Here is a 120,970-nt window from a genome sequence, read left to right on the forward strand (position 1 = left end):
CTTACATCTCTCAGTGCACCACGCGGTACCTGGACTCTCGCTGCTGCACAGCGCGTCTGCAGAGTTTCCTCATGTTGCTTCACTGGAGCAACCCCCCCCCCCCCGGGGATCAGCTGCCCCCGTCTCCCCTCCCCCAGCCCCGCAGCCGCCACTCCACCCTTTGACTCTATGAATCCGACTATTACACTTCAGAGAAGTGGAATCATAGTACTTGTCTTTTGTGGCTGGCTTCTTCCACTTAGCAAAATGGTCTCAAAATTCATCTATGTTGTTGCATACTGCAGGATTTCCTTTTTAAAAAATTTTTATTATTTTTTAATTTTACTTTTTTTATTGAGGTATAGTCAGTTTACAATGTTGTGTCAATTTCTGGCGTACAGCACGGTGCTTCAGTCGTACGTGAATGTACATATATTTGTTTTCATTTTCTTTTTCACCATGAGCTACTTACAGGATATTGAATATGGTTCTCTGTGCTATACAAGAATTTCCTTTTTTTTAAGACTGAAGAATATGCCATTGTATGTATACACCAAATTTTCTTTATCCATTCATCTGTAGATGGACTATGTAGATTGTTTCCACATCTTGGCTATTGTAAATAGTGCTGTAACAAACAGGGCAGTGCTAATATCTCCTGATTTCAATACTTTGGATAAATAAAGGCCCAGAAGTGGGGTTGCTTAATCATGTGGTACTGAATTTTGGGGGGGACACTCATGCTGTTTCCCACAGCTGCTGCACTCTTGTATTCCCACCAACAGTGCACAAGGGGTCCCTTCTCCACAGCCTTGCCAACATTTCTTTGACTTCTGCTCCACAGTTATCATCACTCCTCCCCTTAAACTTCTCCGAGGTCTAGGATATCGCATTCCCTGCTCCAGCACCCTGTCCTGGTATCACCACGCTGCAAGTCTTTTATTTACTCTACTTAAAAAAATTTTTTTTATTGAGGTATAGTCAGTTTACAATGTTGTGTCAGTTTCTGGTGTGCAGCACAGTGCTTCAGTCACACATGAACCTACATACATTCTTTTTCATACTCTTTTTTACAGTGAGCTACTACAAGATATCGAATATAGTTCCCTGTGCTGTACAGTATGAACTTGTTTATCTATTTTATATATACCAGTCAGTATCTGCAAATCTCGCACTCCCAATTTATCCCTTCCCACCCTCTTCCCCCCTGGTAACCATAAGTTTGGTTTCTATGTCTGTGGGTCTGTTTCTGTTTTGTAAATAAGTTCTTCTTTTTTTTTTAGATTCCACAGATGAGTGATATCATGGCGTTTTTCTTTCTCTTTCTGGCGCAAGTCTTTTAACTTCAGTGTGCCAGCGGCTCTCCCTACCCTGTGGTCAGCAGTGATGGGCTCTTGTTGTCGGGCAGCTGGCAAGCTCCAAGCTTCCAGTGCTGAGCCGGCTCTGAAAGCACTACCCACTTCAACTGCCTCAGGCTGGCTTCCCCAGAAGCAGATTTTGGTGGGGGTCAGCCCCTGGGAACACCACCCATGAGTGTGCAAGCGCAGCTGGACTGGCCAGAGGGATGCTGAACCGAGATGCAGTTGCAACAGAGGCCTCAGATGATCCCACAGGAACTGTGGAGCTGGGGTGGCCCTTTGGAGAGGCCCCAAATTGAGGAAAGGGACTAGGTCTTTGAACCCCCCAATTGGCCAAGCTCCAGATGTGGGCTGCCCCTGGGAAGGGGGCACAGCCACAGGCAAGGCAGTACCCTTCCACTGGAGACAGTTCCCAGAAACACTCAGCTGTGCGCTGGCAGCAGCCAACATTCTCAGCATTTGGGAGGAAGAGCCCCTGGGTCCTGAAGGGACGACTTGTCTCACATCCCATCTGTAGGGGCAGGATTGGGCTCAGACAAGCCCTGCTCTCTTGTTCTGGTCTTCCTGTGAGCCATTGTGGGGCTGAAAAGCAGGGTGGATGGTGAGGGGAGCCAACAGAGTAGGTCAGATACAGAAGGAATGAGAGGCAGCTGCAGAGTTTAAGAAAAGCCTCTTCTATTGCACAGCAAGTGTCAACAAGAAGAAATGGCGTTGTGAGGTGTGTGACTAACAATGCACATTTGGATGTTTTCATTGCCTGGAGGCAAGAACGACCCTTGGGCCTGCAGCGCCGAGGGTAACATGGCACAGCAGGAGGGAAGGTCGGCTGCGTCTGTAGCTCTCGGCTCCGAAGATGACTGTGTGGTTGGGCTTTTCCCTGCATTACAGAAACGGGTACTTAAGAAGGTGTACAGCCAACCAGCCAACCGAGAGCCTTGGATGAGAGACGGCACTCGAGCCAGCAGTGACAAACCTAAGGGGGCAGGAGGCCACCCGCCTCAGCTGCGTCTAGTGGAGCAGGGTCCTTCAAGACTGATAAAGGACACGTGATTCCACAGATGAAGGACGCGCATCCACGGATGAAGGACGCGCCTCCACAGATGAAGGACGCGCATCCACAGATGAAGGACATGCGTTCACAGAAAACAGACCGATGGGGACCCACGGGGAAAGGAGGCAGGGGAGGGGCAAACGAGGAGTTTGGGATTAGCAGATACAAACTGCTGCACATAAAATAAACAACAAGGTCCTGCTGTAGCACCCAGGGAACTATGTTCAATATCCTGTAATAAACCATAATGGGAAAGAATGTGAAAAAGAATATGTTTATGAATGTAACTGAACCACTATGCTATACACCAGAAACTAACACAATATTGTAAATCAACTAGAGTTCAATCATAATCATAATCATAATAAAAGAATATGTAATTCCAGCTTTTCTTTCCATAACCTTGCAAAGTTCTGCTTTCTAGATACAAAGACAAATGGAGCCCCATGCGCAGCGCACTTGTCTGACCAGGACCAGCCATGTGGCCTGCAGTGGGGAATCTTCCAAACCAGCAACTCTGGACAGAACAGGGAATTTTGAACCCCCTCAACCACCCCGGGGCAGCTGCTGTATTTGTTGTCCTGTTTTTTGTAGCAGACAGCACCTCCTCTTCCTTGTACGGGCCCCCTCTCTGAGCATTTTCACTCCAGGACACTGATATCAAGGTGCCTCCATGTGTTCTGTTCTTGCCACGCTGATCTCCACTTTGGGTGAGGGCCTGAAGTTATTTCTTCCAACTTCCCTGAAATAGTCTGCATGCACTGAAGTCTGCAGCCCAGCTTACAGCAACCGTTCAGAGCCAATTATTCTTGACACGTGAGCACAGCCATCTGAAAAGTGGCAGGTGCACCACCACCACCAGCTTGAAGACCAAAGGGGAAAGGTCCAGTAAGGCAAACTGGTCCCACGTGCAGAAGAGTGGATTGCTTTCCAAGACATCGCCCACCATTCCTCGTGCTTATCTGGGAGGGCCTGGAACTTTTTGCTGACTTCAGCCACCAGCCTTGGACCAAACTCATAGGTAACCACCATTTTGGATCTTTCAACAGCTTTACAGCCACACTGGCATTTCCATGCCCCGATCGGCTGACTGGCCTTAAGGCTGACTAACCGGTAATGCCGCTGCTGATGGTGGGGCAGTCCCACCCCAGAGATGAATGGGGGGCCCTATCTTACCTTGAGCATCTCCTTGGGCTGGGCTGGCAGAGGCCCCTGAGGAGCTCATGCCGTGGCATGGAGGGCACCTGGTGGAGGGCAAGACCCACCCCGCACCATATGCAACATATATCCTTTGTGCTTTTCATTGAACACATGTTGGGCGTGTGCTGACTGTGCTTTCTCAGCATGCCTTCCCTCCTTTTAACAGCACCTCCTTCCTTTGGGGAGCCCCCGCTCCCGTCCCACGTGGCCATGAACTGGTCTCCCCCAGAGCTCCAGCTGGCTCCCTGCCAGCACGTGGCCTCCATGAAGCATCTCCTTCGAGGGGCCTGTCCTGCCCATCACAGGTGAAGTCTCTCAGGCCTTACCTCCCCTCGGCAGCCCCAGTGCCCTCTATCTCATCCTGACACTTGTCAGCTTCTTCCTGACACTTAGCATTCCGGAATCACCTGTCGTTTATGACGTCCCCTTCACACGAGACTGAAGCTCCACGGAGCAGGGCCGGGCTCTCCTACACCGCTGCTACACTCCCTGCTTCTAACACGACACCTGTCCACAGCACGTGCCGTAAACACGAGCCGAGTCAGCTGTCCCCCCCCCCCCCCGCCTGCCTCCCCACTGCACGGGCCTGGCTGGTGACTGACAGACATAGGAGCTGCAGAGATAGGAACCATCTGGCCACTCCTGAGGCCTGGCTTGTTCAAGACCTTCTTTGATTCTGGAAGTTACCTGGTAGCCTTAAAAACAGGCCGGGCGGCAGGGAATTCTCGGGGTTTTATTAGCCAGATTTTTTTCTATTGGCTCCCAACAGAAGCAGCCCAACTAAACCAGCACTCCAAGTTACTACGTTCAAAACCTTTGTAAATATTTAAAATAACTGCATTGCATCTGGTTAAACAAGCAGCGCCGCACTTCCTTAGCCAAGCCCCTCTGGCAGCCTCTGCCCTCCTGGCTTTCCGCAGTCGCACATGCCGCTGCTCTGCGCCCAGGATTATTTTCAAGGGTGGCTTCTCAGAACTGGAATGGTTGGGTTGGACAGATGGCATGGACATTTTAAGGAGCTTGCTACCTTTTCCAAAATTTCTTCCCACAAGAGGTTGCAGTGCGGCCGGCCCCAGCACGCCGCAGCCGGCGAGTGCTGCTGCTCAGCTCCCGGACCTGTGAGCAGAGCCACCTCCCCCGTCCTCGCCTGCACCCCCACCCCACACACGCACGTCCTGTGCGCTCTCAGCCAAGGCTTCCTGGGTCCTGAGTTTTTCCTTTACCCGCCTTACAGACAGGCTCTACTTGGGTTTCAGTAATCAAATCGTTTTATTCTATCACATGACAGGCTTCCTTACCCGGACTCCCTGGGAGCTCCCGCTTGTCCAGGTCTGACCCACTTCTAGCCTATGGCTGAGATGAGAGGCCACCCAGAAGACTTGCTTTCCAGGCTCCCGGTGTGACACTGACAGGAGCGGGTGAAGCCCCTTCACAGTGTGACACTGACAGGAGCGGGTGGATGAATCTGCCAGAGCACATGTTCTCACAATAGAAAACGAAAACTAAGCAAGACCTAGAGAACGGTGCCGAGGGTGAGCCTAAGCGTTTAAGTCAAGTATCTGAATGGCTGAGGAGCTGGAGTAACCTTGAGTTATTGGGTCCAACTCCCTCACGTTAGACACAAGGACATGGACGAGCCCCAGAGAGGCAAGAGGCCGGCGGTCCTGGGTGATGTCCTTGCTAATCTCATAGTGACCATCAAAACACAGAAGTTACTTCAAGGGAAACCAAACCAAACGTGCCCACCACCAATACGTGTTAAGAAAGTAGCTACATCACAAGAGGAAAGCAGCTACCGAACACAGCAGCTGTGCGCCGGCCCGCCTCCTACCCTGCTGGCACGGCCGTGCGAAGTGACATACACGGGCAGTTTCCATACTAGCAAAATACTTTTATTATTTTAAAATGATAAAACAAGGAAAGTAAAGATTTCTTTTTGGTGTATACCAGTTAAGAGAAGTAGAAGAATAAGGGTATTAATAGGATTTTCATGTACTTTGATGACAGTAAAAAGTTAACAATACCAATTGTTCGCCATAAAACATCATAGCTCCCCCAAAACACATATATAAAGGATCATTGTTTTAGAATCTATAAAAGTAAAAAATATACAGTCAGAAGCTCTAACGCTTATTCCACCTTTAATATAAAATTGTAAACATTTATTTACACAAAGCAAATGTGTATAACAAAAGTCCGAGCACCCTTTTCTTTTGAGTCATGGCTCCTGGAAGATGGGGATTTGCACTGAAGTGGAGTTGTCTCCTTCCCTGACTACCCAAAAACCAGATTCATAAATAAAGCCACGGGCAGCTCCCTGGGGGGACCCCAAGCATCACATTTTATTGCTCTGACACTGTGGCAAGTGAGAAGCCTGCTGTCCGTTTGGCGGCCCCAGGACTAAGGCAGGGGCAGCCCTCCCCAGAAGGCGGAGGCGGAGGTGCGAGCGCCTGGGGACAGAGGTGAGCAGCAGCCAGAGGGGCACCGGGAGAGGAACAAGGACCCGCCACCAGCCTTCAGCCCACTATTTTTGGTAGAAAATCCGCTGAAGTCGCCCTCTTCTCCTTCAGATTGGGGAACTCACGCGGAGGGCGGGGTCTTCACTGGCTTAATGATTCATTCCCTTCTTTGAGAGCTAAATTCAGCGTCTGGGGAGAGTGGGGAGGGCATTTAAAGGGGAATGGCCCGAACACCACGCTCACGGTGGCAAATGGCTATTAGAGAAGAGGCTCTGAGGGTCCAAGTACCCCCATGAAAGGCACTGCTGGCGCAAAACAATGACCAACGTGTGTACGATCCTCCACCCCCTCAAAGCCACTCAAGCTGGTCGTGTGAATATTTTCCTTGGCTCAATTCTTTACTTATGATACTCCTTGAATTACCCATTTTGAGACTCCCAGGAAATACAAATGGGGTTGTGGTTTCTCCTGAGACCACCCTGTATGTCAAGCCACCCTTTTCAGTGTACTACCTTCTCTCCAACACTCTGTGTAAAAGGGTCCGCCCTGCGCTCGCCATTCAGCTTTCGTTATACCGAAGTGCTCTGTCTTCCTTCTCCACACACAGCCCACAGGTAATAATCTGTTTTGTGGACTCTTAGCTTAGTCAAGTCCATTCGTTCACAGACCTTGAAGAGAAATCCACTTGAATCTTTAGAAAGGATGTATTAGTGTTATAAAGCAATTCTCTTTAAAAAGTGCAAGTCGTTTGACGAGGGAGTGGCAGAAGCAGTAAAATAAAGTGGAATTCTTTCCTCTGGCCTCGCCTGCGCCCCCTCGGCCAAACAGGGCCCACCTTTTTCTCCTTTTCCCAAACCTTTGCCTTCTGGGGAGGGGAAACCCTCCTCCTTGCAATGCCATGGTTCCCTCTAAGGAGTTTTAATGACTCTTTCCCCTCCAATCTAGTAAATCTGTGCTTACGAGGTTTTCCATCTGGGCTGGAGAGAGGAAGGGGAGGCAGAGAGAAAGGTCAGGTGAACTGAAGACGGGGTGAAGACAAGACATCTGCGCACAACTCAACAATGATCCCCTTCCCAACACGTTATACAGTTTTCAGAGACACGGCAACAGGTGGAAAGTTACAACAAAAGAGGACAGAGTAACCCAGTGACTCCATCTTAGCAGTCAGCCGGGGGGCGGCCACCAACACACATGGGAGCTTCTTCCGCCCAGGTCCTCCTGACTGCCAACCCGCGTTCTGGAAGGAGGAGGAGCTGCTGGGAAGACCCACCTGTGTCACTAGCTCTGCATCTTGTTCCTTTTTGGCACTTGCAGTCACAGCCTGCACTTACGGAAATGATTTTCCACTGAGCCTCCCTTTCCCCTGAAAGCTGACAAAGAGCAGGAATAAAAAAGGCTCTTAATCAAAAGGAAACACTAGGTTTCCAATGCCACTTAATCACTTTAAAACGTCACCTATCCTAATCTGTTTTAAAACCTTAAAAAATTTAAAAAATCTTTTCTACGCTACAAATTGCGAATAGTTCTGCTATAAAGTTTCAACAAAAATTTGTCCCCAACATTGGGGCAAGTGGAGAAATCTTGGATTAAGTCAACACAATGGCACAGATTTTTAGAAGCCTGACATCATGGGGTTTCATTGTTGGTTTTTTGGTCATTTGGATAGAAAACCACCTGCAGAACCCTGTCCTGCTGTCCCAACACCAGGTAGCGATGCCAGCAGATGGGGTGGGGCCAGCCCGATAGCCCACAGCTGCTGGCAGGGAGCCGTGGGCCCCCCTGGCTCTGGGAGGGCCGGCCTCAGCCCTGGGGCTCTAGCTCCACCCGCCCGCCCAGCTCCCCGGGCCCTGGGCTTTTGGTCCAAAGCAGTTGCTCCTTCTTGCATCTGAGAGCAAAAATATAGGGTGTATGAACACTGACACCACCACAAATTCTCCCGTTACTGAGGCCCTAAGAGGTCGTCCAAATCATTCATCCACTCCTCCGAAGTCCTGTTCTTCAGCAGGGAGTCGATCAAGTCAGTGTCTCCAGCCATGCCGGCCAGCCCACTGCCACCCGGCTGCCCGCTGTAGGCAAAGGGCAGCTCCTGGCCTGCGGTCCGCACAGGGTAGGCCTGGGCGCAGTGCAGCCCTGCCCGCCCGCCCATCGCTGGGGCGGGGCTCTGGCTGAAGGCCCCCAGCTCAGGCCCGGCCGGGCTCAGGCCCGGCAAGCCTTGCGGTGGGGCTCCCTGGGGAGGTGCTGGGGCAGGGGCACTGGTCCTCTGCTGTGCGCTCACAGGGGGCAGCATGGGCCCTGCTGCAGCTGCCGAGCTCAGGGGGGCCATGGGCCTGCTGGGCATCGCCTGGGAGAACTGTGCGCTGGACATTTTCAGGTGGGCCTGCTGCATGTGGAAACTGGAAGCTGCACTGAAGGGGCTTACGGTGTTGTTCCCTGGGGTTTGGCCACTCAGGTTTGGCATTCCCTGATGCTGCCATGAGGGATTCTGGCCTCCCATGGTCGCCGACACCCTTGGGACCTGCGGCTTAGTTAAACCAGAGTTCAGGGGCCCCTTACTGTGCTGTTGGGAGAGACCAGAGTTCCCCAGAGAGTTCTGCCCATAGGCAGCTGAAACCGAGGTGTTCTGGCCCATGCTGGTCTGCCGGGGAATGTGGGCATGTCCGTTGGTGGCCTGTGGCGGAGGCTGGGCCACTATCTGGGTTATACCAGAAGCCATGCCATAGAGGCTGCTCTGCGGCATGCTCTGGGAGCCAGTGAACTGAGCCATGCCGCGGTCCTGCTGGCCTGAGTTTGACGGGAGGGAAGAAACCGAAGTGTGTGCAGGGCCCATTGGCATCAGACTCCCGGCCTGAGAGAACACTCGAGGGCAGCTGGCGTTAGACGGACCCAAGCTGCTCATGCCAGGCATGGCAGTGGAGGACCCTGGAAGACAGAAAACTCTGTCAGCAAGTGGGCACTTCTCGGCCACCACTGCAGAGACACACCGGAGCCCAGGCTGCAGCCGTTATCCTAGAGACATGAAGGCACAATCAGAACATCATACATCTCATGTCGGGGAGAGCTCGGGGGCTGGACCAATGAGGAGACTGAGACAGGAGAGGCGAGCGGTGTGGCTAGGGTGTGGGGACAGCATCCAGAGATAAGCTGCAGGTACAGTTCTGGGCAGACTCAGAAGAGCTGCAGCCACCACGTGAGGGACAGGGTCGCAAAGCCAAAGGGGAACTGGATTGCGACTCTGTTTTAGACCTTGCCGGGCAGGGACTGTTAAAATCACTTAGATGAGGGGCCCGTGCAATGTGGCACTACATGGTGGTGGCTGGGGAAGAGTCTAGAAGACATTTACTGAGCACCTGCTCTGTGGGGGGTGCTGTGCTGGGGAGACAGCACGGAATGGGACAGAGCGGTCCCGTCCTCAGAGAACTTGCTGCCTGGGACTCTGTCTTCAGCAGTGGATGCACAGTGACAGCACTCACCTGAGAAGCTTTCTTGTGGGTAGGAGAGCGGCTGTGCAGGGACTGGCCGTAACTGAGCACCTTTTTCTCCTCTCCCTCTCTCCACTAGAACCTAACTAAAAGCTTTGTTGAGGAAAACAGAAGAGCTGAAGGAGTCCACTTCTCTCCCACTGACAGCCCACAACAACACGAGATGGGACGGAGGCAGGAAGGCTGGCGAGACCCAGGCTCCCGAGAGGCCTGCAGGCTTCAGCTCCCTGGTCCCGGTCAGCACACACACAAAACTCCAGCTGTCTCCTCCGGAAGGCACGGCTGCAGTCAGTTTCTCTGGGACACTCTATAGTGAGAATCACTGGGGAGGGTGTGGCTCAGCGGTAGAGTGCGTGCTTAGCATGCCTGAGGTCCTGGGTTCAATCCCCAGTACTTACATTAAAATAAATAAATAAAAATAAACCTAATTGCCCCCCCCAAAGAAATAAAATAAATCTAATGGTATAGTGAGAATCACTGACCAAGAAAAGCACAGATTTCAAAGATATTCTCAGAACTAGGAAGACAGGTGTGGCCTACATTTTACTGCACATGTCAAATGAAATCTGTTTCTGGAGCGACAGCCTGAACAGAGGCAGTCGGGCTCCCTGGCATGTCTGAGATGTGGCAGCTGACATCTCAGGACACCTCCTGCCCCTTTCTGGCCAGCTGTCTGCTGCTGATACCGCTATCCACCACGCTGATATGAGCAAACAGGAAGAAAGGAAAAAAAGCAAAAAGACACACAAGTGCATTAAGTCTCTCTTTATCTGTAAAATTGGAGAGGGTCATTTTTCAAAGAAACATATAACAGCAGAAGCAGAGGACTTTCTTAAGAATTGCAGAAGCCATTTCCTGTTGATAAGATATCCTCCATCGTGGGGGAGGGTCTGGCCCAAGCGGCAGAGCGCGTGCTTAGCGTGCACGAGGTCCTGGGTGCAATATCCAGCACCTCAGTCGAAAACAAACAAATAAACCTAATTACCTCTCCCTGCAAAAAAAGAAAAAAAAAAAGAAAAAGGAAAAGATATCCTCCATCTGGAAATGATTTTGCTTCAAAACATTGTATAGCCAGGGACACAGCCATGGCACTCAGCTGAAGTGGTCTGCCTCTATGAACCTGCCCTGACCTGTAGGGTAGCCAGAAAGCTAGGCTCCTCGTGCAGACTGAGGTTACACGAGCAAGTAAATCCATTCAGTATCTACAGCATAAAGCTGGGCGGACAGCAGGAACTCGGCAGGAGGAGAACCACTCTGTCCGGTGCCTGCCTCCCTCTGCCCTCCTCCATCACCTCAGATTCTCCTCACCTGTGAACTGGCCAACCTGTGGTGGGAAGGTGCTCTGGGTTGGGTCTTGGTACTGGGGTGGCGGGCGAGTCAGATGGCGCTGAAACTGCTGCTTCTCCTAGAAAATGCCAAGAACAACAGAACAAAACAGTAAGAACCACACAAAACAGAAAGAGTTAAAACTGTCCAAGTTTGTTACTCAGAAGGACTCCTGTGGAATAATGCTTGTATAATCTCATCTCGGGGATTCTTTTTTTTTTAAACTTTTTTTATTGAGTTATAGTCATTTTACAATGTTGTGTCAAATTCCAGTGTAGAGCACAATTTTTCAGTTATACATGAACATATGTACATACATTGTCACATTTTTTTTCGCTGTGAGCTACCACAAGATCTTGTATATTTCCTGTGCTATACAGTATAATCTTTATCTATTCTGCATGTGCCTCTCAGTATCGACAAATTTTGAACTCCCAGTCTATCCCTCCCCTCTCCGCCTTGGCAACCACAAATTTGTATTCTACGTTTATGAGTCTGTTTCTGTTTTGTATTTATGTTCTTTTTTTTTTTTTTTAAAGATTCCACATATGAGAGATCTCATATGGTATTTTTCTTTCTCTTTCTGGCTTACTTCACTTAGAATGACATTCTCCAGGAACATCCATGTTGCTGCAAATGGTGTTATGTTATCGTTTTTATGGCTGAATAGTATTCCATTGTATAAATATACCACTGCTTCTTTATTCAGTCATCTGTTGATGGACATTTAGGCTGTTTCCATGTCTTGGCTATTGTAAACAGTGCTGCTATGAACACTGGGGTGTAGGTGTCTTTCTGAAGGAGGGTTCCGTCTGAATATATGCCCAGAAGCAGGATTACTGGGTCATACGGTAAGTCTATTCCTAGTCTTTTGAGGAATCTCCATACTGTTTTCTGGGGGATTCTTAATAAACAGTATGGAACAGAAGGATGGGGTGGATCTAAGGAGCAATGATTTAAAAAAAAAAAAAAAAGGTGGTGTATCAGTTTTAAAAAGTAGAGGGCAGACCAGGGAAATGCAGATCAGAGCCACAGTGAGGTGCCATTTCACACCTACTAGGATGGCTAGAATCAAAAAGACAGATAAGTGTGGTGAGGATGTGGAGAAAATGGCCCCTCACACACTACTGTGGGAATGAAAAATGGTGCAACTGCTTTGGAAAACAGCCTGGCCGTTCCTCAAAAGATAAAACTGAAGAGTTACCATTCGACCCAGCAATTCCATCCCTAGGTATACACTCAGGAGAACTGAAAACCTGTGTCCAGGAAAAGGGGAAACAACCCAAATGTCTATGAATAGATGAACAGATAAATAATATTCATACAACAGAATATTACTTAGCCATAAAAAGGAATGCAGTACTGGTACATGCTACAGCATGCTTGAACCTTAAATGCATTTATATGAAATGTCCAGAACAGGCAAATCGATAGAGACAAAAAGTAGATTAGTGGTTGCCTAGGCTTAGGGAGACAGAGGAGTAACTTTTAATGGGTATAGGGTTCTTTTTAGGTGATGAAATGTTCTAAAATTGACTATGGTGATGGCTGTCAACTGTGAATAAACTAAAAGCCATGTGAACTGTACACTTTAAATGGGTGAATTGTGTGTCATGTGAACTATACCCCAATAAAGCTGTTATTTAAAAAATGGCAGAACTGTGGCAGTAATGTGGGCTGTAAAGTCATTTCAATCAACTTTACCCTCTGGGTAGCTAGATCTGCTCTTATGTCTTAAGGATATAGTTCTAAATCCTGAGAACTGCTGTAAAGTTGGTACCTGCATGCTTACTTGGTGACCAAGCAGGGGAACTATAGGCCTGGGAGGGGGCTTGTCAGTCCTGATTCTAGAACCCCCGGACCTCAAAAATGTCTCCATTTCCCTGCTTCATGTCCTGGCTTAGCAAGCTCTACATTTACAACCAGGCTGGGTCCTGTGCAAACTGGCAGACTGTGAGTTCAGTGCTTCAGTAGCTGCCGACAAGGAACATGGAAAAATGTTCCAAACACATACAGTTTTAGCCACAGATTTGGTCTCCATTAATCCCCACTAAGTGACATAAAGCTGCTCTCACACAGGCTACCCTGTGTGAGGAATGAATGCCACACTCCTGGCAAGTGGCTTAAAAGGGCAAAGTAGTCTAACACCGGACATGCACACGCTCACAAACCCACATACGCACAAGCGGAGCCTGCAGCCACCGCAGCGGCTTGGGAGGCAGGCAAGCGTGGGAGGGGGCTGCGGGGTTTTCATCCACCTTTTTTTTTTTTACCTGTTCTGCCAGAAGGTGCTGCTGCCTTTGCAAGAACTGCTGCTGCTGCAAATGCTTCTGCTGCTGCTCCCTCTGCTTCTGCTGGTCCAACAGCAACTGATGCTGCTTCATGACAGCTGCCTGCTGCTGGTTGCTGAGATACGGGGTGCTGCTGTGAGTGCTGGCCACAGACACGGCAGGTGGCTGGGTCCCCACGCTTGTGGCCTGAGTTGGAACAGGGACGCTGGGAGGGTTCTGCTCCTGTCAACGCAGAGAAGGGGGTCTCAAGTCAGGTGGGACACGCTTAAGTCCGTGAGCCCTGACCACGGCGGATGAGCTCTGGCCGGCAGAAGCCCGGCTCAAGGCCTTCTCCTGAAGCCTCTGCTTCCCTGCAGGTGACTCCACGGCAACCACCCTCCACTGTGAGGCCGGGGACTGAAGGCACTAGCACCCGAGTATCCAGGCACAGCAGTGGACAGTTTACCAGCTGCGTCTTCACTTTGTTTCTTACAGTTCACCAGGGGCAAAGGTGTGCTTTTACATTTAAGCTCGTGCATCTACATCCCATGCTTCCACTGGCAGCTGCAGCTCAGAAATGCCCCCTTGCTGGAATGCATGGTGCAAACGAGCCCTTAAGGGAGGAATGTCCTGAGGGGCCCTGGTTGACGGAGACGCTGCATTCTGAGTGTGCAAACCTTAGGTCCCTGATGGAAAGGCTGTCCCTGAACCACCTGAAATTGTATGGTTTGTCCACCTGTGGACAGCATTCTCCTGGGAAGAGGTTCCTGGCCTTTGTCAAACATTTATGCTCAAAAAATACTGAGTATCAGTGAGAACTTTATAGGATATTCGCTATCATTACCTGGGCCTAAAGTAAGAGTCATGTTAAAGGTTAGCACAGTATTATCCCAATATCACTACCTACATTTAAAAGAAAAGGGGAAATTTTAACTCAAGACAGGAAAAAGGCAAAGAGTAGCTACCATTTATGCAAATTCAAATTTTTGAGCTCCTTTCCAATCCTTATGCGTCTGTATATTTAGTCCTTACAAGGTTCTAATCTTAGAGCAGACTGATCTTGAGGTGAAGACTCACGAGTGCCCTGTGAGGTGCCAGTGCCGCTGAAACGGCAGTCACCACCATGCGCTCTTTCCTGGGTTGCTTTTTTCTTTTTTTTTTTTTTTAATGTTTCTTCCTTCTGGTCGGGAGGTAATTAGGTTTTATTTATCTTTTAATGGAAGTACTGGGGACTGAACCCAGGACCTTGTGCACGCTAGGCATGCGCTCTACCCCTGGGCCGTACGCTCCCCACGCTGGCTTGCTCTTGGTGGCTGTGCAGCAGCTCGGTGGCTGAAGCAGGTGCAAGTGTGAACATTCACACGTGCATTCTCTGGCTGGGAGGTGACCACACTGCTTCCAGCTTTCAGCTATTAGAAATAATCATGCAATGACTATCGTGCACATAGCTTTCTTTCTTCAAATTACTTCTTGCAGGGATATAATGTGTTTATGCTTATAAACATTTTTATGGCTTATGAAAAATTGTCAGTTTACTCTCCAAACGCATTCTGCCCATTTACACACCCTCACTACTGTCTGAGCATGTCAATTTCCTCACAGTATTATTAGCACTGAGTTTTTTAATGTTTAATTTTTAAACTTGCAGAGTGCTACAAATACACAAGGGCACACATAAAGGTACTCAAAGGGGACAGTAATGCAGGACACCCACCCAGCTGCACGTGGCACAGCTGTTAGGCATCGGGGGTCTGCAGTGCGGGCGTGAAGGCAGTCCAGGACACACTGCGCAGTGAGAAAAGCAAGCGCACTCCCCTCTAACTGTGAGGAAGTTGGAGAACACTCTGCGTCTGTCTGCTCTACAAGCCTTGGCCTTACGTAAGAACGCTTCCAGCCAGGGAGCAGACATTTCAGGACACATTGGAACATGAGCAGAAATGCACATAATGATCATGATAAAAAATGACAATCATTCTCCACCCTACAGAGCCACGTAACTCTGCTGAGCTGGAGCATCTGGACTAAATACCATGGAGTTCAAATGTGTTAGGGAGCAGCACTCACCCGAATGTTGTAAGTTTACTGAAGCTTACGGTATTTTGAACATACAGATTTGACAGGTGGTTTAAATTAAAACAAAAAACAAAAAACAAACAGAGCCTCTGAGAAGCACATTCCATGTGATCTTTACCTGGTTTGCTTGACTATTTTTCACTCCCAAGGGAGTCAAAGGACAAGAGTAGCCGCCCCCTCCCTCCCTTTGCTCTCCAGCTACCGGGGACCTGGTACCCACGTGATGGACGTGGAAGCATAGTACACAGAGCAAAGCCCCGCTCACCTGGGTAGGTGGAACCAGCGATCGGAAGGGCATATTTCCCGGCTTTGGTTTCATCAGAAATAAGGAGTTTTGCTCGTTGTTCAGATGAGGCAGCTGCTGGGGAAGATAAGCCATCAGGGCTGGCTTGCTCTGGCCGGTCCCCGGGCCACCTTGCCCACAGTCCGCTTTGTAGTGAGAGAGGGGTTTGGTGTTGCCGTAGTCCAGCACTGAGCCTGGGCTAGCCACGGCACTCTGACTCAAGCTGCTTGGTGGCTGGTGACTCAGCAGGCTCGCACGGCTGGGCTGGAGGTAGGGGCCTCCGGGCCGAGGGGAGCTCTTGTTCACACTTGGCATCATGAGCAGTTTGGAGCTGGTGAAGTCCTGCTTGTAGCCCTGAGGGCTGGCAGGCTTCTCCATGGGATAAGGGACATGTAAGGGACTGTGGGAGGAGCTTGTCTGCTGCCACGTGGACATCTGGCCTGGGGCTGGTGCTGGGGCAGCCTGCTGTGGGTTCTGGAGCATCTGCTCGCGTTTCTGCTTGGCAGCGATCTGCTGGAGCTGATGGGCAGAGGACAGCTCTGAGCCCCCTCCTGGGCCCTGGCTCGGCAATACCACACCAGAGAGGGCTCTCTGTGCGCTCTGGGCCTGGGCTGACGCCGGCATCAGGCTGGGACTGGGACTGTCCACCCCAGGCTGACCAGAGGTGTGGAACAGGGGCTGGGAGCCCCCTAGGCTGGGTGAATCTGTGCTCACAGGGCCAGATGACGGCCCCAGGAAGGTCTGTCCTGCAGACCCAGCCCTCACTTGAGGAGAGCCTAACTGTTCTTGTTCAAAGGCTGCTGGAGAGAATTCCGTCTTAATGTTAATGTCCTGTGCCAAGGGGGTCTGTGTAGCAGAGCCAGAAGACTCTGGGTCCTTCTTCTCCTCAAAGTCCTCAGTAAACAGATCCTTCATGTCTTCGTCGGGCACTGACCTGTTCAGCTCCTCGATGAGCTCCTTCCACTCCTGCTCGTTGAGGTTGAGGTCAGGCATGAGGTTGCTCTGAGATATGGAGCCTCCGGCCCCCGAGATCATGCAGGGCAGGTCATCCACAGGCTCCTGCTTCAGCTCTCTGCTCAGGCTCAGGGGAAGGGACTCACCGGGGTTACCGCCTCCATTCAGGTGGAGGCTCGAGTCTGCCACACACTTCTTGCTGATGGAGTCCAGCCCTAGTGAGTGCTTCCCACCGGCCTGCAGGGCCTCTGCGCCAGGCTTGTCCGGCTGACCAAGAGGGGAAGCTGGAGGCAGGCCATTGGAAGAGACAGCTACTCCAAGAGGGGCCTCGCGGCGCGTCTTCTTGTGTCCAGGAAAGAGGTCCCCATAGCCATTCTGCTGCTCACCATTCTGAGGGGAGGTGGCGCTATCGAGATTCCTCTTCACCGTGTCATGGAGATGCTGAGAAACAGGAAAAAGAGTGACTGACGTGCACAACACTATGTATCAGGTCCCCCTGCTTCCAACGGTGACATGAGCCAGGGGCCTGTATTCCTGAAGTGCCCTCCTGTCAGTTTTGCTTGCCCAGTTTACACACCCCATTTCCGGGAACACACCCCCATCTTCTCTCCAGGGCTCTCCCTCCCCTGGGGCCCGTGGCCCTGCCTGAGTCAGGATTACCTCAGCTGTGGGAAAGCAGCCTCCCTGCAGTCAGCGCATCAGTCCCTGGACTTCTGCAGCTGCCCAGCGTCATCTAATCTGAGGGTGCCAGAGGAAGGAGGCGACGAGGAAGAGCAGAGGATGCACATACATTCTTGAGGACATCATTAGAACCCCGGATCTAGGTTATACCCGAGACCAGCCTGTTCCTCTGGACTTTCCACTTTTGGGAACCCTTCCTTGTGTTTAAACCTGTTTAACGTGGATTTCTGCTGCCCTCAGCTGAAGGAGACCTGGCCAGTACAGGCTCTTTCTCAGGCCTTGTTGGGGGCTGACCGCAAGCCCCAGGCCTCCATCTTGGTGCACAGGCATTTCCCAGCCTTTCCAGGCGCCCTTACCCGGCTCCACCCCTTCTCTCCAGGCTGGGCTGCTTCCTCACATGCCTTACCGGCCTCTGTCTTTTGTCTCATTCTCCTCCTCACCAACCCTGAGCATCTCCTCATCCCCTGCACCCAAGCACCAGCCCTGACAAACCCTACCACTTCTTAGAAGACCATTTATTTGAACACAGTCAGGTCTGTCTGGCACCGATACTCACCTCCCCATGTTCATTCAACTAACCTTATTAACAGTCTACTGTGTGTCAGGGGCAAGTGCTATGGGAACATCAAGACAAATGAGGGGGTCCCTGCTCATCATGGGTTTCCAGTCTTCTAGGACACGAGACATACACGGACATGTTTACAGAATAAGACAAGTGCCCTATGCAAGCAGTAGAGCAATGAGCACCTGGAGAGTTCAGGGCGGGGGTTTCATGGGGAGAACATGACACTGGGAGTGGGAAGGGAGAAGGTGGTATCTTTCCACTGTTTCCCTAGCCTTGTTTTCGGCTGTCAGGACACAACTCCTCCACTAACAGAGGCACCTACACTCAGCCTCTAAACATGGGTGCTCCTTTCCTATGTTTAGTTCTGTTACATTTCCGTCCTTCACTCCTCACTCCCAGTTCCACCCTCTCCTCCCCTCTCCCACTAGCCCTAAGCATCTATACTGTGCTATTTACACAGCTCCAAACAACAGCTTTACTTACCAGATTTAAATAAGTTTCAGAGGAGTCGGGGAGCAGCACGCAGCACTCTGCTGCAGAGAAGGGCCACAACGACCCATCACACCCACCCTGGGAGCCTGACTACAGGAGTACCTGATGGGGAGGCAGGGGGCGCAGGAGGCACCAACTGTCAGCAGCAAACTGCTTGCTGGGAACAAAGTGCAAGAAAACCAGGAGGGCAGTTTCATCAACCTCTGAGTTTCAGCTTTAATGCATTCATCTCCCTCTTCCTTCAAGACTTTCTTAATTCTTATCCGTTAAAGCTGACTGCACAGCAGTCTGTAAATCCTGGCTGAGGAAGTCTTTCTTTAAATCCATATCTGGGTACCCAAGTTAGCTCAGAAAAACTTAGGAATGCTGGATATATGGAACTGTAGGGCAGAGGAATAAGCGAACCACGATCCCAAATCCAGACCCTCAAGAACACAGCCCCTTCAAGAGGACCGGAGCTTACGCTCCTGTAGGTTCTTCTGCTTCCTGACGCCACCTAGGGGTGAGAGGGGGAAGGACAAATAATCCTAAAACGGACCTTTTACAAGATCTATTGTTTGAGTTTCCTTTGGGGAAGGTAAATTCATATCCATTTAACTGGTCAGAAGAAAATCAAAGTAAGTTGCTAATTTTTCTTGGATTTGTATTCTTTTATATTTTCTTTTTGGAAAAATCATGTGTTCCCCAGTGTTAGGTTTGGGCTCTCTGCAAACCTGAGAGCTCACTTTCCTACTGTCCTCAGGGAAGATGGAAAGCTAAGAGGTCAAGGCACTCAGTGAGTCAGCTGGTTGTCCCACATTAGAAGCCGAGTCCTTCTCTGCCCTGACGATTATAAAAGCTACCACTCCCTCTTTCAATGTTCACACGCAAACAGCTGCAGACAAGTTCCAAAGTAACAACTTAATTTTGCAATACCAATTGCTTTTAGCCAAAGGAAACACCAGGTCATTTTCTCAACAAAATTTAACTGGAATGAAGTAGGCGGGGTTGGGGAGTGTGGAATGCGGTGGCCCTGGCATTTTTAAGCCTTGAGTTATTTGCAAGAATGCCTGATGTAGGGCACTGTAGAGGAGGGCAAAGATGAGTAAACCATGGACCTTTCCCTCCAGAAATGTGTAACAGAGATGGGAAAATGGTCTGAACAGATTATAAGTTATTTAAGAACGAATGCAGTGAGAGCTATAAAGCATACAAGCCTGGCTGCCATGTATAGTTACACGTGCTTGCCCTCAGAGGGCTGGTACTCCTGGCTACCCAGTTCAGAGGTTCCTGTTGTAACTACAGGAGCAGTCTGCTGGTGCACGAGGAGGATCCAGTTCTGGGATAACGTGATCTGGTGCTCATTCCTTCACAAGAGGGTTTTGCTGAAGAACACTGCATGCCTGATGGTGAACTGGAGGCCCTGCATGCTCACGCAGGCAGTCTTCCACCAATGCACCCCACAGGCCTGACTCCTCCTCCAGCCTGGGCCGCACACCATCTTCAGTTCTGGGAGAGGGGCCCGAGTCAAGCTGGAGTTGCCACACCCTATGGGTACCAAAGCAGCATCCTGTCCCTACCCACCCACTAGCCTTACGGGACAGTCCCTCACCACGTCTCTACTTCCTCCCTCTCCCACCAACCACCAATGAAATTCCAATGTGCTTTGTGGTCAGAATCCCCCAAATCAGAGTCCTTCCACTCTGAGTTAGCACACAGGTGTGGCTGTTGAACACAGGGAGCTCTCTCGTCAATGCTCCTTATGCACCGGCGCTTCCTGCCCTCCTCACTGGGCACGTGCGGCTCCCCCTGCTCTCCAAACACCCACCCCTAGCCCTGACAGTCAGCATTCTGGTCCACCTTCCAGGAACCGACTGGATGTTGGACCTGAGGAAGGTAAGGGACAGGGACGACTTAGGGGGACTGCTTTCTCCGAAGCCGGCTACGTTCTCAGTCTTCCCCTTCCCCTCTCTCCCTCCTCTATCACCTGCCACTTAACAACTCCCTCCACCTTTAAAGTTCTTTTTCCTCATAGTTCTTTACCATATCATCTTGCTTTCTCTTCTTTTCTAATTGTTTCTTCTCAGTCTCCTTGAGATAGGTTTCCCCTTCAAATAAACATGAGTCTTCTCCCTTTTTCATTCTACATACGTTCCCATGTCTTCAAATTCTTATTATAGAACATCACATTCAGAATAAATCCCACTGCCCAGGGGCAAGTGCCTGCCTCCTTTCACAGGCCATCCCTACTGCGCACCATGTCCAAGTCACATGGCCTTTTGATAGTTTCTCAAATGTGCCCGCTCCCTCCTGCCTCAGAGCCTTTGCCCAGAACACTTCTCCCTCTTGACGTCAGGGGTAGCTCGTCTCCTAATTCAGGCCCCTGATCTCCTCAAAGTCATCATCAGCTCACCTGCTCCTTCCGCACAGTCACTCTTGATCCTATCTCCTTAATTCCCACATTCAGGCACTAATTTGAGTGGGCCCAGCTCTCCCCATTAGAATGAGAAGCAGAGACCCCACACCTAGAACAATGCCTAGCACGTTCGTTCACAGATATTTATGGAGTGCTACCTCTAACCCACCCATGTCCACAGAGCATCAGACTCCTGTCTGTCCAACTACCTAGCTGGTGTGCTCTACTGGGGCACACTACACATCACTCAGACGAAGTCTGTCCAAACCTGAAGCAGCCTCCCCCCAGTCTTGCTCTCCTTGCCTCCGTGCCTGTCTAAGAGACCGTCACTGCTATCCGTCCTATCAGAAACCAGCAGGCCGCTCTTGCCCCTCCTCCTCTACTCCCTGCATCCCCGTCAGTACCCCGGGCCTGCTGAGTCCCCCTCCCTACCATTCCCTGAATCCACAATGCTCTGCATTCACTAACACCCATTCCTCTTGCCTGAATTACTTTCATCATGTCTAAAGCTAGTCTTGTTGCAGCCCCACCCTCACTGATACTCTGTACTTTGATCAGAATGACTGTGCTGAAGGGCAAGTCTGATTCTGTACCTCACTGCCCTCAGTCTCCATAATCCTGAGCTGTCCTTCAGGCTCTAGCACCAGCTTAACTCCCCACCAGCTCCAGCCACATCCACGTTGCACTCCAGTGGTGTGGCTCATTGGAACATCTCAGAAGTGCAGGTTGAAACAAATAAAGTCACCTAGCTTTTTAAGGTGACAGGAGTTAAATACTGGTAATTTCAACCTCATACCATGCTCACTTCTTTCCATGAGCTCTTCCAACAACCTATATGTACAGAGAGGCCCCTCAGGAATGCTGGCTGCTATTAGAAAAGACCTTCTCCAGGTAAAGTGGATCTATTTTCATGCAATATTCAAGATTTCAATGATTTGAGGAAAAAATCTGTGAAGTCCAAAGTTGCAACTTTGATAAGACACAAATTCGAGCCAAATGCTACAAGGACAAGTCATTACTTCCTTAGGGCGCCTCTTGGACCACTCAGCACCTATACTTACTAAATCCCCACTGCTTTAAAATCTCACTTGACCATCAGAGGTACCCGGAAGATGAGTATCGTCATTCCTGTTTCCACAGCAGATGAAAGTCCAGACCCCCACAGCCCTGCCCTTCTCCAGGGCAGATGAGACAGAGCCCAAGTTAGTCCCACCTGCACCTGTGAAGCTGAAGAGCAGTCTGATGTGAAATACAAGCAGCAGGGAGTGAGTCAGAGTTTCACACTCTAAGGCGAACCTCCCTGAGACCAAGCACCAAGAGCCCCGTCCATGAAGATGCTACCAGAAAAACGGGCTGTGCTATGAGGGGTCTCACACATCAAAGCCACGAGCAATTCTTTGTAAAATATTTAAAGAGAAAGTGTCACAGAGCCTTCCGTAATCTGCCATTAAAATTCCCACTCTTAAGACAATACCTGTCTGAACAGTCTGGCATTGTCACGGACTTAGAAGCACCGGGAGCACTAGCAGCTCTGTGAGCACCACCCCTGCCACTGAAGCCACCGACAAGGACGTGCTGAAAGCGGCAAGTTCTGACAAGTTTACTTTACAGAAAACTTTATGGTTTCGTGCCTAGACATTTTTACCATTACCTTAAAAAAAAAAAAACCACCTTCTTATTCTGAAAGAATTACATCATAGGAAGTTGCAAAGTGAGTAAGAAGGACCTGTGTACCCTTCACCCAGTTTCCCCCAGCAGCTCTACTTTATATATTATAGCAAAGTATTAGCCAGGTAGAAGATATGGGCAGAATGTGTGTGTACAGTTCTATGTCATTTTAGCATATTACTATCATCCTTTTGAGAGAAAACTTTTTAAAAAGTAATGTAATCTCTTCCTGCATGATTATAAAGCAGAAAGTTAAAATTCACACTGTATATATTGAGAATCAAAACTGCAAAACAGATTGGTTCTTGTGCTTGGCAGGCAGTCCATACACTCTCTTTGCTACAGAAAAACCTATTTCAGAAGCCACGTTAGGCTCAGAATGTTGAATGGCCCACATGAAAACAAAGCAAATCCTGCTAACTGGCTGTGTGATCTCAGTTAAGATGCAATCCTTCTAGGATCTGCTTTCATGTCCTATAAAATGAAGATCCTGGGTAAGATGACCTACAGTTCCACTCAGCTTTAAAGGTCCAGACTGCTCTCCTGTTACTACTGATCATTGCCCTGTACAGGGAGGTGCCCTCATGGGTTCATGTCATGCTCATTCACCGAGATCCTATGTGTCAGACACTGCCCTACACAGGCTGTGCGCAAAATAATGGTAAGTTCAGATATTCACTAGGTTTTTAACTATATTATAGGCAGAGCACTAAGCACTGGGGATAAAAAGATAAACAAGACACAGTTTCTGCCTCACACCTGGATGTAACAGAGAAGCAATGAAGGCAGGCCAGATATTGCGGAAGGTATTAAAAGAAGAGATGGCAGAAAAGTGTGGGGATGGCATGCCAGACTTCCTAGAAGGGGACACCTGAGTTAGGTATTAAATGGGCAGAGAAGTCATCCAGGAAAAGGTGCGGGGGTGAGGGGGGAAGCACTCTGGCTGAGAGGCAAAGGCAAGGATATACAAAAGAGCACTGAAGCGGTCATGGAGGGAGGCAGCGGACAAAGGGAGGCAAGCAGAAAACAATGAGTAGTTTAATGCTGCATAAGTGCAAAGGGCACAACGGAGTGCTGAAAAGGGAGAGGCTGGAATGGACTCTGATGGTCCCAAAATGTGATTTAGTGGAAAATTTCAAAAAGTACACAAACTAGAGAGAAAGGTATAATGAAGACCAATATGCCCAACATCCAACTTATACAAATATTAGTGTTTGGCCATTCGGTTTGATTATATCCTTATCTTCCCCCACCCCCCACATCCTCCCAAACCTGGATAATTTTTTTTTAATTTGACTTTTTATTGAAGTGTATTTGATTTACAATGTTAGTTTCAGATGTACAGCAAAGTAATTCAGTTATACATATACATACATATAATATCTTTTCTTTTCAGATTCTTTTCCATTATGTTATTATAAGAAATTGAGTATTTCCCTGTGCTGTACAGTAGGTCCTTGTTGTTTATTTTACATATAGTAATGTGTATTTATTAATCCCAAACTCCTAATTTATCCCTCCTCCACCCCAAACCTGGATAATTTAAAAAATAAACTTGAGGCATAATATCATTTAATCCACAAATTCAGTATGTATCTCTAAAAGTAAGAAATCCTTTTCTTTAAAGAACTCTTAAAAATACATGCATGTGTACAACATCACAATGCCATTATCACACCTAAAACATTATTCTTTATGGTCACCACCTCAAACTCATTGGATGGCTACTATAAAAGAAAACTAGAAAAGAACAAGTGTTGACAAGGACAGAGAGAAACTGGAACCCTTGTGCACTACTGGCAGGAATGCAAAGTGGTGCAGCCACCATGGAAACACTATGGTGGTTCCTCAAAAAAAATTTTTTTTAAAAGATTTACCACATTAGCCAGCAACTTTGTTTCTAAAAGAATTCCATTTCCAAAAGAACTGAAAGCAAGGACTTGAATAGATATTTGTACACCTATGCTCACAGTAGCATTCTACACAACAGCCAAAAGGCAGAAGCAATCCAGGGGTCCATCAACAGATAAATGGATGAACAAAATGTGGTATGCACACACAGTGGAATATTGCTCAGCATTAAAAAGGAAAGAAATTTGGACACATGCTACAACATGGGTGAATCTTGAGGACATTGTTAAGTGAAATAAACCAGTCATAAAAGGACGAACACTGCATGATTCTACTCATAAGGTACCTGAAGCAGTCGAACTCACTAAAGAGAAAGCAGAAATTTTTGTCTTGCAGAAACATTTTTATTCACATTTTCCGTAATCTGGTGGGTACAACAGCAAATTATTTGGAATTCTGTTCAGAATCAAAGCTGCACCTGCAGACGTTACTTAAAATACAGTACACCAGAGGACGGGGAGAGGAGGAAACGGGGAATGACTGTTTAGTGGGTATAGTGCTTCAGTTTTGCAAGATGAAAGAATTCTGGAGATGGATGGTGATGTGGTGGCACACAATGTGACTGTACCTTATACTACTGAACTGTACACTTAATAGTGGGTAAGACTGTAAATTTTTATGTGATATTTATTTTACCACAATTAAAAATTTTTTTGATTATTTATTATTGCCCTATATCCCATCAGTGTTATTAATATCTTTCTCAAACAAAACTAAACATAATAAATTATAGGAAATTTCAAACATACATTACAGTGGAGAGAAAGTGTAAGGACCCCCATGTACCCACTGCCCAACTGAAACAACACACAGCCCATCTTCTTATTCACACACAACCCACGCTCCCTGGGCTAACCTAGGAATCATCATGCATCGCTAAAACAGAAAAAGCCCTTTAAAAGAATCACAAAAGAACCCTCCAAGAACTTTAAAAATGTGACCTAAAAATGTTATTAAGGATAATTAAGCCACTTTATAGATGGGGAAACTGAGGGTTGGAGACAGAATGTGTGTCACTGAAGGTTGCACAGCAAACTGATGGCAGATATGAACTATGTGATAACATTACAAAAAAAGATGGTCCACAAAAGGATGAGTCTAGTTAACTGAACCTTCATCGCTTTTAAGCAGCATCATGGTGTTAATTTTTTTTTTTTTAATACAGGCTTTCAAATAATACAAAGCTTATTTAAAATCCACCTTAGTCAATCCCAAGATCTTGGGCAATATGCTTTGCTTTCTAAAACTTACTTCTTTCATTTATATGATGGGACTAATAATACCTATTCCACAGACTTGTGAAAATTAAATAAAGCATGTTAGACAAAATTAAGGTTAAGGGCTTATCTTAAAATTTATGGCTAACTATCAAAATAACAGAATGTGGTTTTTAGCTTTAGAACCAGCGTCAGAACAAAAGGATCATAGAAAACATCAATCTACCCAAAAGCTGGAGAGAAAGGAAGAAGCAAGGGGATAATAAACCAACAAATACTAAACACAAAAGAACAGAAATAGCTTCAAATATATCAGTCATTATGTAAATGTAAATGAATTAAACTCCCCAATGGAAGGTTAGAGACAAAAAAAACCCTGTAACACCATTACTGAATGTTAAAAAAAAAATCAGGGGGGAAGGTATAGCTCAAGAGCTATATGTAGAGCACATGCTTAGCATGCATGAGGTCCTGGGTTCAACCGCAGGACCACTCTAAAACTGACTAAATATACCTAATTGTCCACCCCCCCAAAAAAACTAATAAAAAAAATCAAACGGTGGTTACAGCTGACTATTCAAATCAGGATTAAACATACATGGGTGACATGTTCTTAAGGCTCCTTCAATATGTAACAGTCCTCTCTCCCTTTTTCCCTTTGCCATTTATTTGTCCAGGATGCTTAGTCACTGTCCTGTAGAATTTCCCACCTCCTTAGCTGGCTGACTGTAGGCCCCCATGGGGTCCTTTATAAGTTCTTCTATCCTTGGTATTTCCCATAAACTGGCAGTTAGAGGCTTGATCAGATTCAAATTTGGCAGAAGGAGGTGTGAAAATAGGTGATGTTGTGTTGAGTGTCATTTTAATAGGACCTTAGCAGATGAGGTCAGATTCGTGTTTTTATAAGCTCTCTATAATGACTGTGTGGCAGATGGATTTCAGGGTGGGAAGCTACAGGCAGAGTGCACAAGCAGGAAACTGCAGAGATAGTCCATGAAAGAGACGAGGACCTGACCATGGGTGTGGGGAAGAAGAGATGATTTCAGATTCAGGGTGGAAGAAAGGTCAGCAGATATTGGAGACCGATTTTATATTGGGGGTGAGGGAGAAAGGAGTTTCTACCTGATTTGCACACATGGGTACAACAGAGAACAAAGGAAAAGCAGGGTCTGAGGCGGGGGAAGGGGTCGTTCAGTTCTAGATATGAAGAGATGACTGGACCAGCCAGGCAATGTCCAAGAGGCAGTGAACAGCACTGACTATGAGTTCCATGGAAAGGCAGTCAACAGCAGCTGAAACCGTGAGCGGGTCCACCCACCCGGATAAGTGAGAAGTCAGCTAAGGGCAGGGGAAGAGCCCATACTGAAGACGGAGCACAACGGCGAGTGACCAGGTAAATGCGTCAGAAAAGCCCAGAAAGATAAAAGGTGAACATGCCCATTGTGTCTGGGCACTAAAGGATCACCCATATTGTTGCCCAGAGCAGTTCCAGAAGTGACTGGAGTAAAAACCCTTGACTTCTGAGAAGTAACCGGGAGGCGAGTAAGTAGAGAGAAGACGGATTGTTCTTTTCCAAGTTTAGTTTAAAAAGGGAGATACAGAGACAAAGTAGATTAGTGGTTGCCTAGGGTCAGAAGGGAGGGAGTAGGGGGGTCAGTGGGGTAAGGGAAGGAGGTATCTTTTTTGGGTAATAAAATGTTCTAAAACTGATTGTGCTGATGGTTACACAACTCCGTAAGCATACTAAAACCCATCAAACCGTACACTTTAAATGAGTGAACTGTACGATATGTAAATTTCAATAAATTTGTTTTTAAAAAGTGGGGGGGAGAGACTGGTTGGTAGCCAGAAAGGGTCAAAGATGGGTTATTTTGGAATAATACTTGAGCTCACTTGAAGAACAGCAGATAATTAATTGTTGATTAGACTAGATCTCTCTGAAATCCTCTGGAAATCTGCTATTCTATGAATGCAATCAACCACAGGAATATATGAACATGAAAAAGATGTATCATGACAACTACTGAAAGCATGACCACCATGACCTTCCCATTCATGGGGAAATTCTGACTTAATTAGGGGTTGTGTATATAAAAGGGATGCCATGCCCTTCCAAAACCACGCCCTTCCCCGGGTTCCCTACTCCATCCAGCCTCTTCAAGGTCCTTGCTCATTCAGTTACCACATTTTTCTCTATTTGCCACTCATCTCCCTCTTCAGCAGCTCCTCCCACCCCTGACAAACGCTCAGTACCTCCCGTCTTCTGACCTTCGTCCTGCTCTACATACTATTTTTAGCACAGTGTTAAGAGCATGGCTAGGCTGGGTTTGAATCCTGCTTTAGTTGCTTAACTACTTGTATGTTCACAGGCAAATTACTAAACATCCAGAGAAGCTCTGGTTCCTCATCTAAAAAAGAAGGGGCGGGGCTGGGGAGGAGAGCCACTTCCTGGGGGGCTGAGAGGCACATCACTGCTGCTTATTAAGTAGCTGATAATGTCCTTACTGTTCAGCTAATCCTCTTCCCTTCAGAGCTTCAAAGACCAGCCTCTACTCTGTAATACTCACCAAGGTGACCTCCTAGTTCTTAAATCCAAGGAACGCTTTTTCAACTGTATCTACTTGACCTTTTTAAGGCACTGACCTCTGATGACCACTCCCCCTTCTCTCAACGTCTTCCTCCCTTAGGGTCCATGCAAGCACTCTGGACCTGCTCCTGCTTCCAAGGCCATTCTTTGCAGGTCCCTCCTTCAGTGATGACACCTGCAGGGCCTTCGTCCCTTTCACTGCTGTCACCTCCTCAGGCAACCCCATCCACACGCAAGGCCTCAGCCACAGCCTGACACCCTGGCACAGAGTAGGCACTCAAATATTTTCTGAGTGAACATTTCCTGGATCATCCTCTTTGTGCCCAGCCTTCTGCCCTGTGCTCTAGACAACTGGAAACTGGTAATCTCCACAAGGATGTCAGACAGGAGATCCTCCAAACTCAGCTATTTGCCTTCCTCCCCAAATCTGTCCCTTCCCCTCTTGCTCCCCGACTTGGTACACAGCTTAGTCCTTGACCTCTCAGATGACCAGGCATTGATTTCTGCTGACTGTACCTTTTTGTAAATCTCTCTCCAGGGAGATCCCTCCATGCCACATCCATCTTAGTTCAACTCCTCATTATTATTGTTTTTACCGAAATTACTGAAGTAACTTTATGCTGACGGGCTTCTACTCTCTCTTCGTTCTAACCCACCCTGTGTGATGTTTTCTATGTGATCTCTCTAAAACACATATCTGAACCATTTAAAATTCCTTATTTCCCCTTCACTCACACATCAAGTTCCAATTCCTTAACCTGGCCATGTACAGACCAGTTTGGTCTGATCTCAATAAATTTTTCCATTTAACCCCCTGCTGTTGTTCCCTTGAGGCCTTAACCCTGAACTCCTTTCAGGACTGAGAATATACCTCTAGCCTGGCGTCCTCCTACTAACCTTTAAGATTTTAGCTCAAACATCAACTCCTCTATAGTATTTTTTCCCTGACCACTTAGCCCACACCCGGTCAAGTTCCTTACTCCATCCCTAGTGGGGGAATAATCTTTAACAGAACTTTGTACGTAGTACTTGTATTCCAGGGCCAGTCACATTGTAAATACTCACTGATCTGTTTCCCTGCATCTCCCTCCATCCGTGGAGGGCAAGAGCCCTGTCCTTTTCGTCCTCAGTGCCAGGCCCAATGCTCAGCAAGTTACAAGCCCCCAGTGAACATTTCCAGATTTCACCCTCCCACCTTCCCCCTCGCTCCCTTTCACAGTCATTCTACTGCTCGTTAGCCTCAGGAGTATTTGTCCTTCAGTTTCAGGGGCTCTCTGCCCAGTGATGAAGGCAGTGCTAGTTCACGTAATCTTCATGACCACCTACGAGGTCGGCGCTGAACTATTATTCCCAGTTTTAAGATCAAGACACTGAGGCTCAGAGAGAGTAGAAAGTGAGCGCTGAACCAGGCTGTGGACACAAGTCTGTCTGACTCAAGTCATTTCCCAGAGTCCAACCTGGGTGACTGCTTCAAACGTGCCTCTTTTCACCTCACAACGTCTCAGCGGCTTTATTTACCAACTCTTTTTCCTTCTCCCTCTTCTCTGAGAGGGAGACATCTCTCCTTGCAAAGATTAACTCCCTTCAGCTGCACCTTCTTATTCCCTCTGGACCTGCCTCATCTGAGACTTTTCCCCTTCAAATTCTTCCCTTCCCCACCTCAAAAATAACTTCAGTCTGTTTTGCCTTAGAACAGAGGTTCTCAAAGCATAGTCCCAGACCAGTAGCATCAGCACCACCTGGGAACCTATTAGAAATGCAAATTCTCAGGCATTAATTTGGGGTTAATGAGACCCACTGAGTCAGAAACTCAGGGTTAGCCCCAGGAAAGTTTTAACAAATCCCCCAGAGGTACTTCCATTAAAAATAAGCAGGTGGAAAAAAAAACAACAGGTAGGAAAAAAAGCAGGTGAAGCTGATTTTAATAATTTAACACAAAATACTGCTTTTTCAAATGTAATCACTATTTTAAAAAAGAGATTTTGCATTCTTTTTTGGTACTCAGTTTTCAAAGTCCAGTATGTATTTCACACGTTTGGCACAATTCAATTTGGACTAGACACACCTCAAGCACCTAACAGCCTTCTGCAGCTGGTGGCTACAGTGCTGGACAGCACAGCCCTAGAAATGAGCCTTTAACCTAAGTTTTCAGGACAGCACGAAGACAAAAGGGAGTGCCCACACCTGCTGCCTGCTTCTGGCAGGAGGCTCCTCACAGCCTGCTCTGCGGCGGCAGGAAAGCTGAACTTCAACACAACAAGCCCCTTAAGTCTCAACCTTGCCCCTTCTCTTTCTCCAAACTCCTTCTCATTATCTCATTCAGTATATTCAACCAGAATCTGCTGAGAGCTCACCAAGCCAGCCACCGTCTGGGCCCCGGGGACACAGCACGGAACAGACAAACAAGACAAACCTCTTGCTCTCCTGCTGCCTACATGCTTACTGACTTGTGCTCCCAAGAAAATGAAGCACAGAAAGGGAGTTTGTGGGGCTTATGATTTGTAGAAAGGTGCTCAGAAAAGGCCACATTGAGTGTGACAAGTTTAAGCCAAAGTCTGCAGAAGATGAGAGAGTGAGCCATGCCAGCATCTCTGGCGGGTCCAGGTCTAGGGCAGAGCGGTATGCAGAGGCTGAGTGGGAGGGTGCCCAAGTGGTGCTGGTTCCGGGGTGGGGTGGGGGGTGTGGTCCTTGAAGAGATGGTGCCAGAGGATCCAGGTGGAAGGAAGAGGGCAAGAGAGGGCGGGAGGGACAGAAATGCCAGACTGCCTAGGGTCTGTGGGCCCTGACTAAGGGCTGGTTTTACCTCACACGAGACAGACACCTGTGGCGGGGCCTGAGCAGGGGAACAAGATCGTCCTGGCTGCTGGGCGGAGAGCCGATCAGAGCAGGGCAGAGTAGGGCGAGGGCAAACACGGAGACCAATCAGGAGGCAATAATCCAGGTAAAAACAATGGCTTACATGGGGGTGGCAGCAGCAGAGGTGGCCAGTTCTGGATGCATGCTGAAGGTGGCGCTGCTGAGGTCTGCTTCTGGGGTTTGGCCTCTGAGAGAAGAATGTCCCTGGCAGGCTCACGTGTGGCTAAAGCACAGTGAGTGGTGACAAGTGGCAGCAGAGGGGCTGGGTTCACTGACGCTGTTCTGATGGACTCTGAGGCTGCTGGCGGGGAGAGGCTGTGGGCATGTGGGGTTCAGGATGGAGGTGGGCAGGAGAAAAGCAGTTCTGGCAAGAGCACAGGGAGCTCCGTGGCCACCCTCCTGCACCTGACAGCAGAGGGCACACAGTGCCCACCTTCAAGTCTTCCTCAATTCCCATAGACAGCCCGTGGACTTGGCTTTTCGTGTCATCCCCTGGTGCAGCACAAACACCATAGCACAGTGACAGCCAGTCTTCCTGTCTGTCTCTATCAGCTCCAAAGGCAGGGTCACTCCCTCATTCACCTCTGTCTTTCCAGTACCAGAATGGGACTTGACATCACTGCTCAGGAAACAGATCCCTAAATTCCGCCTGTTGGTTGGGACTGGCTAGTTTGTCAAACCAACTCATACCTGATTAACAGAGGTTAATAAGGAGATCAAAAACAACAAACAAAAACAAACATTTAAAAAGAAATCTCCAATATGAAAATGAATATATGTATGAACTAAAACATGCTGTACACCAGAATCTGACACAACTCCGTAAACTGAACGTACTTCAATAAAAAAAGAAATCTAAACAGGTAAAAGCTCCCATTTATTAAGCACCTACTCTGTGCTAGGAGAGCAAGTCTGCAAAGCAGGTGTTGTTATCACCATTTCAGGGGGAAGGAAACCAAAGCTTGAAGCGAGTAAGGAGAGCAAAGAGGAAGGGGATCAGCAGTAACCGTGGCTCAGAAGCAGTGCCAGACTATGCACGTGTGCGGAGTGAACGTGGGAGGGACAGCTGCTCACATCTTAATCCTCGAAGGCACAGTAGAGGACACTGCGGAGTGTGAGCTGCAAACATCCAGCTGCAGCTTCATGGCTCCCAGGGCTGGCTCAATGCTGCCATACCAGAGGCTGGTAGTGTACACAGAACACACGTAAATTAACTCTCCACATGATGACTTATACAGGCTGCACACACGTGCTCAAACTGTGCCACAGAATCCAACTTATGACATAGACTCTAAACTTTCTAATAAAAATGTTTAAAAAGTGTAAGAAGGTTATCCTCCCTTAAGGTGAAACGGACCACCGGAGGTAGAGACTATACACGTATCAGCGCAGCGCGAAGAGTGCATCTTAGGCTCCAAAGCTCAAGACCTCTGCAGATTTGGAGCTGCGGCTTAGCTCCACACCTGACACCCTCGGCCATTCCTCTGTAGCTGCCCTGGCAAAGGTCACCAATGAGGCCATGTGGCTAAATGCGACTTTTTAGCAACCCCTGGCCTGGCAGGGGCTCTCCTGATCTGGGCTCAGGAAATGGAATCTCGAATATCAGAAACTCTTGATTCATCCCTAACTCCTACTCCACCTTGAAGTCCAGCTCAATCACCATATATCCTGTTCATTTTACCACCTCAGCATCTCTGGAATCTGGCCTCTGTCCCCACACTGCCACTTTCTAGCTCCTCCTTGTCATTTCTTGCCTAGCTAGTCTCCCTGCTGCCAGTCGTTTCTCTGACGTCCAAGCCCACCCTCAATCTGCTCTCCATACCACTGCAAGGATTTTCTAAGGCATACATTTACTCATGGTCTACCATTATGTAAATCCTTTAGTTGGTCCCCCATGGTACACAGAGAGAATCAAGTACAGGCCTCTTGCCATGATATGGACAATGGCTGATTCTGTGCATCAACTTGACAGGGCCATCAGGGGCCCATATATTTCGTCAAACATTATTCTGGGTGTGTCTGTGAAGGTGCTTCTGGATGAGGTTAATACTTGCATCAGCAGACTGAGTAAAGAAGACAGCCCTTTGGATCTGGATGGATCCCATCAGCTGGGGCCCTGAAGAGAACAAAAAGTCTAAGTAACAGGGGACTGATTGCTTGAGCTGAGACGTCATTTTTTTCCTGCCTTTGGACTCACACCGCAACATCGGCTCTTCGTGGGGTTTCCAGAGTGCCGACATTTGGACTGTGGCACTGCAGCACTGGGGCTCCTGGGCCTCCAGTTTGCCAACTACAGATCTTGGGACTTGTCAGCCTCCATCACCGCGTGAGCCAATTCATTACAATAAATAAATCAGTCTCTCCCTTCCCCCTCCCATGTATACATGTTTCCTAATGGTTCTATTTCTCTAGAGAACCCTGACTAACCCAGTACGTAAGGCTTTTATGATTTGACATGTTTACATCTCCAGAATTATTGCTCAATACTTCCTTCTTATATTTTCCTTTGCAATTAATTTCCTTCCATTGTGAAGGTATCACACATACATGCACAGATAACAGTGCAGAGAGTAACACTAAAATGAACACTGTGTACCAACTGCTCAAAGGAAGAAACAACAGCACCAGCACTTTAGAACCTTGACACTCAAAACAGGGTCCCAGGACAGAACCAGCATCACCAAGGCTGAGGGTTAAAAATGCTGCATCTCCATCTCCCCCTCTGCATTAGAATCTGCACTTGGGTCACACGCACATGACGTCTGAGAAGCTCTCCTCAGAGGCCCCTGCATCCCCTCTTCTCGTCAACACCCCCAGAGATAACTAATATCCTAACTTTGTGTTAATTGCTCTTAATTATTCTACCACCCTCACGTCATCTATCCCCAAACAACAAACCAGTGAAAATGGAGGGCGAGCCAACACCAGCCGGGCACAGAGAGTAGCTCTGACCTCGCTGGACAGAGGCTCCAGGAGGAGGTGAGTGGAGCAGGCTCGGGTCACAGTCTGACTTCCGCTTCTCTGGAAACTGACAAGGCCCCTTCTGAGGAAGTTGCAAGCAAGGTCACGAGTGAGTCTTAGGAAACACTGGACTTTCCACAGTTGGGCACCTAGTAAGGCGTGCCACACATAGACCAGGCACCAGAAGTCCAGTCAGCGGGAGTGCACTGCTCTGTACTTCTCGCTTTTGGGCCCAGCGTGGCCTACCTCCAGCCCTCAGGGTAAAGCTGAAAACTTCCATGAGCGTCCTCGGCAAAGCATGAAGGGAGAGACATGATTAACACAAGCCAAGTATTGATGAGAACCTGGACCAAGTCCTCCTGGGTGTTCTGTCCTCAGCTAAAAAGATGACCTGATGGAACTGGGGGTCTCAGTGATGACAGTGTATGTGCTGGTGCAGAGCTGTCGTCCTGGGAGCACTTTTCATTCTCCTTCAAGTGACCCCTTGCCTTTTTTCTTTTTTGTCTGTTGGAGCTCCTGTTTTCTGTATCTTATGGCTTAGTTTTTCTTGACTTATTCTTTCAATTTTGGTGGAGTATTTCTTGCAGTAGCTTCTTGAGAAAGGATATCTGACAGTTAATTTTTTTTTAAATCTCTGATCTCTGAAAATGACTTTATTCTACACTCATTCTTGCTGCATACCTTGGCTAGGTACAGAATTCTAGGTTGGCAATCATTTTCCTTCAGAATTCTGAAGGCACTGTACCACTGTCTTCTTGATTCCTATTTGCTGCTATGAAGTTCAAAGATACTCTGACTGTGTACCTGTGATCTAGTACCCTTTCCACGCCGGAAGCTTGCAGAATCTTTTCTTTAAACCCAATGTTCAGAAAGTTTAAGGCTGGCCTGGGTCTATTTTCTTCCCCAGCGCTGGGCAAACAGTGCATTTTTAATCTGGCAACTCATGCCCTTAAGTCCTCAAATTATTTTTTAAATCATTTCTCTCTTCCAATGAACTTTTTTTTCCTTTTTTTTTTTTTTTAATGTAAGGACTGGGGATTGAACCCAGCTAAGCATGCACTCTACAACTGAGCTATTACCCTCCCCACCTCTACCAGTAACTTCTATTATTCAGATGTTCATTCTCCCACACTGGTCCTCCAATTTTCTTTTCTATTTTCCATCTGCTCTTTTTTCCCCCTTTACTTTTTGGGAAAATTACTCATATATATGTGTAGTTCACATATATTTCATATTTTTATCTAAGATTTTGTTTTCTGAATTAAAACTACTGTCTCATAAATACATACATACATACTTCCTCTTATCTATCTCGTTAACATCTCTTTGGCCAAAGCAAGCCGTATGTCCAAGCTCCAAATCAAGTAATGGGCAAGTATACTCTGCCTGCTTTGAAGCTATGGCAAGGGTGTGTAGGTTTGTGATATGATCCAGAGAGTGAAGAATTGAGACCAAATATTTCACTTACCCCCACATAACTAAGGGATATGACATATCCCCATCAATAACAGCAGCTGGGGGGAAGGTAGAGTAGAGGGTAGAGCTCAGTGGTAGAGGGCATCCTTAGCATTCATGAGGTCCTGGGTTCAATTCCTAGCACCTCCATTAAAAACAAATAAATAAAACCTAATTACCCTACCCACCTTCAAAAAAAAAAAAAAAAGACAAAGCAAACAAACAACAGCAACTCATTTTAGCAGGGATAAGGGATAAAAGTCAGGCAATAGGTGGAAGAGAAAGGGCATCAGCAGACAAGAGGATGTGCACTTGCAAAGTGCCCCAAGTACAGCAGTCCGCCCTTCCCCACGAGGCTCCACCCACAGGGAAAGCCTGAAACCACAGGCGTCCTGAGCTCTGTACACCCTTTTCACTTAAAGCACTTCACAGCTTCTCTTAGGCATCTCCAAATTTCTAGCATCACTAGTCTTGCGCTTTGGGATTGTTATTAAGTAAAATAAGGGTTAGATGAAAACATGCACTTAAACTCTGAGACAGCCGACCTGATAACCTAAAGGGCTACTAAGTGACTAAAGGATGTGCAGAGTATACAGCACAGATATGCTGGACAAAGGGGTGAATCATGTCCCCTGGGGAACAGAGCAGGAGAGCACAAAATTTCATCACGCTACTCAGAATGGCCCACAGTCTAAAATTTAATGAATTATTTCTAGAATTTTCCATTTAATCTTTTCAGACGAGGGTTTGATAGTAGGTAACTGAAACATTAGAAAGCAAAACCAGAGATAAGGGGGGACCATGTTAATTCTGATATACATGCCCCTCTGCCAGAGAGCGTCTTTGACTGAAAATCTCTGTTCTACACTAAATAATATATTAACTAGTAATCTGTTTCTAAAAAACTTCTAGTTTTTATAAAATTCTTTATTATGTATGATCTCCTCTGCAGAAGCTAAATGGCATTGGAAAGACAAAGAGCTCTGAATTGGACTTTGGTTTGAATTCTGGTCGTATCACTGAGCTGGCAATCTTCGCAAGTTAACCTATGAGTCTCAGTTTCCTTACATGTAAAATTGGACATAATATCCACCATATGAAACTGCTACAAGGACTAAATGACTATATTTAGAGAGTCTGATCCTTGTAAAATTTTCTTTTGACCTGACCAGCTAGGCTACTTACACCAAAGCAGACCAGGCCGGATGCCATGATCCCCAAACAGGTACATTACATTCAAGTCGCAGAGGCAGCTGAAGGTCCAATCCCAAGACAGCCGCCCCAATACACAGTAGACCCCCTCCAGCCAGCCCACGGCCTCCTTAATGGAAAGGTCCTGATATCACTAGCCAATCAGCAACACTCAGAGACTTTGCTTTCTCAGCAAGGGAAGAGACAGCTGGTGGTTTTTCTAGTTTTCTCCCCCTGAACCACACCCATCCCCCAGAACCTAGGCTGTGCTGGACTGGGTCCCTGAGTGGAGGTAAAATTTTTCTACACAGTTTACAATCTTTGGTCTCTTAAATATTTTTCCCTCTTAACACCTTTTAACAATGAGGAAGTTGGAGCAGAGAGTGTCATGCCTTAAACCATACAACTACTTTAGGCCAAAATCGTCACTGCGTTCAGATTTTTGACCTGGCCCATAACTAGCTTTATCTCACCTGCATGCAAATATTGAACTATCTTCCTTCTGCTTATCAGCAGCATCCTCCTTCCCTGAGACACAAGGCCTACTGTCTCTTCTCCTTTCTGCTTACATTAGCATACTTTATTCATACCTGTACAGTAATAAAGATACTATACAAGAAGGGAGATACATAAATATAAAATTTTTCCTTGTTTTATATTTAGGCAGAAAATCATAGCATCTATCACATCTTTTTTTGACTGACTTTAAAATTAGTCTTTCTAATATCATTGATATGTCTCTATTAAGAAGCCTTTATAATTGCTAGAAAATTTGGGGGGCATGTGGTTTGGAAAAATCATAGTTTTGATCTCCTAATTTTTAAAAATTTGCGGTAAAAAACCCATACCATAAAATGTACTGCCTTAACTATGTTTATGTGTACAGTATAGTAGCGTTAACTATATGCACACTGTTGTGCAACAAATCTCTAGGACTTTTCATCCTGCAAAAGTGAAAAAGTGATCCATTGAATGAGTCCCCCTCTCCCTTTCCCTCCAGCCCCTGGCAATTACCATTCTACCTTGTGTTTCTAAGAAGTTTGATGATTTTAGATACCTCAGGTAAGTGGCATCACACAGTATTTGTCTTTTTGCAATTGGCTTATTTCACTTAGCATAATGTCCTCAAGGTTCATCCATGTTTTAACATGTGACACAATTTCTTTCCTGTTTAAGGCTGAGCAATAGTCCTATGTATGTATACAGCATATTTTCTTCATTCATCTGCTGATGGAAACTTAGAGTGCTTCCACCTCTTGGCTATTGTGAGCAAAGTTGCAATGAACATGGCAGTATAGAACAGGGCCTACTCTCTTATCTCTGCCAACTCCACCTCTGAAACGATCCCAGCTGAAAAACACACAACTTCTGACTCCCAATTCAGAACTCCTTGCACAATATCATTAATACTCATTCCACAGATGCTTGCTGAGTGCCAAATATGTGGCATGTATGGCGCTAGACTATTGGTCTTGCTCTTAGGTTGCTCTCAGTCTAATGGAGAGCAGCAAACACACCAATTAAAGCTCAGTCCGGTTGTTCTGACAGAGGTTAAGCACCTCGTCTGGCTAGGAGGGACTTAGGGAAGAGGTCTTAAAGGAGATGACACATGAGCAGAGTTCTGAATGGTGAGCAAGCATCAGACACTATGAGACCAGGGAAAGGCGTACACATTAAGACACCAAGACACATTAGGCCATTTTCAAAGAACCACATTCACAGTATTTGTGGGGTCTTGGAGTGCTGCACATGGGCTTCATTCCCATGGTGCTGGACGCCATCCCAATGACATGCTGCTCCACGTGTTCACCGTGTACCACGGTCTCGTCTGCTGCTCTGCTGGGCAGTAGTTCTTTATTGACTTAGGGGACTCGGGCACCTCAATTGCCAAAGTTTGGCCTGCAAGTTGGGATGCTCTGAATTCAGATATAGCACAGAGTGGGTAGCAGGAGTGGTAATATTCTTCATTTAAAGACGTCATTCTAGCAATTCTCCAAGGAAGAAATACAAATGATCAATAGGCACATGAAAAAATGCTCAGTATCACTAATTATCAGAGAAATGCAAATCAAAACTACAATGAGGTATCACCTCACACCAGTCAGAATGGCCATCGTTCAAAAGTCCACAAATGACAAATGCTGGAGAGGCTGTGGAGAAAAGGGAGCCCTCCTATACTGCTGGTGGGAATGCAGTTTGGTGCAGCCGCTGTGGAAAACAGTATGGAGATTCCTCAAGAGACTAGGAATAGACTTACCATATGACCCAGGAGTCCCGCTCCTGGGCATATATCCAGAAGGAACCCTACTTCAAAAAGACACCTACACCCCAATGTTCATAGCAGCACTATTTACAATAGCCAAGACATGGAAACAGCCTAAATGTCCATCAGCAGATGACTGGATAAAGAAGATGTGGTACATTTATACAATGGAATACTACTCAGCTATAAAAAACCGACAACATAACACCGTCTGCAGCAACATGGATGTTCCTGGAGAATGTCATTCTAAGTGAAGTAAGCCAGAAAGAGAAAGAAAAATACCATATGAGATCGCTCATATGTGGAATCTTAAAACAAAAACAAAAACAAAAACAAAAACAAAAACAAAAACAAAAACAAAAACAAAAACAAAAAAACCCATAAGTACAAAACAGAAACAGACTCATAGACATAGAATACAAACTTGTGGTTGCCAAGGGGGTGGGGGGGGGAGGGGCAGACTGGGATTTCAAAATGTAGACTAGATAAACAAGACTATACTGTGTATCACAGGGAAATATATACAAGATCTTGTGGTAACAGCGAAAAAAAATGTGACAATGAATATATGTATGTTCATGTATAACTGAAAAATTGTGCTCTACACTGGAATTTGACAACATTGTAAAGTGACTATAACTCAATAAAAAAATGTAAAGAAAAATAAATAAAGACATCATTCTACCATCCTCAACGAAATAAACAACGTATAGCTCTTTGAAAAGAGTGCTCCCTGAGAGAGCAGAGAATATGGGTCAGATACATGAAGGCAATGCAGTGTCCTTGATGCAGGCAACAGAACTCATGAGAAGGCTCCATACTCTTGAACACTCTCCGTTAGAATTCAAAAGTGAGATGTTAGTCATGGGGATGTACATTACTGCGGGTATTTGAAAACTGAAGTCAAATTTTTTCTGACAGAAAGCTGATTAATTTGACAATGAAAACTGATTTTGCCAATTGCTAAAATGCTTTTACCTGGCAGACATTTGCTATACATTAAACAAGCTACAGTCACAGCTCTAAGATTTTGATGAAAATATATCTAAAGAAGATAGAAGTATTTTATCAAAAAATACTGTATTGGCATAGGTATATTGAAATGAATAGTGTTTTGATTTTCCCAACCAATTTTGAGTATATTAGGTTAAACAAAGTCCTTCTAAGTGAAGGAATAACAGGTATAATCAATAATCAACTGATAAGATTTGGTAAAGATTTTGTGTTACATTTCTTGGTAATTGAGAAAATGAATGACTAATGACTAGACTAGGTTATCCTTTTGTAAGTCAGGTTTCTAATTCTCTTTTAATAAAATTGAAAATGTACCTAACCAAGTTGTCAGCTAATTAGTAATTTTTTTTGATCATGCAGTTTACTGACGTATAGTCAGTTTACAGTGTTGTGTCAATTTCTGGTGTACAGCAAAATGTTTCGGTCATATATATACATACATATATTCCTTTTCATATTCTTTTTCATTATAGGTTACTACAAGATATTGAATATAGTTTCCTAATTTTTGATGATACATATCACTGTGATTTTAGGCATACAACTCAAATTTCAAAAAATTGAGTAACATTGTTATAATTAAACTTATTCCTTTCCTTTATACTTATTTATGTGAACAAGGATTTGAAATTTAAATTTATAAAAACAAAACAACAGGAACAGAATGAAGAGCTGCCCTTTTGTCAACAATATTCATCCACGGTTACACGAACAAACTGAGGAGGAAAAAGCCTCAGCCACCTCAATAAGGGAGGCATTTCTAATAAACTTATACTTTTTGCTCAATATTTATAAAAATGTATAATGCATTTGTTGATTTGCTGCATACTAATTTACTATAACTCAACTTATTGAAATAAAAAATATATGTAACATACATAAACTTATAAATGCTACACATATTCTTCTGTATAAATCAACTTTAAAAAGAGCTAAAATATGCAGAGAGCTTTATGACCACAGTAAATTGAAAAGCTTTTAATTTCAATTTTTATACCTGTTTTTGTTGCAGAGAAACATGCCAGAGTGATCAAATAAAGATTTTCAAGCACTCATTATGTTGGAATAAAATTACATAAGGCAAATGTAAAAGAAATGCAAGTTCCAGGAGAAAAAGGAAACACTTAAAATTTCTGTTAAAGAAAAGCATTCTTTAAATGGTTGATGCAAGCTTGTCACTAAGGTATTCAGATTGCACTGGGTACATTTTAAAAATTGATCCAACCATTTTATTTTTAAATGTTAATATTTATAATTTTCTGGAAGTTACAACCTCCACAACTATAAATAGCATTTTTTGCCCTTTTTCTTGTCTCTGTTTAAAATAGCTGATTCATATTAAACATTTGTAGCACTTGTAAAGCTCTGTATTAATAAGTTTCGTATCTCACATATTTCACTTAATAAATTGACTTATGGTAACAGTATACAATTGATCAACAGAATGAATGCATTATAATTTTTGATAAGCTTAAAAATTTAGCATGAAAAGTTTTAGATGCAGACATAAAAATGTGTAAGAGGGTTCACAATGTCTCAAAATTATTTAGTCCAAGTATCAGACATAAAGCTTTTCATGATATGACTCCTACCTTTCCAGCTTTATCTTCCAGCCTCTAGCACTTTAAGTCCCAAATTAAAAGAATTACTGTCATAATTTTATGCTTTTGCTTTATTTCCCAAAGGAATCAAAGTCCTATTAGATGCTCCCTGATAAGAGCGCAAATCCACATGCGTATTAGCACATTAAATGCTTGAAAATGTCCTAAATAAAGGAAACTTAAAAAATTTATTTATCCCAGTGTCACTCAAATTTCTTCAACTCCAGAACTGTTTTAGTAGCCCATGAAATTAGTTTCATGGAACACCCTTTGGGGAAACACCTGGCAAAATATTAAGACCCATTTTAAAAGCCAAGTCTTTAAAGTCTTCCAAACTTCACCCAAGGGGCACCCCTTTCCCAATGTTCCCACAGGCTTTGCAGCCCTCAGCAGGGCTTTGCAATGACCTGTTTACCATCCACACTCCATTAGGCTGTGTGACATAGGTCTGGCACCACAGTTCCCAGTTCCCAGCAGAAGCTCAATGTTGGCTGGACAAATGACCAACTTAAAGCTGGAAGTGAAGGAAAGGAGTGGGTAAGTCTCAAGTTTCTACTCTGGATGACTGGACTAGGGAAAATACTCCAAATACAAGATTAGCAGGAAAAAGGGAGAGTCCCTTTTGGCCATGTGGGAAATCAAAGTGGAAATGTCCAGTAGACAGTTGGATTTGAACCTTGGAAGACTGATCTGGAGATACAGCACCTTATTACTATGGGTGACAGACAAAGCCATGAAAGAATCAATGACATCAACCCAGGAAAAGAAAATTGAGTAAAAATAAAGCAGAGGATATAGTTGGCTGGGGAATATTAATATTTAAAAAGTGTGTAAAGAAAGTTTCTCAAGCCAAAAAACTCAGAATTCCCCTCAACTCCTCCCATACTTCCCCCAACCATCCCATCTAACTCATCACCAAGCTGTCACTTCTGCCTTCAGAAACTGTCCAGGACCATCTCTTCCTCTCCATCTGTACTACGATCACCAGCCCCAGCCTAGACCTCAGCAAAAGACCTAACTGCATCCACTCTTACCCAGACCAATCCCAGGCATCCTTCATCTACCACCAGAATGGCCTTTAAAAAATAAGTTAGGTCATGTCGTGTTGCTGCTTAAAGCCCTGCTACTGCTTCCTGCTGCACCTGATCTGATCTTTGCTTACCCACCTCTCATACCAGCTGTCTACCTGCCAGGCTGCTCTGGCCACACTGACCTCCTTTCCGTCCTTCATGCAAGCTCGGAAGGCTCTCACCTCAGACCCTGGGGTGCTGTCTAACTGGAACGTTCTTTTCTGAAATTTTCAGCTAAATGATAACCTTCTGTCATTCAGGTCAAATTAAGACAGAGTGTCCTACCTAAAGTTGCTACTGTAAATCACTCAGTATCACATAACTCTTTAAATTATTTCTTAGCATTATGAAACATTAATTTTAAAAATTATTGCTCTCTCTCCATGAGAGCAGAGTTTTAATTTGTCTTGTTCACTTCTGCATCCCTAGTGACCAAATATGCTCTGGCCCACAGTAGGCACTCAAATATTTAAAGCTGGAAAGAAAATCAGGAGAGAGTAGAACCTAAGAGAACAGTCTTAAGGAGGAAGTCAAGAAGAATGATGACTAAGAAGCCAATGAATTTGGCAATTCCATCTTTGGTGTTCTTTAAGGGGGCAGCTTCAGAAAAGTAGAAGAGGTAGAAGGCAGATTACAATGGGCTAATGAGCAAATGGGAAGTGCAGTGGAAAGGGCAAAGGGAAGGAAGAAGATGGAATACTATTCTGAGGGTGAGAAAAGACAAAAGGAAGGAGAATATTTGCTTATGTTTTCAAGCTGAAGGGAAGGACCCAGTGGGAAAGGAGATAACTGAAGACAAAAAAAGAAAGAGGGTGCTAGGAACAGGTCCCAAATGTTATACGGAATAAAGGGATCCTAAAACCACATCAGTGACCTTTTCTCTAAAATGACCCCACATGATTATACTACATCATCTGTTCTATGTCCAGCAATATTTATTCCCAGAAAATAATGTTATTTGCATGATTCTTATGTAAGTTTGGTCATTAATCATTATTAAAATTTTGCACAACTTTCTTAACTCTTAGGAGGTACACACTAGGGTGTCGGGGGTACCTACTGCAAATAGGTACCCAGAGCCATGTGTGCAGTGCCCCCACAGGTGGTTTAGAGAACAAAGGTTTCAGGGAGAGAGAGCTAGTGAGGAGAGAAAGAGAGCATGTGTGCAAATGATAAAGTAAATGGGTCATGATGATGACAATGGGTGGAATCTAAGTGGAGGGTATGCAGATGATCTTTGTACTGTTTGTGTGGCTTTTCTCTAAATTTTAAATTATGTACAGATAAAAGTTAGAAAGAGAGCAAGAGAACTTCTGCTTGCCTGAACTAAGCAGGGAAGGTAACGTCCATGAATGGGTGGCAAGCAACTGTCAAATTTCTTCAGAGACTATCACAACTACTTAAGGAGTAAGCAGCCAAAGTGTGATAAGGGGACGTGGCATAAACCTTTATAGCATTTTACTGAAAGAAAATGTTCAAGCTATTGTAGAAGACTATTTCAATGACAGAATGAATGTTTGTATAATTCTCTACAATCTGGCATCCCTAATAAAAAGAAGTCAATTACAACTATCATTAGAAAACTACTATTTGGTTTATGAGTACACATAGTATGAAGAAACCCTAATAGGGTCATTCTCTGACAACTAGGGTAGAAAAAAAGTCTGATGCCCTGTTTTTGATTCAACTCTAGCAAAGTAGACTTAGCTGCGGTGGAATATCCTAAGGGAAAAAAATAACCAGAAGGTGAACTCTGTTAGTAAATTTGATTTGATCCCTTTTCAGTTGTACCAATGGTTTGCTCATGGTAACTTTGTCTATAAAACAGCTGTCTATGAGTTTTATAGAACATTTGGGAAAAAATAATAGTATTCCTTATGTAAGGAATATTAATTAACTCAAATACATACATAGAACTGTCCAAAATAACAATGACCAAGAAGCAGTTTCTCCCCTTCATCTCTCTGGGCAAAGCTGTGCCCTCTCTCCAAGTCAAAATCCTATCTAGGAAGGCAAGGACTCTCTCCCCCTTGGAACTGAAGGAACCACCAAAACAGAAAATGCCGCTGTGTTCTTAGTGACACTGATCTCCCGTTCTTAAGACCCCACTCCAAAGGCCAAAGGGCTCACCTAGAATCACTTGGAGACTGAAGTGAAAAGGGTCCCTCTTCCTAGTAGGGAGGGGGAAGAGCACTTCCATTCTAAAGTTTAAACTCATGAAATCCAAGGGTCAAGGTCTAACGTGATAAGACATCAACATAACATGGCACACCTGATCAGGCTCCGACACCCAAAGGAATGACTGACAGGCCAGACTCGAGTTCTGACACACACACAATTAATTTTTCTTCAAACAGCATGCCCAATTTCTCTTGAATAGTTTAGGATAAAAATATTACAGAGAGTCTAAATTCTTGCTCTCTATAAACAATTTGAATCACTACTAATATACTTTCTAGGGAGTGTTCAAGGCAACTATTTGTGTGTAAAACTAAGATTTTTCATGGGCTTTCATTAGTTAATTGGAATGACACCCACAACTCAGTCTTTCCTTTGACTGAGTCAAACCCCTCCCTGTCTCCCAGGGGTTACAATCTAGTTGGCAAGACATGACCTTAAGTAGTATGTGACTATGTTCTTAAAATAAATATCACAGACAATACATTTCCTAAAGGTTTTGACAAAGGAGATTCTAACTGCTGGGGGGTAGGGTGGTCAGAAACTAGCGTCAAAGAGAAAGATGAGCTGGACCTGAAGGGTAGCAGGGTTCTGAAAGGTGAATGGGGAGAGGGTCCTGCAGGCAGCCTTTTCATTTATGAAATATTTTCACATCCACATTCATTTCTTTTGAGTCTTATAAGAATCCTAGAGGATAAGAAGCCAAACACACCCTCAGTTTACAGATGAAAACTGTGAGGACAAGAAGACTTGACTATATGAGACTTGATAACAATAAACAATGAAATGTCCAGCAGCCCAGGCTAGTGTCAGAGTGAATAAGGAAAATAATTCAACCGGTGCATAGGACCTGTGAGGGACATAGCATTTAGAGGGAGAAAAAGACTAAATGCCTAGACTAGTTAGGGAAGATACTCCAATAGCCCAGGTGAGAGGTAATGAAAGCATGAATTAAACAACACACAAAACCAATTAAGTCGATAACATGTGTTCTAAACTTTAAACTACCAAGAAAACAACAACAAAAAAACCCCCATCAGTTTCAGGGAGGAAAATCTCTAACCAACAAGTTTCCCGGATATCTACCCAAAACACACTCGGACATCATCAGAGACTTTAAACAAGCTTATAATTAAAACTGGAATTGTCAAAAATACTGCTGGAATCACAAGTTCACAAATTTCAGGGTTGCCTTAACAAAGAATACCTTCGTACCACTCAATGAGCAGTACCATGCCTTCACTAAGATTTCCAAAAATTCTAGGATTTTCCATTCAGAACAGTTGGATTTGGTCAACTGGAGCCCGTCTTACTTCCATATTTACAGCTCTGACTCTGCAAAGTGCAAGGACCCAATGGACGTTTGCGGAATAAATGAGGCCACCATCACAGGCAATTTTAACGCCTGCCTGTTCTAAAAATAAAGCTCTCAAAATTTCGGAATCGAGTCTGGAAGGAAAACCTTTCACGATGGTCCGCCAGCCTTCCCAGCCCTTCATGTAAGGTCCTTAGGTCATGTTTTCCCAAAGTAACGCCGCCGAGCCATCCCCCGCAGATGACAAGCGCTCCGTCCCTGACAAGTTAGCCAGACCCGAGGAGGACGGCTCAGGGGACCCCGGGCGGCGTCGGGGCAGCGTCTCCGGGGACGGGGCTTCTCCCCGAGCCCTACTCACCGCGACGGGGCGGCCGTGCTCGGGGCCGTCGGCGGCGTCGAGGCGCGGGGCCGGGGCGGGCGCCGGGGCCGGGGCCGGGGCCGGCGCGGGCGGCTGCCGGTGCTTGCCGGCGCGCTTGGCCTTGGCCTGGATGCAGCGCTGGTGCAGGGCGAAGGTGTGCTGGCGCTCGAGCTCCAGGCGCTCGGGCGAGACGGCCTCGTAGCGGGCCTCGCAGGTGCTGTGGTGGCGCCGGCACAGCTCGATGCGCCGGCGGAGGCGCTCCATGACGGCGCTGTGCCGCGGCAGCGCGAACTCCGCCATCGGACAGGTGGGCAGCACCATGGGCCGCGGGCTGCACGGGCCGGGCCCGAGGCGGGCCTCTCGGGGCCGGCCGGCACTGCGGACTCCGCTCCCCGCCGGCGGCCCGGCCGCCTCACGGCCACGCCATGGCCCCGCGAGCTGCGGAGCGGGCTCGCGCGCGGCGGCGGGTCTTCCTCTGGCCCTGCTCGGCCCAGCCTGGGCAGGCGCTCGCTGCCCACCTCAGGCCTCGGCCTGGCCCCGCCGCCCCGGCCCCATTGTTTTCCGCGCCGCCGCCGCCGCCATCTTAAAATTGTTTTCAGGGCTCTCGGAAGAGGGCGGGGCCCCGGCAGGCGACCCCGGCGTCAAGGCTGACGAACAGGGACTGCAGCCAATCGGAGGAGTAGGAGCGGGCCGCCCGAGGGGCGGGGGCGAACACGCAGAGGGCGCGCTGGGGCTCCCGTGCGGAGTTTAAAAGGAACTCAAGTGAGAGGCGGGGGGAGCGGCTGGGCGGGCTTCAGGCCTGGGCCCCGATCCCAGCGTGACCGACCGGAGCCGGCTCTCGGCGCCGCCGCCTCACGCGGGCCGGCTCTTCCGGGTCCGCGGAGGGAAGCGGGCGGTGGCAGTGCGCAGCCCCGGGCGGCCGCCGGGCCCGGCGGCGCCTCCCCGTCGTCTTCTACAGCGCCTTTAACTCGGCCCTGACGAGCTCCGGAGGCGCCCCGCTGTTCCGGCGTCAGCTGTTCTCCGACCTCATTGCTCACGTTTGGTGGCACAGCCGGCCGGAGTCGTGCAGGGCCGAGCTGGAGTGCTTTCCTCTGGCGCTACTGAGTTACGGAGCCTGTGCTGGGCCAAGAGGTTTTAGGAACGGGTGCTGGCACCCTGACTGCTGGGAAGTTAAACAGGTGCCAAGAGCTGCACAGTGACAGCCATCGCCAACAAGAGCGCTGGTATTTGTGACAGTAACTGTTTACTAGGTCAATGAAGATGTTTTATTTTAAAATCAGAAGAAAACAAACTGAGTCCTCATTCAAATAGTATTTGTTTTTATACAAAGGTAGTCAAAACAAAAAATTCAAGTGGCCCGCTAAGGCAAGGAAGTGCTTATCCCATGAGTGCGGTAAACACGGTCCTGGCTGTTACCATTCTTCGAAGTCAAATTTTACACCAGAATTAAATTATTTCTTTTCTAATAGAAAAGGTAACAGTAACTAGGGGCGGTACGCTTTGTGTACTTCTCTTCAGTAAGCAATTCAAAAGCCTAATCCTGCGTAAAAAAAGTTCTGGTCCAACTTTCAAAAATATCCCTGAAATATGTAAGAATATGCAAAAGATGGAGTCTGATTTTGAACAAAGATTTTCTAATAAAAATTTAAAAGTTCAATGGTTCCCCCAAACCTCAAAGAATATTATCTACAAATTACCCCGCCCTTTTCTGAGCCGCTATCCCTGTTATACAACTGAAACTACTGAACCCCATTCCAGCAGGAAAAGGAGGCAAAGCCTACACTGAATTAGACTGGATCAAATCCACGTGGTGAGATGATGTAATTATTTCACCGTCCTTAATAGTTTCTGCGTTAGGAAACTCATGTAGTAGCAAAGATTATTAATGCACAACTGAAACAGTACAACGCGCGAACGGAAGGTTACTATGAAGAAGTTCAGTCAAAAGCAGACGCTTAACACAGGGCTTTAATGTAATACCATTTTGTAACACGACAATTTGAGAAAAAGTGTAGAGTATTTTATGGATAAGAGAAATTGAGGAACACATCTGATGGAGTGGGCATTTTACAACAATGGGACAGATAACCAGCATGTAAAATCATAATGCAAGTGCCTTTTAAAGAGCTGAACACTGCTGCTGATCATTCATTGTGTCAGACTTCTAATCAGGAGGCTGCACCTTCAACAGAGTGAAAAAAAGAACCAAAAAAGACTTTCCTTTTTTCTGGACAAACGTTGCTGAATTACCCTGGAAAGGCAAATGAACAGTCTGTTGATATACACCTGTCATTCCACAGCTCAGCTGGAAGAAACTGTAAGGGAGGCATGAAATCTAACGTCAAAGGAGAGTGAAAAAGGCAGATTTCTGGAAATGCAATGATCCCACACACTTGCTTCAAGGAGAAACCTGCAGACGTATTTTCAGGTCTTGCTAAGTAACTGTTTATTTGCACTCAATACATTTGGGAAAGTCAGCTACATAGCTAAGGTGACTGTGACCACAGAACGACAGATGAAAAGGATTAAAGCACTGAACAGCAAGAAAAATGCATCCCACCCTCATATGAATTTAAGTGAACCAGTAAAAAGTTGAAGATAAACAAAATAAACAGACACAGCCTTCATCTTTTACAAATATACTTCCTCCCCAATATCTCCCCAATATAAACACTCTGGAGTGTTTATATATTCAGTGCAAGGAACAGTATCATCGGTACATTTGAAACACCTCTGAAGAATAAAGCTAAAACAACATCTAATTCTGAATACATTTCAGTGTGGTGTAATAATGATATTATTACATTAGAATGATGGGGAGAGGCTCTGATAGCACCCATCTGCATTCCACATGGAAAAAAAAAACAAACCTAAGATCTTTTGTTAAAAATTTTACAAGCCACATAGTTAAAAAAAAAAAAAAGGACTGCTTTATCATGTAATTTAAGACACAACTGTTACATGAACTGCAAATGATGACTTAAAAGGATTAGCAGCTACAAAAATTAGAAAACTCATGCTCCTCCCATAAATACTTTTAGCCTGCGCTCAATCATAGTCAATTCTGAATTGGCTTACCTCTGGGTTAGACTTCTGCAGTCTTTACACAGAGTAAAAGAAATGCATAAAAATGCAAGATAGTATTGTGTCTTGTACTTTGACCCTGGAAAGGTGTGGGTCTGCTTAACGAAGGAAGAAGAAACATACACGTAATCACAATAAAGCTTAACGTTATGCAAGGCTTATTAATAATTTTCAGCAACGGACTTGCAGGCTGCGCTGTGAAGACAATGCATAGCAGAGGGGAAAGCTGGGGGTCTGGGGACACAGGGAGGGGAAACAGTGTCAACACAGTGGCTGATGTGATGAAAACACCTCCATCTACTCTGGAGCTCACGTGCCCTGGTAGCGTTCCTTAAAAAGCCACCTGCTTGAGAAGGCTGGAGCCCAGACACTCCTGGTGTGTGAAGCCTGAATGCCCGAGTGCCGCATTATGCCACCTCCTCCACGAACTGCATAGCTGTCTGGGAACTGAGCTGTTCCAAGGGCAACAGAACACACTTTATGGTCTAACCAACATCAAGTGAAAAGTTTTTTTTCTTTTTGTATGTCTATTTTTAATACAACTTAAACAGAACCTTTATATAAATTTGGGCTTCCACCCAATTCCTCGCTTCAATTTCCTTAGGAGGAATTGAGTAACGGAAGGAAAACAAGATTATAACCACAAATGACTGTACTTTAAACATGATTATCAATTTTAAGGGACAGAGACACTTGAATGTTTTGTAATACCAAACTTAAAGAACAAAATCAGTTATAAAAACTGCAAATTCATCCCTCTCGCATTTTTAAAGGTTGGTGTTACTTCTGCATGGACAAATTAACACATTAAATTAAGCCAAGATTTTTAAAGACTGGTAAAGTTCTATCACTCTATTTTAAAAAACAAAGATATTTAAAAACAAAAAAATACAAGTTAGTTGCTTCATGTTACATTTCACAACCATTATGTTAAATGCTTTCTTTCTACAGAAACAGGGTCCTTTATGTCACAACTGCAATTATTTACTGCTAGATGTTTAAAATTACACGGGCTAGTGTTCAACCGGAACCTGCTGATGGTGACGCCTGGAGGTTTTCTGAGTTTCAATCTAAATTGTGTCAGGTCCTCTCCTAGGACCCACACTTGCAGGGGAAGGGGAGGGAGAGGAAGTCACAGATCAAGTTCTTAAGATTGTTTCACTCTCTTCGAGGCTTTCTGTTTCTTGGTGATCTGTTCAAAATTTCATCCTCCTGTTGGTTGAAAAAACAAAAAATTCAATATAATTAGTATTAAAAAAAAGTTAAAATTCACCAAGTTTTCATCAGCCAAGCTGAGTATAACCCATCTGAGGAAAAAACAAGAAAAATGATTAGAAGAAAATGAATGCACCAAAGACAGTGACTATCTCAGAGGTGGTGGGACTGTGTGTGTTCTTATTTTGTCTGTTTCCCATAAACATGCACTTTTCTCAATCTAACCCATAAACATTTTTTTTTAAAAAGGACCAGACACCAGGCTTTCACGTGTTATCTTGATTAATCCTGAATACTGCCCTGTGAACACATTAGCCCCATTTTAAGGCTGAGAAAGATTCATGAGGGCAAAAGGCTATCCAAGCCAAGTCCCATAAAACATTCAAGACCACAAGCCAACAGTGTAGAGATTTCTTATTGTGCAAAGAAGATTGGAGAATATAAAAACATATGTGAGACTGGTCCCTACCTGAAAGAACTCTGCATTCTCATTGAGACAGAATATATCCATTGAAATAGAAACAGCACTGAGCTTTACCAATAGAAGGGCAGAGCTGTCATAGCTGGAAGTGGAAACTCAGTAGACTTTTCCAGGAAGGATCAGAATGAAACAGAGTAGTGCTTGGAAAAGGAACCCTGGGAAGAAAGGTGTGGAGTCTTCTTTTCCTCATGCCTCATACCCAACCCACCAGAGCAGAAGCTCACATCGCTCTCTCCTATCACCCTGCTCAGAGCCACCAGCCCTCGCCTGGGTTATTACAGCAGCCTCCTAACCAGGCTCCTTGATTCTCTCTAGTCTGTAGGAAACACAGCAGCCAGAGTAACCAAATCTGGCTGGCCACTCCTTTGCCCCAAAGCCTGCAATGACCGTCCATTTCACTAGGAGGAAAAGCCAAGTGCATGTAACAGCCTAGGAGGCCCCACATAATCTGGCACCTTCCCCACGTGCCTCTTCCCCCTCCTTTCAACCTGCTGGCCACAATGGCCTTCCAGATGAGCACCACAGGCCCTGGGCCGGCGTTCTCTCTGCCAGGGATGCTCTTTCCGGGGACGTCTCCCTGGCAAGGTTCTTTATCTCTTTCAAGCCTCTGTTGAAATGTCACCTCTCCACTGAGCTCTACCCACCATCTTTAACACTGCAACCCAGCCCACCTCCAGCATGCCAATACCTTTTCCTGTCCTGCTTTTATTTTTCAAAGCCCACTGCTTTTTAACATTACCGTTCATTTACTTCCTTATAATGTCTACTGCTCACTGTCTTCCTTCCACTAGAATTTAACTTCCCCAAAGGTAGGGTCTCTTTGTCTTGTTCACTAACAATGCCTGGCACATAATGGGTACTTCACAAATATTTACTGAGTGAATGAATGAATGAATCCATCGGCAAGAGGGACAAAAATTTTAGAATGCAGTGACTGGTGCAAGAAATATTTTTTAAGGGCACAGTGAGGAGAGGCAGATGAGGAGACAGAACTGTAAAACAATAACCTGAAGCTGCCATCTCAGAAAGCATTTTACTAGTTTCCCCTACAACCTCTGCTCATTACAGAAAGCCATTTTCAGCACAGAAAATACTTTTGAGATTCAGATGTAATCTGGGGCTATAAAATGTCGGCCTGCATCGCTAAGAAGTCCACTTTTACAAAATTGTAACAGAATTTTGACTGCCACTGCCATCGAAAATTACGCTATGAAAAATACTCTCGACTTAAATGTACCTTCACCTGAGTTGCTTGAAATACAAAATATACTCTCCCCCTTTCTGTTACCTCTGCTTTAGGTGTCCTGTCTTCCTCCTCTTGACTGACAGTGCCACCATCTCCTTCAGCATCACTCTTCTGCTTCTCTTCTAAGACAGAAGTCAAAGTAAGATGACTGAGCAAAACCTTACACTTGTTTTTGGTAGTTAGCAAGTATTAGCAGACACCTCAAGTCTAAAACAATCTCGACAGTAACTTGCTTCTAAGGGTTTGAAATATCTTAGGGTGCTGGACTGAAGCAGGTATCCTGGGGTCTCCTTCTTACCAAGTTTCTCTTCACCTTCCTCCTCTTCATCTCCCTTTTCCTTTTCCTCTTCCTTTTCTTCTTCTTCCTCCTTCACATCTGGTTGAGGAGCATCAGTCTTCTTGTACTCCATAGGACTGGCCTGTTTCTGAAACATTCCCCCAAAGCACAACAGTTTTGTTCACATTTTTATGTATGACGTTACCATATAATTATCAAATGCCTATGAGCAAAGTTCTGTACCAGGCAAACGCTGAGGGAGGTAAATAGAAATGAGTAAGACGGAATTCCTGCCTGAGAGCTTCCTCCCCCGTGAGCACGTGTGTGGCTCAAGGGAGAAGGAACAGTACGAGCAAGGGGTCGGGCAGGAATGTGCAGGTCTAACCAGTCAGGTGACCGAGGCACAGACACACAGAACAGGGATGGGGATAAGGCTGGGAAAGGAAGACTGGATCAGGTTACAAAACATCTCGAACGCAAGGCGAAGCATGATCCTCACTTAATAGAAGCAGAGAGCCCAAGCAAAATTTTCTTTTTCTTTTTTTTTTTTAAACTGCATATAACAAAGGCTAAACAAGAAAAACTGAAGTAAGTGTATATTACCACTACATGTGTTTTCTGACAGTGGGGATAGGGATGCTGAGAAAGGAACACACCATGAGAAATCAAAGGCTGTATTCCAATGTATATAAAATAGAAACAGCCATGCCAGGAAGAAAAGCTGGTTTGTGCCCAGATGGCTAGGTAGATACCTAAGTCGTCTTTTTTTCCTTCCAGAAAGCTGCTGCCAAATGTAAAGGGAAGTAAGACAGTGGCTAATACTGCGAGAAACTGAGGGGCTAACAAACCCCACTCCCATCTGGGCACAGTAACTGGCCACGGAGAGTAGCGAACAAGGTGTCAGAAGTCAGCACCACGTGTGGCCCAGTCACCACTGAGTCGCTACAAAGAAAACCTCAGGCAATATATCTTTAGTTATTTTTAATAACATAAGAATTAGTGAATCAAAAACAAAAACAAAGCGAAACCAACAACTCATACCTTTCCAGAGCAGCAGAAGAGGATGACAAGGAACACAGGTAGAGCCACTGTCAGAATGTAGACCACCCAGAGCCACGGCCGCTCCTCGGCTGCCTCGAGCATCTGCCCCACTACACCTGGCTGAGAAACAAGACGGCTGATATCAAGTTCCGGCTTCTAACCCCAAACAAAGCCCAAGCTGCTCTACTGCGGAGTTACCGCATGGCACTGCTCAGGTGCCTTTTTCAAAGGATTCAAGATGAGATGTTCACATAGCGTAAAAAGGATGTGAAAGAAAAGCCTCAATTCTCCTCCTCTCCTTATCTTCAAGGTGATTTCCCTGTCTTAGGTGTGAAAGCTGGCTCCTTAATCACCTGCAATGGCTCCCAGGACCTCAGGGACCAGGGAATGAAGAATTTCTTCATATCGATGTCCCTGTCTCTCCAATTCCCAGCCTGGCCCATACACCCAATTATTTGAAAACTCCAGTTATTGCATAAACCAAGATTCAATATTTAAGACTGCACTAAAATATACCCTAAATGGCAAATTTTGTTAAATACATCTTAACACAATTAAAAAAAAATCCTATACACATAACACAAATACAGACTCTCAAGCCATTACATATGCCTAATGAGATCAGGTCCCACACCCTAGTATCTTGCCCTTAGCAGACACAGGTCACACTCTTTATGCCAACATTCCCAAATTAGGGAAAAGACAAATATTAGAGGATAGTTTTTCACAAAAGCAGCAATTAGTTACCTGTAATAAAAGATACAAATGCGTAAGAAGCCAGCACAAACCTCAGCAGCCCCGTCAGCAGCTTTCTTCAGACCCCATCCATCACTGGCCCAGTCATCAACTACTCTTCGATCGCTACTTATGATAAAGTTGTCAAAAAAAATGTCCGAGGTCATAGACCACAGCTCTAAACCAATAGCAGTGAAAGGAGTCATTTTGAAAGGTTCCAGATCTTCAAAGAAATCTGGATTTGGTATTTTCCGGGGTTTCCAGATTCCCTAGAGAAAATATTTTAAAAAATCATTTCAGATAATGATCAACACACATTTATGGTAAACCTAAATAAGGATTAAGATGGATTCTGCATGATCTGCAAGGGAAGTGCTGACTTTGTGAAACTTAACTGAGTAACAGGAGGACAACAACAGACACTGTTGATGCCTTTAAGGTGTCTGGACTCCCCACTGCTTTCAGCTTCTAGTATCATCCATGACCTTGATCCAAACCAACACTTTGCTCCGCCTGGCACATTCCAACAGCCTCTACTCTTATCAACTGCTAGTGGGAGTGGGGCTGTAAGTCAGCGGTGACTGAAAACGTACGTCATCTTCACCCAGACATTCCACTTCAGATGACTACCTAGAGAAATAGCTACCAGCGTACTCAGACACGTACAGGGATCATCACTGCGGCAAGGATTCTACAACGGCAATTCACCCAAATGCTCATCAACAAAACAGCTATGCTGCAATTTTTAATTTATCCTATTGACTGCAAAATTAAAAATACATTTAAAAACAGAAAAATATACACGTAATGTATACAAAGAGATACAGCCCTACACCTTACATTTTAAAGTGTGACAAAGTGGAAATTAATGATTTTAAATCATTTGACCAGGATAGAAACAGAAGTGAGACCAGAATCTAAGTTGTCACATGTCCGCAGTAAACGTGAAGCTTTACAACATCCCCACCAGCATACTTACCATCTCATTTGAGCCTCAGTCAGTCTTTTTACAGTTGATACTGAGGTCAAGCAATGAGATGACCTGTGGTCAGGGAGTCAACTCCCATCACAGTCCTCTATCCACCCCATCACAGAGATGGCCAATTTGGACCCTGTGGCTGTTGCATCCCTGCCCAATGGTAGCAGGGTACCCAAATCACAAGTTTTCCATTTTTTATTTCTTTATTTTAAAACATAAATTACAAAGCAATTATGAAAGCTCTTCTTTCTAGTTTCATCTTTCAATGCTTAACACATTAAGTTCTCTCTCAATTATGAAGTTTACTTTGTTTTTAATTCAATAGTTTAAATATAATGATCAACCTGGCAGCCTCACTGCAGAACAAACTTCTACCTGAACACAAAGAGATCAGTGAAGCAACGCAACCACCGAGAGGCACAAACCTGGTAGTTAGGATTGTCAATCATGGGAGGCTTCCATTTGCCCTTGTAACTAGGGTTGTCAATCATAGGTCGCTGCCAGACACCACACCCAGGGGCCGACTCACACTTGGGGTTGGCAATCTGAGGAGCCTCCCATTCCCCATCCATATCTTCGTCCCTGTGGAGATATAAACAAGTTACAAATGGGTTCTGTGGTGCAAGACGGTGAAAAGCTGCCTGAGGACTTCCCTGAAAAACTCCTGCAGGGAAACTTTCACTATAGAGCATCATCTTATTTCTGCATTTTCAGTAAAAAGGGTTTTTCATGGGAGATGCATCAAAAAAAAGAGATGAAAATGTAATTAGTTTGTTGAGCTCTACACATAAGTTTGAGCACTTGGCTGTATTTAAATACTGATTTTTACTTCAATTAAAAAAGCAGGTGATTTTAAACATGAACTAAAGCTCGTACCAATCCTCTGGCTTCTCTGCATCTGGATCAGGTACATATTCAGGCTCATCGTCTAACCAGCCTTCAGGCTTTGTGGCTTCTTCATCTGGAATCTTGGCAGGGGCGTCTTCATCCCTTAAATACAACAGAAAAAGCCAATTACTGACAACACCAGCCAGACATTCACAATGTCGTCCCACTCTGTGAATCTTAAACAGAGCAATCTAAAAATATTTAGGTCTTACCTGATCAAAAAACTTAAAATTCCTCCTAGAAAGTATCTATAAATCATATATCTGATAAAGGCCTAGTACACAGGCTATATAAAGAACTTACAACTCAATAATAAAAGACAACCCAATTTAAAAACCAGCAAAGGATTTGAACAAACATTTCTCCAAAGATAAACCGATGCCCAACAGGCACATGAAAATGTGTTCCACATTATTACCCATCAGGGAAATGCAAATCAAAACCAAAATAAGATACCACTTCATACCAGTAGGATGGCTATAATAAAAAAGGCTGATAAAAACAAGTGTTGGCAAGAATGTGGAGAAAATGAAGCTCTCATACATTGCTTGTGAGAAAGCAAAATGGTGCAGCTGCTTTGGAAAACAGTTTGGCAGTTCCTCAAGAAGTTAAACATAGTTACCATATGACCCAACAACTCCACGCTTACAATTATATCCAAGAGAAATGAAAATGTATATTCACCCAAAAACCTATACATGAATGTTCACAGAAGCATTATTCATAACAGTAGCCAAAAAGGGGAAACAACCCGTCAGTCACATGAGGATTGGATAAATAAAATGTATCATCCCCACGATGGAATTATTATTCAGTCATAAAAAGGATGAAGTAGCGATACAAGCTTCAGCATGGAAGGACTCTGAAAACATTCTAAGTGAAAGGGGCTAGACACAAAAGACCACATTATTATTCCACGTCTAGAGCAGGCAAATCCACAGAGACAGAAGGTAGATTAGTGGTCGCCAGGGACTGGCAGGAGTGGGAGATAGGGAGTGACTGCTTAATGGGTATGAGCTTCTTTTTGGATGATAAAAATGTTCTGGAATTAGACAGCAGTGATGGTTGACCAACACTGTGACTATACTAAACCACTGAATTGCACACTTCAAAAGGGTAGATTTTAGTATGTGAATTATAACTCAAATAATTACTCTTTAAAGTTCATCAAGAAGTACCTAATTTCAAAGCTTTACGCAGTCACTGCAAGACAGCACCACTTCAACTGGTAAGCAAAGACACCTGCTGATCTTGGTCATGATTATGCTTGTTTTTGAACTATGCTAATTTTAAATCAATTGTGTGAGAATTAAACTTGTTTATTATTCAGCTGATCTTTTAAGCTAACAATCACTCCTTGACCTCCAAAATAAAATAGCTAGTTAAGGAATACAATTCTGAACGAGGCCGAGTCCAAATCTAATGTTCACCAAATATACAAAAAAACACAGCCTTTATACCACTGCCACATAAAAATATCAAACTTCTAAGCCTAAAAGGAGACGTCTACAAATGGAAGACCAGTTTCCATCATTTGTCCTGTCCACTTTCGGACACTTCCAAAAGCCACCGTATGAGTTCAAACGTGGCCGTATACAAGAGTACAACCTGCCTACTGACATTTCTCACTACTCTCCAATCTGTACCCGTAAAAAGCTAAACATACTCAACTTCCCTCATACATGTTCACTCCTATTCCTCTACTTTTAAAAAATTATTTATTTATTTTTATTTGGGGGGAGGTAACTGGGTTTCCTTGGTTATTATTTTTAGTGGAGGTACCGGGGATTGAACCCAGGACCCTGTGCGTGCCAAGCCTGCGCTCTATCCAAGCTACACCCTCCCCCCGCCCCGTTCCTCCGCTTTTGCACATCATGTTCTTCTTCAACCAGGGAGCACATGTCCAATCTTCACCAGTTACTTACTTCTTGCCCTACTTTCGAGCCTCAATCTGACTTGCCCTGCTCCAAGAAGCTAGCTAAGTGAGGTATACCTGGTGTTCTGGTCACCAAGGAACACCTATCAGACCACTCCCCACATAGGTGCCAGCCGCATCTGCCTGCCTCACACCTGGGCTGGGAGTTGTGTAGGCAGCTGGTGTTCTTGTGGCTTTGTATTCCACTGCTCAACACAGAGCAGAGCTCTCTTGAGTACTGTTCAAATAGGAAAAAGGTTGTTTTTCAAATTAAAATTAAAAATTTTAGGACTCCAGCTTTAAATGTGAATTCAATGGAAAGGCTAGACCCAAGGTTCTGCCACAAATCAACCATGTTACCACAGGCAAACTCCATCATCAATTTCAGCACTTTATGGCTTGTAAATGGACTGAGGCAACCCAGACGATCACAGTGATGCTAGATCACTTGGTGCTCGATACTGTTCAGCGATAGTAGTCTACGTTGCTCCTAACATTTAGACTGCATCAGATTACTGAAATTATCAGATCTCAACCAACATTCAATTGTTCAAGCCATGTAGAATATACAAAATGCTCCACTGCGCTCAGACAGGTCCCGAAGACTCACCAGTCATCTGGTTTGACAGCATCGGGATCTGGTATTTTTGGTCTTTCATCCCAATCTTCAGGCTTCCGGTCTTCTGGGTCCTCAATTTCACGTGAAGGATTTACAGGAGGAGTCATGTCATTTAATAGGTTTCCACTGTTCACCACAGACTGGTCCACTAATATTTCAAAACTATTATCTGGATTCAGGACTGAAAAAAAATTAGATGTAATTTTTAAAAAGTTAATTAGCCACTCTTTTTCAAGCTCTTTACCATAAAAGATCACATTTCTAACAGGAAGTGGAAGCATGGAGTAGAGATCTTAGGTGTTAGAGTCAGGACATGGCCTTGGAGCCCTAGGCAAGTTAGCACTCCTTTCCTTAGCTGTAAATTTTAAATGTTGGTTCTCTGGTTTTTAGGAATAAAAACAAATGATGGGGAAAATTTTAAAACACCAAAAGATTCCATGTATGGGCATTAAAAACATCAAAAAAACAAAAGTACATAAACTAATGCAATGTTGTTTATACACTGCACAAATGGTTACACACCAGTCAACAGGCAAATAAGTTTATTATAACCACCTCCCAGTAGGAAAGGTCCACTTCCTCATTTTTTGAGTATGTATTACACTACCTAATGTTACCAAAATTCCTAATTACACACGCCACAAGTCTACTCACGTTATACTGAGTCCAGTGGAGAACATAAAACTGTAAATTCATAAAGGTATCTTAAGTATAAGTAATGCTAAAGTCTGGCTCCTACATCTAAGTGTCTGAGAGACAACCGACTAGGTCACAGCACACCCGGAACGTACGGAAGGCGGCAGAGCCCCGTGCTGCTACCCTCGGTGGTAATGGTGATTATCCGTGTTATCAGTGATATGTGCTCTCACAGAAAGATCCTCACACTGTTGGCAAAAAAGCGAAACTTTTCTCACTTTTAGTAAAAAAATTACATGTGTACATGTTTATTCACATATGGCCAAATACATATCACAATTTGATATTTCAAATAATTTTAAATTTCTTCTTTTTGCTTATTTCTATCTTTTAAATTCTCTACTGAATATGTATTACTTTTGTTATAAAGAAAAAGGTTATTTCATTCTTTAGGAAAAGAGGTTATGTCTATGTATGATTTTAAACCAGCAGGAAAAACTTAAAGCAGAAAAACTATTCCAATGTTTTAAATCATTAAACTCAACTATCTAGGTGTGAGAGCATCCAAACAAGTTCAATTGAAAGTTACTGTGTATATATTTCTATTGTATGTCCTATTACTTAATGTATTATCAACAAGAAAATAAACAAAGGGAGGAAATGAGGGAGGATCAAGCAAAGAAGCTCTTTGATGGGACATACAAGCTTATTCTTAAAATTGTTTCAAACCCTAGTTCTTAATTCAACCTATGAAGAGAAGCTTCTCTTAGTGCTGAGAAATTAAGTTCATCTCACCTCTAAGGTACTATGTCAACAGAGACTTATTTACAGGTCTGGGTCTTCTGCAAGTGTACAATCTTTAAATTAAATGGATAATACATATGTAGTGCCATAAACCCACAAATTAATAGTTTTTCTTACTTAACGTATAAAGATGTGTTTTCTTATCAGTAAAATAGGTCTTCAGATCTGCGTCTGGCCTCTTAGCATGCTTTTCTTCATATACACCCGTTTTGGGGTTTTTGTGGCGGAAGATGAAGTGCAATTTATAGTCCTCTCCACATTTATCTGGACCAAACATAATCGTATAAGGGGTCTTGTCGTGGAACTGATCCTTCAGAAACAAAAAATGAAGTAAATCAATCAGTGTTTAAAATCAACCTTTCAAAAAAGTGTTGTATGTCCTCTTATAAAATCCCAAAGTGTCCTATTAAAGGAAAAGCTTATTCACTTATGAGGGTTGTACAGGTACCAGTGAAGAGGAATAATCAGAAATTACCAGGGAACTTTACGTGAGAATATATGGAAGTACTTAAAAACACAAAATAATGCATACATCTAGATGGTCACTGCTTCTCTCATAAAACAAAGAAGTAAGTTTGCTAACATTAAAATTTATACAGGACAGAAAACAGGGATAAGACAGAACAGCTTTGAAATTTACATTTCAAATGAAAAGCACAGAAATGTCCAAGTGGACATTCTCAACTTTCAAAATATTTCAACAGCAGTAGAGAAGGACTTTATTTTCACAGGCCTTAGAAAATTGTCTTTGGTTTTCTCTTAGATTCTTATAGCTGTGGGTGGCCATGTAAAGAAATAGGAAGTACCTACCAGGTTGAGTTCCGGGGTTTTGGAAAGTAGTTTCACATAGGCACCGCCACACTCTATTCCGTTTTGGAAATTAACCTCATACCTAATTTCAGAGAAGAACGCAGAAAACTATATGGCATTTTGAAAGATCAAATTTCTTAATTTATTTCCCTTTTCCCCCACCTTGGTCACATGTTTTATCACAGGTCATATGGGAAGAGTCCATCTTCTATTATTATGACTACCCAATCCCCCAAAAATAAATAAGCAAAAGAAAAAAAAAATGTTAACGCAGATTCCCAGTAAATATATTCCACAAAATCCAGAAGCTCATTAGCTATCAGGAGGAAAAAGCCGATTTACTTCCAAATAATTTACTGGCAGGAAAAAAAATATTAGATCATAGGATGCTTAAATACACCCCCAAATCCCTCTGGTAGCATATAGTTATTCTCATAATTCTTTTACACGGAGTAGTAGTTTAATAATGTAATTTCTTCTCCCTCCCTAGAAAGCTTCTATCAAACAAGCGTTTCGCTCACTGAACAATGAGAGGCTTGGTGTCGAAGAGGAAGGGCTTGCTCAGTTTAGTGGAGATAGCGTGATGCTTGGCCCGAGTCATCAACACGAGTCCTTTATCGCCGGGAAGTTTTGTTTCCTTCATTTCATCTACCTCCCATTTCCCTGCAAGAAAACAAAAAAAAGTTCTACTCCCTAACTGTACCTCTGGAGATCCTTTAAATGGTAACAAACAAAACTCCAAGTTGTGCAAATCGATCATACTGACAAATGTTTAGCATGTTCCATTTACCTCTGAGAGCTGGCCTACTAATATTAAACACACATAATTGACAAATACTAGGATCCGGTTTTTAAAAGCCTATAGCATATTCATTTTACCACTGCCTAGAAAGACCTGCCATTTCCAACATACAGCACCACAGATAATAAATTATCTTCCCGTCTTTATGGTGTAAAACAAACATTAAACAGGTCTAAGCCTATAAAATATAAAGGAACACACAAAGATAGCAAACCTCCAAGGAAAAAATCTTAAAGTATACACAAACTCCTTTTAAACTAGTCTTAAGAGGTACTATGGAAACATGTCAAACCTCTGTTTGCTACTATATCTAAATTAAATGGAACTCTCACCATCGTATTTGGCAATTTCATCATCAGTGTCATCTTTCTTGGCTTTGGATAAAATCCACCTATAATTAAGACATACCCCAAAATTAAGATTCAAATTATAGTTGGCCTGTAAAAAGAAACAATGTAAATACTAATAAAAACAGGGAAATAGCCAGCTTTTCTCAGCCTACTTAGCCACACTACTTTCAACTTTTAAAACTGTCATACAAGTAGTGATTATAAACCTGTAAGAAAAAGTACCAAACCCATGCAATAACCCCACTTTTTAAGACTCAAGGAAAAAAAATTTTTTCCAATCAAAGAGCAAAATACAGAGTGAAGGGAGAGAGAAATGGAATCAAGAACCACGTGTTTTAGAAGACTGTTTTCCTAAATGGGCATGAACAATGAAGATATAAAACAGTTGGACATTTCACTATATAAACTACTACCCAAAGAGGAATCCACTATTCCATCTCAGTTACACGATGTTTGCCTCTTAAGCTGTTTTCCCCTAAGAAACACTTACCCTGACAGAGTTCCTCTGTCAAAGGAATCAGCAAAATACACTTCCCCTGTTGGAACTGGAGCTTTGTAGGTGACCTGTGTTAAGTATAAAAATGAATTAAGAACTGAAATTTTCAGCAACGTGTCTTTCTTAATAGGATCTATTCTCTTAGTCTGCTTTCAAACTTTCATGGCTGGCCCTTGAATTCAACCCATGTAACTAATCTTTGGTATAATGTAACAAAGGCTGATGGAGAGATCAAAAACTGAGCAAACTTTGCTTTCTCTGTGACAAGGATCCAAATTTACCTTTATTCTTTGATTATCTCAAGAGGTAAAATGAATAGATTCAAAGACCACTTCAAACCTTTGGAGATGGAGGAGTACTGGCATCTGGTTTCGGTTTTGAGTCTTCCACCTCTTCAATGACATCATCGAGGTCATCTTCAATGTCAATCACATCATCGTCATGGCCATCGTGAGCCTGGATGACAGCGGTCCCAAGGACCAGTAACACACACAGCAGCCACTTGCCTTCCATGACCTAAATATAGAAAGAGTAAAGTTAAATGTATCATCTTTTAAAAATTTTATAGAGATCACTAACCCCTCTTATTTAAAATTAAAAGCTTTCAAATCAGAGCTAAAAGGAATTTTATTGTGAATATTTTATAGATAAAAAAGTGAGCTCAGACAGATTAAGAGGTTTTCCTAAAATCAGTTAAAAGATTCAAGGTCAAGAACTCAAATGAATAAAACTCAAATATAAACAACTGTCCCCATATAGAGTGTTCAAATTCCAAATTAATCTCTTGCATCTGTAAAGAGGTTTACAATGGTCAAAGCCCCTTCCACAGATCACTTTAAATGAGTACTAATTAAAACATTACAATGAAATAACAGAGGTGCTAACTAGCCTCACACTAAAGACTTAATATAGATACTGCTGCTGTTGTCCAAAGATTGTGAAGTGCAGACATGGTTTTAAATTAGTGTTTTAAGACTCAACAGAAAAAATACTAAACGAAGGACCAGCTACTTTTCTCTTATTTTCTAAGCACTTAAATGCCTTGTGTATTGTATTAGATTGTCCTGGATGGTAGTTGGCCCTCTTTCCAAGGACCATAGATCTAAAGATATAAAAACTGAGCCACAAGGATGCACAAAATAATCTGGTAGTAAGTAGTGTGAATTTTCAAATCTGCAAGATGAAAAGAGATCTGGAGATGGATGGAGGTAAGGGCTGCACAACAACGTGAATGTACTTAATGCCACTGAGCTTACGCTTAACTAATAGGATGGTAAGTCTCACGATAAGCATTTTTACTACAATAAAAAAGATTTAAAAAAAAAACTGAGCTTAATTTTTTTGGTCTCTTGTAAATCAACTTATTCCAAAGCTGAATTTAATGGCTAATTTCTTACACACTCTATAATCCTTTCGAGTGAGTAACAATATATAGAATCAGATTTTCACATATCATGTGGTGGTATTTATCTTATTTACACATCTTGGGTACTGTATTCACAAAACGAAAGAAGGTAAAGTTCACTGGATTCCTAAATGTTTAGCACTTAGGCAGTGCAGAAAATAAAGGTGCTAAATAAAATCATTCATAACCATTCCTGGAACTGGTATCAGTTTTTAGAAGAAATTCTTAATGTCAGCATTCTGCTGTGGCTTCTTATATACTAAGAAACATCAGTAACCTCTCATCCATTCATTTCAAAGGCCTCCATTCTCTACCGTCAAAATAATACACAATGCCACAGCTATATTGCTTCGATTTACAACTGCAAAGGACTCCCTAAAACTAAACAGGCTGATTCAACACTTTTACCTAAATCAACTCTCTACAACTCCAAAGTTCTCATAGAAACAATGCTACAAAAGGTAGCTGGATTCCCAGGGATAAGCTACCAAACCTAATTAGCTCCAAACCTAGCTAAAACAGTATCCGCATACAATTATTAACTGTTTAAAAGAAAGACAAGATGCAGTAAGCCTAGTAGTAAGTAAAGCACAAAACCATGGCTGCTGGAGCACTGCTGCTCAAGGGAAAGCCAGCCGGGGAGGTGAGCTCGTCTCTTTTGAAAGGTAAGTGATTTTTTTTCCCCTCAATTTTTAATTTGTTGACACATTGTTATTAGGGAAGCTCTAACTCCCAGTGTGACTGTATTTGGAGGTAGGACCTTCAAGGAAGTAAGCAAGGTTAAAAGAGGCCAGCGGTGGGGCCCTAGCCCAACAGGCCTGCTGTCTACATTAAGAGGAAGAGAACCAGGAGTGTGTGCAAAGAGGTGAGTCTATGTGAGGACACAGTGAGGGGGCAGGGTACATAGCCCTCTGCAAGCAAAGGAGAACGTCCACCCCAGACACCAACTCTGCCAACGCCTTGATCTTGGACTTCCAGCCTCCAGAACTGTGAGAAATTACTCTCTGTTGTTTTAAGCCGCCCAGCCTGCGGTGCTGTGTGGCAGGCGGCGCAGACTCACACAGCTGTCCCAGGTTAAGTGTGATGTCACCACGGTGCTTTGCAGACTGGAGCACACATCAGCACCACTCCGGGCGCTTGCTGGAACAGACTGCTGATTCAGCAGGTGTGGGCTGGGCTTGCACATTTCCAGCAAGTTCCAGGGGATGCCGAGGCCGCTGGCTCAGGAACCACACTCTGAGAACCACTGATTAGGGTTTGCGAATAATCCGTTTTTGCTCCATTTTCCAGCTCATAAAGCACTTTCACATACATACGTTGTTTCATGTAGACCTCCCTTGAGGTAGTACTCTCATTTTATTTTATACATTAGGAACAAAGACTTTGTGAAATGAAAATAACCCAATCATTGACTCCTTATCACAACCAGTAAGTGAGAGTCACAGAATCCAAACTCCATATTTAATACACAGGACAAAACGCAGCTGAGTACTGAGGTGTGATGAGACAGGGCAGGAAGACTAGTCAGGACGGGCAAGTGGGGCGAGTGGTCTGGGCTGGGGGATTCAGACAGGGTTTAGTGAGGGAGGGCGCAACTGCAGAGCAGACAGCCCAGGTCAGGGGACCCCGGCACCTGGGAAAGGTGGCATCCACATGCAGGAGGCAGAATGGCACCAAGAAAAGGAAACCAGTTTTCAGGAAGCAGATGGCTACCATCCCGGTCAGGAACATAGACCGGGGTCTCCAGCAAACTTCAGGAAAGCACTTCCCTCCACCACCACTCACCCTCCACCCTGAGTTGCAGAACCTGGTTTTTCAGGTAGAAGTCTTAGGCACTCATCCGTTACTTTCACACCATCCAGAGGGTGGTTAAAGCTGTGAGGACCCACTACTGCCAAACCATGACAGATCTATTCCCACAGCCATGCACGCAGGAGCCTTAGCCCACAGCTAGCTTTACATATGCAATTGCAGCAACTGTAATCTGCCGATACTCCTAAGAAAATGCCACCATAAACAGGTCTAGGTCCAAGAACAACTATTAAGCCAGCTTAAACATTCCAAGTTTTGTTAAAGACCTATCCATATTTACAAAAAATTCAAGATAGCACATTTTAAGGTGATCTTAACTCTCTTCTTTGTTAATGAGAATCCAACATTACCAAGAAACAAAATCCCTCCCTCATTTCAGTCCTCCTACCCATACTCCTCATGGAGTGCAAAAGGTGAGTAAAAAGGATGTTGCACTGTGATACTTTCTAGAAGAAACAGAAAATTTAAGTGATCTTGAGTTTGACGATGAGTTTTTAATACATCAAAAGCAAGATACGTGAAAGAAAAAATTGGTTAAGTTGGATTTCATTAAAATTAAAAACTTCAACTCTATGAAAGAGAAACTTAAGAGAATTAAAAGACAATCAAACTAGGAGAAAATATTTGCAAAATTTGTATCTGATAATGAACTAGTTTCCAACACATACAAAGAACACAAACAACAAGAAAACAAACCACCCAATCACAAAAATGGGCAAAAGATCTAACAGATTTCTCACCAAAGAAGATACTCAGACAGCACATGAAAAGATGCTCAAACATCATTTGCCATTAGGAAACTGCAAATGAAGACGACAATGAGATAGTACCAGACACCTATTAGAACGGCCAAGATTTTAAAAGCTGGAAAGGATGTGAAGTAACAGGAAACCTCATTTTATTGCTAGTGAAAATCCAAAATAGTACAGCCAGTTTGGAAAACAGTTTGGCCATTTCTTACAAAGGTACCTATAGTCTCACCATAGGATTCAGTGACGGTGCTCGCAGGTACCTACCCAGCTGAGCTGAAAGCTTACAAAGGCACAGAAACCTGCACGCAAGTGTTCCTATCAGCTTTATACATAATCACCCCAAACTTGAAGAAACCAAAATGTTTTTCAGTAGGTGAATGAATAAACAAACTGTAGTACACCCATATGATGGGATGCTGTTCAGGAATTAAAAGATGAGCTATCAAACTAAAAAAAGACCTGGATGAATCCTTAGCGGATAGTGCTAAGCGAAAGAAGCCAGTCTGGAAAGGTGACATGCTGTATAATTTCACTTATATCACATTCTGAAAAGGGTAAAGCTCTACATATAGTAAAAACAACAACAAATCAGTGTTGCCAGAAGCCTGGGGGAGGTGGTCAGGCTGACTAGGTAAGCGTGCGGAAATTTCTAGGCAGTGAAACTGCATGCTACTACTATGGGTCTGTGACACTATGCATTTGTCAAAACCCATAAAACTTTACAGCACAAAGAGTGAATCTTGATGTATGAAAAAATTTTTAAATCATTTAGGAGGCTGAGTGATCCAAGGAGAGCATGCAGGATGTGACAAAACAATCTAACTGTATTGCAAATATATGAAACAAAGAGGTGGAGGGAAAAGATGCTAACCTAAGTAACTCTGGAAATGAGTGGCATCTGTGACACCAGACTGTACAAAAGCATTGTTCACATTGGTTAAGTTGTTTCACCTAAGCATACAGGTTAACAATTCAGATACTGATATCCATGTATATAGGAGATGAACGATTAAGTATGCAGATGGTGGGAGCCACTTTCAATGTAGGGTGCAGGAATTGATAGATAAGTAAGGAAATCTTGGTTTCCAGTATTATCGCCAATGAACGGAAACAGTGCTCCGTGGCTGATTCTAGGATTATGGCAGGAAATATGCAAGGCAAGCCTGGAGGAGCATCTCGTAGCACCAGAAGGGAAATAAGTGTTCCAAACAAAAGCAAAACCAAAACACCCACAATGATGAGGGCTATGTCAAAGGAACACAAGAGTGAACAATGGCCAGAGCTGGAACATGAGCAACAAAACAAGTGGTGCTGGATTATACCCCAAAGTATAGAATAAATGCCCATGAATCTATACAACACAAATACAAGACTGAGTAAATAAACAAATGGGGACGAGACAAATTTCCCATGCAGAAATATTCCAAGTAATTGATAATAGATACTCCACCATCAAGGAGGTGGAAAATAACCCCCCACTCCTTACATGTGGGCTGCACAGAGTAATGTCCTTCCACAGGGCACAGTAGGGGAAGGGGTAAAAACAGGAACTTTACAGTGGAGAAACCCCGCAAACACTACTTCAGCCAGGCAGTCAAGGTCAACACTAACACTGACAGGTCATGTTTATAGTGTGCACCCTCGATGCAATGTTATGAAAACAGTACTTTAACCTCTGTGGTCTTCCTCCCCAAAATCCATATTCCCTCTAATCATGAGGAAAACATCAAAGAAATTCCAACAGAGAGACATTCTACAAAATAACCTGACCAGTAGGCCTCAAATATGTCAAGGTCATCAAAAACAGAGCTAATCTAACCAACTGTCACAGCCGAGAGGAGCTTAAGGAGACATGATGACTAAATGCAATGTGGTGTCCTGGAAAAGACGAAGGGCAGCAAGTGAAAACAAAGGAAATCTGAACTAAATACGGACTTTAGCTGGTAATTACTTATGAATATCAGTTCATTAATTATAATAAATGTACTATATAATGTTAAGTTGTTAATATTCACGGAAACTAGGTATGGGTTATACGGGAATACTCTGTACTAGCTTCATTTTTCTGTTGACCTAACACTATTACATAAAAATTACAGGATTTTTTTTAAAAAGGATGTCCCATTATTATGCATTAAGTGTTGCTCTCTCCACCCCTCCAAAAAAATCATGGGGCTGAAATATGGTATCGGAATCTAGTCTAACTCTCCTTTTTGAGAAGAAACTGAGGTACAAGAGATTGACTTGCCAAAAACCAGATACTGGCAGAATCAGGATCAGAAGCCAAGCCTCCTGTCTCCCAGTACAGTGTGCCCTTCGGTGATTCTACACTGCTTTTATCTTAGAGACACAAAATGATGTTTCACATATTTTAAAGTCTAAGAAGATTTTAGAAGTTTCTTTTCTCCCTTTTAAACTCTTCATTTGGCTTATCATTTACAGACTCCTAAGCAGAGTGCAGATCTCTCGCCACCCACTATTTGCAACAAAGCAATAATGCTTTTAAAAAACAAATAGCACACCTGCCCATCCCCGATCCCCACAACCTCCCCAAAGCCGCAGAGCAAGTGATTCCTGGATCCAGAATGCTCAGGAGTAAAGAAATCATGTACCTTTAAGCCGAGTAACACTCCTCTGTAGCAAAGAAATATTTACATTTCCTAAAATTCTCTTCTACTTCACAGTTCATGCTCACTAGGATGTATGAGCTCTTTTAGCACAAGGTTTCTCATATTCCTGGATGAAATTATAGCAGTTTCCCCCATACTTTTATTTCCTGCTTGAAAGCCATCATTTTCTTGGAGCACTTCATTTCCTAGTTTTCTTTTAGAATACAATCTCTCTCCCTCTCTTTCTCTCTCTCTCTCTCTCTCTCTCTCTCTCTCTCTCTCTCTCTCTCTCTCTCTCTCACACACACACACACACACACACAGCTTTAATCACTGCAAGACGGTTACCTAAAACTCTACAGCGGTGCCCCTTTGAGCTAGGATGCAAATGCTAGGTGGAGTCTAACTCATGACTAAGCTACTTAGTGCCACAAACTGTCTCACGGTGAGCCCATTTAAATTCCTGCCTTGGCCAAATCACAAATTACTACAGGCATGGACCTCCAGGAGAGCCAGCAATTAAAAATTAAAACCTCAAACATGAAAATCTTTTAACATTTATGAGTCTACTGAAATGGACAACTTAAAACACCAAACAAAAACCAAAAACACCCTTAAGTTGTATGTAAATGTGAGTGTTGTGTGGCTTTATCTCATCATATCCTTTAACTAGAGCAAAGACTCGGTCAATAAAATCAATACTATGGGGGCCAACACTAATCTGGTCCAAGTTCTGATTTCTCCTGATCCAGAACTTGATCCACTAACAAAACATATTCTAGATTCTAGAGACATGAACAGACTGCACTGCCTTCAAATACTCATCAGAAAATATTTCAACTAGACTTTTGATAAATGCTGGGTGGCAGAGCTCAAGACCGTTTCCTGGCAGCCACAAGCCTGAATGCTGCACTACAAGAGGGATAAAGAAGAAAATGCACCTGATGCCCACCAGAAAACCTGGCACAGACACTAAATGAATGTTTGCTGATAGCGTTCAATTCCATGAGTGCCAACTCAAGCATTTAAAAAAACAAAAAAAGTCTTTGACCTTCCACAGCTCAATCTATACAGGGTGTCCTTAAAGTCTGGAAACAAAACATATCTGACCATGTTTTCAGAGTCGATGAATATCATAGTATTTGCTCTACAAGTCAAGGTTTGGGAGTCTTGGGGGGTGGGGAATAATATTAAACTTACAACCTTTTATCTAACTTGCAGAAAAACCACACACAAGTTTGTTAAGTACTATTTAATACTCATGCCAGTATTTTCCTTCTGTAAAAAACAATGCCAAAAAATGTCAAAATTTCAAAAATGAATTAGTATCATGATAAAATCGCATACAACTATGCACACACCAGGGCTCATAAAACCTGGAGGAATCTGAATATGGTCTGTAAATTGTACCAGTGCAATTTCTTCCCAGTTTTGCTGTGTCACTACAGTTATCTAAGATGCTACTATTAGGAGAAGCTGGGCGACAGGTACAAGAGACCTCTCTGTACTATTTTTGCAACTTTTTGCAGGTCTATAATTATGTCAAAATTAAAAGCTCCTTTAAAAAATGTATTACTGGATCAGCACAGATGGTTCTTTAGACTTGATCAAAGCTGTCTAGAAACCAAACTGACCTAGTCCTCTAACACACAGAACTATAAGGGGAAACTCAGACACGCGAGCTGGATGAGAAAGTCTTTCTCCCTTCCTTTCAGTGAGTGTTGCTTTCAGTAATCAAATGCAACTATCACCCTATATCCAAGGCAGAGAACCTCTACCCTCTGCAATCACATGGATAAACGCACGCACAGCCAAGAAAAGTACGTCTGTAACATACACGTGTAACTAATGCAAGTGATTTCTGACTTGCTTCCCAGTTTCCCAAGGACAGGACAAAAGTGCAGTTCTCAAAATCTCAGTCAGGATTCTTCAAGAACACTGAATCTTCTCACTTTTAATATTTCAATCCACTCTTTTACCTTTCAAAAGAGTGAATTTATCTTGAATTCTAGAGATAGAAGTTTCCTATTTTAAAACTGATGATTCAGAAAATTAATTCCCTATACGCAAGGCAGTACAGTGTATGTGGTGGTGTAAGCCGTCAAGCCAGAGAAACCTGGGTTTCAGACTGTCCTGATCCTCTTTGTGGCTGTGGTCAGCTTACTGAACTTCCATGGGTCTTCTTTCCCTATTTTACAGATGTGGGTAATAGCACTACTGGCTGAAAGGCTTGCTGTGAAAATATAAGAAGACAATACAAGTCTATCAGAGTCCAGTATTTCACAGGAGTATGCAAACGGTTTGCTCTTTGACACACGATTAGTACAACAATAGTGAATACATTTTTAATTTCCAGAATGGGCCAGAAGTCTGACATGCCTCTCTACACCACCTACGTATTTCAACAAGGCTGAATGATTTTACGTAACCAGAAAAACTCACAATTCCTCTAATTACATTACATGATTTCTTCTTTAACTCTTCCTTGCAATACTGCACATACAACTGTAGCATTTGGACATAGAAATGTCTGAGTCTATCTGTGATTATTTTTTTCCTGCTCTGTCACCAATTTTCTTTATAAATTCTCCCAAATTTAACTTATTATTGGTTAATGCTATTTTTTCTCAACATATTCTTTTAAAAAGGCTGTATTATTTTACTATACACATTAATAATGTGCATGAGACTTCAACTAAACACAAAATATTGTATTTAACAGAAACAGACACATTGTGCATTGAATTTTAACAAATCCATAGGTGACTTAGATCAGCCTTAGGAATGAGCAATCAATAAAGAAAAACTAGATCTGTCACATCTCAAAGGCAGAATCTGTATGCTCAATGAAGGTCCATTTAGAAAAAAGATCTTTAAAACAAATGGAGGCTCAAATTATTTTTAAATTTTTATATTTTCAAGTCAAGTCTATTTTTGCATCTGTTTTCACAAAAGATATTGGTCTATGGTTTTCTTGTCCAGTTCGTCTGGTTTTGGTACCAAGGTAATACTGGCCTCACAGAATGAGTTGGGAAGTGCTCTCCCTCTTCTAATTTCGGAAGAGTCTGTGAAGGATTAGTGTTAATTCTTCCCTAAGTATCTGGTAGAATTCACCAGTGAAGTCATTTGGTTCTGGGCTTTTCTTCGTGAGACTTAAAAGTAGTTTCACCTTGAATTCCTTTAATTCATGAGCAGAACAGAGAGGGGGAGGGTAAGTGGCAGAGCATGCTTAGCATGCATAAGGTCCTGGGTTCAATCCCCAGTACCTCCTCTAAGAATAAATAAACCTAATTACCTCCCCTGACCAAAAAAAAAAAAAAGAGGAATAGAAGAAATGACCTAGCTACTGTTCTTGGTTGTTTAAAAAAGAAGTAATTTTTTTTAAAAAAGGCAGTGTGTAATAAAAAAATGAGGCAGTCTTTCTTTCTTGTAGGCTATCCATTCATCTATTAATATACCCTTTTTAAACGTTAAGTCTTACAGGTTTTAGTTACCTTAGGCTGTCAAATTTAACCCTCAAAAGAACCCCAGGAGGTTCTATCATCCCCCTTGTGACACACAAGAAAACTAAGGCTAAGTTACATAAACCTTTCAAGGTCACAGTTAGGCATATGGTAATGTTTATGAGCAGGAACTCAGAAGTCACAGTCCTGGTCGGCTACTTAATAACTTTGCATATTGGGTGAATTACAAACTTCAGGGGCTCTGTTTCTTCATCCCTAAAATGAGAATAACAATACTATCTACTTCTTCGGATTGTTCTATAAACAAAATACACATGAAGTATTTATGTCAATGCCCGGCTTATGGTATGTGCTCAACACTAGCAGTGATTTCTACTCCTACTAGGTATTGTCCAGTGACACCGTTTAAGTTTTGATGGTTCTAAATCTCTTGAGTTTTACGGCAAATAAGAAATTTGAAGTCTTAGACTGGAAAGGACCCACTTAAAAAGAATTTGATTCTGGCCACAGATAACCATTTTACTATACTTTTTGTACCTTCTGGTTTTACTAGAGGTGTATCTTAGTCAAAACATAAAAAGCTCTTCAACAGGGAAAAAAGCATATAAAATTCTAAGTGGTCTTTATTGTAAATGCTCATCCACTAAAAAATAGATATATACTGCCTAGCTTTGAATTTTGCTTTTCATTGACAGGAATGTTAAAATCAATTTTTTCGTAACACTTTCCTTTTTCCCGTAAACTAAGTAGATTTAAGATGTGGATACTCAAAACATTGCTGAAGATTGTAAATTCTTTAAAAAATAAAATGCTCCAAATAGTTTTCACAGATCACAGTTAAGGTTAATTTAAAAGTGCATCTGTTGTAGTTAACAAAACATTTGTTCCGCATTTTCCTGACAAAGATTTATAGTAAGCTATATAGGTGACAGCTATGTTCAGGGACTTCTATTATCTCCTGGGAGTTGTCATGAGCTGCCAATTCTTCTATTTGCACAGGTCATTACACTATTCAAAGTTTTATGTCCTCCATCTTATTTGTCCCTCCTAAAAGCCTCCTAATGGTAAGGTATCCAGGAGACTTCTCATTCCCATTCTAAAGATGTGGGAATCAAGGTAGTTCCTAAGCTGGTTACCATGCTGGGCCTGGAATTCAAGTCTCTCAAGCCTGCATTTACAGTAACCAACTGTCACTTCATCCCCTTAAGCTATCTCTCAGGGCAAAGTGAACTCTGTAACTGAAAGGATGCAATAACATGATTGCCAAAACTGCAGCAACCACCTCTGTCAAAACTCTTTACCCCTCCAGGTCCTTGGAAGATAATGTGCTAGTTGAAACTGGTGAGTTAAGATAATAAGGTAGGGTGGGATGCTGACACCCATTTTCAGATAGGTCAGAAAATTTGTTGTGCAACACACTGAGTCTAGCCATCGCATGATCCCGCTGCCCGGCATGTTTGCTTGTGCACCCTGGCTGGTGCACGGGAGAACTCCCAGTTCTTTACCTCTGCTCTAACTATAGCAAATGTACAACTCAGCTGAGTCTACTCGTGACCCTCAAACAGTCCTGGAAAAAGACTGAGAGACAGAATTATTTTAAAAATCAATACAGTTACTCCCTTAAAAAAAAAACAAACACAAAAACCCCACAACTCTACTTACTGAAAAATTAAGCAAATTATCCCATTTCCTAAATTAGAGGTGACGAGACCTGTTGTTCACCTTTGTCCTCCCAAGCTTTTAATATTCAGCTCAGTTTAATTTCCTTCAACCAGCATTCACTCGTGTCATGCCTAGCAGTTAATCCACTAGATCCAATTTCTTCCTCCTATCTCCAGAACTGTGACTTCAGGTCCTGAGAAACAGGACTTAACCAACTCAAAAAGTAGGATGTTAGTGTAGTGGATTGAGCATTCAGACCATAATAATTCACTGCAATCATTAATCAAGCAGTTAATGTGTATCAGACTTCCCTGTCCTTTTTTTATACACATCTTAATTCTAACAACCACCCCATCAGGTGTTACATCCATTGGGGGAGAACTGGGGCACAAAGGGGAAGTAAATCGCCCAAGTTCACATGGCAACAAATGGCCGGAGGGCTCGAACCAGAGCCTTGGCCTTAACCAGTACACCAAAACCGCCTAGCCCTCAACTGTAATTCTAACGTTATCATAAAATTCATCGCATGACCTTGGGCCAATCATTTCAGAGTTCTGGGCCTCACTTTCCCCCACGATAAAACCACCCACCTACAAAGAGCCTTTAGGTGCTTTCCTGCTTTAAAAGTCTGGTGAATTTACGACTAGATTACTTACTCCCCATCCCCGAATATGTGTAATGTCAGGACTGAAGTTTTTCAACCGCTGCGTGTTCTAGCACATTCTCCATTCTCTTCAGGCTGCTGGGGTCCAGTCTTCACTTTGCGGTTTTAATTTTCAAATACTGAACCTGTAAAGCTCTTCCCAAATACTCTCTCTCGGTCCGATACCCCCTTTCCCCACTAGCAGGGGAACCGACTAGGCCCGATCCCACTCCAGACCTTTACGAGGCTGTTCCAGCCCACTTCGCAGTCTCCCAGGCAGCCAGCAATGGGCTTCAGGGAGCCCTGGAACCAAAGCCGAAGGCAGAAGTCAGCTTCCCTGAGGTCAAGGGAGGCTCCAGAGCACCTGCCACGCCTCCCGACCCCGGCGGCGCGGCCTGGGCCTGGCTCCCCAGCTCCAGCGGCCCAGGTTCGGGCCTCGCCCGTGACGGCTGGCGCGTCCTCCTGGGCCCGAGCCCTCGAAAGTCGGCCGAACCCCTCGGCCCCGGCCACGCCCGGCTCCTCTGGCCCTCGGCGGCGGAGCCGCGCACCCTGGCCCCCCGGGGTCCTCACAGGCCTGAGGACACGCGCAGGCCGCTCGCCTCACCTCGAGCCTCCCGGGGACCGCCGGCGGCGCCCTCGCCTCCTCCCGCCCGCACACCTGGCCCCTCGCTGCAGTGGAGACGGCGGCAGAGGTGGCCCGACCGTCACGTGCCGCAGAAGCAAGAGGCCTTGGCTCCCGCTGCCGCCGCGCGAGCGAGCCCCACCGCGCGAAGTCCGGCCCTGAGGCCGCCCCTCCCTCCTGAGTGGCTACTGCCAGATCCAAGTCCCGCCCCACCGCGCAGGCTCCGGCATTCGGTTGGTCGGCGTGGCCATCGCTCTATGCACCTTCCCATACGCCCCCTAGGGCTATTCTTCGTGGAGTGTAGGGATTGGCTGGGAGTGAGGCAGGAAGTGTCCGTTGGTTGGGCCGGAGGGAAGGGGGCGGGCTGCAACGGAGTCGGCACCGCGGGCGCGCGCGCGCGCGTCTTGGGGCGGGGCCAGTGCGGCAGGCGTTCTCGCACCACGTTGTTCTGGTGCCTTAGTGGGCTCGCTGCCCGGCGTTACATCCTCATCTCCGCGCTTCACACCGCTTGTGTACCCGGCCCAGGGCCCCGGGGTCGGGCACCCCGTTCCCTTTTTTGGGGGGGCAAATGGCAGCTGGCAGAAGGAGTCGGCGGTCCAGTGAGCCATCAGGAAGGACCAGATCCCAGTGCAGCGAGTGCGCGGCTCCGACGGAACCCTCAGTGTTCCCTCGGCCCGGCCTGGAGTCAGCTGCACCTTGCTGTGAAACTGGGCGCTGCCGTTCCTGCAGAGTCATCGCCCTGGGCCCAGCAGCCTGAGGCCGCCTTGCTACCCAACATTAAAATACAGTCCAGAATACTATAATCCAAGGCTATTTCAACTTTCAACTTGTGATGTTTCTTTAAGATTAGACACGTACAAGAATGTTTTAACTGGAGAAAGGTGTTTGTGAAAGTAACGGGAGATTGGTCAGCTCTGGAGTTGGGTTAGGACCTAGCCAAGGAATTTGTAGGGGGATCATTTAAATTTTAGATTTCGGTCATGATTTAGATATTTAGGGAAGCCTTATCTTAATATTATTACAGGGAGGTCTAAAAGAGAAAGAGACTAGCAGCTATGAGGCTGACTAGGAAGCCACTAATTGGAGGTGATTAATGGGCAGAATTAGGCAATGGCAGGGTGTATAGAAACAAAAGCATGATACTGGAAAAGAATCTGAACAAGAATAGATAGACGGATAGATAGGTAACTGAATCACTTGGCTGTACTCCTGAAACTAACACAACATTGTAAAGCAACTATACTTTTTTAAAAAGCAAAACACACACACACACAAAACATTAAATGTTAATGCTGAAGAATGCTCTTTTGGACTCAGGTGACTAGGGAAAGAGAGAAACCAAAGGCAACATTGAGAGTGTGAGCCTGGGTGACTGGTGATGAAGCTTAGAGCCCCTAAAAAGGAGGGAATGCAAGTTTAGCTGATCCTGGGCTGCTGGGTCTGGGCCAAAGATAGAGCAGGACTAGACATCCTGCTAAGGGTCCTGCTAGGGATTTTTCTACTAAAGCATAATATTCTTAAGAGGAAGCTGAGGACAAACCCCTGAAGAATGAGTTTTTAGATTGTTTTTTCCAATTTGAAATCAGTCACTGTTTATTAACTGCCCAGATTACGATAATAATCATGGTCAACACCTCAGTTCATCCATCTAATAAGCCCGTCAGATTTGTCAATCTGGTCCCTCCTAGAGAAAATAATTGGAAGGGTCACAAGATGTGTTGTTTGCTTCTTTGAAGCATTTGCCAGCAGTATGGATGTCATGAATAAGCTCCTCGGTGCAGATAATGCCATATTTACCGATAGATGGAGCAGGCAGAGTGCTCCCTGTCAAGACAACTGGCTTCTTGTTGATTGTGCCGTAACTGTGATTGTAGATCCATTCATCTTCTGACGTCAGATTCAGTTACCCCCATGCAATACATGGTTCCACAATCCTCCAGTGTTAACTGAAGCCTTGTTGAGCTTAACAAAGGTGTCTTGAAGATCCTGTGAAGATGAAGAAGCTTTCAGATCTCTAGGCTCACACCATCGATGCCTGTGATCCTAATGAGGAGTGTCAGTTTAGGTCCCGTAGATACATCAGACTTGCCCACTTTCTTGTCCTCCTTGCCATCTGAATCTAGTTCTATCTGCCTATATTCTGTTACAGCAATTAACTTCTTCATAGATAAGCTTCCTCCTTGCCTTTTGAAGCATCTTTTGGGCAAACTTCTTTTTCAGGCACATGATCTCAGGCTCTGTGAAATTCCTCCACTTTTTTGTAAGGGTTTGCCTTTTTCTTCTCTTCCATACCCATCATGGTTCCAGTTGGGAAAAGGCATGAGATCTTTTCTTGATAATTCAAAAGGTACTTTGAGGTATTAGAGTAGTTAATTAAAAGAAATAATCATTGTATAATTCTTAGATGTAGAACATGTGGGAGATTGGGTTGAATGTATTTTGACCTTATGATGTTATCTGCAAGATGGTCTTCAAAATAAATTATATTCATTTAAAAATGCACATATGCTTTGGTCAAGCAATTCTACCCCTGGGAATGCTTCTGTATCTATATATCTAGGTAAGTAGGTAGAGAGATGGAAAGATGGAATGCAGCCACATGATGTACTTGTGTTTAAAAATATACACAGTGATGTGCATTGCAGCATTGTTTGTAGTACTAAAATCCTAGAAACAGCCTCCATATCAGATACCAGCTGCAAATGGGTTGCCCAGCCTGCCCACAAGTCTGCCTGCCCAGCTACAAATTCAGGGGTTCCCATGACCCCGCTTAAGATTCAGTGATTCACTAGAACAACTGACAGAACTCAGGAAAGTGCTTTACCTGCCATTGCAGGTTTATTTAAAAAACTACAATTCAGGAACAATGGAAAAATGCTTAGGGCAACGTATGGGTGTGCATGTGTGTGCGCGTGTGTGCACAGAACTTTTTTGTTTTGTTTTTGTTTTTCCTTTTTTTAGTTTAACATTTATCGAGCACCTGCTACATGTGAATTACAGTTCTAAATTCTGGAGAAGGGAGTGAAAATGGGTAAGATAGAGTTTCTATCCTCAAAGGAATTTAAAATCTAATAGAGTATAAAGCCATGGACAGAAATAATATAAGACACTGGATTCAGTTGGCAGAGGCGGTGGTGGGAGGAGTCCTGGGTATGGACCAAGAATGAAGGTTCCACATGGGAACAGAGCTATTACAGTGGAGTGAGTGCTTGGGTACCCTTAACAGTAACAGGGTTAATGGTGTATAGGGCACCACTCAAGAGTCTTGGAGAAGAGAGCAGAGTGGGTTCAAAGGGCCCATCTTGGATCTCTTCCAGCAGGATGGCTAATGGAAGGGCATCCTTCCTCCACAGATCTCCTGGACTGGCCCTCAGTCTTGTCCCCTAAATCCCTCATCGGCCCAGAGTCGGCCCTCTGTGGCCCCAGCCCCTCAGACCACCTATAACAAGCTTCCCTCTCCCATTGCCCACCCTCAAAAATAGGCTTTATCCTGTGGAACCTTACACTTGGACATTTGTCTTAGTCTGTTCAGGCTGCTATAAGTAACAGAATACCGTAGACTGGGTCGTGCACAGAACTTCCGCGCCCTTTCTGGCGTGCCAACCTCCCAGCACCTGGATGTGTCGACCAAGCTGGAAGCTTTCTGAACACCATTGTTTAGGGGTTTTTATGGAGGTTCCATTAGTTGGCATGATTGATAAGTTATTGACCATGGGTGATCGCACTCAGCCTCCGGCCCCTCCCCGCCGGGGGTCAGGAGTGGAGGTGGAAGGCCCAGTCTTCTAGTCACTAGGTTTAGTTCCTCTAGCAGCCAGACCCCTTCCTGAGGTGATGAAGGGGCCCAGCAATAATCACCTGATTAGCATAAACTCAGGTCTCCTTATGAATAACAAAAGGCACTCATCACTCAGGAAATGCCAAGGGTTTAGAAGCTCTGTGCCAGGAACCCAGAGTAAAGACCGAGTGTATTTTTATTGTACCACAGTCTCCTCATATGCATTTCCATTCCTTCCCCACCACCAGCCTGAAGCAAAAATTGATCAGTTTTCTGCTACTTTAGAAAAGATGGGTCTTTTCTAGAGCATCATATAAATGTAATCATATTGTATGTAGTATTTTGTATCTGGTTCTTTCAAAATATTATTTTGAAAAAGAAGAAAAATAAAAAATACTGTTTCGAGATCCTCATCTGTATTTATCAGTAACTGGTTGCTTTTAATTGCTGAGTAGTGTCTATTGTATGAATAAGCCATAGTTTGTTTATCCATTCACCAGGTAATAGACACCTGGGCTGTTCCCAGTGTTTGACCGTATGATATAAAACTGCCATGGACATTGTGTACCACTCTTTGTATGGACATATATTTTATTTTTCCCTTAAAACCTGACATCTTCCTTTTTTTCTTGTTAGTTACATCCATCCTGAGGAAGACTATGTAGTAATGTTTTTTGAAATCTCTCACGTCTAAAAGTGTCTTTATTCTATCCTCACATAATTTTTTAACTTTATTGAAATATAATTTATGTAGCACAAAGTTTACCCATTGTAAGTAAATGATTCGATGATCCTTGGTAAATGTACAGACTTTCCAACCATTACCACAATCCAATTTTAGAATATCTCCACCACCAAAAAGTTCCTTTGTGCCCATTTGTAGTCAACTTCCAGCCAATGCTAGAACCATGGAACTGCTTTCTTCCCCTCTTGATTTCCCTTTTCTAGATATTTCATATAAATGGAATCATACAATACATAGCCTTTTGTATATGATTTCTTTCACTTAGTATAATGTTTTCACACTTAATTCATATTGTATCATGTATAAAGAATTGATTCCTTTTTATTGTTGGATAACACTCCATTGCAAAGATATACAACATTTTGCTTATCCGTTGAACAGCTGACAGACATATAGACTGTTTCCCACTGTCAGCTATAATGAGTAATGCTGTTGTGAACATTTGTATACAAGTCTTTGTATGGACATGTTTCCATTTCTTTTGGGTAATACCTAGGAATAGAATTGCTGACTTGTAGGCTAAGTTTGTGTTTAACTGTTTAAGAAACTGCCAAATTGTTTTCCAAATTGGCTGCTCATTTCACATTCCCACGTAAGAGGGTTTCAGTTGCTCCACATCACGGCCAACACCTGCTATTGTCTGTCTTTTCGACTCTAGCTATTCCAGTGGGTGCGAAGCAGACCGTATTGTGGTTTGTTTCAAATTCCGTGAGCCCCTCTGACAGTGAAGTAGTTGGTTTGTGCTGCCTCCCCAGTTCTGTTACAGCTACCTTGCTGACCAAGCTGGAAGGATGTTAAGTATCCCCAGGCAAGAATGCCAGACTCTCACTGTTCTAACCAGAATTCAGAGGTATTTCATGGATAAATGCTTCTCAATTTCTCATTTACTTTTGGCCAATTTCCAGAGCCCTAAATGCTTTAAATACTTTTTTTTTTTTTTCAGTTTGACAGTTGCTTTCTGGGGAGAACATGTGCTGATCTCCTCACCGCACCAGACTGCTTTTAGTTGAAAAAATGTTTTTTCTCTTTTTTTCCCTGTATTCTCTAAGCTTTTCTGTTTGCTTGCCTTAGCCTCTATGTTTTACATTGCAAAGATTTTGTTTGTTTGTTTGTTTGTTTGTTTGTTTGCCTTGTCTGCACGTTGGAATCACCTGGAAAGCTTTTAAAATCCCAGGGCCCAAGCTGGATCCTCAGAACATCACAGCAGAATCTCTGGGGGAGAGCCTAACCATTTGAGAATCAAAATAATCAAATGAATTGTAAACCACTGAAAAAAGAGAACTGTCAACAACTTTAAAAGAGGAAAAGAAAAAGAAAAATAGAAATTAATAAGTCTATACCTGTAAAGAAAAAAATCTACATTCCTCCTGTGTTTCTTCTTTACCATCACACTACTATTGCGTTCACACAACTTCCTACACTAGATGTGTGGGTGTTTTCCCCACACCAAGCAATTCTGTGACACCAGCTGGGTGTCCTGCAATGTAACTCAATTCTGACACTAGCTACCTGGATATAGCTAGTGTCAGATCCCACAGGTAAAGGCCCAGCCCCATAAGAGTGACCCCAACTTCAGATGCTAATTGTAGTGGTGGATCCCCAGTTACCCACAGCTTCTGTCCACCTTGCTTATGTCAACTGAAAAGAAATGCACAGCCTGAAAGTTGAGAATTATGTATTTTTTTGCAGGACTTGCTGAGGACTTAACCCTAGACGACAGCCTCGAAGATAGCTCTGAGGGACTGCTTCGAAGAGGTAAGTGGGGAGCCAGGATATACAGGAGTTTTGCAAGAAAGACCAGGTAGTTAGAACATCAAAAGACTACTATTATTGAAAGAAAATCAGACACCTCAGGCTGATGAATTTAGCACTTTTCTATGTATGTGAAGATGCAAGAGTCTGGGCTCATTCAAGTCATCCCTTTGGCATGCACCTCAGCTGTCTGGGGCCAGTATTCTGTTCTTTCCCATCCTGAGTCTCCTCTGGGTGCACCACTCGGGGTGGCTGCAGTGGCTGACGGGTGGTGGGCAGTCTGTTTATCTCCATCCTGAGTTCCCTCAGGGCTCACCATAGAGGGCTGACGTTTTGATGGCTGAAACATCCTTTGTTCACTGATAAGGCAGGTGACATTCTTTGTCCACAGCTATAAATTGGAGGTTCCCATGACCTCCTCCCCCTTGATTCTATTAGTTCTAGAACAGCTTACAGAATACAGGGGAACACTTATATGTATCGGTTTATTACAGGGTATGACAAAGGATACTGGTGAACAGCTAGATGAAGAGATACACAGGGCAAGTCTGGGAGGGTTCCATGCGTCACCCTCCCAGTATGTGGATGTGTTCATCAACCTGGAAGCCTTTGGTACTCAATATTTTTGCGATTTTTATGGAAGTGCAAGAGAATGGTCGTGTCCCAGGTCTCGGTCGAGTCCCTAGAACATCCCCTGCCAAGTAAGAGTCCTTGGCTTCACACAGGAAAGAACTTAAGAGCAAGCAATAGTAGAGTGGAGGTAGATTTATTCAGAGGTGTACACTCCATAGACAGAGTGTAGGCGGTCTTGGAAGGCCAGAGAGGCCGTGAGGTATGGGGGTGGTTAAAGTAAAAGTAGATACACACTCCGTAGACCGAGTGTGGCCTGTCTTAGAAGGTCAGAGAGAGTGACCATGCGGTGCAGGGTTAGTTTTTATGCGCTTGGTAATTTCACATGCTAGCAAGGGGGAGGATTGTTCCAGCTACTTCAGGGAAGGGGTTCCCAGGACTTGGGCCTCCACCCACGTTTTGACCTTTTATGGTCAGCCCTCGAGCTGTGATGGCACCTATGGGAGGACCATTTAGCATGCTGTTGTATTGCAGTGAGCGTATAATGAAGCTCAAGGTCTACTGGGAGTTGACTCTTCCGCCATCTTGGTGCTTAGTGCTGTGTCATTCTTTTAATGGTTGTGCCCTGCCCCTTCCCTCCTGTCTCAGAAACACGACCAATCAATAACACTATTTCCAGCCCCTCTCCCTCTCCGGAGAATGGGGGAGCCGGGGTGAAAGTTCCAAGTGTCCAGTCATGGTCTGGTCTTTCTGGTGAACAGACACCGTCCAGCAGCCCACCATGAGCCACTACATTAGACTGAAAGACACTGCTATCACTCAGGAAATTCCAAGGGATTTAGAAACTCTGTCAGGGACAGGAGTCAGAGACCAAAAATTAGAACAAGAGATGTGCCTAGTGCTCTTAACATGCAGGAAATTACAAGGGTTTTAGGATCTCTGTGCCCAGAACCAGGGGCAGAGACCAATGTACATATTCTCTATTATCTGACAATACCAATAGAGGAGAAGGAAGACCTCTTGGTTACTTTTTACGGTAGAATCACAAGGGCTGACTGATAAGTATGACGTGAGCGCTAGTGTTGGAAAAGCGTAATTTGGCAACCATCATGGTGAAGATTGGATTAAGCAAGAATCATCAATGGATGCTAAATTTAGGGGGGAATTTTGAGGAACAGGACATTTAAATAGTTATAAAGTATTTGCCCACAGTAGAGAAGTTTCCTTTGCAATATTTAAGCACAATACCTGTCCCTAGATGGAATCCTCTATGGGAGGAAAAAAAATGCTATAAAGGACATTATTAGTAAACTGACAAAACTGAAATATGGATGGCTGATTAAAGTATTACATCGACATAAATTCGTAAGGCTGATAAGAGAACACATACTGAAGTATTTAGGGGCAAAGGACTATGATGTATGCAAATAGTTCAGAAATGATAAAGGAAACGGGGTAAAATGTTGAGTGTAGGGGAGTCTGGATAAAGGGTATACAGGTGTTCCTTGCACCATTTTTAAACTTACAACTTAAAACAAAAGCCAGGCTCTCCCTATTCAAGACAATTGTTCAGAGTCTATTTTGAAAGTTAAAAGCCCCCCACATAGTTGTTTTCTGCAGAAAGCCTCAGATTTCATTTAAATGATAACAAGAATCTGTGTAAAAAGGCATCATTCAGGACAAACCACACATGGGCTGATCAAAATATCAACTCACCACACCTTCTTGTTTAAATGCCTATAAACATAAACCTACCACATATTCATTCGATTATAACTGTCTTAAAATATAAAACCATAATACATTTATAAGTTACCCATAAAACAAAAAATTTAAATTAACATTTAAATAGGCCAACCAGGAAAATGTTTTTCTGCTGAAAACAAGTGCTATTTGACCTGTGAGCTGCTCCTAATGCCCTGAGGCAGATGTTCTGGCGTTCAGCTGGCGCACCCTCTGTGCTGTGCCATGATGCACGTTCTCAGTCCACTTTTCACTCTTCTGGATACTTTGAGATCTTCCATTCACAGCAGAACTCAGTGCTCCCACGCCTGTTTGCCTTCCCCTCTGTTGGCCGCCACCACTCAAAGTCAGGTGCAGACTCTCAGGTCCTGTGGTGCTTCCTGGTTATGAGCTGGTTATCCAGAGCAGACAGAACGTCACCAACACTTTTTTTTTCAGTTGTTTTAAAAATTAGAACAGAAAATACAAACATTTTCCATACAGTATTGAAGATTCCAAACAACATGCATGTAACTAATTTTTAAAAAAATTTTTTATTGAGTTAGTCAGTTTACAATGTTGTATCAGTTTCTGGTGTACAGCACAATTCTTCAGTCATACATGAATATACATATATTCATTTTCATATTCTTTTTCACCATAGCTACTACAAGATATTGAATATAGTTCCCTGTGCTATACAGTATAAACTTATTTATCTATTTTGTGTATACCAGTCAGTATCTGCAAATCTCAAACTCCCAGTTTATCCCTTCCCACCCTCCCCACTGGTAACCACAAGTCTGTATTCATGTAACTACTTTTAAGGCACAATGGCTTGGGAGCAGCTTGGGGAAGAGAGAGAGGGATAGCAACCTCTAGATCGTTACCACAGTCACCTCTTCTGCTACATCCCACCCGACTGCGGTTGCCACCAAGCCCAGGATGAAGCCTGAAGGAGAAGCTAAAGAAGAAGAAGCCCAAGGGAAGGCTGACCCAGGGGATGGGCAACCCTTCCTGCTAAAGTTGTTTCTCCAAAAAAAGGTGCCCTACAGAAAATGGACATGCCAAGGGGGAGGGCATAGCTCAAGTGGTAGAGCACATGCTCAGCATGCAGGAGGTCCTGGGTTCAATCCCCAGTGCCTCCTCTAAAAATAAATAATAAAACCTAATTACCTCTCCCTGCCCCCCAAATTAATTAAATTTAAAAACAAAGAAAATGGGCGTGCTGGATGAAGTGTGTGCATTTTCTTTTTTTTTTAGTTACAGTGGATTTTTTTTCATGAAAAAGTAAAGTTTTTTTTCATTTTTCAGTTTTATTAGGTAGAATTGTTACAATTTGACTGCACGCATACAATGTATTGCATATAAATACATATACACAATATACTGCACATTAAAAATGTACATATTTGTACTGCTCATTGTTTCTAAGAACGTTTAGAGCTTTAGCTTTTTAAACTTACAGAGTTATCAAAGGAATAAAGCCAACCACAAAATAAGAATTAATTCAAAAAGATACATACTCCCCCCTCCCCCACTATTAACAGCAACATTATTTACAATGGCCAAGATACGGAAGCATCCTAGGTGCACATCAATAGATGAATGGATACAGAAGATGCAGCATATATATAAAAGCAGATTTATTTAGAGAGATGTGCATGGAGGTAGGGGTGGTGGTGGTTACAGTAAAGGTTAAAGTAAAGGTAGATACACACTGCATAGACGGAGCTTGGGCTATCTCGGAAGGCAAGACAGTGACTTCATGTGATTTTTTTTATCCCTGTGTTCTTTCTGTGTTCTGTACCATTTGAATTACTGTTTTTATCAGGTTTTATACATATGCAGAATTTTGGCTCTTTTTGAAAAAGAGCTATATTAGTTCAGAGAATGCCTCATTGTTTCAGGGAAGGGAAATACCACTGACAGAATATCTTAGAGACTAGACTGAAATGGTTATGAGGGTAAAAAAGATTTTGCTTCCGTGGTTTTGGCAGTATTCCTCATGGTTGCCAAGAGGAGGGCTCCACTGACATTCACAGCCACCGTGACATCTGTCTGGGGTGTGAAGAGATGAAAATTCTTTTTGAGGTCCTCCTCTCCTTTCCTCTGTGCCATCAGAATGAACTTTATGTCCTTAAACTCAGACTTGTTGGGACCTGCAGGTCCAAATCTGGTCTTTACAATGACTTTGAGAAGGAGTCCCTCAAAGGAGCCAGAAACCATTTTTTTTTAAATTGTGAATCTTTGAATTCTACAGTTTTCATTAAATTTTCTCAAAATCAAGACCTGCTTATGAAAGGAGTTAACATGTTAAGTGGGAACTGTTCCTCCTCTAAACTTTTCCTGTTCCAATCATCAAATAAAGACTTCCCTGGGCACAGGGAACTGTTGTAAATATCTTGTAATAACCTATGATGATAAAGAATATGAAAAAGAATATGTGTATCCATAACTAAATCAAAAATGCTGTACTCCAGATTAACAACATTGTAAATCAACTATACTTCAATTTAAAAAAAAAAGACTTCCTTGGGTTGTGTAGCTTTTCCTTTTTTGTCGTCTGTGGAAATAAGGGAAATTGAAACTTGTTGTATATCATTCCTGACAATCATCCAGGACTTTCCGGAGATTTCATGGTTGTGACTGATGATTAGCTTTAATAACAGAGACACAATTTAGGGGTAGGGGGAAGAGACTGAGGGAGACAGGGTGAATGAGTGCTTGGCTGGGTCATGTTTCACAACCTTCTGAGGGCTAACTCAAGCTTAGCCTCATGATAAGAAGAGAGTTTTTAACAGTGAGCATAAGGGTTTATTTGTGGAAACTGACATTCTAATTCTAAAATTAGGTTAGAAATTCAATTACATGGAATTGAAATATGAAAATTCCAAGGACCTAGAAAACCAAAACAACATCAAAAGAATATTGTTGGAAGGTTTACACTACCAGATGAAGACTCACTGTAAGCCACAATAATTTTAAAAATACGGTATTGGTTCGAGAATAAAAAGACCAATGGAAGAGAATAGATAGCCCAGAAATAGTCACATATGCAGTCACATGATGAACAACAAAGACACAACAGCAAATAGCAGGGAAAGGCAAGTCTTCTATAAATGGTGCTGTGTCAACTTGACATCTATATGAGAAAAAGCAATCAACAAAATTAACTCAAAATGGAACACAAAATGTAAGGTTAAAACTGTGAAACTCCTAGTTTGGCAAAGCATTCTTTTTTTTTGGTGGGGGGAGGTAATTAGGTTTATTTATTTATTCTTAGAGGAGGTACTAGGGATTGAACCCAGGACCTCATGCATGCTAAGTATGTGCTCTACCACTTGAGCTACACCCTCCCCCTGAATTCTTAAATATACATGAAAAGCATGAGCCTCAAAGCTAAAAAATGATAAACTGGCTATTAAAATGAAACACTTTTGCTTTAATAGGCAAGCCACAGACTGGGGAAAAAATATTTGCAAAACATATCTGATAAAGGACTTTTATCTAGTGGTAAAGAACTCCTTCTATTCAACAAGACAAACAATCCAGTAAAAAAAGTTGGGGAAGGGGCGGCAAAAGACCTGAACAACCCAACAATGAGGGTAACAAGCGCGTGAGAAGACACTCATCATTAGCCCTTAGAGGAACAGAATCAAAACTGCAATTTAGACACACTCACTAGAATGACTAGAAGTAAAAAGGTTTACGATACTACGTGTTGGCAAGTTTGTGGAGGAACCGGAAAAGAAACTTCACTGCTGGTGGGGATGCTGTACAACCATTTTGGAAAAAGCTTAGTAGCTTCATAAAAAGGTAAACACACACCTACCATGTGACCCAGTCATTCCACTCCTGGGTATTTATTCAAGAGAAACTAAAGCATGTGGCCACACAAAGACTTGTACGCAGATGTTCACAGCAGCTGGATGTGTAACAGTCCCCCAAATGGAAATAACCCAAATTTCCATCAACAGGTGGATGGAAAAACAAATTGTGGTATTCCCATACAATATGGAATACTACTCACCAAAAAAGGACCAAATTGTTGATAAATGCAACAACACGAATGAATTTCAACTTAAAATAATTATGCTGTAAGAAGCCAGTGTAAAAAATGTTTACGAAATCTGTATAAGGTTCTAGAAAATGCATCCAGTGATGGGAGCAGAGGAACCTTCTGAAGGTAATGGATATCTTCATTATCGTGACTTTGGTACCAATGATTTTGTCCATCAAATTATCAAAACATGGCAAAATTATACATTGTAAATATGTGTAGTTTAGTGTGTCAATTATGCCTCTATAAAACTGTTAAAGAAAAAAGTTTCCCAGGAGGTGGCACTACCAGGTGGCTTTCCTAACCCCTTCTAGAGCCATCAGGAGGCTGGATTAACTGGAAGGCCCTGCAAGAAGCCTTTGGTGTCAGGAAAGGCAAGTAGAGGTGATGGCAATTGTCTGGGTGTGGCTGGCAGGTAGGGCTGTCTTCATCTCCTTCCACGGCCTCAACCCATGGCACTTGTCCTTCAGACAAGCCCCTATCTATCTTCCTGCCTCTAGCAGGTAGCCAGGGTCTCATCATTCAGGTCCTAGTATGAACACCAAGTGCTTTCCCTGAGCACCAGGCCTAAATTGGTTCCTAGCCTTCACCTTGTCCTGAAGTCACTTTTTATATTTCTCTATTTCCTTCATTACATGTATCACAATCAGAAATTCTTATTAGCTATTTCCTTTCATTTTTGTTATCTATTCTCGTCCTCCCTCCTCTATGCTGTTGGCACTCCACGGATTCCCTTTTACCGGGGGTGCACTCACCCCATAGGCGCCTTAAGTGTTGGCTGACAACTCATAGCTGCCCCTGCCAATGACTGAAGTGAGGGGTGGGCGGGGGAAGGGAAGGGTGCAAAAGAATGGCTCCCTTGCGGTAAGAAGAGCGGGCTCTGTGGTGCGATTTCTGCAGCTCCCTGTGAGCTCCTGCGGGGGCTGGTCTCCAGCTCCAGGCCACATTCTTGTTTAGCTTTAGGTTTTTTCCCTGCCTTGTCCTGCTTCCCTGACTCTCTTCTCCCAAAAACACTTCCCCAGTAAACCCCTCCTACAAAAATTCTCATCTCAGCCTGTGCTTCTGGTTTCTTGACCCATGACACCCCAGTTAGCTTCATGAGGGACTATTTTGTTCACTCTCCTAGAACAAATTCCTGTCTCAGGCTCTGTTTATGACCTTCTCCCGCCAAAAACAGTAGCTTGATGAGGGACTGTCTTCACCACCTCCCTAGAACAGAGCCTAGAACTCAGTAGGTTCTCAGGAAGTATGCTGAATGAATACTGGGGAGAGCCCAGAGGTCTGTTTTATAGCTTAGCTGACCTGGCCTAGAGGCATTGTGAGTCATAGCTGGTAAACAGCAACTGAGTGGTTCAGAGATGGGGCCAGGCCTGGGACAGCAGCTTGGCATCTCCAATACATCCTCCAGGTGAGGCACAATATGCGAGGATTATCGGGGAAGGGGCCTGTGGAAACATGCAACCTCAAGGGTGGGCTTGGTTGCACCTCTTGGACTCTGTGTGGTCTTCCAGAGACATATCCCTGAGCCAGATCTAGGGGCAGTACTGCCCAGCTATGTGTGAGGAATAAGCGTGTGTTGAATTAAAGGAGGCAAGACAGAGGGGACTCTGCCCCAGGGTTCTTTCCGTTTTTACTCTCCATGAGAAGAGGAATTTGAAAGCAAGCATACAATCCTCTTTCTCACCAGTCACTTACAGGAGTGGGGGGAGAAAGAGAATGGGACATATCTGTTATTTGGACTTTAGTTTCTTTAAGCATGCAGTCCACCTGGGACAAAAGCCGTGTCTAGTCTGCACCACCCGTCAGCACAAGCCATAAGCACAGGTCCTAGCCTATGTAACAGGCCCCTAGGCTGATCTACACACACACATCTGGCTTCCCAGCTGTAGCAGGAGCATCCTGAGGGTAGGCACAGGCTGTGCTGAGACCCTCTGCCCAGACGAGGGCCTGGCACAGAACAGGTGACAGTTCAAGGTTGTAAAATAAGTTCATGAGGAGGGCAGTAATGCTGCTGGATAGTCCAGACATCCCACCAGATACACTTTCAGAATGCAGATCTAGCCTGTCTTTGCAGGCCTTGAGTAGCGCCCTGTTGCCCACAGAAGGAGGGCTAAACTTTTAAGCCTGGCTATACGGGGCCCTCATAGTGCCCTCGTCCCCCTTTCCAGCTTCCTCTTCTGCTGTTTCCAGCTGGATACCTTATACTAACCCCACACCAAGCTCTTCTTCACGTGCGAGGCTTGCCTAGCTCTTCACTCTGCCTAGAGGCTCTCCCTTATCCCACCCCCAATCTACCTGTCAAATTCCTGTGCGTTTTTAAAGTACTTACTTGTCTGCTATCATTCCCTTCTCCCTGGCCCCTAACTCCTTCCGGCAGTCACCCAGCACTCAGAGCAGGGCTCTGGTCCTTCATCTGTACATCTATCCCCAAGGCCTGACACAGAGTGATCTTTGGGGGACATGGTTTAGGGGAGACTCCTGTTAATTCGAGTGTGCAGGGATTGGCTCCTCGGAGGCCAGCAACTGGTTAGCCTCGTGCGCACAGTCCTGAGCCCTGCCCACCGGGCCTCGCGGTTTGAGAGGGCAGCCTGTCCCAGCAGGATGTTCACCCGGACTCTTGCTCCCCAGCAGTGCCCCTGGCTCGCTTTCATCATCCCGGACAGCCGGGCTCCCGAGGCAAGGGCGCAGCCCGGGTGGCCCGCCTCGTCACGGCTCTGCTCCCGGCATCCACGAGCCCGACGAGGCCGACCCAGCCCTCGCCCTGGAGGCTTTCCGGTGCCTGGCCTCGGGCCACGCCAGCCGCCTGTGGGAGCAGCTGCAGCAGTTCTGGGCCGACCACTTCTCGCGGCGCTTCTCGCCACGGCGCCCGCCGCTGCGCCGCATCTCCTCCATGTCCACCTTCTACCTGCTGGACCACCGGACGCGCCAGGCGGAGCTGGGCCTCAGCTACGGCGCGCCGCGCACGCGCCTCGGCGACGAAACCTTCGTGTTCCTCGGCGGGCGCTGGGCCGCCGAGGGCCAGACCGCGAGGTCGCGGCCGCCGCTGCCCTCGCCGGCCACCTCGGGCTGGAAGGCGCAGGTGCAGCGGGCCAAGAGCCAGGTGCTGCTGGAGGAGAACAACTACCTAAAGCTGCAGCAGGAACTGCTCATGGACATGCTGACGGAGACCACGGCGCGCCTGCACCTGCTGGAGAAGAAGCTGGACCCCGCGGCCGCGGCGCGCCCCTGGCCGAAGAAGGCGCGCAAGCGCGAAGGAGCGGGCGGCGTGCTTACGATCCCGCCGCGCGCCCCCGAGCCGCGGTGACGCAATAAACCGTGGGGGCGCACGCGCACCTCGCTCGTCGCCGCGGGCCGGGCACGGTGGTGCGGCCCCGCGCGGGTCCCGCCCGCGCTGGGCTCGGGGCGGGTGTGCGGCGCGCTGCGCGCCTGCGGGGACCCTCACTCCCGGCCCGGGGTGGGCGGGCGACTCTGCCCATCCCGGGAGGGAGCGATGGGGCCGTGGGGGAAGATCTGTTTGCGGCCCGCTGGGAACGCGGAGTGGGAACCAGGCTGCAGCAGCCAGTGCCCGGGGGGACGGGGATGGCCGGCGATGACAGGCAGTGGCAGCAGCGGCATCCTTGGCCCGCGGGACGGAGGGCAAAGTCCGGAGGCGAGGAAGCCGGCGCTCAGGAATGGAGGGCGCTGTGAGGCGGGCGGGGTCGGGTCCTTGCACTGGGCGCTCTCGTCCTTGAGCTCGCGGGAGGGGTTTCAGCCTGAGTCCAGGATAAGGTGTGTTTTACGACCTAGGAACTTCCCCGAAAGCTTCCTCGAAACTTTGGGCTCTGCCTCCCCCTCTTGGCTGTGCGGCTTTTGGCGAGTCGCTTCTCTTCACAGGCTTCCTTTTCCTCGGTGTAGAATCAAGGGTCTGTACGACCCGGGGTGCAAAACAAGCACTCTCCAGGGCTAATCCTGTGCACAGATAGGATTTGCTTGACCCACGTTATTTTGAAATTTTGCATTTAGTTGCCAACATTCAAGAATTTGGAGATTTAACATTAAGAATCCAAGTTTTCAGTGTTCTCTTGAAAAACCAGAAGTCAGCCGCTCTGGACCTTTGTTGTTTCCAGCAGCAGTTGCCTGAATTTTGGCTGTCACCTCCTGATCGGCTTCACTCCTTTTCTCCTGCAGGTGTCTGATCTGGATCTCCTTCTAGACCCCTCCTAGATCAGTGTTCTCTCCTGGGATATGGGGAACCGGCTCCCCACCCCCAAGGTGTTATATAAGATACCTTGGGGGCCTATGAGTGATGTGGCTGCACAGGAAAGGTGATGCCACTGATCCTTGCAGTCTGTAACCTTTCCCTGGAATGTGGACAGGCCATTTCAGCATACAGTGAAACTTGAGTCCGATAGGATTACCCATTTTCCTAGAGCCCTGTGAAACCTGTGACGGAAGTGGGTGTCCTGCCTCAGCCTACCTCGCTTTCAGGAGAGGGACTAGGGATTACTAAACCACTACCTTGTATAAAAACGCGGCCGTATTCATAAATCAGCAAAACAGCACAAAACATGTCATTAAACATGAAGCTTAAAAACTTTTCTTTTGAGCAGTGCTCTTTTGTGTCTTAATAGTTCTGTATTTATATTAACATAGATTAAAATAGTTTAAATAGTGGTAATAGTGAAATAAAATTTCCGTTTAGAATGACTAAGAAAATAAATCATATACAGAAAAGGAAATGAGAAGGAAACAATACACTAGGAAAAAACACAGAAGTCACTGATGGAGAAATTACGCTAAGTGAAAGAAGTCAGATGCAAAAGACCACACATTGTATGATTTTGTTTATATGAAATACCCAGAATAGGCAAATTCATAGAGCCAGAAAGCAGATTGGTGGTTACCAGGAGCTGGGGGAGTGGGGAAGAGGGAGAGACTAATTAACAGGAACAGGGTTTCCTTGGGGGTTGATGAAAACTCTTTTGCAACTCTAGTGGTGATGGTTGCATAATGTGAATGCTGTGAATGCTCCAAAAGCCACTGAAGTGTACGCTTCAAAGTAGTGAATTTTATGTTATGTGAATTTTACCACAGTAAAAAAATTGTTTTAAGGAAGAAAGTCCTTTATATTAAAACATAAAAACTATATGGTATGGGGAGATAGCAAAAATCATAAAGGTGATTCAAGAGTGTCTAAAGTTTAGGGACTGTTGTCTTGGTCTGGGCACTTGCAAACAAATAGTTCTGATACAGAGAAAAGTAACTGCCCTGCCAGATCAGCAGCAGACAGGGAGCCCCATGTTTAGGGAGGGACATCAAAGTGGATAAAAGACCCAAATTAAATGGGGCAGGATGATATTCTGAGGTATGTCTTTGTTCTCTCAGCTCTGGAATTTTGCCTCCTGACTGAGGCAGCAAGCTCGTTGCCCCACGGGGAGGATGTGACAGAGCGGAAAGCAGGAACAAAAGACTCTTTGTGGCTTTCACCTTCTACAGCTCAGAACCTTCTGGCGAACAGAGCTTTGCAAAAATATTTTTGGGGCTTGAGGACGGAGGTCAAAAAGGCTGTAGATGGGTCTGCAGCAAGAAGGGAGATGAAGGGAAATGGAAGTAGAGCTCCTGGTAGGTCTCCCATCTTGGAAAAAAGTCCTTTCTTGACCCTATGTTACCTTCCAGTCACTTCCCAGATTCTCTGCTTCTCTTTATAACTAAACTCCAAAAAGTTGCTTATACTCACTGTCTTCATTCCTCCCCTCCTTCTTTACTCTGAATTCCCCTCAGCTCTGGGTTTCTCCCCTGCAGTTCCCCCAGCTTGCTCTTGTCAGGGATGCTCCTGACCTCTAGTGTTGCCAAGTCCTTTGGCCAAAAGATAAGAAGGCAGCTGTAATTACAAGGCTTATGGAGGTGGTTAACTTTTCTGAACTGCCTTAGAAGCCCTGAAGAAAGAATGAAAGGCTCTTCTCCCACTCGACTCATGGCATGATGTATAAGCCAGGAAGTCTTCGAAGACAACATATAAAGAAATGCTCACTTCTGTGGCCAGGAAACAGAGTGTGCTGAAAACAAGGCCCAGGATTTAATCCTGAAGGCAGCAGAGCTGCAGAGGAGACCTGTGCGTCCTTGACGATTTTCCTGAACTGAAGTTGGGGCTTTTAAACGGAAGGAATGGGACCATAGGGCTTGGCGTGGGGCTGTTTGGGTGGATATACCTAGGAACCCTGAGCACCCAGAGCCCCTGAATTCTTCAGACCGGCAGCAGCTGCCTCCTTCCCTTGATAGAAAAGAATAGCGTTACTTTTCCTGGAGACAATGCAAAGACTCTCACCTGAGATGGGTGTCATAGAATAATGCTAACCCTCTGAAGACCCACCTCTCACTGCCTCTAGACCAGTAACTAGGATGAGTCTCCCATAGCCTAAGCAGTGAACACAGTCCCTAGTCTAGGAGGAAAGAGCTTGAGGACCTAAAAGGATGCAGGACCTGTCTGACCGCAGGACCTCTGGGGGGACTGATGGGGGTGGGGTATAGAAAACTGGGTAGGAAGTTGATTGCTGTGGGAATATTTCCCATGACTCAAGACTGAGGGTCCTGCCAAGAACACCCAGAGTTTGTCCTAATGTGCTACCAGATGACTCTGGAAGCTTGGACACGATGGTGGCCTATGGTCAGTGAGCTGGAGATGCCAGAATTGCCCTGGCTGAGTTTAAAGAAGGAGTCTGAGTCAGGGAGGGTAGAGCTCAGTGGTAGAGCACATGCTTAGCATGCACAAGGTCCTGGGTTCAATCCCCAGTACCTCCATTAAAATAAATAAATAAATCGAATTGTCCCCCCTCCCCAAATCACCATCCATAGTCCTCTCAGGCTGTACTTGCTAAGACCACAGGAGACATCAATCCAACTAACTCTGTATTGATAAAATTGTTTTAAAAAAAGTGTGCATTTACATGTTTCCAAAGACAAAACTAGAAAGCAAGGTAAGTACAGATGTGTCTAGCTGCACCCCTGTCCCTTTTATCCTGATCCTTCCTCCCCATCGAGGTAAATGTTTATATTAAATTTTTGAATATCCTTCCATTATTTCTATTTGAAAATAGAAGCGCGTGCATTTTAATTTCCTCCCTTTCTCAGACACTGCAGCCTGTTATAAAACCTGTACAACTGCTTTGTATGCTCAGGCCAACTCAAGGTGGCCGTTCTCTTGTTCTCCGTATGTTCCCTGCTCGACTGGTCGCTGCTTCACCTACGCCCTGCTCACATGACTACCCAGTCCTCTTAACCATAGGGCTTCATCAGTAACTGCCTCCGCGCTTGCCCCCTTCCCCACCTGCTGGTTTCCCTGGTAACTGAGGAGCCAACCTGATGTCAGTTCCCCGTATAAGTGGTACCCTCCTTCTCCCCAGAGGAGCAAGGACTGCTGCTGTGTCCTGCTTGCCATCTGCCCTACACGGCAGGCTGTCGCTCCAGGACTTTGCTTAGGACTCGTAAGCTCCCCTATCCAATAAACCGCTGACGTCTCCATTGCTGTCTCCAGCTCCATCTCCAGGCTCTTTCTTTGGTCTCACAGCTGGGCAGTTACAAGGCTTGCAAACCTGTGGGTTGCAGCCCAACACCCTTGCTTTCTTCACTTAATGACATATCCTGGACGTCACACCTCAGCGGGATACTCCATTCCTTTTTTTTTTTTTTTTTTTTTTTTTTAGCTGCTATATATTCTACTGGGTGAGTGTAGCATGATCTATTCCACCATATATTCAATGTTTGGATTGCTTCTTGTCTTTCTAAAAATTGTGATGAAATACACATACAATTTATCATCTTAACCATTTTTAAGGGTACAATTTAGTGGCAAGAAGTACATTCACCTTCTTGTGCAACCATAGCCACCATCCGTTTCCAGAACCTCTCTTCATTCTTGCAAAACTGAAATTCTGTCCCCATTAGACAACAACTCTCCATCTCTGCCTCCCTGGGTGATCATCACTCTGCTTTCTGTTTCTATGAATTTGACTAAGTACCTCACGTAAGTGGAATCGTACAGTGTTTGTCCTTTTGTGACTGGCTGATTTCGCGTAGCATCATGTCCTCAAGAGTCATCTCTATGTTTCAGCATGTGCCAGAATTTCCTTGCTTTTTAAGATTGAATAGTATTCTGTTGTATGGCTACACCACGTTTTATTTATCCATTCATCTGTCAGTGGACGCGTGGGTTGCTTCTTCCTTTTGGCTATTGTGAATAATGCTGCTGTGAACATGGGTGTGCAAATATCTCTGAGACTCTGCTTCCAATTCTTTGATGTACGCCCCCAGTGGAATTACTGGATTGTATGGTAATCCTATGCTAAACCTTTTTAAAGAAGCACTGTACTGTTTTTCCATAGCAGCTGTATCATTTTACATTCCCACCAACACAGCACGAGGGCTTCAGTTTCTCTGCATCCTCGCCAATACTAGTTATTTTGTGTGTTTTTGTTTTTGTTTTGTTTTGTTTTGTTTAATAGTAGCTCTCCTAATGGCTGTGACGTGGTCTCTCACTGTGGTTTTGCCTTTCCTTTAATTAGCTAACAGAATTAATATTGCAAGAAAAAGCCTAGCACCGTGAAAACCCTTGTGCATAAGCTGAGTGCTCAATCTTGCTCATAAAATAAATGCAAAATGAAAGTGTACTAAGTCATTTCTCACCTGTCAGATCAGCAAAACCCCAAGTTTTTGCAACATATTCCATTGGCAAGTCTGTGGAGAAGCAGGTACTCACACAAGTCCTTGGGGGAAATGCAAAATGGTACAACCTTCTGAGTATGAAGATTTGACACATAGCGAAACTGCATGTGCCTTTGTCCTTTAACCAAGCAATCAGTCTTCCCAGAATCCCTCCCAAACACACATCAACTTCCCCTTGTATAAATAGCCCTGAGATGAAGAACCTGTTAGTAATTGTGGGTGGTTTCCTTAGAGTCCTCTTGTTTCCTTTTGGTCCCTTTCTCGGCTGGGGTTGAGGTCATGCACCAGTTCAAACTCTCTTTCTCACTCCCACTTATTCCGGCCCCCATGGGGAGACCACCCTGGGCAGAATCTCCCTTTAGGCATGTGCTGGAGGAGGGGGTCAGGAGCCAATGGATAAATTCCTTCTCTCCTTCCCAGAAGGATACTTTGGAGACATTTCATATGTGCCTCAGAATGTCCTGGAAGACTGAGTGGGGGGCGAGTTCGGGAACGAGGGGTTATGTTTGCCCTCTCTCCTCTGCTCCTTACCACAATCACCTCCAAAATCAGCTCCCCAGAGGCTCTGCTTTCAGGGGAACCCAGGCCAAGTCAGATACAGAACATGTACTCTATTGAAATTGTATCAGCTTATAAATGTGTCAAACAGTACGCTTAGTATTTAAAGAGCAGGGTTTAATATGAAAAGCAGAAGTCCTTATCCTGCCCAAGTGCAATCCCACAGTGAGAACTGATGATAATAGTGTCCAGCCACTTTCAAAGCACTAGCAAGGAAAGGACTTCCCTGGGCTGAACCTTGTTCCCTGGCCCAGCCCACCTGCGGGCTTCCCCAGAGCTCCGGCGGGAGGATGGGGAGCGGGCACCCCCTGCTGGTCGCACGGACTCTGGAGTGGGCTGTGCCTCTTGGAGGGGCGGCACCTTCCTGGTGCTGGGTAGGGCTCCGGATTGGTTTGCAGATTCCTGCTCCTGAGACTTCTTTGAGATTCTGGGCGACTCCTCTCCCCGGTATCTGCCAGAAGCCTGAGGCTTCTCGCCCACTGCAGTCCTGGGGTGCAGTCAGACCTTCCCTGGAGCTAGTGTTCCTCGTGGCCAGGTGCCCTTGGCTCTCCACTTGCTGGAGTGGTGGAAGGGGCACTGGATTTGGACATGGCCTGGAGTCTAGTTCCACTCCACCTACTCGCTGGATCTCTGACTATGCACATCTCTGAGCCTGTTTCTTGGAGATCTGGGACTGCTGTGGGGCCCCGGTGAGACGGAGATGGTGAAGCAAGCACCCAGCAATGCAATGCATTCTGGCCCTGACACGGTCATTGAACCCAGCTGCCTGAATTTTCATCCCCTCCCTCCACTCCTCAAGCCCGGCCCTCTAGCTGGTGGCTCTGCCTCAAACGTTGGAAACCCCCAGCCGACTCCTGGTCATGCCTTCCCAGGTGACTTTGCCTGGCCCCAGGGCCTGACTGTGGACTTGTTTTTTCTGTTATACTAGCCCAGGGTCCTAGGGAAGTCTCATGTTTCTCAGACTCCTTTGACTCAGGAATAACTCAACTCTCAAACAATTATTTGTCAAATTCTGGGACCAAAACACTAGGTCTTATCAGTTGGCAGACTCAGCCCTGAATGGGGAGAACCAAGGCGGGTGGTCTGGAAAGTGAGAAACACGAGGACTTTGGCATCGTGTGGGTGTTATTGACAAGGCCATGGTCTCTGGGGGTGCTGCCGTGTCTCCTGCCTCATTGATTGATTGGGGCCGGGAATTGACTGAGGTGACTCCTTCAAAGGCTAAATGAAACTCAGCAGTGCCACCAAGCAGGTGCTCTGTTTTTTACTGCAAGAGGCGTTTCATCTTCCATGTGTGTATATAAGCATGGACACACCACCTAGTGTGGTCAGCCCTACTGTTCACTGGTATTTTTGGTTCTTCTCCTTCCAGACCCATAAGATTTCATTTCCAGGTGTCAACTGAAAGAAACACACACACACGCACACACAAAATGTGAGAGCAATGAGTTTCAGTTTTATTCAGGGACCTTAGTGAATAAGGTCTACACACCCAGTGGACTACAGCCTGGCAGACAGCTTCTCAGATAGCTCTAAGGAACTGCTCTAAAGAGATGGAGGAGGAGCCAGTGTACATATGAATTTTTCTGGCTGGGAAATATAGACACGCATACATTTTGGTAAAAGATTACTGCTAATCACAAAGAATGGACATCTCAAGTTAATGATTTTAGTGCTTTTCTATGTATGGGAAGGTGCAAGAAACCAGGGTCACTGAAATTCTTGCTTAGATAGGCATCTTAACTGTCTAGGGGCCCTATATCCAAAACACAGATTGCTTCATCCTGTTTTTCTCCCTCTAAATTCTCCTCAGGGCTCACTGTCAGTGGGTGACCACAGTGGTTGTAACTTAACCCTTTGTATAACTGGATGGTGGGCAAGACTCTGTCACACTGGTCTCCTGAGGAAAAGTTTGGCCATGTGACTTATTTGGTTAATGAACTGCTGGCAGAAGTCTACGTGTTATTTCTGGGCAGAAGCCTCTAAGGGCCAGAGTGGTGATTCTGAAGGGTGGAGGCTCCAGCAGCCTGAGTCCTTGAAAGGCAAGATGGAGCAGAACCCCCTTAACCTAAGACGGACATGTAGTATGGGCAGTGAGAAATGAACTTTTTTCCGTTAAGCCACTGAGATTTGGGGTTGTTATTGCAGGATAACCTCGCACATCTTGACTAATGCATCCTAAATCCTTTCTGAAGCAAAACAGTACAAAGTAGCAAGCAGGCAGATTATTTTCCTTGAGACTGTGAGCCCTGAGAATCCAGAATTCATTCTTGAACAGTAGATGGTAGGTCAAAATATCCTCAAATCCCAGCACATCCTTTTCTTTTCTTTTCTTTTTTTTTTTTTAACATTTTTTATTGATTTATAATCATTTTACAATGTTGTGTCAAATTCCAGTGTAGAACACAATTTTTCAGTTATACATGAACATATATATATTCATTGTCACATTTTTTTCTCTGTGAGCTACCATAAGATCTTGTGTATATTTCCCTGTGCTATACAGTAAAATCTTGTTTATCTAGTCTACAATTTTGAAATCCTGTCTATCCCTTCCCACCCTCCACCCCCTTGGCAACCACAAGTTTGTATTCTATGTCTATGAGTCTATTTCTCTTTTGTATTTATGCTTTTTTTTTGTTTTTGCTTTTGTTTTTGTTTTTTAGATTCCACATATGAGCGATCTCATATAGTATTTTTCTTTCTCTTTCTGGCTTACTTCACTTAGAATGACATTCTCCAGGAGCATCCATGTTGCTGCAAATGGCGTTATATTGTCAGTTTTTATGGCGGAGTAGTATTCCATTGTATAAATATACCACATCTTCTTTAACTAGTCGTCTGTTGATGGACATTTAGGCTGTTTCCATGTCTTGGCTATTTTAAGTAGCCAGCATGTCCTTTTCTGAGCCCCATAACTACTGAAGGAAAACAGAGCAAACTTGCTTTTTAATGGTGACAGTCTCTCTGGATTTAATTTAGTCTTTCGGGTAATTCCCTGGTCTTTCAAATTTTCTTCCTTTCCCCCTCCTCGTTCTGTAGCAGACAGGATTGCCTGCATAATCTCCATTCCCTGCTTATTTGCCAACAGAATTTTGACTGTCTGGGTTCCTTCCTCTCTTGGAGAAGATGCCCCTTATCCAGGTTCAGGGATAAATCCTGACTTGTCTGAATTAATTATGGCCAAGCCAGCACCCTGCCCGAGGCTGGCTGAGGCTGAGAATGTGACCAAGCTCTGTCTGTGGACAGGCCCAGGGGAGGGAAAGGTAGTTGCCGTGAGGCTTATTTTTAAAAAAGAAACACGGGTTAAGAAATTGATTTTGTTATTCAAACATTCCCCAAAAGAAAAATCCAGGCTCAGATGGTTTCACTGGTCAATTGTATCAAGCAGAGATAATCACCAGTCTCACACAAACACTTGCAGAAGATAGAGGAGGGAGGTACACTGATGTCTCAGTTCCTTTTCTAAGGCCAGCATTACCTGGGACGAAACCTGTGAAGTCATTATGAACAGAAAATTGCAGACCAATAGTCCTCATGAATACAGACTTACATATCCTTAATAAAATATCGACAAATCAAATCCAGCATTATATAAAAACATGATACATCATGACCAAGTAGGATTTATCCCAGAGATGCAAGGTTGTTTTAATGTTTGACAATCGGTCCATGCGTGCTTCTCTTACTCTGCATTCTTGCCAGCCTGGAGATTATGGATTTGTAAGTTCTGATTCAAAAATCCTTGTTTTGAATGCAGACTTCTCTGGACTTTCAGAACCCAGCAGGCTCTGAGGCAGCATCTCTTAATCAAACACATTAATTCATGGTTCTGCTGCAGATATCACCAAGCAAGATGAGTCAAGACTGCAAAGAGCCTCATATTAGCTCAGGTTAAGTCTTGCTGCTAAAAGAACTGGCCTCAAAGTCAAGACATCTTTCTGGTTTCCAGGACTTTACGAATTTTGGACTGGGGATAAAGGATTTGGGACACGATCTGCTCTTTAATTTTAGCCAGTTCTACTGCTGCTGTGATTTGCGTTTCTCTGCTTGTGAAGTTGAACTCTCATTCATAAGCTTTACCATTTATACATCCTGTTTTCTTACTGCTCTGTTAAAAATTGGAGGTACAATTGTACATTATGGCTATCGACTCTTTGTCTTTCACATATTTTATAGATATTTTCTCAGCCTATCACTTGCTTATATATTTTATTATGTGTTTTTCTAGGAAAACTTACAATTTGCGTGCAGTTAACTATATCCTATTCTTTTTGGCTTCTTGGTTTCTAGATTTATTTAGGGAGGTTTTTTCCCACCCCAAAGTTATATAAATATTCTTGGTTTTTTCTTCTGCTATCTTTTAAAAAATTTTTATTTTAACTTTTTTTGGAGGGAGACGTAATTATGTTTATTTATTTATTTACTTAATGGAGGTACTGGGGATGAACCCAGGACCTTCTGTATACTAAGCACATGCTCTACCACTGAGCTATACCCTCCCCTCTCTTCTGCTATCTTGTTTTATATTTATTTATTATGAAATATTAGAAAAAATTTTTATTTCCTATTTTTTAATTGAAATGTAGTCGACTTACAATGTTAGTTTCAGGAGCACAGCAAAGTGATTCAGTTACACATATACATACATATATATATATATTTTTTTTTCAGATTCTTTACCATTATAGCCTGTCACTTGCTTATATATCTTATGTGTTTTTCTAGGAAAACTTAAAATTTGTTTGTAGGTAAATACATCCTATTCTTTTTGGCTTCTTGATTTCCCGACTTACTTAGGGAGGTTTTTTTTTCCCATCCCAAAGTTACATAAACATTCTTTTTTTTTTCTTCTGCTATCTTGTTTTATATTTATTTGTTATGAAATATTTAATACGTCCCAACCACGGCACTGTTGACACTTGGGGTCAGATACGTTTTTGTCGTAGGGGCTGTCCTGTGCATTGTAGGGTGTTTAGCAGCATGCCTGGCCTCCCCTCACTACATGGCAATAGCACTTCCCAGCTGTGACAACCAGAACGTCACCAGACATTGCCAAATGTCCATTTGGGGGCAAAGTACTCCCTGGTTGAGAACCACTGGGCTGGAGCCCAGCTTTTGTTTCTTTTCCCCATAAGCATGCCAATACTACCAGCACCATTCATCAAATTAGTCATCTCTTATCCTACTCAACAGAAATGCTGTCTTAGCCATATGTTAATTTCCAGTATTTATCTACTCAGCTAGTTCTGAATTCTTCTTGTCTATTTCTTGGCCAGTTCACTCCTCCACCAGTCTTTCATTCCCAGTATTCTGAGATCTACTCAGGCATTTGTTTTTCCTTCTGGTTAAGACTTTAAACCAATTCAGATTGTACTGTCTAGCTAGAGGCTCCAACACAATTTTTTTCCCAGTGGGATGGTGGGGTAGCAGGGAGGGGAAGGTAATTAAGTTTATTTATTTAGTTATCTTAACGGAGGTACTGGGGATTGAACCCAGGACCTCCTGCATGCTAAGCATGTACTCTAACAACTGAGCTATACCCTCCACCCACTCTAACACAACCTTAAAAACTAATGGGCATCCTTGTCTTGATCCAGGTTTTAGTGGAAACTACTTTGATATTTTCATGTAGTTTGCTTTATCCTTTTAGGGTTTGGTAAAAAGTCCTTATCATATTTAAGTATTTCCCTCCTATTCCTATTTAACTTACGATTTTATTAGGGATAGAGACCTATCCATCAATTCTACCTGTTGAGTGTCTATGGATCTATGTCATCACACGATTTTTCTTAATTTGGGAGAAAATAAACGATCCTTTTAATTTCCTGGAATAAACCCCTATTAGTTTCCTGTTACTGCTATAGCAAATTACCACAAATTTAGTGGCTTAAATCAACACCCGTCTGTTATAGTACATGCTAAGACGGGTGTGCTGGGACTGCACTTGCCGTCCCTTAATCTCCTCAGTGCTTCTAGTCTGGCTGCCACCCCTCTCGCTCAGCCTAAACTGCTCTTACTAAAGGCCTCAGACATCTCCATGTTGCCAGATTCCAGGGCCTCCGGGTGGCTACCTTCTGAGCCCTCTCGCCATAATTTGATCCTGTTCACTATACTCTTTCACCTAAGACCCTGTCCTCTTATTTCCTTTGTCACCTCAGTGCTTCCCAGGCTTTGCCCATCTCTCTGGCCACTTCTTTTCAGCCTCCTTTGCTTTTTTCTCCCATTCGTTCATTCATTCATCCATTCATTTAGTTGCTCATTCTTTCATTAACACAAACCCCTAATCTGTAATGTGTATGGTAACTGGTGTAGGATTCCCTAAGAGCCTCTGCTTAAAGGTGAGCCCCTTTATTCATCTCTAAGGCTTTAAATATCATCTGTATTCAGTGACACCAGATTTTATATCCAGCCTAGACTACTCTTTTCAGCTTTAAACTCATAAAACTCCAGGTGCTTCTATGACACCTCCACTTGGATACCTTGGAGGCATTTCAAATTTAACGTGATCCAAATGGATCTACTGATACGCCCCTTCCTTTCTGCCTGCCTCCAGCTCTCCCCATCTTCATCCACTCCAGCGCACTGACTTTCCAATGTCCTTCTCCCTGTTTTCCTTAATCCTTTTTTCATTCAACACTTAACTTGTTGATACCTCCTACAGGCCAGGCACTCCAGTGTTAGCACTGTAACCAACATTACAGTGTGGGAACAGGCAGTAAAAAGTAATCACATCAACAAACAAGATAATCACAGAGTGTAGAAACACTGTGAAGGAAATGAATAGAGGAATTTGATAGAGAAAGACCTGAAGAAGGAGCTAGTGAGGATGAACATTGGAGGACAGTGCTCCAGGAAATGAGCAGAAAGGAGGTCAGTGTGGCTGCAACGTAGAGAAGGGGGTGGAGAAGTAATGAGGTGATGAGGAGGGACACTGTATCGCATCACGCAGGACCCTGAAGGTCACAGCAAAGAAATGACTTAGTTTGAAGTGCAGTGAGAGCCACTGGAGACTTAAAGCAGGGGAGTTATGTGATATGATTTGCAGTTTAAAAAAATAATTTTTTTGTTTTTTTGGGGGGGAGGTAGTTAGGTTTGTTTGTTTATTTATTTGTTTGTTTATTTAATGGAGGTACTGGGGATTGAACCCAGGGCCTCATGCATGCTAAGCATGTGCTCTACCGCTGAGCTATTCCCTCCCCTCTCAACTTGCAGTTCTGAAAGATGACTCTGGATAATGGGTAAAGGGTTTCTTTTTGTGGGTGATGAAAATATTCTAAACTTGCAATGTGGTGATGGTTGCACAACTGTGGATATACTAAAAAAAAAATTGAATGGTATGTGAATTATATCTCAGTAAAGCTGTTAGCAGGAAAAAAGATCATTATGACTGTGGTGAGAATGACCAGGTAAAGGACAAGAATATAGCCAGGGAGATGACCTGCATTCATCATATGACAGAGGGAATGGAACCTGGGCCAGAGCAGAGCCTGTGAGTACAAGGCAGAATGTGGTGAATGTTGGATGGGGTCGGCGGAGGAAGGAATACTCCTTATCAAACTATTCCAAGCACAGAAGCAAGAATACTTTTTGAAAGGTACAAGTGGACCACGGGTCACTGCACTTTGAGCCTTTGGTGGTTTTCATCCATCCATCCATCTGGTCTGGGAGCTGCCACTCCTGCCTTTGGAGTCTCCCGGCCTCAAAGCTGCGTTCTCTCTGCCAAATCACTCTCTTCTAACCAGGCCCTATCACTTGTCAAATCCCAGTTTAACTGCCACCTTCTCAGCAACTTTTTTATCCCCCAAATGACATTAGAGGCTCTTGCTCTCCTGCACAGCACTTGCCAAAATCTACAGTCATGGACTGAATTGCATATTTATTAACTTTTGGTTCACCTCCCTTCTAGATTGGAATCTCCTCCAGGGCAGGGATAGTCCCTTCTGTGATCATGCCTCTAGAGCATGGCACAGGAAATGCACTGGAACATTTGTTAGGTGAATGAATTCGTGAATAGAATGCATATATAGAAAGCTAGTAAGCAGTGGGTGAAGGAAACTTCCAAAAGGAGAATGAAATTTCAAAGACTCAAAAATGTAAGGGACAATTCTCAGAATGAGAGAAAATGTTTGCAAATCATGTATCTGATAGGGGATTAATATCCAGAATGTAAAAAGAACACTTATAACTCAACAACAAAAAACCAAACAACTCAATTCAAAAGTAGACATAGGACATAGACAGACATTTCTCCAAAGGAGATATACAAATGGCCAATAAGCACATGAAAAAATGCTCAGTGTCACTAATCATTAGGAAAATGCAAATCAAAACCTCAGTGAGATACCACTTCACACTCTTTAGGACTGCTACTGTCAAAAAACAAAAACAAAAACAGACAATAACAAGTGTTGGTGAGGATACGGAGAGACGGGAAACCTTGTGAATTGCTGGGAGGAATGCAAAATAACTGTTAAAGTATAGATCTAGGAGTGGAATTGTTGAATCATATGGTAATTCTATGTTTAACTTTTTGAAGAACTGTTTTCCATAGAGACTGAAAGCAGAAAATCAAACAGATACTTTGCACACGAAATTTCAAAGCAGCATTATTTACAATAGCTAAAAGGTGGAACCAACCCAAATGTGTATTAATGGATTAATGGATAAACAAATCGTAGTATATACATACAACAGAATGTTATTCAGCTTTAAAAGGAAGGAAACTGACACATGCTACAACATGGATAGACCTTGAAAACACTGTTAAGTGAAATAAACCACACACAAAAGGAAAATATTGTACGATTCCACTTACATCGGGTACTAGAAGAGGCAAATTCCTAGAGACAGACAGTAGAATAGACGTTTCCAGGGTCTGGGGGAGCCGGACTGGGGAGTGAGCGTTTAAATGGTTTCAGTTGGAGGAGATGAAAAAGTTCTAGAGACAGAGAGGAGTCATATTTACATAACATGGTAAATGTCCTTAATACAACTTAATTGTACACTTAAAAATTTTAAAATGGTAACTTTCATGTTATGTATGTTTTACCACAATAAAACATTTAAAAACGTGAGTAATGACATTTAGCCACCAGTATATTTTCAACACATGGTTGAAGGATTCATCCACAGCAAGCCACCAGGCTGAAGTCTTGGGGAACCAATGAAGGTTCAAAACCCACGGTTGTCAGGCTCTGCCTAGAGGAGATGCGCCGAACGGACCCAAGAGGGCGTGTTAGGAGCCGCTCTCCAGGTCGCGCGCGCTCAGCGGCAGAGCCCGCTCCAGCTGCAGCGCGAGCCCCTCCCCTCGGCCCGGCGCTCCGCCCCTGGCGCTGGGCGGGCTGTCGCGACGCCTTTGTTTCTCCATCACACAAAAAAAGAACGTACCTCTACTCACACTGGGCGGTTTAAGTGGTTTCAGAGCCCTCATAAGGCATCGGAGGGCTCTTATTTAACACAGCCATGATGCTGCAGCTGGCAGGGCCCAGCCAAAATGCACCGGCCTGGGCTCTGTTCCCAAGCTCTAACCATTCAGCCACCGTCGCTGTCTTTCTGGTCTCCAACTTCAAAGTGGGGTCCCCGATCCCTAGCACGTTCCGGAGGCAGCTGATCCACGGTGCTAGGCTGGCGGATGGCAGGATGGGAGGATGCGAAGAATCCTAACGATCTCAATCCTTACAATTCAGAAAATTGTAATTTTCAGTTGTTTTAATGCTGAATGTATTAGTTGTATCTATATTCAGCTTTAAAACAACTGAAAATACAGAGAAATGAAAAAGAATTCACCCATGTTCCTATCACCTAAAGTCCCTGTAAACATCCTGGATTATATCTTTTCCATATATATATAATTTTTTTCTGTGCATGTGCATAATTTTACATATTCTAGGAAATGGATTTATACTGTTATTGATCTATAAGTAGCCCCCCCCCCAAAGGATACTGTATATTTTTAAGACTCAATACATATTATCAGCAGCCCTCCAGAAAGAGTGTGCTGATTCACGTTCCAGCTTGCATGGCAACTTCTCGCGTTCTTTCCAGCTCTATTATGGCTCTTTTTAAGGGTCATCACTTTGAAAAGTAGTAGCAAAAGGCATTGCTTGTTACATTGTTTAATTTGCATTTCTTTGGCCACAGTGTTTTAATGTACCATTAAGATAGTTTTACATGGTTTATATGCCACTTGATAATTTTATATTCTGCTTTTTTTCCCCCTGAATACTATTATATCATGGATAGATCTTCGCAATATTAAAAAAAACTGTAAAAACATAATTTTAATCATTGTAATGTGTGATCACAAAAAATTAGAGAAAAAAGTAGAATATACAATTTCCATCAAGTCAATGATGTCATTAATTTTAAGACACACCACGTTTTATTCACCACTAAGAAAAAAATGTTGCCAATGAAACTAGGATATGCCACTGTTTTTTTAAGGCATATCCCTCTTTTAGAGAGGTTAAACTGAAAAAAATGTCCTTTAGAATTGATGAAAAAGATAGGTAATGAATAAATATGTGCTTCTTCTCTGTATGGGAAAGGGCTTTCTAAGCTTAAAGATAAACTCAAAAGTATACACGGCTTTGGCTTCATCAAAATGAAACACTTCTGTATATCTAAACATTAAAAATAATAACAAGAGGTAATCAAACAGAAAAATGTTTGGAGGATTTATGGCCAAGGGTTAGTAGTCTTAAAAAAGGGGTGGGTATAGCTCGGTGGTAGAGTGCAGGTTTAGCGTGCACGAGGTCCTGGGTTCAATCTCCAGTACCTCCTCTAAAAATAAGTAAATACATAAACCTAGTTACCTCCCCTGGCAAACCCCAGATCACCGGAGAAAGGAACTGACAATTGGCTATAAATGTATATAATTTATTCTACATTACTAGTAATCAAATATGCAAATTAGAGGCATGGTTTTTTCCAGCATTAAGTTAGCAAAGATTAGTGGAAAGGAAAATTTCAATGCCAGCACAACTAAGGCATATGGAATCCTCATCTGCCACTGTGAGGGCTGTCAAGTGCTATATAACCTTTTATTATGAGTCCGAAAAATATTCAGATCCTTTTATTTAATAAATTTACTTCTAGAAATTATCCTGAGGAAATGATCTATGATGATTACACATTACATTTACTTATTATGGAAGAAAATTCCAGAAAACCGTAGGAAAAATAAATATCCTAGACGTGTAGCCATGTTGTTAAAAGGCAAAAGCATCATTTTTTTTTTACACACTACCGAGGGGGTCAGGGTTTTTCCTTCACCTAATCAGAAACCAGTGTTCTTAGGTCATCTAAATAAGACCAGGGAGCTCAAATGCATAACCTAGTAAGAAACCTTTAGAGATAGCTTTGTGATGTCCTGGGGAAAGAGCACCGAAAATCAAAAAGCTTTCTTTCCTCCTTGCTTTTGAATCACCCAGAGATAGATTCTTGATCTGGAAGATTTGGGAATCCCACATCTTGGAGACTCCAGCCAAAATGCCCTCTATTTCTTGCAGCTCCTTTTGCAATTGAGGGCAGGCAGCGTCATTCACTCTGCCTGTTCCCCATCTATGTCCCCCTCAGTGAATCCAGCAAGAGTTCTCCTTTTCAAACAGCTCCTATTGCGCTCCGCTGAAGCCCTGCCAATGCCTTCTCTTGTGCTTGAAGCTAACACCCTTGGCCAAGGCTTAAATAGCCTTTCAGAATCCGGCCTTGCCGACCTCAGGGACCTTGTCTTGGATCGTCCTCTCCCTTTATTGCATTGATGTCTTTTACAGTTTTCTCAAACTTGTCAAAGCTGGATTTGGCCTCCAGACCGTTATAGGGGCGAAAACATGCTTTGCCTGCATCTTCCCGCGGTGGCACTGAGACAGGCCTTCCCTAACTGTGCTACCTCTGTGTTAACGCATGGGTCTACCGGGCCGGAGATGCGGTGGACAGCAGAGATCCGACAAGGGGAGGACTGGGAGGCTCTGGGCATGGTTCCAGTTTTGGCAGTAATGCTGGAAGTCACGAACATCACTAGTGTCGCGCCGTATGCGCACAAGGGGTGAACCTGGAGTCTCGCCGAGCTGAGCGCCTCCACCCGGGAAATGGACGTAACGGTCCCGACTGAGACTTGGGAGAATTAAGCGGGAATCCGCTCCCGACAGCGGAGCCCGGTACGCACCGGGGGCTTCCCCCAGCGCTCACGAGGCGCGGCACCCGGCGCCCCCCTCTCGTGCGAGCGCCCCGCGGCTTTAAGGCCCACCGAGCTTGGGGCAGGGTAGCGGGGGTCACAGGGTGCGAGTTCGTTAGGGCAACAGCGCGGTACGGGACGGAGGTACCGGCTTGGGAAGCCCGCGTGGGCCCGGGCCCCAGGCCCAGCCGCGGCAGGTAAGGGGCAGTGGCGGCAAGAAGGCCTCGGACGTACTCTCAGCGCCGAAGGGCTGGCTTCGGTCGCGGGAAGTACGCAGACCTGCAGCCCCCAGTTGGTGACGGGCTGGCTCTGGGAGAAAAGGAGCGTAGGCGGCGCGAGGGCGGGGAGCGCCGGTACCTTCAGGTCGGCCAGGAGCGCGAATAGGCCAGGGACCCCTCACCACAACCCAGAACCCCATACTATCTATCCCCCGGGACCTACGGGGACCTGCCGCCATTCCCCTCCCCCTTCTTGGCGGGTAAAGAGAGAACGGTTTGTAGGAAGACGCATGCGCGTGAAACTAAAACGGCTGAAGCTCGGATAATCGCGGGAAGGCGCAGGCGCAGAAAAGCCTGGCTGCTTTAAGGAGGTGGGAGGGGCTGAGCCCAAAAGGCTTGTGTATAGTAACTTGAGGGCGGGAGGCAGTCCGGCTCCTGAGATTACGCATGCGCCCGAGCTCTGTGTGACGCAAGGGGGCGGTGCGGGCACCTGACTGCGCGTGCGCAGATGTTGCTCAAAGGTCCTTATTTAGGTTGCGCAGGCGCCCGCTAGCCATTTCTTCTCAGCCACGCCGTAGTCTTGTGTGCAGGTTAGTGTTTGTTCCTCGGTGTGTACGGCCCAGCGGCCCCCGAGGGTACCGTTTTCGTGAGGATTGCCTGCCCGCGGACCTCTGTAGAGCTCGGGGGCCCTTAGCAGGGTGCGGGCTGCCGTCAGGAGCCAAGAGTCGTTCGCCGCGTCGGGCGGGGCCGCCGAGGCCTGCAGGCCGCGCCGACTCCATTGTGTGAGATGTCGGAGGAGGCGGAGCGGAAGCGGCCGCCGCCATTTCCTGGCCTCCACGCTGGCGCGAGGTCGGACCCCCTCGGCTCGGGGCGCCAGTGCCCGGTGCGCACAGCGGCTGCGGGGGCCCGGCCGCTGGCCGAGGGGGTGTCTGGGGTTGGAGTCGCCGCAGTGGGGGCGTCCGCACGGGCTCGACTCGCTGAGGCGCCCTGGGCCGGCGGGGCGTCTCGGGAGCGGAGGGCCGCTCCATTCTAACGTGTCTCAGGTCTGTCACTCCGCCTTGCAGTCCTTGCGACGCCGGCATCCGCGGAGAGACGATGATGTTGGGCACCGAGGGCGGCGAGGGGTTCGTGGTGAAGGTCCGGGGCTTGCCCTGGTCTTGCTCGGCAGACGAAGTGCAGCGTTTTTTTTCTGGTGAGTTTGAAGCGAAGGCGGGAGTTGAGCTGCCCAGGCGGGCGGCGGGGCGGGCGGGCGGGGAGGCGAGGCGGCGGCGGCGGCGGCCGTGCTGGGCCGGGCCGGGGCGCCCCCTGGCGGGGCGCGGGCGGCAACCGTTCCCGCGGGCCAGCTCGCTCCCTGCCGGCCGCTGTTACGCAATGGAAATTGCGAAAGCCCCGCCCGCCCTCCCGGCTCCAGGGGAATGCGGTTTCTGGCGGATTTTCTTTCCCTTTATCTGCCTTTCAGTACTGGTTCTTCTATGGATGTGCTTTAGAAAGGATTGGTGGGGACAGATGGAATTTCTGCCTCAATTTGGAAAAATTTGTTCAGTAGCTGGGCAAATAATTGCAGTATTTTGCGAAATCTTAAAGTATAAATCCTTCCCAATTTGGTGTTTCCTTGAAAAGAGGTATTTTTCTGCTTTGGAAAGTTAAAATGTCACTTCTTAATTTCAGGCAATTTTCCTAATCAAGATTTGGTAATTGAAGAGTTCTTACACATCTAGTTTGATCTGGCTCATTTTACAGTTGAGGACACTGAAGCCCAGGAAAGTTTTCTTGCCAATGTAGCTTTTTTCAGTATGTAGGTTTCCTGAATAATTTATCCCAAATGTCCTTGTTCTCATTATTAGTGTACGTTTAGACTGAAAGATACATTTGAAAGAAATTTTTAGGTTTTGGAAGGTTATTTGTAGTATTGACTTGCTATCTGAATTTAGTGGGTGTAACGGAAAACGACCTGTAAAACAAGAACCAAGTACACTGGAAGCCACCTTGCAGTGGGCAAGACTGGGTTTGGCTTCAGCTGTGCAACTTGGAGCGTTTTAGCTTGGTAACATTGATCCCCTTTCAGGTGAGTATTGGCCTTGCAATTCGGATTCAAGCAAGAAATTGTAATGTTGCCAGTAGAGTAAAACCATCAAATACCCCAAGACAGAACGCCAGGCTAAGTTTGTTCAGAAGATGGCCATAAAATCACGAGGTCCAGAAGTAACAGTTTGCTGAGTTACAAAGGTTGCTTAATGGAGACACTTGTATAGTGAGGACTTGGGGATAACTTCATTAAGAAACTGCTTTGAGTATTGGATTTTCTTCATTGGGAGTGTCACGTAGGGAATACAGAAGTTTGATCGTGAGAAGTTGGTAATACTTAGATCATTCTAGGCTTTGCAGATTATCTGCTTTGTAGTGGGGGCACGAATGGGCATTTCACCTATATCACCCAGAGGTGGTTTTTAGTTTTAAATTCTGTATTAACGGTTGTTTTCTTTCCAGACTGCAAAATCCAAAATGGGGCTCAAGGTATTCGTTTCATCTACACCAGAGAAGGCAGACCGAGTGGCGAGGCTTTTGTTGAACTTGAATCAGAAGATGAAGTCAAATTGGCCCTGAAAAAAGACAGAGAAACTATGGGACACAGATATGTTGAAGGTTTGATTTACATTGCCCTAGTAACAGTAAATAAAACATTATACAAATAGAGATCTACCTTACCCCTTCTGAATTTTAGGTATTTGACCGCATGGAAATGGTCATCTAAGAGAGTTTTTGCAGCTCTTCCTAGATTATCTAAAGACCCAGGAAGTCTGAACTTTGTTACCTAATTTTCCAAAGTTGACTAATTCTAAGCACCTTTTTCAGTATTCAAGTCAAACAACGTTGAAATGGATTGGGTGTTGAAGCATACTGGTCCAAATAGTCCTGACACGGCCAATGATGGCTTTGTACGGCTTAGAGGACTCCCCTTTGGATGTAGCAAGGAAGAAATTGTTCAGTTCTTCTCAGGTATGTAGTCGTGTTTGTTGTTGAGCAGTGAGTTCTGGCTAGCTTCTGGCAACATGATTTAATAGACCTTAAAAAGTTGAGTAGCTTAGATATTTAAATAGGCTGAGTATATGCAGATGAATTAATGTTTTCTTCTTCCTGGAGACCTTCAAATAATTTAAGCCCATCTTAAAGGTGGAAATTAAGTACTTCCAAAATGCTAACTTTGCTTATATTTAGTATTGTAGTTCAGAGTAGATCTTTGAGGATTGTCCTCAACAGCTTAACTACTTTCCTCACAATGCTGTTCAACAAAGTACTTCAAGTTAAAGGTAAGCTCCCTTAACATTAGATTAGTATGAGTTAGGTTGTAATTTATGGCAAGTGTCTGTGTTGTAAGACACTGGGTCTTGGGACCAGAAATGTGTCTAACGCTCTCTTTATGCAAGAAAACTGTTACAGAAACAATTGGTTTAGCTAGCGAATTATAAACTTACTGAACGCCAATCTAAGTGTAGGTTGAACATAGTCTCAGTATCTGAAGTACAGGAAGTGTTTCGAAATTGTTTTGGGCCTAAAGTATTTGAATGTTTTTATGCTGAAGAGCTGATAAAATTGCATGTTTAGCAGAATGTTAGAGCATATATTTTAAATACTATTGCTTAATATTCATGATGTGATAAACTGGAATTAAGAACAAATCCTTTCATGGTTTAGTGTAGTATGTATGAAAATTTTGACTTAGATATGTATCAAGTCCTAATATTTTGCCAGAATTTTTGAAATCAAGTCTGTTTTGATTGTTTTTGTCTAAATTGGTGAGAACTGAATGCTATTTGTCAACGTTAAATATGAACATAATTTCATATCTTCTAGGAAAGTGCTTTAAGCCCTTTTTGTAAGCTTGGGAATGTATCCACGGAAAGGATTTTTCATAGACGGAATTTCCAGAAGTGAATCATACTACTGTTAGAGCATAAGAGTGCATGATTGTGTTGTGTAGATCAGTTGTTTGTTGAAAGTTTAGATTGTATGTTTGTCAATTACATGACTAAGCAATGTTTCAATATGTATGTAAAATGTTTAAATGTGTACTTTTTTTAAAACTTGAAGTTCCACTAACTTAAAACATTGAAATATGAAATGAGGTAAAAGGTGTGTCTTGAATTTAGTAAAACTGTTGTATTTAATGCTTGAAACTTTTTAAAATTTTTGTGTAATTCTCAACATTAAGTTGCATAGATAAATATGTGTTCTAATAATTGTTGAATTCTTAATACATCCTGTGTTCAGCAAGTTTTTTCTTACATATCATGCCATGGGCTGTGTTAAGAATTGAGTTATAGTTTGTAATAATGGAACTTCATATTATCTGCAATGCATATTTAAAGAGTACTTGTTGAAAGCATACCATTCACCTAAAGTTAAAATTCTGGTTTATTTAAAGCTATAAGAAGAATCATTTCTGGGCTTGTGATGTTAATATTGCCCCCCTACTGGGGTTATTTGTCCTTGGGTTGAAGGGTTGGAAATCGTGCCAAATGGGATAACATTGCCGGTGGACTTCCAGGGGAGGAGTACGGGGGAGGCCTTCGTGCAGTTTGCTTCACAGGAAATAGCTGAAAAGGCTCTAAAGAAACACAAGGAAAGAATAGGGCACAGGTGGGGATGGATGGTTGGTTGGATTTGTCACTTTTCTTATGGTAAACAATTAAATCCATATTCTCTCTGCTTAGAATCTAGGAAGAAAATCTGATTCCTAGCCCCAACTGATTGATGTTTTGCCCCAATTTTTAAACTTTTCCTATGTCAAAGTCTCATAATGCTTTCAGGTTAAATTTTAGGTTTTGAAATTGTCCCCAGTTAATTTGGTCTATTTTCCAATTTTGTAAGAGTCCTAATTAACCCCAGTCAATGGAGTTGAGAGACTATGGCTTTAAAAATGTTAATGCAAACCTGGCTTTAGCTGTAATAACACCCACCTAGTAAATTAATATTACCATAAGAAAATGTGATATTTTCTGATCTTGTTTTTAAAGTTGAAATGCAACAAACTTTTCTTGCTGTATAAATATTCTGCATATGTATTAATAAGCATAGCTTTCAAGAAATTGTCACAAAAGGTTTTATTCTCTTTGCTTGTGACTATTTTTCATTGAAGCATGCGCTTACCTATGCTGATTCCTACTAAAAGCATAGGCTGGGGTATTTATTGGCGAAAAGAAATGTGTAGTGTGGGCTAGACTGTTGGTGGAGGCTGGCTTTTTAGCCCACTTGCTATACATGCTGCCAATGGATTTAAGACATGAAATGTTGAAAGTTGAGTGGAAATCTTTCCCTCCTAAAACATTTATTTACAGTACTCCTCTCTACCCCTAAGGTTGGGCTTTGCCTCAGAGGAGTGAGTTTTTTCTATTAAGTTTACATTAAATAATCTTAAAATTGAGTGAATTTCTGGTCATTGCCTACACAAATATAAGAAATCTGGCTTTAAATATTAGTCAGTTTCATGGCTATGACTACATTGTTTTCTTGTGTAACTAAATACTTGTATGAAGTGAACTAATGTTCTCTTTCCCCTCCCCACCCCCTTCCCTCTTGGACAATGCTTTAGGTATATCGAAATCTTTAAGAGCAGTCGAGCTGAAGTTAGAACTCACTATGATCCACCACGAAAACTTATGGCCATGCAGCGGCCAGGTCCCTATGACAGACCTGGGGCTGGCAGAGGGTATAACAGCATTGGCAGAGGAGCTGGCTTTGAAAGGATGAGGCGTGGTGCTTATGGTGGAGGTAGGTGAGAATATGCAGGCGTCACGGGTCTGTCTGTGCTAAGTGTTTCTATTTAGTGATTGTACTTTTTGTCTTTCAGGTTATGGAGGCTATGATGATTATAATGGCTATAATGATGGCTATGGATTTGGGTCAGATAGATTTGGAAGAGGTAAGGTAAGAATTGAATTTCTCATCTGAAGGATACTTACACTCTTGTTCATCTAGACCTAAATTATTGTTTTTCAGGAATGTCAGATCACAGATACGGGGATGGTGGCTCTACTTTCCAGAGCACAACAGGACACTGTGTACACATGCGGGGATTACCTTACAGAGCTACTGAGAATGACATTTATAATGTAAGTGTAGGTTAAGTCCACAAGTTGTCTATTTCAGTAAAGCAGTAAAAACATGGTTCTTAAGCTATTTAAGTGAAACAGCATGTTAAAATTTTATGGTTTTTATATCAATTAATATTTGACTTGATTCTCTGAAATACCTTACATTTAGTTTTTTTCACCACTCAACCCTGTGAGAGTACATATTGAAATTGGTCCCGATGGCAGAGTAACTGGGGAAGCAGATGTCGAGTTTGCAACTCACGAAGATGCTGTGGCAGCTATGTCGAAAGACAAAGCAAATATGCGTAAGTGTGATTTAAGGATCTTCTCTGTACAGGTAGTTGTGTGACAGATGATTAGGATAAGGAGGATAGTAGATAGTAAGGAGGGGTGTAATATTTGTTCTCCAGTGATAAGGTTAATTCTGTGGGATGTTTAAAAATGTGAGGGTTTTAAGTTAGTTTGATTGAAAGGGCTTCGTGATACGAACACTGACTTTTAAAGTATATCTTTAAATGACAAACTTAAAGCAATTTAGATGAACATTTAAAAGGGTTTTTGAAACCTACATAAACTAAATTACCTGAAAAGCAGCTAGAATTTTTTACCAGAAGTAAAGTTCACAGATCTAATTAAGAACTTAAGTGCTTGTCCTGTTTTCTTTCACCAACAAACATTTTCAAACTTTTTTTTTCTCATTTCAGAACACAGATATGTAGAACTCTTCTTGAATTCTACAGCAGGAGCAAGCGGTGGTGCTTACGGTAGCCAAATGCTAGGAGGCATGGGTTTGTGTAAATATCACTTTAGTGTCTTTTTTTTTAAGCTAACCTTGTATGCCTTTTCTCTCATTTCAGAACACAGATATGTAGAACTCTTCTTGAATTCTACAGCAGGAGCAAGCGGTGGTGCTTATGGTAGCCAAATGATGGGAGGCATGGGCTTGTGTAAATATCGTTAGTTTTTTTAAAAACCAAAACATTTATATCTGTATAAGTCAATTATATAAGTTAAGTTAATTTATATTTAATGAGTTTAGCATAATTTAGGCAAAGAAAAGTTTTGATTTGAATTGTGTGTCTGCCTTAAGTCCTTGTGAGTTGCATAAAATGCTTAGATAAGTAATTATTTGGAAGTACTTTTGGGGGAGGGGACTACCAGAAAGAAAGTAGTTGAATTGTCTTAAATATGAAGTGTAAATCTAAAAGTAATAATTACCAAAAAAACACAGGGTCAGAATAACTTTAAAATTTGGGCATAAGTTAGTTGGGCATAATTAGATGTTCAGTGATACTTGTACTTATCCTTAATATGTCAAATTATGGGGTGAAAACCCCACTAAAACCACTTAAGCAGTTTCATAAGGTCTCAAAATGCCTCTACTTATGGAACCATGTGGATTCAGTCCTGCTGATGTGTATACTGTTGGCCTTGTGGATTATAAATGACTAGTTCAAATGATGGTTAGAAAGGTAGTCTGATCATAGTCAGTATGTAGAAGGAAGCAGAGGGTTATAGTAATGTAAGATCAAGACTGGAAAATAGTAGATGTAGAGTTACAAGCCCGGTACCACCAGGTACCACATTACATAAGGAACAGGGTTCTAATGTTCTCTTAACTTAACAGCGAACCAGTCCAGCTATGGGGGTCCGGCCAGCCAGCAGCTGAGCGGTGGTTATGGAGGCGGCTATGGTGGCCAGAGCAGCATGAGTGGATATGGTAAGTGTGTTTTTTTTATATTTCTTAGGAAAAGGTTTAGGCAGGTTCCTTTAGTTGGGGGAATACGTAGGCTTCTTTTTGGTGAAATTGGGTTATTAAATGTATACTTTTGATCCTAATGTAACTGATCTAATTAACTTAATTTTCAGAATCTTTGGGAGGGGGAAGTGTTCATTAATTAAAAATAGTCATTCAGTCATTGTTGCAACTTGGAATAATGTCGAGCCAGAAAACATCTGCCTCCATTTGTTAAAACATTAAATAAAATAGTTCACTTTTTCTGTCTTTTTGTTTGCATTAAATCCATTTTAGATGGAGGGAGAATTTTAAATGGTAGAATGGTGGTTGGGCTCAGGACCGTATTTACTAGTCAGTTAACTAGTCAGATTGGTTTTATTTATTAATTTTTTTTTCAATTGGTCTAAAGAATGGTGATTTTGGTATTATAGTCTTACCCTACAAAATCCTTTTGCAGACCAAGTTTTACAGGAAAACTCCAGTGATTTTCAATCAAACATTGCATAGGTAAATATTTTCTCAAAAAATATAATTTAAATTCCCAATAGCAAATACTGATATGTTGTAATAACACTATTTCTATAGCAGTCAATGGCTCTGACTTAACTCCATGGAGGCTGCCATTTTGGGCACAGTGAGTTGCCTTTAGTCCAGCTCTGTTGTCTCACTTCCTGCCCACCATGAATAGGAAAAGCAAGAGACTGCCCCATGCTCCCTATTCATACATGCCATTCAATGGACACATTGTGAATGTTTATGGTAAAATTTTTTTTAAAATGCCTTGTTTAGCTTTAAAAACAACATGAAGTAATTTTGCAATTTTTGAAAAACACTAGTTTTCCTTTAAACTTAAATTTTCCACGTTGATCCTGAAGCATCCACTTAAAACGGTAGCACGCGAGTCTGGCAAGTTGGTGCTGCAGAGAAAAGGGGTTACTTGAGACTTGTTTGGAGTCGGGAGTCCCTTTTCCCAAACATGCTTCTCGCCACTTGGACAGCAGCCATTTGTACTCGTATACTTTTTAAACTTTTCTTGGAATGCTGTATTTTAGTTGACTGCTGACCTGATGCTTCTCCTGACTTGTCAACTTGATCTCTTTGCAGGCAGCCAAGGCGCAGTGAACAGCAGCTACTACAGTAGTGGAAGCCGAGCGTCTGTGGGAGTGAACGGAATGGGAGGGCTGTCTGGCATGTCCAGTATGAGTGGTGGATGGGGAATGTAATTGGTCCTGATCACTCACTCTTGGTCAACCTTTTTTTAAAAGAAAAACAAAACTTAAGTTTTAACAGTTTTGCAATACGAGCTTGTGATTTATGCTTACTCTAAGTGGAAATCAGGATTGTTTTAAAGACTTCAGTAAGGTTCAGTATTTTTGAACACAACTTTCATCTAGGGTGTAACAACTAAATTGAGTAAACTATAACTGTTAAATAATTTTCCGCTTTTCTCAAGTTAGTTATATTGTAGGATGTACTTAAGCAGTAAGTGTATTTAGGTTAAAGCAGTTGAATTATGTTAAACGTTGCTCTTATACATTACATTGAACACTGTTTGGATGCATGTTGAAAGACATGCCTTTTTGTAAAACTCAACATAGGAGCTGTGTCTACAATTAAAAGTGAAACATTTGGCATGTTTGTTAATTCTAGTTTCATTTAATAACCTAAGGCACGCGAGTTTAAGCTTTTTTTTTTTAAGTTAATGGGGGAATTTTGAGACGCAATACCAATACTTTAGGAATTTTGGTCTTGGTGTTTGTATGAAATTCTGAGGCCTTGATTTAAATCTTCATTGTATTGTGATTTCCTTTTAGGTGTATTGCGCTAAGTGGAACTTGTCAAATAAATCTTCCTTTTAAAAACTGCACTTTGTCTTGTCTGTGCTTCAGTGTCATGTGGACTCTTTCTTGGTGCTCTATTCCTGCCTGGGGCGTAGGTGACAGTGGCCCACGTCTCTGAGGCACAGGCTCGGCAGTTGAGGCTGTTGTGTAGATGTCTTCAGACTTCTCTTCCTCCAGTGTAACCTGAAGGTAAATGGTAGCTTTGGGGCCCTGTGGAAGGGCTGTATGTTTGGCCTGGCTGCACAGGACCTGATCTGAACTGCCTTTGACTTGCTAAGCACTTGCACAAAGCCAAGGGAGAGGCCGAGGTGTTCTCACTGCATGTTCTGCATGTCCACGGGAAACCTCCAAGCATGGCCGAGGAAGTGCCAGGGGCAGTGGGGTGACTGAGGAGCTGCCCTTCCCCCTCTGATGGCATCTTTTGAATTTTGCTTATATAGGATGTCTCTTAGGAGCTAGCTCATTCATAGAGGACTTTTAAACTGAGGTTTCAATCTTTAGTTTTTTCTCAATTATGAAGATAAAAGTCTCCTTAAGAGCAAAATTCATTCCTTTTGTGTAACTCATAAGGTAGAATACCAAGCATTTCTGAGCACAATGTGATTAAATCAGAAACCAGTCATGGAGTAGATGACTGAAGGGCATTCACTAGGAAACCTCATTCCTTTCAGAGAACACTGCAGCTTGGGAACTGCCACTCATTAACTACCCTCATAAAGTTGGCTGTGTTGAGACTAGAACTGAGAATTTGAGCTGTGAATAGGTTTGTGCTGTTTGAAGCTATGTGTGTACATTTCACTGGCTGTGACTGCTGACGGCTTCCTCTTCGTCCTGGGTGAGTGCACTCATGGCCCTGTCTACCCCACTGTAGGCAGCAGCGTCGCACTAAGATAAGTTCGAAGGGCCCTGCAGATCCTTGTGATCTGCATGTTGTCTGGAGGCTGGGGGTACAGAGGGTTGCACTTGGAATGTATCATGTAGCTTGTCTTCCACAGATGGAGGGTTTTCTGGGGAGGCAGTGTTGAGCATTGGTGGTGAGCTGTGTTCTAAACCTAGTATTTACCTGTGAGATCTTTGCTGAGTTATTCTATGGGGAATTAAGATACAAGGAAGGTTCCTTTTCTGGGTCCTTCAGTTTTTCATAAGGAACATCTTTGTTGAAAAACACGGCTTGTTGGAGGAAGAAAAGGAGCAAGAACTAGACACTTGGGGAGTAAGCTAATCTGGAACCATTTGGCTTTTGAAGTGTCTAGAACCATTCTGGTTCTCTGGAACCTTGCGCTCCAGGGACCGGCATTACCCAGGAGCTTCTGGGAGTAACCAGAACCTCCAGACACTGAGTCTCATTTTAACATAACACCTGCTTCCCCAAGCCTCACCCCCAGGTAATCAACCTTTGCATTTAAGCTGGAGAAGCACAGCCATAAACCATCTGTCCTCTCATTGCCCAGGTCAGGGGGAGGTTGC

The 120,970-nt window shown here is 44.1% G+C and overlaps 4 protein-coding genes and 1 pseudogene across 12 annotated transcripts; 2 read left to right on the forward strand and 3 right to left on the reverse strand.

Annotated features, from left to right (window-relative positions):
* Window positions 1–5,458: 5,458 nt before the first annotated feature.
* Window positions 5,459–46,824, reverse strand: MAML1 (mastermind like transcriptional coactivator 1). The gene is made up of 5 exons (XM_032464893.1): window positions 46,211–46,824; window positions 15,461–16,873; window positions 13,126–13,365; window positions 10,835–10,931; window positions 5,459–8,966 (listed from the first exon to the last, which is right to left on the reverse strand). The coding sequence occupies exons 1-5, from the start codon at window positions 46,529–46,531 to the stop codon at window positions 7,987–7,989; spliced, it is 3,051 nt and encodes a 1,016-aa protein (XP_032320784.1). The 5' UTR covers window positions 46,532–46,824; the 3' UTR covers window positions 5,459–7,986.
* Window positions 46,825–48,160: 1,336 nt separating this feature from the next.
* CANX (calnexin) lies at window positions 48,161–75,713 on the reverse strand. 2 transcript variants are annotated; one of them, XM_032464894.1, is made up of 15 exons: window positions 75,540–75,713; window positions 62,928–63,104; window positions 62,583–62,656; window positions 62,075–62,133; window positions 61,462–61,603; window positions 60,941–61,022; window positions 60,248–60,440; window positions 58,682–58,871; window positions 56,145–56,258; window positions 55,694–55,850; window positions 54,343–54,558; window positions 53,555–53,674; window positions 52,535–52,661; window positions 52,279–52,358; window positions 48,161–50,506 (listed from the first exon to the last, which is right to left on the reverse strand). In XM_032464894.1, exons 2-15 carry the CDS (start codon window positions 63,099–63,101, stop codon window positions 50,453–50,455), a joined length of 1,782 nt encoding a protein of 593 aa, XP_032320785.1. In that variant the 5' UTR covers window positions 63,102–63,104; window positions 75,540–75,713; the 3' UTR covers window positions 48,161–50,452. The 2 variants fall into 2 exon arrangements, with proteins under 2 accessions (XP_032320785.1, XP_032320786.1); XM_032464895.1 differs by having other exon boundaries at window positions 75,594–75,705.
* Window positions 75,714–77,241: 1,528 nt separating this feature from the next.
* On the reverse strand, window positions 77,242–77,856 carry LOC116659127 (annotated as a pseudogene).
* Window positions 77,857–87,039: 9,183 nt separating this feature from the next.
* On the forward strand, window positions 87,040–91,488 carry CBY3 (chibby family member 3). Its single transcript, XM_032464896.1, has 2 exons — window positions 87,040–89,592; window positions 90,816–91,488. The coding sequence occupies exons 1-2, from the start codon at window positions 89,543–89,545 to the stop codon at window positions 91,486–91,488; spliced, it is 723 nt and encodes a 240-aa protein (XP_032320787.1). The 5' UTR covers window positions 87,040–89,542.
* Window positions 91,489–110,284: 18,796 nt separating this feature from the next.
* On the forward strand, window positions 110,285–119,529 carry HNRNPH1 (heterogeneous nuclear ribonucleoprotein H1). 8 transcript variants are annotated; one of them, XM_032464904.1, is made up of 14 exons: window positions 110,286–110,422; window positions 110,897–111,024; window positions 112,320–112,475; window positions 112,686–112,829; window positions 114,332–114,470; window positions 115,423–115,601; window positions 115,681–115,752; window positions 115,809–115,942; window positions 116,094–116,229; window positions 116,629–116,688; window positions 116,782–116,841; window positions 117,552–117,644; window positions 118,120–118,169; window positions 118,767–119,529. In XM_032464904.1, exons 2-13 carry the CDS (start codon window positions 110,928–110,930, stop codon window positions 118,167–118,169), a joined length of 1,320 nt encoding a protein of 439 aa, XP_032320795.1. In that variant the 5' UTR covers window positions 110,286–110,422; window positions 110,897–110,927; the 3' UTR covers window positions 118,767–119,529. The 8 variants fall into 8 exon arrangements, with proteins under 8 accessions (XP_032320793.1, XP_032320795.1, XP_032320796.1 ...); XM_032464903.1 differs by having other exon boundaries at window positions 110,287–110,422; window positions 116,782–116,871; XM_032464905.1 differs by lacking the exon at window positions 116,782–116,841 and having other exon boundaries at window positions 116,629–116,718.
* The last annotated feature ends 1,441 nt before the right edge of the window (window positions 119,530–120,970 follow it).

The sequence above is a fragment of the Camelus ferus genome, chromosome 22 (genome assembly GCF_009834535.1).
Source record: "Camelus ferus isolate YT-003-E chromosome 22, BCGSAC_Cfer_1.0, whole genome shotgun sequence".
Classification (NCBI taxonomy): Eukaryota; Metazoa; Chordata; class Mammalia; order Artiodactyla; family Camelidae; genus Camelus; species Camelus ferus.

What these genes read in the sequence shown, in the direction of transcription:
- MAML1 (XM_032464893.1), bottom strand. Translation starts at nt 46,531, where the DNA reads ATGGTGCTGCCCACCTGTCCGATGGCGGAGTTCGCGCTGCCGCGGCAC. An exon ending in CGCTGGTTCCACCTACCCAG is followed by an intron (nt 13,366 to 15,460) that starts GTGAGCGGGGCT and finishes CTGCGTTGACAG; the next exon opens with GAGCAGAACCCTCCCAGCGT. An exon ending in AGCACCTTCTGGCAGAACAG is followed by an intron (nt 10,932 to 13,125) that starts GTAAAAAAAAAA and finishes GGCATTTTCTAG; the next exon opens with GAGAAGCAGCAGTTTCAGCG.
- CANX (XM_032464894.1), bottom strand. Translation starts at nt 63,101, where the DNA reads ATGGAAGGCAAGTGGCTGCTGTGTGTGTTACTGGTCCTTGGGACCGCT. An exon ending in GCTGTCAAACCAGATGACTG is followed by an intron (nt 56,259 to 58,681) that starts GTGAGTCTTCGG and finishes GTTGTATTTAAG; the next exon opens with GGATGAAGACGCCCCTGCCA. An exon ending in GCAGAGAAGCCAGAGGATTG is followed by an intron (nt 55,851 to 56,144) that starts GTACGAGCTTTA and finishes ATATCTCCACAG; the next exon opens with GGACGAAGATATGGATGGGG.
- CBY3 (XM_032464896.1), top strand. Translation starts at nt 89,543, where the DNA reads ATGGGGCCAGGCCTGGGACAGCAGCTTGGCATCTCCAATACATCCTCC. An exon ending in ATCTCCAATACATCCTCCAG is followed by an intron (nt 89,593 to 90,815) that starts GTGAGGCACAAT and finishes GCTCCCCAGCAG; the next exon opens with TGCCCCTGGCTCGCTTTCAT.
- HNRNPH1 (XM_032464899.1), top strand. Translation starts at nt 110,928, where the DNA reads ATGATGTTGGGCACCGAGGGCGGCGAGGGGTTCGTGGTGAAGGTCCGG. An exon ending in AGTGCAGCGTTTTTTTTCTG is followed by an intron (nt 111,025 to 112,319) that starts GTGAGTTTGAAG and finishes TTTTCTTTCCAG; the next exon opens with ACTGCAAAATCCAAAATGGG. An exon ending in GAAAGACAAAGCAAATATGC is followed by an intron (nt 116,230 to 116,628) that starts GTAAGTGTGATT and finishes TTCTCATTTCAG; the next exon opens with AACACAGATATGTAGAACTC.